The 144,179-nt window shown below is 39.3% G+C and overlaps 1 protein-coding gene across 1 annotated transcript; it reads right to left on the reverse strand.

The window, feature by feature from the left end:
- Nucleotides 1-22,682: 22,682 nt before the first annotated feature.
- Nucleotides 22,683-115,145, reverse strand: CDH7 (cadherin 7). The gene is made up of 12 exons (XM_024199519.1): nt 115,089-115,145; nt 113,641-114,034; nt 72,903-73,197; nt 65,887-66,006; nt 62,315-62,482; nt 60,839-61,026; nt 44,015-44,268; nt 39,487-39,623; nt 38,145-38,266; nt 35,714-35,831; nt 32,539-32,790; nt 22,683-25,274 (listed from the first exon to the last, which is right to left on the reverse strand). Coding segments are annotated over exons 1-12 (2,544 nt in total). The 5' UTR covers nt 115,091-115,145; the 3' UTR covers nt 22,683-24,780.
- Between the last annotated feature and the right edge of the window lie 29,034 nt (nt 115,146-144,179).

Here is a 144,179-nt window from a genome sequence, read left to right on the forward strand (position 1 = left end):
ATAGTTGCACTTTGTCTAAAAATGTCTACGGCTAGCTCTGACCTTTATTATACATTAAGAAAGCTTGTGCCATACATTTAGGTCTTATAGCATTGAAATCTATGCTGACTAAGGCACCTGTTAATGTGACTGTATATTCCCAGTACACCAACAGGAGGAGAGAAAAGACACTGATTCAAAATGAAGTTCAGGAAATAAATTAAAGGAAATAAAGGGATTGGGGAAAAGTAGTTTACATAAGGGAAGACCTGATGAGACAGCAAGTATCCTAGAGAGAAAATTCTCTTACTGAGCTGTGAAAAATGAAGACATAAAGGCTAAGATATTGCTAAAGAGCATTACACATTCTCTTGCTAGTGCAAGCATAACGTTAACAATAGAGAGTAAGAGAAGATACTGACTATAGAAAAATCTGAGAAAACTGATATCACTCATATCTAGTAAGATGTTGGCCCAGACCCAGATTTGCTGGACACATGAAGAGAGGTTAAAAATTATACTTGGTCAAAATTTTTCAATTAAAAGTTTATTCAATGGAAAACATTTTTGTATAAAATGATTTTCATCAAATTTTTTCATATCTCCATTAAAAAAAACACAAAAGTCAAAACAAAAAAAACCAAATAGTTTTCAGTTGCTGAAAACCCAAAGGGTTTCAGTTTTCGGCAACTGGTAAGTTTTGGTTTTTGATTACTAAAAAGAGGAAATGGTGCTGGGCCCAGATTAATTAGGTGAGTAGCTGACAGCAACCTTCCACCAGGTGGAGCAGATTACAATAGCACTAAGAATAGAGTTTCCGTGGGAGATTGGCCTGAGAGAAGACAGGTAATTTTATGCTTTGCAGGTGTAGACTTGATTTTTGAGTGATTTTGTTCCGGGGATGGTCTTTATTTAGTGTTTGCAGGGAATACTGGGATTGGTAATGTGATGCTGGCATACCAGATGCCAGCTAATGCCAAGACCCTGGGCCTCATGGAACAATGCATAGCTGGAAACCAGTCTGGTTCACCTGTGGGTTAGTATAATTAAAATAGATATTCATGTTATAAGAATGTGTTTAGTGTTTAGACTTTATGAAATGTGTATAGAATGCTGCATATATTAACTCTACATATAATAGCTGTATCAAGTGCTACAAGGTAATATTTAAGTGTTTGCTCTATAACTGTAAAATGTTTGTTCTAAAACTCTGTAACTCACCAAAGAGGAAAAGAAAAACCTGCACCTAAAGCAAAATGCTGGATTCCTAGAGAAGGTGTTATCTCCAGCCTATCAGGAAGGACTATTGAATACAAATGGGCCATTATGGAACAAAGATTTTGTTGATTGCGCCACCCACCCAGCTATGAAGAAGTTGTGTGCAGAAGCATTCATCCCATCAACTTGGACTCCAGGGAGGCAGGATATTTTTATGTTGTTTGGACTCTAATGGGCAAAGATTCCTAAACGTAAGCAACCAATCTCCAAGCTGCTTGGCTTGGGCTAGCCCCAAAGGGCATAGAAGCTTGCTCATTATAGAAGCTTCTATTACCTTTTGAACTTAAAATTGTGTCTCATTTGTGTCTGTGTGCTTACCAGCTTTAACCTTGTAAATAATTCTCTTATTTCTTTTTCCTAGTTAATAAACCTTGAGTTAGTTTGTCTACAAACATTGTCGTTGGTGGGAGATTTAAGGTGCAAATTGACCTGGTGTAAGTGACTGGTCCTTTTGGCCTGGGAGTAACCTAAATATTTTGTGAGCCTTGATGTAAAGTGACCATCTATCACAGAATCAAGCTTGTCTGGTTGGCAAAATAGATCAGAATATCCAGAATATCAATGTCTGTGACTCCATGATAAGTCTGTATAGTGCCTGAGGCGTTTATATTTGTTGGTTGAATCTAGGTATAGCAGTCAAAACCAGTTTGGGGTTTGTGCGCTGCTTCTTAACAGTCTACCCTATGACTGCTTTTCTCTCTCATGAGCCGCTCCAGACAGCCTGACATTTGGCATAATCTTGGCAGGATTCATATGCCACAGGTCAATTGGATTTACAGATCATAATCCAGAGTTGTTAAAATCTTAAACTTGATATTGAGAGTTTTTAAATGTCAAAGAATAGACCCAATGAGTGGACCACAGTCATATGATGGTCTTGAGACAAAAGACCTTGAGAAGTTATGTAAGGAGAGGAGAATATCTTATAAAAAGAAACCTTCTGAATGAGGACCATCACAGGGACATTGAAAACTATGGTGAAGATACTTTACCAGGAGAATGAATGACTGGGATATGTTACTCCCTTATTTGTTATTCACATATAGATGTGATCCCCAAGAATCTATTGGCTTTGCTCCCTTTGATCTACTCTATGGAAGACATGTGATTTGAATCAAGGCTCTTGTGAGGATAGTACAGAGGAGATAGGTCAACCTGTAGGGGAGTATGTCACTTGTTTTAACGAGTCAGGTGGTTCAAAAAGCTTGGTATGAGGGTGGGAGAAGAAACAGAAGGAGGGGACTAATGAAAGGTCATGCCGCAGGTAAGTGTCTGAGCCAGGAATAGAACACAGTTTTCCTGTCTCATAGTTCAGTGTTCTATCCACTGGGTATGCTTCCTCCTGGGTTTATTAAAATTGAATTATACCATTTTTACAATGGTGCACATGAGAGGAGAATCTGGCCTAATAATGTCACTGGCTCCAGGAACAACAAAGATAAGAAGAATGAAAATAAGTGGATCACTGACACTGTTAGACCTGGATCCTTAGCTTGTTTTCAGTCTGTGCATGAGTTGACTGCAACTATAATGTCAAAATTAAACAAACACCAATAGGGAACAAGAAGATGGGAGTGAGTTACTTAATGATTTTTAATTAATTTTAATTGCTGACATTTTCAACGGTAGTTTAGTATCCTGAATTCTTCTCCTCACCCTTTCCAGATGACATTGGGATTTCTGCCAATTTTTTATTGCTTTGGGTTCGCCCGGTGCTTTTTAAAAATGAAGCACTTTAACAGGTGAAAAGTTTAAAAACTCGGGGGAACCCAAGTGACTACAGAGAAACAGGCTAATAGTTTAAACCTTAACCCTTTATTTAGTCCAGGGGGTGGAAATGGGATGCTACATCAACTGGAAGTTGCAATCTATTTTGCAGGATTTGTGTAGGCGTATTATATATTGTAGCTCCAACTGCATGGAGAATAGTATGTGAATGCTATATAAAAAGACTTAAGAACTATTAGGATTAACTAAAAGAAACAGTTTTTCTAACATAAACAGTTTTTTGCTGGTTGCTGGGTTGCAGGGGGATTTATTTATTTATTTATTTATTTATTTATTGGTCAAAAGGGGCACACATTTTAAGGAAAATCTTATTAGCCAAGATGGAAAAAGATTCAATACTGCAACAAGCAGCTGGCACTGATGATATAACGGCATGTGGCTTTTTACATACTATAATCCATTTATAGGTAGAGTCATTTTTAGATGAATATTTCTTAAGAAGCTGCTTGGAAACAATTTTACAACTCCCTGAAGTTCTCAGCTGGATTGCTCCCAGACACTCTCATTGCCTTCAATGTGTTGATGCTGCTTTTGCCCCAAATCTACAGTGCATTAATTACTGACAATATTATCATTACAGGTGCTTAATTTGACCAGAAAAGCCAACACACTTTCAAAGTTAACCACAGTATTTTATTACAAGGGTGTTGTTGTTTTAAAAAATAATTGAAATGCTCCATCTATCCTGCATTGGTGTATGTGGTCTGTGCTAGATGTGTAGCTTCGTCACATCATTGATGGGCTGCTTGATGCCAGCATTTTCATGATTGGTCCCAATATGCTCGTCAATTATGTGAGTAGGTATATTAGTCAGACTAGCCAGAAACTCTACAGATCTGATAATTTCCTATCAAGATAGCCCATACTGCAACTGACCTCCAGGTCAAAAGCACAGAATGCTTGCATTGTTGGTCAGTGAAAATGCCAGTGTCTTATACTGGTGTTTCTGATAAGCTATGTTCATAGGAATTTTTTAAAAAAAATCATTGGCATTCCTATAACAGATCTACTTTTGTATTTTAACAAACAGTTAACAAATATTTCTACAGAAGTTCTATATTTATAGAAAATGGTCACATACTGTATGTAGATAAAAGCACAGCTGGATATTTATGAAGGCATGAGATTTTTATAAATATAGAAATTCGGTAATTATCACTGTTGTGCCATAGTAATAAGCACAGCTGGGGAATGCTGCTGCTGCTTCTGTTTCTTTGGCTGTGTACCTAAATTCAGACTTAGAAGTCCCTACTGTCTCATCTTCAACTTTGTACTGTGCAGTGGAAATAACCTAGGGACACCACAGTTAAATATACTGCTCCTTCCCCCAACTAATGATCAGTGGCATGATCAAATGCCCATTGAAGACAATGTAATAACTTCCACTAACTCTGGATCAGGCCCGACGCCTTCTGCTGAGTCATGTAATCAAGCCACCACAGGGGCTAAATAAAAAGCAGGAATTGAAAACAGCAAGATTCTGGGAGCTGTCCAATGAACAAAAAATGATGTTTCACAGTTAAGTTGTCATCAGAGAACTCGGCTTTTTGGTTGTTAGCTCATAGCTGTTAAGTATTACTTTTATTTATTTCTTGTTTAAAAAAGAAAGAAAAAAAGGAGGAAAAAGAACCATTAAACATAGAGTGTTTAAACTAATGTTCAGGATGGAAATGAACAGTGATATTAACAATACAGTGACCAACCTCCCAATAGTCAGATGATGAACATTATTTTGAAAATTAGACTGTAAATTTAGGCAGCTTGTTGTTAACATTCCAAACAGCTGCCTACTCATTAATCTGTGCAGTTTTCACTCACACTCCACGTGAAGTTTATAGAGTTCACAATGGGGAAAATTGATGATAAATTGTAAACTGAAACTACTGGACACAATAGGGAATGTATTATATAATTTTGTTTGTTTGTTTTTTAAACACAACTAAATAAAATTTTCTTTGTATTCCACTTGTGGACTTCCTGCATTAACATCAGGACAATAATTCTTTGATTTGTTTGTTTAGCACATGGTGTACTACTTTGTTAGGGGCTGATTTGCATTTGCCTGTTCTGCAGATATACAAAATGAGGCTGGGGCAAAGAATATCTCCCAGATACACCTTTTGTAATCTGACAAACCTGCATTCCAAAGCACAGAAGCTGCTCTCTCTTTGCATCTTGACCATTAGAACACAAGATACCTCAAAAGTTGCCAGGAAGACTCCGCCACACTGCCTCTCTTCACTGGCCAGTGGAGCTGTCTGACTGTGCAGGTGCAGCAGGGGGTGTATTCTGCCCCGGGAGGAGTTCTGCCCCTTTGCAATCTACCAAAGCATAACTGAGTCCTAGATTAATATTTTTTAATCATTTAGCAATTTATAGTGATGCACCAGACCTCTGCCCCATATGCACTAGGAGGGAATAGACACATCGCCTCCTGTACACTCCACACAATTCCCAAAACTGGAGCTGTGTAGGGAGTTGGGTCTGCAAGGTGTCAGAGACAGAACTTGAGTGGGTGGTGGTGTATTGTCCTACTTAAGCCCCTCCTTAAGTCCCTTACAGTACAGCATTCCTCCTATGACCAGCCACAATGTCTTCAGGGCCATAATCTGCCAGGGGTAAAATACCCATTATGGGTGATGGCTCTGAGCCATAGTGTTCAAATACAGCTAATTAAACAGTCTTTGGCTGAAGGCCTCTGTTTTGAATTTATGAAGGAAGATTATGAGTAAGAATGAGAAACAAATAGTCAATCATGTCTGTAAAAGCCTTGTCTGGGACTATTTCACCATGTACAAGAATAATCCCACAAAGGCTGTTTAAATTGCAAAACCACAATCTCTCATGGTAAAGCAGCCTCAGGGTATATGACAAATTAACTAAGTTATGTGCAGCAAGATAAACAAAGGGACTATATAAAGGATTAACAAGGAAATATTGTATGTTGACTGCATACATTGTTGGATTTTTTAGTCCACCAGCACTTTGAATGACATGCTAATAGGCACACTATGGAATCCTGAAAGTAATAACATTATTGTTTTCTCAATTAGTGCATATTTAAAATAGATTTCTGCAGAGACAATTATATGACATTTGATAATGATATGTTATGAAATATATTTGCAAATAGCTTTTAATACATTGGTATCCTATTAGAAGATTTTACACAATTTGAAATTATTCACTTTCTTACATAATTGTTATTTTATGAATATTATTGCAAGCACTGAATAGAAAGTAAAGATCTATGGAAATGCATTTGTTCATCCTTGTCCTGCTCCTAGGAAGCATTTTTTCCATTGTCCTAGCTGTGTTTTACACCACTGACACTGTTGCTCTGTCAGCCTAAATTTCAAGTGTAGATCAGGCTTTAGACGCACTGCCTCCTGCGGCTTGTTCAGAACTGGAATCCTGTTCCTAGGCGATTGCCCAGTTTTGCAAAACCACAGGATTTACAAAATGGTTGACAGACGAGCGCTTCAAAATTGTTAGACAACAGAGCTCCAGGCGAATGCTCACCTGGCTCCTTGACTTTCCTTTCTTCTCAGCCGTTTTTTTTTTTTTTTTTGGTACTGGTTGCTAATGACTTACTTTAGCTTAGATTATGCAGAAAGAAACAGGGATGAAGACAGCCAGAAGATTGATAGTTTATCATTCATTCTCTGTGCCCGTACTGAGAGGGAATTGTGCATGGTATTTATATAAAGGTCTATGACTGAAAAAAAAAATCAACTAAAATAACTAATTGGTGTTAGAGATGTTGTGGGTATGAGTGTCTTTCTGCATCCCTTGAAAGTTACGGCTCCTTTTGGGAATGACAGTTCAGAGCGGCACATTGTGTTACCTCGGAAACAGCAGTGGCAGCATATGTATATTTAGATCGAAAGTATTTATTTTCCTGCACATTTCTAATACAGCATTGACTTTTGTTTAAGTTCTTAATGCAGTCAGTCCTTTGCTATCACAGCTGCTCTTTACTACTCTTTGGTCAACCACTGTTGCCATGTGAGCAAAGTTTTATTATTATTTTTTTTTAACTGATTCACATGCACAGCTGCATCTTTCTTAAATCAGAATGGTTTACAGGAGAAAAAAGAAAAGAAAATTATTTACACGTTTAGGCCCAGAAAAGTAAAATCCATGCAGCATTGTCATGACATGTCAACTAAGAACTGGCCTATTCAATGGGGTAATCTGACCGATGGGTGAATGTGTTTTCTAAACCATACTAACATCCTGAGCATTAATTGGTCCATGTAGATGCTGCTGGCATGCACTAAAGGTTCCCTACTGTGCTTTAACATATTACTGTTTGAAAAAGTACCATGTTAAAGCATACTGTGGAACCTTTAATGCACACCAGCAAGGTCTACACCAACCAATTAATAGGCAGCATATTAGGGCACTTTAGAAATCAGACCCCTATTGAGTGCATTACCCCAGCATGTAGACAAGCCCTAATAAAAGCATAGAAGGCGGACTCCATTTCCTCTTATTTCACATCAACACTAAGCAGTAGGATATTTGTCTACAGGAAAGATGCTTGGCAGGAAAGAGGGGACAAGGAGCAAGGAATCTTGGGTTCTAATTTATGGTTCTGCAAATGAATTGCTGTGTGGTCTTTAGCAAGTCATTTAAATATTTAACATTGCCCAGTCTCTAGTGGGATAATAAGGCACTAATACCTACCTTACTGGGTTAGGGGAAGCTTGCAAAGTGCTTTGAAATCCTCAGAAAAAAAGCTCAATATAAATGTACAGTATTATGATCTTAATTCTCATACTTATATTAGCCTTTCCCTGATGAAGGGAAACAATTACATTATGGTTTTAAAATATAGCATGATTCATCTGTCAGAGAAATAATTTTAATATTCCAAGGCATTAACTTTTCTCCTTTCCTTAGATGAATGGCTTTACTCACAATAAATTATTTTTGGTAAAAAAGCTATTATGTACAAATTAATGAACACTTGCTCAAAGTCAAAAATACAAAAAACCCGCAGCCAATTAAAGGTAGAACAAATTCCCAGACTACCATCCATATCAGAATATATCAGGAAAAGATATTGGAAAAATAAAAACAAAACCCCCCAAAATAAAACAAGGGCTCGTGTATAGGTGGTCCAGACCTGCCCACACCAAAAAGCCTTGGGGAAAAACAATACAAAAATTGCAATAAAATTCAAATGGATCCCAACTATACAAATCTCCTCTCCAACTCAACACCCAGATTCTCGTTCCAACTCAACCCCCAGATCCAGCTCAACACCCAGATTTACGTTTCCTCTTTCCTTACTCTCAGTCTATCAATTTTTCCTACCCCCATAGATCCTCTGCCCTTGCTTTCACTGCTGCTTGCCTGCCCTTCTGGAGCACCGGAGGAAGAGGAAGGTGTTGGAGTTGTGCCCGTCACTGCCGCATGATATCATATACAAAAGGAGCTCTGTCTCCTCATTTCTCTTCAACACCTCCAATTCCACAATGAGCATGGAGCAGGAGCAAGTATAGCTGAGAAGTAGAGAGCCCCGTGCAGAGCTGTGAAAAGGAAGATACTGCCAGGATGACCTATTTCTTGCCTATCAGCTGCAGGGAGCGTGGCCCTCAGTGTCAGGCAGAAAGTGAACAATAACAAAAAAAAAAAGGTTCTGACAGGCAGCCAGGAAAGCTGGAGGTAGTGAGAGGTGAGCCAAAGTGTGTGTAAAGACAGAGGAAAAAGCCAGCATCTCTGGCCAAAAGCCAGGGACTTGGCAGATATTGTTATATGCAGCCCTCAACTAACTATAACAGCCAGAATATTATTCTTTCATGTCCTAACTTTTGCAGTTTCACACACGTTTCATGGCTGGGCAAATGAATTTCCTTGGGCAACAAAATAGAATGCAAGGGCCTGATTCTGATCGTTGACAATATTTATATCAGTTTAACTCCATTAACTTCAGCAGAGTTACTTTCACTATACGCTTCAGAATGACAAGGGTAAGTAACACTGGAATCAGGCCCCCAAAGATTTAAAGGGTCTCTACACCCTACAGAACCACAGATATTATCAATATGTTTATATATTATCAGAATATGAAGAATAAAGTATTGTCTAGTGCAGTGTTTCCTAAACTTGGGACGCCGCTTGTGTAGGGAAAGCCCCTGGCGGGCTGGGCCGGTTTGTTTATCTGCCACGTCCGCAGGTCCGGCCGATCGCGGCTCCCAATGGCTGTGGTTCGCCGCTCCAGGCCAATGGGGGTGGCGGGAAGCAGCGGCCAGTATGTCCCTAGGCCTGCGCTGCTTCCAGCAGCTCCCATTGGCCTGGAGCAGCGAATTGCGGCCAGTGGGAGCCACGATCGGCCGGACCTGCGGACGCAGCCGGTAAACAACTGGCCCGGCCCGCCAAGGGCTTTCCCTACACAAGCGGCATCCCAAGTTTGGGAAACACTGGTCTAGTGGCTAAAGCACAAAAATGGGAGTCAGAGAATCCAAGTTCCATTTCCTGTTGTAACATTGATTTGGTGTCTTTGCACAGATCAGTCAACTTATTTGTGTGTTTCAACATTTGCAAAATAAACTCACCAGCCTTGGCAGTGCTTGACATCTCTGTTGTTTGGTTGGCAAGTTGATCAACAAAGTTTATATGTAATGTACACTCACAGCTGAATACACCCTGAACATCTGCAGTTTTTGTAAGTTGAGGTACAAAGCTATAAAAACCAGAGAATGCTGGAATTTTAGCCAACTGTAATAATGTTGTATTGTTTTTTAAAAGTGAAATGGGTCCTTGGCATAAATGCTAGTGACTTGAGGCCTGCCTTAGAACATAACTGCTGGATAAGTTTTGAAAGTTAAGCATGATAGCTGATTAAATATCAGAAGAGTTTTTATAAGTGACCATAACTTAGCATGAGTTGTCTTAGCCTACTCAGCTGTTTTACTTCCCTTGTTTTTGCATTGCTCATGAAAGATGTAGAATTTACCATCCTTTAGCATCTAAAGTCTTATGTTGCTCTTGCTGAGCAGGGGCTAGTACCCACCAATTTCTCTCCACCAACATGACTCAAAAATGAGCTGGAGGGAACAGTTCTAAGGGTGAGAAGATAGTTTAGTCTCTGTATCAATTCAGTACTTTCCCTCTATGCTGAAACTGCCAAAAAGGGTGCAAGTTTCATGGTCAAGTTGTAATGTGGACACTTGTCCTCTATGAACTGGACTCCTACAACAAATATTTCACACAGACCACACAATAATCCCCAGAAGATCATGCAGTTCAGAGACTATTGACCAGTGCCCCATTCAAATGAATATCTTATTGTACAAGGGAAGTGTTATTAGGTACCGTAATTATTAGTTTGCTGAGCCATAACCTCCTGTTAGACTGTTAATCATTTCTTCTACAAAGCAGATCTATTTTTGAAAGCCTTTAGGATACAAAGATAGGAAGAAAGGCGAGAGTAGATTGGGATGTATTTTTTAAAAATCTTATCTCAATCTTCCACTTGGTTAAGAGCCAAATTTTCTCCGGAGTTATACCAAATACAACCCACATGTGCAAATCTGTGAAGAATTTGGTTCTAAACAACCCTAAGAGAATGCAGCACTTCCAGAGGCACTGATTAAAGGACCCAGGACTGCAGTTAATTCTGCAGCCCAAGGATTTTGTTTTTGTGTTAGCAAGTGCGCCTGGTAAATCTTAACCTTTATAAGACTGAGCCTCTGTACAATAAAATCAATGTATTATGGGAAAAGGAAAAGGGAATGCAGAGAGGGAAAAACAGAGGGAAGGATGGGGGCGTGCAAGAGCAAAGGAAGTCTAAGAGATCATGTGACTAGGTATTTATTTTCATGCCACCAAGGTGGCAACCCTATAAAATACTGATGGACTACCACAATGATTGACCTCTAAATTGTCTTCTCATATTACACTGTGTATTTATACCTATTTTAGAGCTGGGAGAAGGTTAGATTTATTTGCCCGTAAAATACAATTTATACTCTCAATCTCCTGTGCTCCGTTTTACATTTTCTAAAGTGCACTAAATTTAATACTTCCCAGTTAACAGCTCTCTGATGAATACAGACAGATGTAAACAAGACATCCTGTTTCTGGGCTGGTGAGGGTTGTAGCCTCATATTCTAACATCATGTCACCCTCACAGTTCTGCCTGTTGGCTGAAAATGACGTGTCACTCTGACTCCTAAGATAATATGTATAAAGGTACTTAATTCGCTTTGTGTCTTGGAATGTAAAAGTCAGCAAAAATAAAAGCACTCATTTATAAACAACAGCAAAAAAACCTCTACAAAACAAAAATAACCCAAAATGTTATATGGGATGGTTGATGAGAGATAATCGTATACTGTACACTTCTAAACCTAGCCAGCTCATTATGCTTCTAAGCCAGAAAGATGTTTGATGTTAAAATTTGGCTCACGTTGTATGTCAAAGTGACTAGATTTATAAAAACTGCAAATAAGAAAGAGAGAAGACGTATTATTTGACCTACCATATGTCTCCTCATGCAGCAACTGGAGAAGGGAAGCAGGGCAACTGAAAAATAATTAGAAATCATAAAAGTTTTCTATGTAAGCTACCAAAGATCCCCAAGTAAGATCAAGGGAGAGTTTTCAAAAGAATTTTAGGTTATGTGGCTTCAGAGGGAATTGTGCAGCTGAAAACTCATGCAATCCTTTGGACATATCAGGATAAAAGGCTGATATGATCTGTTTCACTATAATAACATAACATGAAAAGGTGAAGATTGCATATGACCTCCCTTTCTTCTACAGTCAGATCTCCTCAGACTGAGAATCTTGCCACATTTAATAGAGTAAGCAAAGTTAGACTTAGTCAATATTTTGTTGGAAGCGCTCTAGGGAGTGTCGGTGATACTCCCCAGAGCTATTGGCTATTTAGTGTTGGTGGCACTCTGCTTTGTGAGTCAGTATTGAATAATTGCCCCAGCACACAATTAAAGAATGGTATTGCACTACTAAGGGTGTGTTCTGCTGGATGAGATATAAAACCAAGACCTTGTCCCCTTGTGGTTACTAAAAATCCTACTGGACTTTGTGAAAGAGCAGGGCTGTTAACCTCCTCTGTCCTAACCTCAATTCCTTTTGCATTTTGTTTGGATATAATCTTCTATAGAGCAGAGCTCATAATAGAAAACATGCCTTTATGGACAGTCATTTTGATTTGAAAATAATTTTATTTCCAATACTTTTGAGTTCTATTTCAACCAATATTTGAGCGCTTGAGCTTCACCAGCATGAATCCTCATGAAAAAGCTATTTTTTACCTAGAAAATTTCCCTCAAATTGTATATCTGACTGTAAAATTCACAATTTGAAACATTTGCTGTATTGGCCATGTTGTCAAATCAGAAAACAGAAATAAGAAAGCAGAATTGTTTTTATAACTTATCATTATGTGAACTTACCCAAAATGTTTTAGCTGACTGAACTTTTTCCTTAGAATTATAACAGTTAAATTGGTGTTTCCCAAAGCATGAGTCATGTTTTCTTTAGGGGTGAGGCATGAAGGAGTACCCAGTGTGGGGGCATACAACAGCGGCCATGTGCGTTTCCCTCATGCTGCTTGCTAACGTGACTTGTCGGCCCCAGGTACAATACAGTTTCTTTTTCTGGAGAGGCTCAGCTTCCAAATTTTTGGGAATTGCTGATTTATATGACTGAACTGCAGGAAGGATTAAATTATTTTCCTCTGATGCAGTTGCCCCCTCCCTGAATCTTTAATTTATTCCCCTCTGAGATTAATTCAACCTGGGGCTTACAAAAATACTTCTGAAGAGCAAATATTTTGGTTTTGGAATGACTTAGAACAAGTATCAGATATTACACCCCTCCCCCCCCCAAAAAAAAAATGCAGAGGAGGATACACTCAAACCCTTCCCCCCGGTCATACAGGAAGATATGTTTGCATTCACTGGTTTAGATCACCAATTGAATATTGGGCTTTGTTTATTCATATACTCAACTTGTTTCTTTTTTTCAGGAACAAAGTATAAACTCTTCCTTAACACTGCCTGTATCAAGAAGGCTAGGGCTAGCCAGCTCTGTTCAATTATCAGGTCCAGCTGGGAAAGGATTAGAATGATCCCTATAAAGGGCTGAGAGAGCTCAGCTGAAGGGAGATCTGGGGGAGGGGGCTTGACTTGGCTAGTGTAGTGTAGTAAGACTTGAAGCAGGGGTCTGGGCTGGCTTCACCTTCTTTCAACATTGAGAGGCAAGGGATAAAGCCTCTGGGAGCTGTAGCTAGTGTGGATAGAGGACCTGCTTTTTTTATTGTTTAAACATAAAATTTAGGCAGAAGATCAAAACACTGCATCCTGGGGCAAGGACCTGAAAGACTTGGGGCATAGCATTGTATCCAACTCGGCTGAGCAGATGGGCTAGCATCTGACATTGGCCTTTATACTTCTGGGGGCCCGTGGTGTTGATTTCTTGGTTAGGGACTTGAAAAAGCAATTGAAAGGGAAAACAAATGAGTAGCTATCCCAGCCTCTCACCTTTCCCCTCTGAAAGTGTATGGGACATGGGTATATCAAGGCAAAGGGGGAATTGTTTTGCAGGAACTTCTGAAATAGCTAAAGCACCTTCTTGCTCCGGTTACTTGTTTTTCCTGCTATGTCCCTTGGCATGTAAGTTGCATTCATTTTGAACACAGCCTAAATACCAGATCAGTTCAAGCTATGCACCTTTGCCACTTACACACATTTGCTGCCCTATACCTAACATCTAAATTACACTGTTGCTGAATTTGACCCTGAAACTGCTTACTCCAGCCTTATACTGGGGCTGAATTTTACCCATTATTATGTCTAGTGGCTTCAATTAAAAACTTGACAAACATTGTTTATTTGGGGGTACAAAGCCATAGTATTTCTAGTGTTGTAACTATAATTAGAACACTAACTCATATACAGAACTCTATCTGTAGATTTGAATATGGAAGACACAGAGGAGGGGACATGCCCAAGGTCCTGCAGCAGGTGAATGGTAAGGCTGGGAATAGAGTTCAGGTTTTTTGACTCCAAGCCCAAGGGCCTTGCCACTTGACCATTTTATTAATTGCTATTTACCTAGGAGCCCTAGACATGGACCGGGACTCTATTGTACTAGGCACTGTACAAACACAAAATAAAAAGATGTTCCGTGCTCCAATGAGCATATAAAATGGGGACAACAGGTGGATACAGACAGATGGGGATAGGTTGTGAAGGGCCTTCAAAGTGAAGACAAGCAGCTTATGTTTAATGCAATAGAGAAGGGGGAACCAAGGGAGGGCTGCAAAATGAAAGGTGACATAGTCAAAGCGATCAGCTAGGAAAATGACCTTTTCAGCAGTATTCTGAATGAGTATGAGCAGGGTAAGAATGCATTTGTCAAGGCCAGAGAAAAAGATGTTGCAGTAACTGAGACATGAGATGATAAAAGCGTGGACAAGAGTTTTAGCTGTGTGGATGGAGAAAAGGCCTTACCTTACAGATAATATACAGGAAGAATTGACAAGATTTAGACACAGCCACACATTGTCTCAATAAAGAATAACTACAGATATGCATTTATGTGCATACAGAAATAATAGACCTACCACAGTTGTTACCTTTACCTGTAAAATGTTGCGGCAGGTCTTCAGTTGCTGTAAACCTGTGTAGCTTGACTGAACTCAATGCTTGCTGATATACACCAGCAGAGGACACAATCATGTTGTCATGTTGTGAACCTTGGTGGGCCTAATGACCTTTATTCATGCACTATATTAAACATTTCTTATCTGTTACATTTTATTACTGTTTTCTAAAATGTCCATGACAATTTATTTTTCTCTGTCCTTCTAATCCACCATCACAGCGCAGTGAATCATCCCCCTTTCATTGTGAGGCTGATGACTTTTTCCACTATAGCATCATTCAGGACTACAATACAATTCCTCTTCCAGCCTCCAGGGGTTCTTTACAATGCTGTTCAACTAATCATCCAATTGCAGCAATGCTCGTAGGGTCAGATTTTGCCCTTAAATATAGATGTACACAGCTGCCATTGAATTCAACCCCTTACCTCCAACTCCATAAGAAACTATTTTCCTCCCTCAAGGAAAATGGAAATCCTAAGGCTGCTGCCTATCTCAGGATCTTTCCATGACATTGCAGCACTTTGAGTTTTGATTCATCACCAGGTCTGCTGCTAGCTATTTGAATAAAAGTCACTTCACACAAGTGATGCAGCATCTGGACCAGAATGTCTAGGTTAAACTTTGGCTTCCAGTTATTGGTGTTGATATTTGGTTCTTATCATTGGTACTGGGTTCTGCCACGTCATAAGAATTGGATGATGGTTTATTCATCTATTTTTTATGATTAATTATTCACCATTATTAATTTTTATTATTATATTTTTGTATTGTTGTAGGATAATTGTCCCTACTGGAAATCTGAACATTTCATTTCCTTGCAACCAGTTTGCCAACATCACCCAATAGTGAAGAGGAAGAAAGTATTAAATCCCCTTTCTTATTTCCAAGCTTCAACTGTGTTGCCTGCTTATTCTACATTCACCCTCTACACATTCACTGCAAGGGAGAATAAATGAATAAGTACCCAAAGAAGAAAAATGATATCTAACACAAACCTCAATCATATTGTGTCTTGGGGGCCAACAGGAATTGGACAAAAAGAACACAGAAACACACATCTTTCCACTAGCCTATTTAGTTCACATGAGAGGAAGCAATTTTTAACCTCATACATTGCATGAATCCTTGCAAAGTCCTTGGATGTACCATATACCATCTGAGGAAGGACACCTTTTCATCCCTGTGGGTGTTTGCTGTATGCTACAGTCAAACACTGCTAGGAATTGAAGGGGGAAAAAAACAAAACATCAAAAGACATGGAGCTATTCCCTACTAAATATATAACAGCCTGAACAAAATGCATTTCTTCTGAGCACTTCATTCATAGATAAGGATCAGTGTGGGTAAATATCCATTGGCAAGAACTTGTTGCTTTTGGTAATTTCATACTTCCCATTAAGCTTGCTATCTGGTATCATTCCTATTATTATCCATTATTAAGACTGGAAGTGTTTACTCCATAGGGCAATTTCATTTTCCATTGGGGAATTTTACTCCTGCAACACTACTCCCTTTTGTCACTGGATCATTTTGGAAGCAATGAAAGCACCAAGGCAAAACTTTTCTGTTTCATGTCTCTGTCCTCCTCTCTTCACCTCCTTTCATTTATTTCATTTCATTTAATTTATTAGAACAAAAATGACAATAAAGTTACCCCTTTCTCCCACACACACACACAGAGAGAAAGGGGCAGCCTGTGATACACTTGAATAGTACTTTATTCTGTACTGGTAGTCCCACTGAAGTAAATGGAATTGCCTGTGGATTACTCAGTGCGAGTAAGGACATCAGAATCTGGCCCTACATGAAGCTCTCTTACAGCATCACAAGGCACATTTTCTGGATTTTAGAAAACACTGAACTGCTATTTTCCCAGTCAGTATTGTACATCATGCAAAAATATAAACCTCTTGCAACACTATTCGTATTTAGTGTGTGCAGAGAGATATCAATCTTCAGAAATGACCTGTGAGAGCAAGTGTATTGTCTGTAACAGCAAGGTTAAGTGTACTCTGTTGAAAGCAACTAGATTATGCCATTAAAAACATCCTAGTAAGATAGGTGTAGTACCATAAAATATGTGGATGATGCTTGGTTGATGACAGGACAAAGAAAAGTGACTCCTAACAGAGGAAGGGGAATAAAGAGATGATAGAAAGGAGAGAGCATCAAACCTGACCAACTATCCTTTCTCCTGCCACTTTCAAGGGTCATTTTATCACTCTCCCTTTACTATCCTTCAGTGAGGGTGATTTTACCCTTCATCTTTTGTGTCTTAATGGACACTTCTTTCTTCCTACCACCACCTCATCAATGTGATATTATTTTTCATGTAGTAGGTTTTTTTTATCACTGAGGAAATAAAAAGACTTAAAAATTCATACTGCCCAATCTTGTCAAACTCGAATGGTCTAATGTGGCTTGAATGTCTAGTTTGATATCACACTTATGCCTAACTGATGAGTAGTCTCAATAAGAGGAAAAGGGGAGTACTGAGGCAAAGCAGTAATTAGAGGAAAGCAATAAATGTCAGTATACATAGGGCATTTTGCACATGTGCTGGTTCAGTTTAATTTTATATCTTCTTTTTCTCTTTCTGCACAGCTAAAGTGAATGCTATAAATGCTAGTGAAGAAACCACGTGAAAGGTAATGAACCTCAAAAAATCCTAAGGTTTAGTTTTGCTAAACACCTAAATGTTATTAATAAAACTTGTAGAAAATGACACTGTTCTGAAGGTGAAGTATTAGCCCTAGAGTACCATAAGAATGGTGATGTTAATGACAGTTTAACCTTATCAATGGTCACTATAACACCTTGTCATCTGATGCTCCTTTGTATATAAGTCTTTCTCCCCAGCCCCTGAGATGAGAGTAGGAGGTGCCTTTCCTCTTACTTCCAGAAGAGGAAGGATGGTTCTTATGGTTAAGGAACAAGACTAGTACTGGGAATTTCAATTTAGGATCTGCCACAGAATCAGTGTGCCGCTTTAGTTACTCAGTGCCTCCTGTCCCCATCCATAAAATAGGGTTAAAACTTACCTCCCTCCTAGAGATATTGTAAGAATAAGTTCACTAATGTTTATGAGGCAGAAAAGTAGATGGATGAGCTATGCTGACTCATGATCTTCTCTCTCTGGGAACCAGTAGAGGAGAAGTGGGAGTCGGGTTGGTTCTTCTCTTTCCCTCATCCCTTATAGTTGGGAGGAGTGAGGGGCCCAGCAACATACAAGCTGTTGAGTCTTGTAACTAAGGAGAGCTAGGATCTGTTAGGCAATTAGCATTGTGGTTTCTGGAAGAGTGACAGGGTTCAAACCAAATCCCAGTTGCTTCTTCCTGCTTACAATTCTGTTGTAACTTAAACTGTGGCGTGTTGCTGGGTGTAAAGTAAAATGGCTAAATCATTCCATCTCAGAGGAACTTCACAGTCGTGGTGAGTAAAGTGAACTACTCTGTGTTCTTAGTTTGAGACTACAGCAACTATGCAACAACACAAATGGACTATAAATCTCCTGGGAATAGGAGTTCTGGAAATATTTCCAACACTTCCTGAATTCATTTGTGTCAAAAATATTATTAACATACCTGATTTTCCTGTCAAAGCCAATCTTAGCATTTCTGGGGTGGGCCTGAGATGTAATCATTTACATGTGTTGGTGATTGTTCTTCACTGCTATCACACCATTATGCATAGGGATGGCCTAAGGTTTTAGGGAAGATTCTTTGAACTGATTCTTTGGGATACACACTGACGCTGGGTCCTTTTACATAAAAGAAAAGTGTGTGGGATGGTTAAATGCACATTTAATTGCAGGAGATGTGTTTTCCCTGCTGGATCTAAGGAGAATAAAGATAAGATGCATAATGATACAGACCCCATTGGCTTCCAGTTCTTTAGAACAATCTGTATACATAGATTAAGAAATATTTTCAATATATTTTATTTGACAGCAAATATTCCACTGATTTGAGAGTTTATAGAGAACAATATCTATGTTTACAATCTTTGTTCTTTCTTGTGATTTCCACATATCCCTTTCTTTTGTTGCAGAATCTTCATAATAATTTGGTAAGTTGATTTCTTCAGGGATGTCCAGTTGTTTTCTGACAGTAACAATATGATCTAAGAGTTCGCAGATTTCATGTAATGCCTCACAGGTATTTTCAAGTATCCCACTCATCTTGTATAAAATGATTCCCTAGCAAGCCAAAACACAATTTAAACTATGACATTTTTGCCTAGTCAGCATGCTTTATTACACACACTGGTTGGTAAGCTTCATCTGAAGCTTGCATCTGAAGAAGTGAGGTTCTTACCCACGAAAGCTTATGCTCCCAATACTTCTGTTAGTCTTAAAGGTGCCACAGGACCCTCTGTTACTGGTTGGTAGGCTTGTCTCAGATAGTGAATTGATCCATTAGAGCAGTGGTTCTCAAAGCCAGTCCGCCGCTTGTTCAGGGTAAGCATCCTGGAGGGCCGGGCCAGTTTGTTTACCTGCTGCGTCCGCAGGTTCGGCCAATCGCGGCTCCCACTGGCCGTGGTTCGCCGCTCCAGGTCAACGGGGGCTGCGGGAAGCAGCGCAGGCTGAGGGATGTGCTGGCCGCCCTTCCCGCCGCCCCCATTGGCCTGGAGCAGAAAACCACGGCCAGTGGGAGCCGCGATCAGCCGAACCTGTGGATGCGGCAGGTAAACAAACTGTTCCGGCCCGCCAGGGGCTTTTCCTGAACAAGCGGCGGACCGGCTTTGAGAACCAATGCATTAGAGGATATTGTGAATAAGGCAGACTCCTGTTTTGATCTCTGACTCTTGTAACTCAGAGAACACAAGGACAATTAATCATCCTTAAAACCATTTTTGTGAACAGTGCTGAATGTTTCCTGCTGCACTTGTGATGAATCTGAGTTAGACACAGTTGTTTATATGCAAGACTGATCTATGCGCTGAGATGGAGAATGTGGGAGGGGATGTGATGTTATGGCCAGGGCTATGAACTGGGACTCAGCAGACCTGCATTCTATTCCTGGCTTTGTCATTGACTTTCCTCATCTGTAAAATTGGGATAATGATGTTTCACTCCTTTGCAAAGCATTTTGAGCTTGATGGATAAAAAAGTGCTATATTACAATTAGCTGAAATAAGGATCACACATAAATGATACCTATCTCTGCTGATGTGAATGTGAAGCTGCTTAGCATTCCTCAGATCAGTATAACTATGCACAGATTTTTAAAATGAGCATAGCCAGGAGCGCCGCCAGCTTTTCCTCTGCCCTAGGCGGCGGAAGGTCCCGCCCCAAAATGCCGCCCCCCCACAGAGGCGGCGGAAGGTCCTGCCACCAAAATACCGCCGCAGTTGCCGCCCCCCAAATCACAGCACCCTAGGCAACCGCCTAGGTCGCCTAATGGGTTGTGCCGGCCCTGAGCATAGCCCTTCAAGGAGAAGTGCTCTATAAAAAAAATCAGCCATGTGATCAGCTACGACCATGAATTTGATAATAGATTTGCTGGAAACCACAGTCAACAGCATTGTGTGTTCCCATTTCAGCTCTGCAATATTCTTACAAGTGCATACAACTATGTGGTTTAGAGTGTATTTGCTTTTCATGATGACCAGGTTAGAAAATACCACTTGACTTTGTGTCATCCAGTGGTGGGTACTTTGGAAACATAAGTAATTGGTATTTTATATTGCACAACGTGGCTTCACCCAGAATCTGTAGAAGAAAAGAGGATGGGAAACGTTTTGATATTGACAAGTGTGCATACACAGAAAATCAATAAAGAAAAGTAATTTAGAAGGGAAACATTGATTCAAGAGAGAAATCCGTAAAGAAAAAAGTCTCAAACAGTGAAAAAGAACAAACACAACAGAAGCAATAATATCTTTGATCCTTAATAATCTGTTTTCGTCACAGCTGATGTCATGACACCTGGTAAGAGTACTGGAGTGATCACATCAATCCATCTAACAAGATGATTTATTTCAAGAAGGAATGAGATCTATCTTGAATATTAGTGCTGTGTAGATACTGACCTTATTCCTTTGATAATAAGAAATATAGGGTCATATTACTCACTCCATTACATCAGTTTTACACCAGAGTAAATCCACTGATTACAGTGGATGTACGTGTTCATAGCAGAGTGAAGATCCTGGCCCATAATCTCACCTGAGTGTGACAGTTTTACCCAGACTTTGTCAGTAGTCCTGCTAGACCAGGGATCGTCAATTTTTGGCATGCCCTGGCGGGCCGGGCCAGTTTGTTTACCTGCCGCGTCTGAAGGTTCAGCCGATCGCGGCTCCCACTGGGCGCGGTTCCCTTCCCGATGCCCCCAGTGGAAGCCACGATCGGCCAAACCCATGGACGCGGCAGGTAAACAAACTGGCCCGGCGGGCTGCGTGCCAAAGGTTGCCGATCCCTGTGCTAGAATATTGTAGAGGCCTCGGAGAATTTCAGCTAGGCATACCCGCCATACAACTCAGTTGTGACTTGGTGGGAACAGGAAGGAGTTAATTATGGGTGGTATTTATGGGTGGCTGGTTGTTTGATATTCTGCCAAATGAGGGCTTCAGTGAACTCTCATTAACTACAAGAGCTAGTTAGAAATTTTCAAAATTTTCATGAAAACTTTGTAAAAAATTGTGAAAGAAAATCTGTTCAAAAGAGTGCTTTAGGAATGTTCCATTGTCCTTGTGGGACACACAAAAAGAAGTAATACCCTTTACTTTCACCATTTAGAACTGGAAAAGTACAGAGGGGCAACAAACATGAATAGGATTATGGAATGGCTTCTGTACAAGGAGAAACTAAAAAGATTGGGACTGTTAAGCTTAGAAAAGAGATGATTAAGCAGGGGATACAATAGAGGTCTAAAAAATCATGAATGTTGAGGAGAAAATGAATAAGGAAATGTTATTTAGTCCTTCACATAACACAAGAACCTGGGGTCAACCAATGAAATTAATAGGCAGCAGGTTTAAAACAAACAAAAGGAAGTATTTATTCACACAAGTTAATCGGGAATGTCATGAAGGCCAGAAGTATAACTGAGTTAGAAAAAAATTAGATAAGTTTATGGAGGATAGGTCCATCAATGGCTATTGGCTAAGATGGTTAGGGATTCAACTCCAAGTTCCGGATGCCCTAAACTTCCAACTGCCAGAAGATGAGACTGGATATCAGGGGATGGGTCACTCAAAATTGCCCTCTTCTATTCATTCCCACTTCAGCATCTGGCTCCGGTCACTGTCAGAAGACACTGATCTAGATGGACCATTGGTCTGATCCATTTTAGCCATTCTTATGATATTATATTTAGTCAGCCACTTAGTCTTTTATAAGGTTTTCAACATAAGGCCCCATAAGAACAACAACAACAAAACCCCCTAAAATAAAGAATTTTAATCTAATGAAAAACTATGAAACACCATAAATTGATACTGTGAAGAATCCTTTTAAAAATTGCATTATATGTACTATAGTAACATCTCTCATCAAATATTAGAGACTTTTTAAATATAATAATTTTTATACCCAGCAGACAAATGTGTGTAGTGTAACAACAGAGTTTCAGGATCATCTTCAAATTGTGTAATGGAAAATGAATACATGCAAGAATTTTCAATGCACTAAATAAAGTGGAACAGATTTCTTCCCATAGCAAATGCAAGGCAAAGCTGACACATTTTTATGAGAAAGGGGATATACTTTGTTTTTATAAATATAAAACAGGAAAAAAGCAAGGCAGTTGTGCTGTTTACTTAAATAACACTGAAATCTCCTTTGAGTGATATGTGCTAAAATCAGCAATTTTTACTTCATAATCCAAATGCATGAATTATTTTATCTTCCCACCAACAAGGAGATTATTATAAAATTGTTCTCCCATCACCTTGCTGATTTAACACCAACATAACACCTTACTTTTATTGAACTGCATACGCTTGATACTTTTTTCACTTTCTTTTATTGAAAATCTTACATATGTGACTAAAAGTCATGGGTAATTATCTTTCAGTTCCATTACAAAATCGGTCATCTATCTATCTATATATATATCTATATATATAGATTTAATACAACTATAAGCAAATCTACTGAATCATGAAGCAATGATTGTCTACAAAAATGTTATCCAAATTAAATAACTGTGTTGCAGATGATCAAAATTATGTTTTTAATGAGGCTGAAGGCCACTTTCACATAGTTAATTGATAATACTGGATTGCAAGAATTACAAAATCTTGAGGATATTTCTCCCCACCCCCATGTGCAATACATACATTAGGATTTCACTTTAAGGGTCCTCTTTTCAGAAAAGCACTTTCAGAGTGAACCTCATCCACTATGGAGTGACTACTCGCTGCATAACCCTTCAACACTTATGCATGCCTCTGAAGTCCTAGCAAAGTCAAGTCACTGGAATTTAACACATGAATAATGTTTGTAAGATCGGGTCCTTATTTAGGAACTCATCTACATATGCTTCAAAAAGAAAAAATGGAAAGAATATTAAAAGAATACATTATTATTACTTGAATATATGCCTTATTTTCTAATAATAAATCATGAAAGATGAAGTATAAATATTGTCAGAATTATAAAAAAAAGTCTTATTCTAAGAAACCCTACTTCAAAATTGTACAATATTTTAACCTACAGCAATTGTCCTTCTATTTTGGCACTCCTGAATCAGTGTAGAAATTATGTGTTGTGAAGTTAATTCCTCTGGGGAAAATACTTATGTGAGTCAGGATCAAAAGATGGATTCTGGAGTTTATAGCATTACATTGCTTAACATATGAAAGAAATTTTTAACAGTCTTTTACTGTGATTCATTAACAGCAAAAGAGAAGGGGAGAAAAAAGCACGGTCTTTAAAGTCTTCCAAGCGCATAGGACATGTGACCTTGAAAACTAAATCTCGCACTAAAGACACTCCCAACTACCTCTGAGTCTTCTTTCGAAAATGCAATGTACAAATATTTTATTCAAATGCCTCCGACATGGTAATAGCTCAGAAGAATGACTGTGTGTCCTTGTAGCTGTGCTCCTTTCTGAGAGATGAATGGCGGGCTCGATCGCTTCACTGTAATTTCTCCATTTCCATGCTTCATTTCCTTCATGTATCTGAGACTGGAGAAAAATCAGCATGTTCTGACGAGTCTAATACCATGAGGCAGTAAAATGGACCTGAATTTAGCGGAGACTGGAGCTCCAAAATAAATATAACTCTATGTGTCAAATTAAAAAAAAAAAAGATAAATTCTCCTGTACAAATCAGAAGAGATAATAAAAAATAACAAATAGACAGCAACTTTCTGCATACCTACACAGGCATCACAAGACCATTTTCAACTTTAATAATCTCTTTTCATGGTTTTTTATTTTATCTGGATTGTAAATTATTTCAATAAGCTGATGACAAACATTGCAGGTTTTCTTAGCATGGTTTGCAATTATTTTTGTTTGTTTTGATAACCTAGGTATTTACAGAGATTTCTGATTAAATAGCTCTTTTAACCACCATCGCCACCAATAAAAATATTCTGCTGGGTTTGGTTTTTTGTTTGTTTTTTGTCTTGTGTTTGTTTTTGTTTTTTGAGCAAGCAAGCTGCATGCAGTACTGTAAATAAAATTTGCCAAAAGATTTTGTATCAGAAAAGTACACTATATATTGTAAGACTGTTTTGAATGGAAGATTGTGTTTGTTTGTTTCCTCTTCTACTTATCCCTTATTAGAGACTTTACAATCTAGACATGGCAGTACTGTGAAGGCATCTATAGGGTATCATTGGCTCATTGAAGTCACAGTGCACTACGTACTCTTAGAAGTTAGTTGCCTCTGCAGGTATATGAGGGTTGCTATCTATTTGGATATGGCTGAGCATCTCATTTTATCAAAAATGCCATCAAATGCTCAGGATCTGTGTGGTCAGTGCAGTCCCTAGGACAAGTCTAATGAAAATATGCTTCACCAAGGCAAAAAAACCTAAAAGGTTAAAAATGGAGAAATATTTACAACTTGCCTTAGTCCAGATGTTGAGTTTTTGTTTTTCTTCAGTTCATTTACATAGAAAGGTTCCAAGGCTATGAGTACAAGCTGTCAGGTCCAGTTCCGTACATATCCGCAAGTCGTTTAAAACGAGGCCCCCAGTCACTGAGGTAATCATAATTCTGATCAGAGTTTGAACTGATGGAATCTAAAGAGCTGAGTGACTCAGCCACTGAGCCATTTCCCTCAAAGGCATATGTCTGCAAGGAATCATATGGCGGAGCACAGGGATCCACATCAGCCTCTTTTAGTCTCTCCCAGATAAATTCCCTAAAAATGACATTATCTGGGATACTTTTAAAAGTTGGTCTGCTCAAGAACTGAATCTCGGGAGTCACATCCCTTCTGGTCTTGGTGTCTCGGATGATGTTGAGGTTTCTCAAGGCAGCCATATCAAAAGCCTCCGTGTCTTCTTCTCCGCCACCTTCATCATCATATCTGACTATGTTTTCCCTGATATCTCTCTCCTCATCAAAAATGAGTGGCTCTTTTTTCCGCCGTCTCATGGTGACAATCAGCAAGACCAGCACTGGAACACAAAAGACCAAAGTTTTAGTGAAGCTGAAGTTTGAATTTATCCTCCACTCAGATCTTTTCCAGTAGTGGAACTATTCCTCAGTTTATACCATACAGATCCTTTCCTTATCCAGGGAACACAATGTCCACATCATGCAGTTAGATTTCGAATCACTAGTAGGTTCTAAAATGGCTTTTAAACAAAGACCTTTTAGATATTACAGAATCTATTTCTATTTCCACAGTAATTCTGACTTAATGTCTTCATCTTTAATGCTATATCCCACACTATCTGCTAAACATAAATTTAAGAGCCAGTTGAGGCTGATTATTACAATCTTACAGCAACAAAATGAAAAAAGAGACCTTTTTCTGAACTCCTAATTGCCCAAGCGGTAAAAGCACATTCATAAAGATACTGCATGGAGTTTAACAAACGTAGTTTGAGAAGGGACTGAATTAAAGTATGGCACCATAGGTTCACTGATAAAATACCTGTTCCTTGATTGGGAAACTCTGAGTAGTTAAGTAATGTCTAATATACGCCTGTTTTGAGTTCATGGATTAAAAGCATCTCTATATTAGACTGCACTTTGCTTTAATGTGCAAAATACTATAGTTGGTGCCTGTGAATTATGTCTGATGAGAATTGCTAAGGCTGCTTGTGTTTATTGGATCAACCCCTAAAGGTAATGGTTTAAAAATTTCTGATATTTCAGATTTATTTTTTTCAGCTTAAAAGCCAAGATTAATTTATAGAGGCTTAGCCAAAGTACAAGGAGGAGACTCACTCCAGGCATATAATATACTTGCAATCATTTACAGTTTAAATATGTTTTGGTAAACAAACAGGTACTATTCACAAACATAATTTGAAGGGACTAATGTGAATACTACATTCATGTTTGAGAGATGACAGACTGTTACTCATCCTCCTAAAAATGATTATTTTATTTTAACATGGAAGCATCTGAATAACTTTGATGGGATTAGTGGGAGCTATAATGTATACTTAAGGTTGTAAAAATCAGAAGACATTCAGTATTAAAGCTGCTCTTCCACCCTATCTCATAGCATTGTGCCTTGGTGCTATTTTTAAACTCTCCTAAGAATATATTTTTGTAAAAAAATACATGATCCAAGGTTATATTCTTTGCCCCACAGCACTCACATACTTCTGCTGGATGTTACACAGACTTCCTGAAGGGAAAATTTCCTGAAAGCTAATTTAGATCAGTTTTGGTTTAAAGGAACTCAGTTCTCCTTTGGCTGATTCTTTGCATGCCATGCTTCTTCATGGACTGAAATTTTGTTTCAGAATGCAAAACACTGAATATAAGGTTTTATAATATAAACAGAAGCACAGCCAGGTATGTAGCGATATTAGGGCATACCACAATAATAAGAGTAGTTGAACTGAGATACTACATAATGAAATATAAATTAGACACCATTAACCCAAAGACATATTATGGGTATTAAATACATAAATAACTACCTTGGGACAGTCCCCAACTACGTGAACTGTCCCCAGGTATTCTCATGTGTGACATCAATGCAGTACATAACGCAGGATTGTCATCCTCATAAGAACATCTTTTCAGGGAAGTATTTTCTACAAAGATGTCAATCTACACACAGGGCATAATTTAAGATGTGGGTCAGGTGGCAAAAATACCTAAGCAACTCAAAGCCATTCAGACTTCTTTTCTGTTTAGAAGTACCACACCATCTTTCTTATGTAGCTTTTCCAGTCCAGTGTCAAATTGGCCTACTGCACAATCAGACTTCAAAGACGGGTTTTTGCAGTTCCTTCCTGGGCACATTGTGTGCCTTCTAAAAGTAAGACTGAAACAAGTTTTCTTCCTGAAGTTTTCTCTTTTTGATAAATATAGTAAGCAATACATTATTTTTCATGTAGTAGCTACAGGGCACACATCTAATGATCCATCTATTAGCAGATGCCTTGTGATTGTGAATTATTGCTGCATCAGCCTATATTTTTTGTATGACATCTACTGGCATAAGAAAGACATACATTACTTTAAGGCGGCACTGGTTTGGTGAACACTATTCTGAGCCACGTTTACATCAGTTTGAAATATTAGGAGTTTGACCTTTGAAAGGGATTTAGAGTAGTTTCCAAATATTTTTGTGTTAGCAGAATATATGTTTTGTTGTAAATTACAGTATGGTGAACATAATATGTACACTCCCTCTCTCCCTATACACATATATATATCTCCTAGACACAATGGTTAAATTTCACTCTTAACAGGTTTTCTTACAAAAAGTGATATTTTTAAATGAAAGACAAATTATGTTGCTATCAGTGATAAATTTGTGATTTAATTTAAGATCACTATAGACAGAACTAAGGGTTTTCTCCATCTTTTAGTTCTTTTATATTTTTACCATGTCAGTGTGACAATTTGTATTGCCATGTAACAAGCATCTAATCACTTCCTTTACTCAAGTGTAAATGTGTTTTCACACTCCTGTCATGCTGAGCAGACTTCATTTTGAGATTTAAATACCTGCTAATAAGTGAAAAATATGAAACTTAGTAGATATGCCTGCCTAGAGGTACAATAAAAATCAAGATCAAATGAATGTTTTATGCAGTGTGCCTTGTACATCCCACTCTTGCTTGAAGCAAAGAAAAATATGAAGTCTTTCAAAAGGTTAAACATTTTAGCATTTAGATGGTTTTAAGAGATTATTAATTTCTAACTACTCCAGCAGCTATGAACAATAATGTTTAACCTCTAAATGAACAAAGCCTTAGCTGCATTGCAGGGACTGTGGAGATTATTACAGGCCAAAACCAAACATCTGTGGTACCCAAAGCAAGCACGTCTGATTTTAAATGTCGTCTATTTCCCATTATGGCCTATTTCCTTTCCCATGTTCATCACAGAACCAGTGATCAAGGCAGTAAAGTGTGCCTGACGGAATGACTAGAAAAGCTAATTGTATAGATTGTACAGTGGAAATAAAAGTATAGTACAAGCATTAGGTATCCATATTAACACTAAACAACGACACAGACAATAACATCACTGGTTGTTATATCTAATAAGCAAAGCAGCTAATACCAATTGTTATAAACAACTAATCCATGAATAACCAGAACAAATAATGGTTGGGACCACACTCGGATTTTGTACCAATTCAACTAGCTTGGTAGAAAAAGCAATTGAGTTAAATCATTACAATGCCCTTATGTGGATGCAGTTATACAGATATAAATGTATTTATATCAGCACAGCTTGTTTGGGTACATTTTGTCAAAATCAGCTATGCCGATAATTAACACCTTTCTGTCACTGCAACCATAGTAAGGGTTGTAACCATTTACCTTAATCTGTTTCTGAACAAATATAGTTCAGTCAGTGCAAAAACTGTGTGTAGACCAGTCCCAAGTATATTCCTGTGTAAGTCACTGCCTCTCAAAGTAATTGTGCAATGTCTGTAAATTTGAAGTTCTCACTTACCTTAGTAGGCTGTCACACAGCATGTCTCCCTGTCTCTCTTTTTGTTCTAGACTTTCATTTTGTACTCAAGGCAATTGCTGTATCATTGTAAAGATGTAATAATAGCCAACAGACAATCCGGAAGAGAGGACCGCAATCAGGGCTATAAAGAACGTCATGCAGCTAATACCCACTGCCATACAATAGTCCCTTAAGCATGTTCTCTAATATAGCAATAAACCACATCAGGCTTAGAATGAGTTGAATTGGTTCATGCCTTGGATGTGTTATGAATCCTGGAGCTAAAGGCTGGGTACCTTCAGCCATCTAAGAAATGCCTCAGTAGCGTTCTAATTCATACACTCTCACGGCTAGTGCAATCAGATAGCTCTTGTGGTTAAAGCAGATTGGGACTAGGAGATCTGTTCCCAGATCTGTACAGGTTTTCTGGGTGACCTTGAGTAAATCAACCTGGCTTAAATTTTCAAAAGTGACTGGCAATGTTGTATGCCCAATTTGAGAGATCTTAGCAGGGGATGATTTTCAGAGAACAGGTTCTTAGCACCATCTGAAAATCAGCCCCCCTTCAAGGTATCTCAGGTTGGGTATCCCAATATTGACTTACCCCAAAACACCATTTACTTAAAAAAATATAGGCCATAATCTCTTTATGAGTCAGTTTCAGATCCCGTGTCCATCTTATCTATTTAGAATGTAAGCTCTTTAGGACAGGGACTGTTTCTTACTATGTATTTGTACCAAAATTGCACAAAGAGTCGCATATCTCATTAGGACCCATGCATGGTACAATAATATTAACAATTAATAAACAATTTTATTTTATTTTAATTTTTAAATCTACTTTTGGAAATTTAATTGTATTATTATATAATATAGCATATAGTAGTGTATATAATGAGGTGCAAAGACCTTTTTTTAGTATGGGATAGGAAAGTGGGTGCCGGTGGTGGGTTACCGTTTCAAGTATGGAAGCTAAAAGTAGGAAAAGCACATTCTACCTCACTGCTGTTTCAATGTAATGGAAATTCCTGAGCTCTGGAAATAAGTTATGTGTAACTTTACATGCAAATACTTCTTTTTGTGAGCTTTTACATGTACATATAATAAAATTGTAGTTACACGCTATGTTAAATGCTTATTATAAAAACAATTATTATTGCATCTGTGAGATGTTAACTGAAAAATAAATTACACTGAATGAAATTACCATATAATTTTCAAAGGAGTTAAAGATTTCCTCTCTTATTTCTTAAAATAATTATGCACAGTATAAAGTGAATGACACCCAGCATGGTACTTTTCACATGTTCTTCGTAGTATAAATTACAGCCATGTTTTTGTTGAAAACAACAGCTCTGCTGCAGAGTTGATACTGTGCAGCTTTTCTAAGTAATCGACTGACTATTGGAACTTTCTTGTGGAACAGAGTTTAGAAATCAATCTTCATTAGTCAACCTAGGGGGGGAAAAGCTCACCCCTTTGACCCCCTCCACTTTGAGGCTCTAACTCTGGCATTCACACAGGACTACATCTTCAAAGCCAGCTGTTTAACATGCACCTGCAGCTTTGCATGTAAGCATCCAAATGTGACATTGTAGGCAGAAAGTGGTAACGGGCTCAGCCATGCAAATGTTCATTTGGACAAGCAAAAGTGAGCTTTGTGGGGATATTCAGATGGCAAGTTTTGAAAGCCCACAAAATGCAGTGAATGTCAATTCTTTTGACACCTATGCTGCAGAACAAATTATTTAGATAATATGTTCTGAGATTCTCTCCTCTTCTCTTTGCCAGTGCTTGTGAACAGTTTCAAAGGGATGAGAAGGAGCACTGTGGTGCCATAAGTTATCTGCTGCATTCCAACCCCATTGGACTGAAGAGAATAAACAAGTTATTACCTGGCAACTTGACAACTAACAAGTTGGGTCTCTACTGAATGATTTCCCTGAGAAACACTGTCTCCTGTTTAATAAACACACACCACACACACACCAGTCCTGTAAACCATGGAATATTTTTACAGGTCTTTGAAAATAACCGTCTCATTTATTTATATGCCAGAAATGATGGTATGTCAGTGTTGGGTGAAATGGCTTTCTATGAGTACAGAAATTGTATTTCTGTAAAGTACTTTGGGCCAGATCCCAAGTTGTGCAAACTTGCATTACTCTGTCAACTTCAACCAAGCAATGCCAATTTATACCAGATAAGGATCCGTCCCTTAGTCACTGATCCAAGTGTGGAAATATGGGAGGGCATGTGTTCAGGAACTTTCTTTAGTCGTGCTGATGATCAGGGTAGTAATATTTTTTTTCCATATGGCTCCATTCCATTTTTAACCTTATTAACCTTACATACTGTTCTTAAGTATTGACGGAGCAATTTAAGTACAGCAAAATGAGTAAAGAACAAATTTGAAAAGCTCCCTGCTTTGTTTGTCACAGGCTTAAAACACCAGAAACAGGAAACACTACAACCTGTGTACAACCACAGTGTAAACTGACTGAGTTCTCCATACTGTTGTTGTTTTATTGTTCCGTTAATAGTGATCCAGGCAGTCTCTGCCTGTTAGTTTTGAGCCTGTCTGGGCAGTCCAGAGTACCAGAAGATATGATGCCTCAGGGAGGCACAAGGCATTCTTTGGGGATGTGTGGCCTGCTCTCCACCAATGCACCTAATTCACTCTGCAGGCTCCTGCAGGGGAGGAGAGGCAATGGACTGCATTTAGAGACTTCAAAGTAGCCAACACCAGGAAGGGCACACTGCTGGATCCGGTTTGTACACACACAGTGGAGGAAACTACAGTAAAAGCCTATTGGTTGGAACCACCTAAACTGATTCTGTATTTTAGCTACCTCTGTGTCTACGATACCAAACTGTGGACATTACAATCTCCCCACGCCTTTTGGGATGATACGCTCACCAAGAGTACTCATATAAACCTTGACTCAGCAAAGCACTTAAGCATGTGCTCAGCTGGGGCCTCAGGAACACTGGGACTCTGACTGCACCAGAATCTTGCACTGGGTGTGAAAATATTAGGGAAGCTCCTTGGTTCCCCTTTCTACTCCACAATCTTGAGTTTTTAACACTGTCACTGCCTAGTCAATTTCACTTCAGTCTCCAGAAGGAAGTGAGAAATCCTGATACAACTCAGCTTCTAGTGTGATTTCACAATTTCCAAATCAGTTTTTCTCCCTCTCTTATCTAGTTTCAGTTTTGCCACGGAATGTAAAATGCAACTGTGCTAACAGCTGCAGGTATAACAAAAGGACAGCATGCAAATGCTACTCAATTAAATATGCTAATTCTCATCAAGAAATTAACTTGTGACATTTGCTATATGTCTTTTGCTCTTTGCAAATCAATAAATATTATAAATGAATATCTTTAAAAGAAACAAACTGTTGTTTATAAATTTGCATATTATATATTCAGTAAGTAATGTGAACGCTACCAGCTATATTATGTTCAACAAGAGAGAGACTTCCATAAATGCATTTTTTCACCTGCAATATCTATCTATACCTATTGTATCAGTTGCAACTGATATTATTCCTTCTACCATTACTTTCTGGCAGATTACCTTTCACATTATTTACCCAAATTTGAATAGCCAAACTAAACGGCTTTGTATGGCTCATGTTATAAAATGCCTCTGTTGCTGGATTATTAGTTTTTCTTGCCTAAAGAAAACTGAGGATATAAACAATAAACAAGGTTGGTTTGTTTGTTGTTACTACTGTACTTTGGGTGTAAATGAACAAAATACCAAGGACATACCTAATAATGTCAGTACACAAGCAAGTATTGCTATAAGTGCGCCAGTGCTAAGTCCTGCAGGCAAGATGTATGCTTCTGCATTGCATGTTTGGGCTATGCCGTCGGCATCACAGTCACACACTCTGATAGTGAGGGTATTGGTGCTACTAAGTGAAGGCGAGCCACTGTCCACAATGAATATTGGCAAATAGAAAACAGACTGTTCCTGTCTCCGGAATCCATTTCTCCTGGTTAGCACAGATGCGGTGTTGTCTAGAAGAAGAAAAAGACAAGTGTAAGACACTCAGAATTTCTAAAGGAATAGTCCACAAGTAAAAATGCATTTTTTTTCCTGTCTAATGGACTTTAAGTTTTATATTATTTTATTAACTTCTATTTCCTGGCCATCCCCCATAAAGTGCTGCAATGATATGATCTGCTTGAGATTCTAGTTCTAGCTCATGGAAAAACCATTAAGGCCTGTATTTACCAGTAAGGCTTATGCTGGAATTGTGGAGGCCTATAAACTTTAGTCACACTTGCAGTGCCACATTCATGAAGCAAAATCCCAGAAGGGGTGGGGCACAGTAAATGAGATGAAAAAGTTTGCACTTCACTTATTACTTTAAGTAGCTATACAGTGTATCAACACACATTTCACTTCTAATTTTACAGGCTCTGTTTCCCCACCCTAAATGTGCATTGATATTAATGGAAGTTAGATTCACACAGGAAGAGGAGAAGAGGAGAATAAGCCTCAGAAATCCACATTATCACAGCTTGGGTCACTGTGTATGACTACCAAAAAAAAAAAAAAAGCATGGCAACCGCACACACAAACACATATTTGTGTGTGCAAATGCACAATTAGGTAATAGCACATCTAATTATTTGTCTGCATGCACAAAGACCCATTAGTGTACACAAATTATGCAAGAATCTGCACGTATAATGGGAGACTGCACTTGTTTCAGTCTTACCCGGTGTACAGGAGTTTAAAATTGACCTGGAAATGACAATTAGTTTATATATTCAAGGTCGTAAGTGAGCTCCTCAAAATGGTGCACCTAGTGGCTTAAAGACATATGCAATGGAACCAATCACTTCAAAATCCATAATCACATCTCAGGTATCTTTCATAAGAAAATAAAAAGCTATATAGCCTCTAGTGACAATAAAATAGTAGAATAGCTGAGATTTAATTAACAGCTCACAAGCACCCAAAGATAGGTTTTAAAAACTTTATTAAGCTGCTCAAATAGATATGGTGGTCACAACTGATTTGTAATGGTTAGTACTATGTTTTAAAAGATATAAATAATAATTTTGCCTCCTGAAGAAAGACAGTGAGAAATGACTATTTGCTGATGGTTCCTGACTGCACTCAACAAATCAATGGATAATAAAGAATCAAACCTGTATATTTGGCAGGTATTTACATTTTAAAATATTTTTTTATTAAACATGTTTTAAAATATATTAAAACTGAATAGTGTATTAGTGACTTCTTTTGTGACTTTTTCTTTTTTTCCCCATTTTAAAGTTTCAGTAGTTCAGAATAACACATAATTAATTTACTTTTCCTAATAAAGAGTAAAATGAACACTTTGTGATCAGTAAATACTTGTACCCATGCTTAACTGTTCCACTGAATTCAACAAGGCCACCAACATACTTAAACTTAAGCATATGCTTAAGTGCTTTGCTGAATTGGAGCTTAAAAGCCCAGATGTTCCAAAAGTGATGCACAGAAGTGTGTGAGTTTGTGCAAATCCTGACATGCAGGGATTATTGTCCCTCTGTGGTACATATGAAAAAGTACATATACGCTTTTGCACACACCCATTAGAAAATATGAGCAATTATTTCTGAGCGCACAAGTCTGGTAAGGACAAAGTTAGATAATCAAAAAGGGACAACTTCTGCCCTTACTTACACCTCTGTTGACTTTATTGCTGTGGCATGGGGTGTATTGATCTAGATTGTATGTTCTCTGGGGAAGAGAGTGTATTTTTACAATATTATGGTACTTAGCACAATGTGTCCCAGAATCCTGGCTAGAATCTCAGAGGGCTAAGATATTCTAAGTAATAATATTAATAATAATAAATGCATTTGAGTCTTTAAGTCATGATCTAGAAAATCACTTCAGCATATGCTTACTTGACTTCACTATTATTGTTCATATAAGTAAAGTTAAGCACATTGGAAAAACAAACTGTGGACAGCTGAATAAGGTTCTTTATCAACAGACTGATTTTTTGTATTGTGGTCCAGGAAAGACACTTCATTTCATTTTATATTTAGTTTGTATTCTTATTTTTATTAGGGACAAAAGGTGAATCAAAGTGTGGATATAGTTTGAAAAATAGTCCATAAAAATAGTGCCTTTTCACTCAACTTATGTTTAATCATTTATTTTACTACCAAGAGCAAGTTTTTTACTCCATTTCACATTGCAGAGCAAATAGAGGAGTGCAGCAGTGAGATGGGGGTCTATTTTATTCTATTTGCTTCAACCATTAGCTAAGCAGACTGACAATGTCCAGCTGCCATACATATACAGCAACTAATGAGAACGCCAATTAGGAGTGTGTTCTCATCTCTTTTCACCAGTGGGAATGTGATGCCAATGATGGTCCTTTGTGTAAATCTTCGGGGAAATACAGTCCTAGAAAGTATGTGTAAATATTGTAGGTAGCCTAAAAAATGAGCACTCAGCCTTCACCTCCAAAAACATCATTCAGTTGCTGAAAAGGCGGAGGTTTTTTTCCAAAGGAATTCGCATTTTGCCATGTCTTTGGGGCTCATTTCTTTATGCCCTGAGTTATATTAATAAAACATGAGGCCCAGAACATTTTTCAGTCACTGCCCCCAAAGTAAAATCTAATTTGGATAAAGACCTATAAATACAGAAAAAAAAGTGAAAAAAGGCATTTGGGGAAAAAAAGAAGATTTGAAGCCCTGCTGTTTAGCTCAAGGCTCAAAATGATTTAAATAACAGTTTCTTCCTCTTGACAGATAATCTCTAGATAAAAGTTACTTTGCGGGGCTGATTGCTCTTTAATTAATGTCCTCAGTGGCAGGGAAGTTCGCCTAAATGATAATCACCATGTTTCTGAAAAAAGGGTGGTGGTCACCTAAGGCACCTAAGTCAGTGCTCACCTAAGGCACCCAACCACATTTATATTTTTACCTTTGTTGTCTTGCAGAGTAAAGTTGTGGTTATTTGCTGCTTCTGCTGTCAAACTGAAGTAGAACTGGTGACCGCTGGGTGGGTCATCTTTATCAACAGCACTGATTTTCTGGATTACCTGAAACAAGAGAGTTAGTTTGAAGTTATACTGGGTTTTATATTTTATATAATACAAAGAAGTATATACACACATGCCCTATACATACAGTGCTCAGGGTCAAGTGATAAATTGCATTTGTCATGCACTTTCAGCCACCTGACTTCCGTTCTGCCCCCTAACACCTTGTTCTAACATTTCAACCTCGTAAGCAATTTTAGACACCATTAACTTTCGTCTCCCATCTCCCCACTGAAAACGGTTCAAGATAAATACTTTTCCTTGCCTTCCTCTACCCCAATCTGCACTGGCCCGAGGCACTATGTGGCCAATATTCATCCAGTGACAGGTTAAGATCTACTACATCACCACTCATTAAGGCTAGGAATAAGAGTTTTATAGTGTTGGAAAGGGGACACCTTATGTGTGAAAATAACAGTAGATATAATCTAGCACTAGAGAGAGAGAGAGACAAGCCTCTCACAGTTATTTGTGGGTGCAATTAATGTCACATTGTGTCTGCAAACCACAGGTGTAAAAGTAAAGGCCAGATTTTAGAGTTAATTAAGGATGAATAAAACAGAATTGAGTATTAATTTAATCAACATATTCTGAAACATGACAAACCATACAAAATATAACAGACTAGACCAGGGGTCGGCAACCTTTGGCCCGCGGCCCGCCAGGGTGCTTACCCTGGCAGGCCGGGCCAGTTTGTTTACCTGCCGCATTCGCAGGTTTGGCCAATCGCGGCTCCCAGTGGCCACGGTTCGCCGCTCCAAGCCAATGGGGGTGGTGGGAAATGGCAGTCAGCACATCCCTCGGCCCATGCCGCTTCCCGCAGCCCCCATTGGCCTGCAGCGGCGAACCACGGCCAGTGGGAGCCGTGATCGGCCAAACCTGCAGACGCGGCAGATAAACAAACTGGCCCGGCCCGCAAGGGTGCTTACCCTGGTGAGCCACGTTCCAAAGGTTGCCGATCACTGGACTAGATCACTGGTGAGCAACGTGTGGCTCATCAGGGTAATCTGATTGCAGGCCACGAGACATTTTGCTGCCGCTGACCGTCTGCAGACCCAGCCCCCGGCAGCTTCCAGTGGCCGTGGTTCACCATTTCCAGCCAATGGGAGCTGCAGGAAGCAGCGGGCCGCAGGGACGTGCTGGCCACCGCTTCCTGCAGTGCCCATTGGCTGGGAATGGCGAACCACGGCCACTAGGAGCTGCAGGGGGTGTGTGGATGGTCAATGTCAGCAAAATGTCTCGCGGCCCGCAATCAGATTATCTTGATAGGCTGCATGCGGCCCGCGGGCCACAGGTTGCCCTCCACTGGACTAGATTCATGTCTTTGATGTTTATAATTTATATGTGGTCATGAGTGTCTGGAATAATTGTTTAGAGCCAGGGACAGTGTGGGCAGATACTCATATGCAACTTGGTCAGTCCATCTTAATTCTCATGGCTTACAAGACCCCCGCTGGTCCAGTTCTAGGTTTCTTTTGAGCAAATGTGGCTAATCATGCTAATTCATGTTGTAATTTTAAATTTTGTTGTAATTTTGAAAAATGGACAGAACAGTGATGTCTTTCATGAAAGAGGTGGAAGGCTGAGACTCTGGGAGATAGCACAGAGGTGGAAATCCTCCATGCAGAGGGCCATTGCATCCAGGGCGGTGCATGGATGCTGTGAATTTCAGGAATAAAACTGCCTCCAGTTTCCTAGGGGGTGAGAGGTTGGAGCAATGTGAATGGTCTTTGGGTCTCTTTGAGTCTGATCTTCAGAGGTACCAAGGACAAACAACTCCTGTTGAAGTCAATGTGTGCAAGGGGTGCTCAGAACCTCTGAAAGTCAGGCCTTGTGAGGGAAACCTTGTGCAAGTTCTAATACAAGAGAACCGTCACAGGGGATATTGTGGCCCTTGGACCCTTTTTTCCTAACTCAGCCAAACTTGTGCCACCCACATTTAAGTTTTAGGAGTGCTAGAGGATATAGGACTCAGTCATGTGAAGTGCTGAGCACTCTTACTTCGTAGTGGGAATTAAGGGTGCTCATCCCTGCACAGAATCAAGCTCGCATAGCATCATTTTGCTATGCAAGGACATCTGGAGTTTTACACGGCTTGTGCACATCTAATTTTTATTTCTGCAGCTCTTTCACTGTAGCCAGTATGGTAGAGTTTTTAGACTTTGTTTAATATTTGTTTATGCTGTGCAGCCCTTCCAAAGTGTCATTTGTATTGCAATAAGCTGACTGTCTTTTATCTTAAAGCTGGCATCGTTTCAAAAGAAATTACTGCCTAACCAATGTGAATAAACATCTGGAAGTATTGATCTGCACCTGGCCTGGCTGAGCATTTTCACAGACAGTGGTCTCGTACTCCATGGCAAACTCGGGGGCATTGTCATTGATGTCAAGGATAGTGATGGCCACATATCCTCTCCCAATCTGTGCTGGGTTCTCTGTGCAAAACAAACAAAGACATAAACAAACACATAAACAAAGATCCTTTACAAGGTTTTTTTTTTTTTTTGGATCAATATGCCTTTCATTTGCATTTTTTCTTGTGTACAAACCTGTCAAAATGAATTAAAATACCCCCTAGAAACATAATGTAAAATAAACTCTAGGGTAGAAATCCTGGCCTTTTTTCAGACAATGGGAGTTTTGCCATTTACTTCAGTGGGACCGTATTTCACCGTAGGGGTCAAATTCAAATTCCAATGTATAAACCTCAGGAGCAAAAAGTCCCTGGGGTGATGGGAATAAGGTGACATAAAAACCCTGCCACCTCCTGTGGGCTCACAGCCAGTCAGCATAGTACCATTCACCTAGGATGGGGCATGATTTGAATGGATATGAGACGCATTTATTCAGTTAATTTCCCTCACTAATTTAGGGGAGCCCATGACAGAATTTATGGCTTCCCTGTAACTGTGGGAAGCATAAGAGAAGTACCATCTACACACCCAAGTCAATCTCCTTGCAATTCCATTACTATTAAGAGTGAATCTAGCTCTAGGAATCTAGCACCTTTACTTGCAGACATGGTGTAATTCTTCTCAAACCTGAATTACATCCCCGAATTAAAGCAATCATGGATTTTAGCAATACGGACCTATACTTTCTACTGGTGTACAGGACAATTGCTAGGGCTAAAGGGGTATTGCACAGTAAACTGATAATCACAGAGTTGAGAGGAGATGTGTCTTAATGAATAAAACACCTGTCTGCAATGAGACGGGTCTAAATGACTGCACAAGGTGTGTGGCAGAGCAGGTGTTAGGTCTTTATCTATCTATAAGATAAGAAGATATACCTATCTCATAGAGCTGGAAGGGACCTTGAAAGGTCATGAAGTCCAGCCCCCTGCCTTCACTAGCAGGACCAAGTACTGATTTTTGCCCCAGATCCCTAAATGGCCCCCTCAAGGATTGAACTCACAACTCTGGGTTTAGCAGGCCAATGCTCAAACCACTGAACTATCCCTCCTCCCTATTTAGCTATCTATCTATCTATCTATACCTTATTTACAACACAGTCCTCATCACATTATCTATAGTAAGATCAGGTATATAGGTCTAAATTTTCATATTTTTATTCAATGCCATCAAGCAATTATTATAACTGAACCTGTAGCTTGTGTTCCTTCTGTGTATAAAACCTTTAAATTGTAACTTACGACTCTCCATAGCCAAGACAGTGATGTTATGAACAGCATTAGTTTCTCTGTCCAAAGACTTGGCAGTTGTAATGACTCCACTGTTGGCATCAATATTGAAATATCTCTCCAGGTCTGTGTTTCGGTCGATTGAGTACCTAGGTGAAAGTTTAAAGAAAACTTTTGATTTATGTTCAACTATAGTTTGTTAAAATGTTTCACTAATTTCTCACTAGATAGAGAGAGCACTCGTTGTTTCCCCCTTTTTGGACTCTTTTTGTCCAATATCGCTCAGGTTTCCTGGAAGAAGCAAAGCTGTATATGCAGCCTCTCGATGCTACAAAGTGAACTGTGCTGAGAGATGCTGGCTCTGTTCCCATACACAATGCCTTCTTAAATGAGGTTACAGGTATTGCCTTCTCTTTTCTTACTTTCCTCCTTAAGGTAGCCATTCATTTATTCATGGAATAGCATATTCCTGAACCCAACCTAATGTGAATCACAATTGGAAGCTTGCCACAGGGCTGTATCAAATTCATGCAGCTCCCAGCAGAGCTGGCACTGAGAGGAACAGAACTTCTGTCAGTAGTGGAAGAGCTCCTGTCTTCTCTGTGCTACAAGGCTGGGGAAAAAATGCTTGGAGGAGTTCAGGGGATTACATGTTTGACTACCAGCTCCTGGTGCTTTATTGTCATTAGACAAACACATTGAGTTTCTTGGCTTAACATATTGTTTGCTAGGAAGGGGGAGACAGCTCAGCAACAAACAGAAAACAACACAGAGGAAAGGGAGAACCTGTCCACTGTTTACTTTTCCTGTGTGAAAATGGGAGATGGGATTATGCAGTTTTAGGTTTACTAACAATGACCCCTTGACATACCATTCTTATTTACTACTCAGTGTGAGTTAAAGAATCATCGTCTGGCCAGATGTTATAATTACTGCCGTAACAATGCAACTACTTCACTTTTGGTATACTACTGATCAAACCTTTTAAAAATGTGGAAGGTCAAATTACAGTAGCTATCTCAAAGAGATCACTTCCCAGATATAATGACCATATACCATTATGCATTTGTACTATATTGTACTATGCCAGTTTGTTCTGCGCTGTACTGCATTGCTTTCATCTGTCCCTTTAGACTGCAAGTTGTCTGGAGCAGAGACTTGTTATACACTTGGTGTTGCTTTACTGTATAATATTATGTACTGAGGGTGCTACGTCAACAGAAGCACTAATGAAAACTTTTTGGTTTTCATCATTTAGAACTTCCCTTCTCTCATCAGCAAACACTCCTTTTTATTTTATTGTATTTCCTGTCTTTTCTATTTCAATTTTTCCTTTTCTCCATGCCAGAACTGCTGTGTATTTGGTCAGCAGTGCTCATCAACTCTTTCATGGCTGGCATGTTATCCCTAGAGAGTATGCTGTACCTGTCAGTTTTGCAATGCAGTCAGTCTTGCCCAGCAGCAGGAATTCAATCCCTTGCCAAACCCCAGGTTTTCCAGTTATTAACACTATCACTGAGCAATCTGATGAGCCAAAGATTTACTGTTTTAAAAACAATGGATTACATAAATTGCAACACATATGTGTAGAACAAGAAGAAAAATGAATGTTCTTTAAACATTCTGAAAAAGAGATTTCCCCTAACACTGACTTACAAGTACTGCATCCATACTCAAATTCTAAAAATCTATTTCAATGTGATTTAATCTTTTAATTCCTTACTATCAATTGTATTTGAAAATTAGTTAGGCAGGTCCTTTGTCAAAGCTATTTCAAACCTCAATAATTCCCATTACCTTTTGAGATAACCCCTGCTTTTCTTACCACATCCTCTATTTTTCTTAGATGTCAAGGTTTAGAAGTGTCTAATCTTATAATCACACTATCCCACCCAAAATTTCAAGACATGTATGTTTCTAGGCAATTCAGTTCTTTAGTCAATATAAATTTTCCTTCTTGGAACATATATTGTTGAAATAATATATATATTGATCCATTTAGGAAGTTTATATATATGGTTTATATATATATATGGCTGTTTTATGCTCTTCCAATCCTGGTGAGTCTGATCCTTTATGTAAATTATAGCAGACTCAGGACAGCTTTAATTTATATCAGTGGTTTCTCATGGCATGATTTTGGCACCCAGGGATTACGATGTCATTGGCACACCCTGGCTATTTCTGTATTGTTTTCTCCAATCACACCCCCTCTGTGGAGCTGAGCTAATAACTGATTTTTTGGTTTACTTGTAATTCTGAAAAACTGAAAAAAAAATGTTTTGGGACAAACTTTCAGAAAATTGAAATATCAAATAATAAAATTTCATTTCCATTTTGAGCAGTATTTAAACATTTTTATTTCATTAATAAAATTCAAGGAAATTTCAAGAGGAAAACTCATTTTGAATCGAAAAATCAAAAAAAAAGTTTTGTAAATGTTGAAACAAAATGTTTCAAAGAAAGGGTGGTGGGGTTTTTTTTACACAAACAATCTGGTGAAACTGAAATGAATAAGTGAACCATTTTGATGTCACTGAATCTGCTTTTTTTTGCAGAAAAAAGTTTTATCTGAAAAATGTTGGCTTGCTCTACCCTTGAGTCCCACACAACCTTGAGATGCCTGGAGAGATCATCAAGATGCCAATTAAGCTAGTTTTATAGCTGCTTTGTGCTGCTGGAGTGGTGCAAATTGACAAAAGTGAGATCAAGAATTTGACCGTCACCTTTTTACAGGAAAAAAAGAGTACAGTGAGGATAGATTGTGTATAGATGGAAGTTGGAACTAACACTAACCCTTGCAGTTCTGCTAAAACCAAATTTTATAAACCAGATGCTAACAACACTGCCAGAAAACACTGCCATGGCAGAGAGAGCTTAGTGAAGATAAATTTCAGAAGTAAATCCATGCCAACTCATCCGTCTAGTACTTGTTTGTACATGTATTTTGAATCTGTTGCTAATCTATATTGAGAGAGAAAACATATATCACCTCTTCAAGTGAGATACATGCTTTATTTTTACATATTAGGGTTGCTGCATTGTAAATTACAGAGCCACAACACAGTGACAAAATCACTTTTAATAAGTGTAAATAAAAATTAGATAACAGAAAAAGTGAAATAATTAATTAGCACCATATAAGGTTTTCAGTGCATATGCCAAATGAATAATATTAACAATAATAACACTTAACAGCAACTTTCTCTTAAAAAAATTGCCCTATTTTCCACGGACCTTGAATAGTTTAGAATTTCTGTGGGACAGAAATATTATATAAAACTTTTATTTATACTGTCTGTATCCTGTGGATATCATTCTGACATCTAGTATTAACACCTATACAGTACTTAGAAAACGAATTACAGTGATCTGGCTGTGTTTTAATTTATGTGATCATTTTCTGTCCCTCTCTCCCCACACAACCACAAACATAAAATTCACTCTTTTTATATGTGGCTCCTTGTCATATGCTCATAATACTTGGATCTCAAGCATGATATTATGGAGGAATGGCAGATTCTCCACCTAAACATGCACAGAGAAGGGAAATACCTGAAATAGATTTTTCATTCCCTCCTTCGTACGAGGGAAATGTGATCACATCTTTTCCTGTGGTGATGGCAGATATTTGACCTCAGTGGGACCAGTAAAAGGCACACAGCCAACGTATCTGAGCCATCCTCTTTATCCTGTTTAGGACACCATTATACTTATTGTAACCCCCTGCTGAGTCTTCATTGCCCACATGCAACCAAATATGTTTCTTGACTCTGTCCATTTCTATGATATATGGACAATTCACACTGTGGTGATGATATGGGGAAATAGTTAAAATTGTTTGTGGAACCTCAGGTCCAAGGTTCTGAACTACAATATTAAAATGTTTTTGTTTTTACTCAAGTATCAGAGGGGTAGCCGTGTTAGTCTGAATCTGTAAAAAGCAACAGAGGGTCCTGTGGCACCTTTAAGACTAACAGAAGTATTGGAGCATAAGCTTTCGTGGGTGAATGCCCACTTCATCAGACGCAAGACATATCTTTCACACAAATAGCTATACAAATATAATTTGCTAAACAAATGAACCTCCAGTTTGTTCTTCTTGTGAATACAAATTCTGCAACATACACATTATCAATGCATCCAGAAAATTCATCACTTCTTTTTTGTACATAGTTTTCTCTGTAATAGGTTTGGCATAATTGATTTAACAGGGACATAAGCTATGGTTTGTGGATTCTTCCCAACCGCTGCTGAACTTGGATAATCAAGTGATTTTTTGTTTCAGAATCCTGAATATATATATATTTTAAAGAGATTTAAATAAATTGTTTGATCAAAGCTACTGCAACACTGGAGTCAAAATAAGCAAACTTTTCAAACAGCACAGACATATGCCGCAAGGGAAAAAACGAAATAATCCCTTCCGGTACAAATGAATAATCCTGCAATATAGTGGACAAAATGACATCAAAGGACAACATACATACATATGTACGTACGTACGTACATACATACATAAACAAAGCCTTATAATTACCTAACAGGGCTGTTCGAGACATCGGGGTCATGGGCTGCAACTGTTCCAATTATGGTGCCAACCTTTGCTGCTTCAGACACTACCATGGAATACAAACGGGAGGTAAATACAGGGGGCTCATCCACATCCTCCACAATTATCTTCACTGTTGTCATATCGCTAAAGGGTCCCAGACTTTGAAAGCGAGAGTCAACATGCTTATTTGCTGCTTCTATCCTCAGTGTATAGCTTGTCTTAGCTTCGAAATCCAGCTCCTAGAAAGAGAAAGTTATTTTGAAATTTAATTACTAATTAAAGAGATGGTGCAGCAAAACTCTTTCATTGACAAATGTCAGTATGTATATAAAGAACTTTGCCACTGGTATCCAGGCAGCATTTTTGACTGGCAGATCATAGAAAACTACTGATTTTTACCATTTAGCTTGCCACTATTTGCAGTATCTCCTTCCATCTAATCCAAGATATTTTGATTGACTCCAAGGCTGCCAATTAAATGCTAAAGTTATTTTCCATCAGTGCATTAATTCTATAGTTATAAAACAACATGCAACTGCCAAGGGAAAGAGCAAAAATTCAACAGGAGAAGCCAGTGCTGCTTAACCAAAATGGAGTGAGAATACAAACCGAAAAACAAAACTTTACCATGTGGTTTTAATGAATCCTTGTTGTAGCATATAAAGGCAAATGAGATGTATTGTCTGAAGGGGATTTTCAAAAATGCCCGGCATTGGCCTACTCTGCTCCTACTGAAGCTGATGGCCAGTGATGATTATTTTTGAAAATCCCTCTCTACGGATGAAATCCCCTTGGTTTCCCAGGGCCAGAATTTCACCCAATGTTTTTAATGTGTGTGAATCCTTCATTTTGTGTTATGAATATGTACCATCAATATAATATCACCTTATAATTTCCTTTTCGCTGCACTATCTAGGGCTACATGTTTGGCAGAGGGGTTACTCATTAGAAATTCTCATTTAAAAGACTACAACAGTTGGACAGAATTTTGAGACAGTGTTAGAAAGATACTGACCAATGAGATGGTCCAAATGCAGAAGCAGTTTGGATACAGTGCACTGCAGCAAATCAACATCACACTGTATTGTCTGCATCATAGCATATTGCATCTGGATGTAGCCCAGAGAACATTTGATCTAGACTATTTATCAAACAGTCTATGCAAAAGTTGCTTCGCTTGGTTTTGCCTCATTAATATCCACTATATAAATATATTTTTCGCAGACAATTAATACTATATTAGAAGTCAATAAGAAACACACAACACTCAATATTCCAGACCCAATCATCTTTTCTAGAACACAAGGATATGATTTGGAGAGTAGCCCCCATGAAACTAAAGGACAAATTTGACTGATGTTGATATGACATCCTGCTGCAATAGAAGTCCCTGGAAGAAAGAAGTGAATTAATATCAGTGATATGCCCATACTCTACAATGTAATGTCTCTGGCTACCATGAAGGTCTAAGCCTCATGGAGTCAGGATGCACTGAGTGCCTCGCTACCTAGCTACCTTCTACATTACAGAAGTATTCATTTATAGACAACAACGAAGGGACTGAAGCCTTGCTAAGTCTGCAGTTTGGTTAATCAGCTACACTTTCAAACTATGTTCATGAGACTATAAATACTTACAGGAAATTGGTTTGATTGTACAGATACTGGAAAAAATTGTTAGCATCTGAAATGCCCTGCCACAATAACCTGCTGATATCTGCAAAACATTTTTATACACACTTGGAGGAACAGTGTTTATGGGAATTATTAGCCAAATCAGAACCAAATCTGCTAACCTGCATACACTGTGGGCCAAGCTCTCCTCTCAGTTACACTGATATATATATCCAGAGTAAGTCCATCAAAATCAATGATGTTTACATTAATTTTACTGTACAACCTGTAACAGTGCATACACCTGCATAAATAAGAGAAGAATTTGGCTCATTGTGTTCAAAAGGAGCTGAACTTTTCTAAACTCCATGTGGAAGTTCACTGCTTTGCTGAATAGGGATGTGCTTTAAGTTATGCACTTAAAGAATTGGTAGGTGAAGTAGAAGTGGGTGGCAACCTGGGCAGCAGTGACCATGGGATGGTCGAGTTCAGGATCCTCACAAAAGGAAAAAAAGGAGAGCAGCAGAATAAGGACCCTGGACTTCAGAAAAGCAGACTCTGACTCCCTCAGGGAACTGATGGGCACCCTGGGAGGCTAACATGAGGGGGAAAGGAGTCAAGGACAGATGGCTCTATTTTAAAGAAGCTTTATTGAGGGTGCAGGAACAAATCACCCCGATGTGGAGAAAGAATAGCAAATATGGCTTAACAGTGAAATCTTCTGTGAGCTTAAAAAAGGAAGCTTACAAGAAGTGGAAACTTTGGCAGATGACTAGGGAGGAGTATAAAAATATTGCTCTAGCTTGCAGGGATGTAATCAGGAAGGCCAAAGTACAAATGGAGTTGCAGCTAGCAAGGGATGTTAAGAGTAACAAGAAGGGTTTCTACAGGTATGTTAGCAACAAGAAGAAGGTCAGGGAAAGTGTGGAACCTTTACTGAATGGGGGCAGGGCCGGTGCTACCATTAAGGCAAACTAGACGGTTGCCTAGGGTGCCAAGATTTGGGGGCGCCAAAAAGCGGTGCCCCCAATTTTTTTTTTACAGCGTTCCTGGGCTGGGCTGCCGGTGGTGCGCTGACACGTGCGGCTCAGACTCCCTCTCCCAGCGCAGCGGCCGCTCCACTTCTCCTGCCTCCCAGGCTTGTGGTGCCAATCAGCTGTTTGGCGCCGCAAGCCTGAGAGGGGAGGAGAATTAGAGCGGGGGTGGCGTGCTCGAGGAGGAGGCGGAGCAGAGGTGAGCTGGGGTGGGGAGCTGCCGCACAGCTCCCCGGGCCGAGGGGGTGGGGAGCTGCCATGGGGGGGGGAAGTCTCAGGGCGGGGGGGGAGTTGCCGCGGGTGTGGGGGGGGAAATCTCAGGGCGGGGGGGGGGGTGCCGGGGGGGGGGGCGCCTCGGGGCGGAGGGCTGCCGCAGGGCTGGGGGGGGGCTCAAGGTAGTAGTTTCGCCTAGGGCGTGAAACTTCCTTGCACTGGCCCTGAATGGGGGAAGCAACCTAGTGACAGATGTTGTGGAAAAAGCTGAAGTAGACAATACTTTTTTTACCTCTGTCTTCACAGACAAGGTCAGCTCCCAAACTGCTGCACTGGGCAGCACAGTATGGGGAGGAGGTGAGCAGCCCTCAGTGGTGAAAGAACAGGTTAAGGACTATTTAGAAAAGCTGAACATGCACAAGTCCAATCGACCAGATGCAATGGTGCTGAGGGAGTTGACTGATGTGATTGCAGAGCCATTGGCCATTATCTTTGAAAACTCATGGAGATCGGGAGAGGTCCCAGACAATTGGAAAAAGGCAAATATAGTGCCCATCTTTTAAAAAGGGAAGGAGGAGAATCCAGGGAACTACAGACCAGTCAGCCTCATGTCTGACCCAGAAAAATCATGGAGCAGGTCCTCAAGAAATCCATTTTGAAGCACTTGGAGGTCAGGACAGTGATTAGGAACAATCAACATGGATTCACCAGGGCAGGACATGCCTAACCAACCTGATTGCCTTCTATGATGAGATAACTGGCTATGTGGCTATGGAGAAAGCAGTGGACGTGATATATCTTGACTTTTGCAAAGCTTTTGATGTGGTCTCCTACAGTATTCTTGCCAGCAAGTTAAAGAAGTAAGGATTGGATGAGTGGACTATAACATGGATAGAAAGCTGGTTAGATCGTCGGGCTCAACGGGTAGTGATCAATTGCTCAATGTCTACTTGGCAGCCGGTATCAAGCGGAGTGCCCAGGGTCGGTTCTGAGGCCGGTTTTGTTCAACATCTTCATTAATGATCTGAATGATGGAATGTATTGCACCCTTAGCAAGTTCACAGATGGCACTAAGCTGGGGGGAGAGGTAGATAGGCTGGAAGGTAGGAATATGGTCCTGAGTGACCTAGACAAATTGGAGTATTGGGCCAAAATAAATCTGATGAGGGTCAACAAGAAGAAGTGCAGAGTCCTGCATTTAGGATGGAAGAATCCCATGCACCACTACAGGCTGGGGAGCGACTGGCTAAGCTGCAGTTCTGCAGAAAAGGGCCTGGGGATTACAGTGGACGAGAAACTGGATATGAGTCAACAGTGTGCCCTTGTTGCCAAGAAGACTAACAGCATTGGGCTGCATTAGCAGGAGCATTGCCAGCAGATTGAGGGAAGTTATTATTCCCCTCTATTTGGCACTGGTGAGGCCACATCTGGAATATTGCATCCAGTTTTGGGCCCCCCACTACAGAAAGGATGTGGACGAATTGGAGAGAGTCCAGCGGAGAGCAATGGAAATGATTAGGGGGCTAGGGCACATGACTTATGAGGAGAGGCTGAGCGAACTGGGCTTATTTAGTCTGCAGAAGAGAAGAGTGATGCGGGATTTGATAGCAGCCTTTAAGTACCTGAAACGGGGGTTCCAAAGAGGATGGAGCTAGGCTGTTCTCAATGGTGGCAGATGACAGAACAAGGAGCAATGGTCTCAAGTTGCAGTGGGGGAGGTCTAGGTTGGATATTAGAAAAACTATTTCACTAGGAGGGTTACCTAGGGAGGTGGTGGAATCTCCATCCTTAGAGATTTTTAAGGCCCAGCTTGACAAAGGCCTGGCTGGGATGATTTAGTTGGGGTTGGTCCTGCTTTGAGCAGGGGATTGGAGTAGATGACCTCCTGAGGTCTCTTCCAACCCTAATCTTCTATGATTCCATGATTCTATGTTTAATGATTTGTTGAATCAGGGCCTAAGGCATTCAAAAATCATGTCCAAGACAGTCATTCTGAGCAGTTCAAGTATTAAAATAAAGCAGATTCTCTTGATCTACTGTAATTTTGATATATGAGTGGACTGTTTTTAATTTTTATTACGGAAACAAATACAGTTATTTTGAATCTCAACCTCCATTTGGTTTTATATCTGAAATACAACAATCTGAGGAACCCACTTCGATCAGCCATTAAGTATCAGTATGCATGGTGTAGCAGGGCTGGCTCCAGGCACCAGCGAACGAAACAGGTGCTCGGGGCGGCCAATGGGAAGGGGCAGCACATCTGGGTCTTTGGCAGCAATTCGGCGGCGGGTCCCTCAGCCCCTCTTGGACCGAAGGACCCGCCGCCGAATTGCTGCCGAGAAATGAAGCAGCGCGGTTGAGCTACTGCCGAAGTGCTGCCGATCGCAGCTTTTTTTTTTTTTCTTTCGCCGCTTGGGGCAGCAAAAAAGCCTGAGCCGGCCCTGGGTGCTAGCATGATGTAGCCTGGCAGGAATAGTGGTATGTATGGTATCTAAGAGATGTTCCAGAAACAGGGCAATGAAGCAATTGATATGATATGCTGTGCATCTGGCTTACAGAGAGAACAAGAAACCTGCAATGTGTTAAGGCTATTCTTATTTTCTAGCGCAACTACCCATACAAGTGAAATAAATTAGGTTCCAAACAATGTCATAGAGAGGAGGGAGAAAATGTTAAAGATGAAAAGATGGTATGTTTTGAGCAAAGCCTGGGAACTCTGAGGCAAAGTGCACACAATTCTGTAGCTAAGTGTCTGAATTCTGTGGCGCTGTGCTGTGGCAGTGGCAGCTTCATTTAAAATTAGAAAATTGAGGTTTTAATGAGCTAGCTATGCAAATGAATAATACAGTCAGTACACTAGCCCCGTTCTGTTTATTTTGATATTAATTTCAGTTTAACATGTACTGTCCCAACATTTTCAATCTGCTGCTGGTGATTGTACTGACAAGGTTTAACTGAATCATAAAAATTATCATGGGGGTAACTGGAGCGTGGGGCAGCTGGGCAAAAGTTGCATATTTCTGCTAAAATTCTCAGAAATAAAAGAGTTAACATTGTTGATATTTAACTTATTAAGATTTCAGAGTTTAAAAACCATAAAGATGAATAGGGCAGCTCAGACCCCTTAGAGCTAGTGTTTTAGGCTGTCTGAAGATTTAGGAAAATGTTGATCTATTGATTTGCACTTGGTTCACATTTTCAAGCCTATGTTCACTCACAATTATGAGGCCAGAAACACAACTTCAAAACAGAAAGAAAAGATTTTATTCTGGAACATATATCTGTAGGTTTTAAGGCTAGAAGGGACCACTGTGATCATCCATTCTGACCGCCTTATAACACAGCCATACAATTCCCCTGTATTTATTCCTGCTTCAAGTCTAATAGTGGTGCATGAATTAAAGCATACCTTCTAGGGAAAAAAATCCAATCCTGATTTAAAATATCCAGTTATGGGAATCCCTCACAGCCCTTGATTTTTTAAAAAAAGTGCTTTCTTTCTGGTCTAAATTTATTTAATTTCAACTTCCAGTCACTGGTTCTTGTTACTCCTTTGTCTGATAGATTGAGAAGCCCTCTGTCACAGTTCCCGGGTTAACTGAACTTCTGCTGCCTCTGGGATCGGCTCAAGGGCTCTCCCATAGGTCTCATACTTCCAACCATCATGTCTTTGAGTGGGGACCTTCTTCCCTCTCCCTCCAGACTAGGGATTTAGGCTTACTGCCCTCTTGCAAGTCATTATGATTATCCCAGGGGTCTGACCTTAGTCCAGCACCAGCTGTTCTGCTCTTCCAGTTAACAACCAGCTTTCAGAGCACAGTACATTTACTTAGGAAAAAATCATTACAGAGAAAATATATCAGAAACAGAAAACAGTCTATACACATATTAGCTTACCAGGTGTTACCCATCTTCCACTTGGAGATCCTGGTAAGTTGGCAGTACTTTAAAACCTTCCAGTGGGGTTTTGCCCTCTGGGTTACAAATTCATATCAATTTGAGGATTAAATGAGAGGCACTCAGACAGTTCAGAGTGACCCTTTATACACAAAGCTCTTTCTTTGACTCCTGGACCTCTTGAACATGGTCTGAACCAGCATATGCAATTACCCCCAGGGGATGGTAATTCTTTGAAGTTGTTTACCTGTCCTGAGATTTGCAGTAATTACACCCCACTGACTTTAATTCCTGGAGGAGGCTTGGTAACTCTCCTCCATAGAGCTAGAATCAGGGCCGGCTCCAGCATTTCTGCCGCCCCAAGCAAAAAAAAAAAAAAAGCCGCAATCGGCGGCGGCAGTTCAGCGGCAGGTCCTTCGCTCCTAGAGGGAGTGAGGGACCTGCCGCCCCTGAATTGCCGCAGGTGCCGCACCTCTCCCTTGTCTGCCCCAAGCACCTGCTTGTTAAGCTGGTGCCTGGAGCCAGCCCTGGCTAGAATACAATCCCTAGCTCACAAATGTTTTATAAATATTCCCTGTGACAGAGTCTGGCACATCTCAATATAAGTCTTTTGAAGTTTCCATGCTTCCCAGGTCTCACATTTGGTACACACACACCCCTTATCAAATTTCTTTTCCTCATGTAAGTACTCACAGATGCTGAAAAAGTCATCCTTTTACCTTCTCTTTGTTATGCTAAATACAGCGAGTTCCTTGAGTCTTTTATTATAAGGCAAATTTTCCAATTAATTAATTCTGTTGGTTCTTCTCTACACCCTCTCCAATTTTTCAACATCCTTCTTGAAAGTAAGGACACCAGAACTGGACACGGTGTTCCATTAGCCATCGCAATGTGGCAGTGTCAAATACAGAGGTAATTTAACATCTCACTCTATAATTCTGCAACAACCAATACATTCTGTGGGTGAAATTCTGGCTTTATTGGAGACAATGGCAAAACATCCACTGACTCCAGCAGAGTCAGATTTTCACCCTATGTCAAATTCTGATGCTTCAGAATCAAGTAATACACTAGGCCATATTATGAGCTAGAAACACTGGACGCAAAATTTATATGAGGGGTTTCTTCATATACTATATACCACCTATTGCTAACTCTCTGCTGGATGGTACTGGTAGCAGTTATTTAAAAAAATACATTAGTTTTATGTTTCAAATGTCCCTTTGATTTTAGAATTTTAGGTTAGTTTTAGGTGGTTACGTTACTTCAACAATGGTATATGTTGGAGTAAGATGTTTTAGATTACAGGAGGACTTCATCACACATGTGGAAATCTATTACCAGGATGCAGAGTAAAATATCTTTTTATTAGATATTTGTGACCAGCTAACATCACTGCCAAAGTCAGCACTCCAAAGAAAAAAAGGTTCATAAGGAATTCCATTTTAAAAGAAAATGTGTAAACAGTACAATATACCGCATCAGATAAACTCTGCAAAGCCTAATTCAAATAGAGCAGGGCACAACAAGTTAAAAAAAAGTATGATTCAAAGTTCAATTTTTACAGATATTCCTGTTACGATGTGTAGTTCATAAAAATGATTTAAATTAAAATTTCTGGTAAGTTTAAAAATTAAAACACATCTTGGCCTTTGTTTTGCTTACTACACATTAATATTCATTTGACCCACTGACATGTACTTTTAATTTTTTACCATTTATTGGCCTCTTTTCCTAAGAGAAGAAATTTACTTCTCTTTTAGATTGTAATTCAAGGATACAGGAGTGATAGAAGATGCAATGTGAAACAATAAAGGGCAAATAAAATACATATTCATGAGAGGGAGGTATTTCATTACTGAGAAGGATGGATGAATAAGATCATGTAGTTTACATATGTTTTACAAGCTGGCTTACTAGGGTATCTGAAGGGCAGTGAGACTGCAGTATGGGACATTCCGTGCTACTAATAGTTTCCTAAACCTACAGGGATCTTTGCTAAAGAAATATGGTCCAAAAACTTTTAAAATACATTTTTGATGGGAAAATGCATTTAGTAATATAGTGTAGACTTTGTTCACAGAAATAATTATACATTTTTAAGAAAGAAATTGGGCTCATCATTAATTCTTGTGAATTGCCAGTCCTGGAGGGTGTTGGGAACCTCCAATAAGATGATGGAAGCCTTCAACTCTCAAAGAAATCAGTGGTAACTATGGTAACTAAGCACCCTGCAGAAGGTGTTCAACACTAGACCTGGACAGAAAAGGGCATTTCCCTCCTGTTAAAATTTGGAATTTTTGAAAAAAAAATCATCCCAAATCAAGACAAAAGGTCAAATATTCAAAATTTTTCACAGGAGGAAAAATTGTGAAAACTTCTGACAATACGGAGTAAAATTCAGTCCTGAACAGGTGGCCAGCAGAGGAATGTGTACTACTCTACTGTGAGTAGTGCCACACAGAAGTCAATGGAATACTTACAGTAGAGATTAAGATGTCTTGTTTTTCAGGCAATGTCTGGGGCTTAATTCCTGACTATCACAAACTTCCTGTGTAGCTCTGGCATGTCACTTAATATCTCTGTTCATCAATTCCCCATCTGTAATATGGAGGTCATAATAACTCTAGTATGGGTATTATATAGGGATAATAATATTGTCTGCCTTGTCTTTTTAGATTATAAATTCTTTGGAGCAGAGACTGTCTCTTTGCATATATGTGTACAATATCCAGCAAAATGATACCCCAATAATAAGATGAAGCAGCAGCAGAAGGAAGCATTTATAGGATCTAGCCCTAAGAGTTTGATTCTGACATAGGATATACTTCCCAAACGCTCATAAATAGGACACTTGTGCCTTCTATGGCAGGCTTTAAGGCAGAAAATCAAGCTACACACTTTAGGTAATCTGGGAGGATGGAAAACCCTTTCTCAGTTATGATATAAGCAATAGATATTATTACTGACCTGGAAGAAATATGTGTTCAGAAAAAGGTTAACTTTCAATATAGAAAATGACAAAGATACTGCACATTACAGACACTAATAAAAGGCAGAAAAGTACACTGGAAAGATCTGCAGGTTTGGTTTTTTTCTCTCTCTATCAATCTAATTAGCATTGATGCTAATATTATACAGAGCGTCATTTAACTGGCCTTCAGATTATCCCCTCATTACTGCATGCTATAACAGAAGCACATTTTCAGTAAAAGAATACCAAGCAAAAAGCTTACAAATCACTACATCAGTGTTGAAGGTTAAAAGGACAATGTATACTTTAGTTCTTTCTTCAGTACAGTGAATAGAGCTTGACAGCTTCATTAATATCTGTGCATTAGTGTTATCTGATTAGATCCTGTACAGGCTACATTCTTCTTGTCTTTTTTTTTTCTTTCTTTCCTTTTTGGGGATAGGGATTTTGTCCTATCTGAAGGAAATTACAAAACAAGTCATCCATAGTACAGAAGCTGGATATGCAGTTATCCTTCACAGTAAGCCCATTTTTGTAATGCTCATTTTTGTACTGTATGGTAACTTTGTAATAATGTACTTTACAGAGGTGAAAATCCCATTTTTAAGCCCAGTTGAGGTCTCATATTGAAAACCACAGTACATCAAACAAATGCACATTGTATCTCAAAGGAACCAAGAACAGCTCAAGTTCTTACATTGTAAACTCTGATACAGAATTGAAAGCAAATTTTCTAGCTGGAAAAAAAATGGAATGTTAACACTCAAAGGTTCACTCATAAAAGCCCTCTTTTTATAATTGTCAATATTACTCTTAGAAGCCAGCTCAGGTTTTAAAATAATCACTCAACAGCAACACACACACACACACACACACACACACACACACACATGCACACACACACACATAAACTACTTTGCATCACTTGTTTTCAATTTTTTTCATATAACATTCAAATTGGGTGGTAATATTGGTGATGGGTGTGTGTATGAGAGGAAAATGAAGACAAACTCAACAGCAGCTCTACAAAGTGAAGCTTGCTTCTTGATACTTGTTACTAGACAAAAATCAAGTATGACCATCTTCCAACTGTTTTTCAGGATTTTTCACTGCAGTAAAGGTCTGTTCCGAAGTCCACTGAAGTCATTCCATTGACTTCAAAGGGCTTTGGATCAAGCTCTATCACTTTTAAGGACTTTATTATATATTCTATTTAAATAAAATAAGATATGCACAACCTACCTACTACTACCATTACCACTTTAAAAGTTGTGTATTTCACAACCCTTCTGGGGAAGGCAAACTTTTAGATGGAGTGGGATGAGATGGATATAAGAGACTTTGTTATCTATCAGGTGCCTTGTACAATCATTTTCTTAATGTATTGTGTTATGGGGTAATGTTTTTGTGACTGTAAGATTAACTGTTGCCAACAACATGGGTACAGACACTCTTTTATATTTAAATTAAAAAACAAGTAAATAAAACTGAAATCAATATACATGGTTCTCTTCTCCACCCATTACCCTTAGGTGTAAATGCTTAAGAATGCATATACAATATGGCCTGTGCAAAATTGTGTGTATGCTTTTTCATACAGAAAGAGAAGCATGCTCAAAACATCTGATGTGTGTACACCAGTCAGGATTGTGCAAACGGCCAGTGCAAATTTGTTTTGCAATTGTCCAAGCACATTTCTGTACAGGCACTTTGAAAAAGTAAGTTTCCTTTATTGTGATTGGGGGTAATAATTGATCAAACCATGATTCCACTTCCACATATTCTATTTCAACTCCAAGGCTACTTCTGGGGAGAAGAATGTGACATAATTTCTACAATTACTTTATCAGTAGGGTCCTTACTAAATAAAATATTAATAGCTAAATGTTGATAAGGCTCATTCAAGAACACCAAAATTGAACAATAGAAAGAACAATCATAAGGGCAGGTCTACACTACGGGCTAAGTCGACCTAAGTTACGTAACTCCAGCTACGTGAATAACATAGCTTGAGTCAACGTACCTTAGGTCAACTTATTGCGGTGCATACACCACTCTGGGTCAACGGGAGAAACTCTCCCATTAACTTACCTTATGCTTCTCATTCCGGTGGCGTACCGGAGTTGACAGGAGAGCGATCGGCGGTCGATTTAACAGGTCTTCACTAGACCCGCTAAATCGACTCCCGGTGGATCAATCACCATGGGTCGATCCCCTGATAAGAGGAGACAAGCCCATAGTCATGCTCTCTCTGTCCATTGTGCAATTGCTACAATCATGTCCTCTCCACTGTCCCTTCAGCTCACTCTTCCAGCAAATAAAACCCACAATATCAACACAGTCATATCCCTTTTTAAAAAAGAAAGTGAATTTTAAGCATTCATACTTTAAAAATAAAGTGAATTTTAAGCATTCATATTTTTAAAAGACAACAAAAAGGTTAGGGAGACCAACACAGAGAATGACAGGCAAAGTTTTAAAACTCCATGTACGACTGGTAAGTACAGTTGGCACTTTTTCTTGCGAGTGGTGACTCCGTGTCATACACATTTGTAGATTTTAAGCTTTAAAAAAAGTTTCCTATCAATCATAGTTACTGATAATGCCCCCCACGCCTCACCATTTAAAATATGTACACTCACAACACCCCTGTGAGGTAAGAAAAAGCTATCATCCCCACTTTAGAGATGGAGAACGGAGGCACAGAGAGACCAAGGGTAAAAATTTCAAAAGCACCTAAAGGAGTTAGGTGCTTAAGTCCCATTTTCAAAAATGATGTAGGGCCAGATGTTTAAAGGAATTTAGGCCCCTAAAGATACATACAAGTGCCTAGCAGAGTTTACAAAAGCACCTAAGTAGGTGAGTTGCCTAACTCCTATTGATTTTACTTAGCTATTCACTAAGGGTAAGAAAAACAGAACCTAAGGCTAGAGGACACACAGAGAAGCAAAAAAAACCTCTCCTTCCATTTGCAGCAGCCAGGGGAGTAGTGAAGAGTTAGTCGTGAAGATATGCCCTTACAAAGGTCAGGAAGGCAGTTTTGTGCTAGGAGGGAAAATAAAATGAACATACTTTTTCTCCCTTCCAGCAGCCAGAAGTTTTGGTTTGTTTTGTTTTGTTTGGTGAGGGAGGGGGGGAAATCATGGTGGAGAGAGGAAGGGGCTCCAAACTGATCAGATAACTACTAGCCACGAGTTGCTATGGAAGATGGACACACTAAGCAGGTTGCTAGGACAGCACCCTGCTACTAGTCCCAGGACTTTCCATCCTTCTAGTAGCTGGGGATAGGTATGGGCTGGGTTTTTCATGTGGCCTCTGGGATGTTGGTAGTGAGTCCTCATTCATTCATTATTTGTACTTGCTTCTGACCAGTAGGTTTTGTCTTCTGACTCATACATATCTGGTAAATTTTTCAAGTCCTCATTTCAGGCAATAAATGAAAACTGACATGCTAGGAACAATGTGTCAATGTATTGGTATGTGTGTTTCTATATATAAGCAGGATAAAATGTTTGCTCATACAAACAGTGCATGCATTGTTAGGTAAGGAACGGATTAGTAACTCAAATGCATAATACGTGCCATGTGATATAGAAGGGATTTAATTTGCTGGTTGGTTGGGTTTTTTAAAATGCCAATAGCAACGTAAATTGCTCATTTCTATAATTATTATTATTATTTACTAGATTAAACTTGGTCAATAGCAAAACTCCCATTGATTTCAATTTTCCAAGATTTCACTCATTATTATTATTTAATCCCCAATAGTGTGTTCTGCTTTGTAGAAGACATGACTCTTATCCCACAGAACGATCTCTAAAATCAAAAGAAAATAAAAACAATTAATTTTTGTGACATGAGCTTGAAACAAATTTAAATATCGAATGTTTCTCCTGTTCATCCAGTCCTGGTGTCCAATCCTAGTTTGCCTGGCATGGAGTCGGGTAAGGCATCACAAGCACATGCACACAATCGAAAGATGGGTCTTGTTCCAACCTCTTCCATTAACTGAGGGAAGGGTCCTTCCCAAACTTTCAGGGAAAGGAGAGCTCCGGAGTCTCTACTGATCTATATGCAAGACTTCTACATGGCCCTGCATAGCAATGCTGCCTAAGATATTACTGGCCAAATCCTGCTCTTTATTGTGTTGCCAGGGAACAGTGGGAAGAAGATGTAGGGAACCTATCTTGGAGCCCCCAGGTATACCTGTGCAACTCCACTGAATTGAGCAGGAATGAAAAGGTGTAAATGAGGACAGAATATACCCCATGAAGTTTATTTCTGATTAATAATGTATTGGATACTTTAGAGTACAGCTACAAAGACTACAACTCCTTGTTTTGGAACGTGTGCCCCTAAGATACAGATGTGTATCTTTCTAAAACCCTCCCAAAGCTCATACTTCAATCTCAACCTCAGCAAAGACAATACCCATATTAAATGAGCAAGATCTATTAGATACAAATAATCTCACTGAATACACAACTATAAATTAGCTTCTGAGTCTTAATATCAGCATCCCTGTGTCTGGCCCTTTCCAAACATCCGCCCAGCTCTTTCCTTAATAGATTATTTTATAATACGCTATTTACATCTTTTGCTGACTTGGGTAGTTTCTTTCATTTTCCCATTCAGTCTTAATATACACAAGTTCTGCTTTATTTGCTTTGGCCCTAAATCTCATTTCTTTCTATATCACTGATATCTTATTTTTAGGAAATATCATCTTCATTTGTTTTAACTAATGATTCTATAAGCTCTGTGTATGATTTGTAATTAAGCAAAATTAAGTCCCTTAGGAATGGGACCAACATTTTAATTATCTCTAAATTTGTGCCCCACTAAAGCCAGAATGTAAAATCATAATTTCTAAGTGAAAACCAAGCAGCAGGAAGCCAAATATTAAACAGAGAGGTAAGTGTAACTGTGCTCCTATATTTATTCTAACAGCAAGTGGTCCTTTGCATGCCCGTTTGCCTGATTTGCACAAATGACTGTAGCAACTATGTGCAAAAGCCAAGGTGCACAGTTGCACACGCATTTTTGTATATTGAACACAAGCTTCCCTATTCAGAAGTGTTTCCCATGACATCTAATTGCTTGAGGTATGTGCACAAATGACATCTGCACACACAAACAGATTATGTATTATTAAATTATGGGCAAAAAAATTGGAGGCTGGGTTGAGGCTTCATTGAAACTTTGTTTCTTAATGCATACTCTGATTTTTGGGAAGAAGGCAATGAATTACAGACACTTGTGTAGAATACTTCCTGCAGTTGGTAGCACAGCATTGCTATTAGGTAAGTTCCAAATTACAGATTTACGCTCATTCCCTTACACTTCTATGCAGAGCTCAGTGATGTTACCATGCAGTGACACCCTCTGGCTGATTCAGTTGTGAGCTAGCATGTTCGTCATTATAGTTGAAATCCACTCCACCTGCATACAGTACCCGTAATTGAATTCTGTATAAGTGGACTGCAGAGAAAGGGAATTGGGAAATGAAATCCTAGCCCCAAGCCTGGGATCAGTCCTGGAGTCTTCCACTGTCAATCCCTCTCCCCCTCACTCAATGTTGTCTGCAATGGGATATGCAAGCTTAGCAAGGAGGCTATTTTGACTGTGCACAGGGACCCCTACATACCCACCCCAAGCTGAGTTCCCTTGTGCAGCTCCAGTGTGGAGCTTATGTACTGTGGAGGGTCTTGAGCTTGCCATGTGCTTCAAGGGTAGATTTTAGTGTGTGAGGGTATTGTAAATGAGGCCAGGCTGCTAAAATCAGGAAAATGGATGGGATGCTGGAAGCACCCCTATACGAGAAAAAAGTCTGACTTTCCATGTTAAAATATTACCATATTTCTGAGGCACTATTGTTTGTCCCAAAAAAGGTTTCAAAACAGTTAACAGAATGGAGTAGTAGAGTGAGTCAAAATTTGATAACCTTCTTTTTAATGTGGTTCACCAGACATTTCATGAAACACTTTCCAGACCAAATTTTCAGCACTGAAAAGGACAGGTCAAAACCCAACAATAAATATAACAATGACTACAGAGATAATAATAATAAGGAATGGCAGTTATTTACCCCACTCTGCACAACACTGAAATCAAGATTCTCTGAGTCTAAGTTCCATGCCTACAGGCTCATAGCAAAATTAAAACATATGCGTCAGCTCCTGACTTGGATCATAAGAGACCCCAGACTGATTCAATATTGTTCAGTGTGACACTGACAAATGTTCTCCCTCTAGGACAGGCATAATTCTTCCAGAGCTGTACTTGGAGACATTAAATGAGCAAGCTGAAGAAGCCACACTGAATTTCGCTGCTGAACAAAGAAAAGGCTAACTTTTCACTAGCTATATTTCAAATATGTATTAAGTAGAAATCAGCACAGTATGCAAGAAGTATGCTCGATTGCTTCTGCCTTGAAAGAGGATATTTGCAAATCATGTTGGAATGTTAGGAACTGATTTTGGGGGAAGCTGAACATCCTCACATTGCTCTGACTTCAGGGGAGTTCAGCAGCTCTCAAGAGATACTCAGTACCTTCACAGGATCAGGCAGTACATTGCAATATCATGCAGAAATCACCTCTTCAACCTGTAAACAATTTGTGGAATTTCCCACAGAATGGAAATTCTGGATCCTACACAGCTCTAATTGTGAATTCAGGCCCCAAAAATTATGAGAATGGCTTAAAAATCATGAGATTTTAAAAATAATAAACTTGGGATCCTTTTTATTTGCCTTGTGGCTTTTCTCTGCAATCTTGAGGGCTAGAAATCTACATGTTTATAAATGAAAGCTGAGATTCTCAGATAATTCTATAGATGCTGGGACTTAAAAAAATACACTAAAGATCATTGGACTCATGATAAAATCATAAGAGTTTTCAACACAAATGATGTTCAGGCATTGAAAAAAAACCTCAAATCAAAATGAGATCTGCTAACATGACCCAGTAACAGCAGGTGAGGATCCTCCCCATCTTAACCATACAGTCTCATCCTTATACCTACTACATTGGTCTTACTCCACCACAAATAAAAAAAAAAAGAGTCAATGTTACCTTCTGAATAGTAATGATTCCCTCCTGTGTATCTTTGTCAACAGAAATTTTGAAAACTCCAAGGCCATCACCATCCACAATCTTATATTCCATTTCAGCATTAGGTCCCACATCAGCATCTGCAGCTTTTATTCTGGCCACCACTGAAGCCACAGGCAAGGACTCTGGGACATTATACTGATATGACCCTGTGAAATTTAAAATAATCATTGAACCTGGGGTCATGACTTATATTAACTTGACAACTCTGTTGAAGATACCACATAAAAATCTTAGTTGAAAAATAGAACAATTGCCCTTTCAGGTGAAAGACAGTGGGTATCATTCCTCCATCCTCCACTCTCTCACACCACGTTTGTGGGATTGTTTATACATCATCTCTCTAAATGAAGGTGTGAAGTAAGGAGATGAACTGTTATTAAAAAGGTTCAAGAGAACAATATTTTTTTGGTATATTTCCTATAATATCAGGGGAATACAGTAAAAGCCAATAGAATGAGTATTAGCCCTAATTTTTATTACTGGAAATCTCAAGGAAGCCCTGCCCATACTTGACATGGCTGGCTCTTGAGATGTACTCAGTGTCTGACCCTTTAATAAGTGCATCTCCCTCTCCCTTGAAAATTTCAACCTTGTAGTTCAAGTAGAAAGTGATATACAATGCAGCTAGAAGAGATTTCTGAGTGCAGCCAATACCATTCTCACCTCCAGAAATAGATTCACTGTTGTTCTATTAATACCACAAGCAATTGGTGGCAGGAAATCTAATTCTCCCTCTCTTTGGACATATTTGTTTTTCATATACACTTGAGAAGAGGCCAGATTGGGCATGAATACATTCTGCACGTTATTCTAATTTCCTGTAGCAATGAAAGACCATTGAAAAAGAGAAAAGGGATGAGATAAAATGTAATTTATAAACAGGGTGCCTCGAATTTGGTAATATACTTGTTTCTTTCCTCTTTTTGTTTAAGTCAAGAGCCATTTTGGTCAACACAAGTAAATTGAGGGCAGATGGTTTTCTGGTTCTTCCAAGATTGATTTCTTATGAAAAACTGAGTGTCTGCACAAGAAAAATCTTGCTGAATTTCCAAAGGAATGTGAAGTGTAGCAAGAAAGAAAAAAATATGCATCTTGAAATCCAAGAAGTAAATGCTGCACTATAAATCTTTTATCTTTCCTTTGTCAGGGAAAGAGCAGAAGATATTAATACATAGTGTGCATCACTTTGCTTAAACTGATCTGAAAAATATTTTTGTGTGGACTGATAAACAAGATAGATGTTTGCAATGTAATAATACTAATACTACTAATAATATAACCTAGCTGTGATATAACAATTTTTATCAAGAGATCTCAAAGCACTTTAAAGAGGAGATAAGTATTATAAGCTCCATTTTACAGATGGCATGTAATGTACAGCATGCAAGAACATTTAGAAATGGTAGCAATTGTCATAAAGTACCGGGAACTTACTCCGTGGAAAACGTGGTGGGTTATCATTGACATCGGTCAGGGTGACAGTTACAGATGTGGTCCCGGATAGTCCACCATTTTGTCCAACCATATCCTTTGCTTGAATAACAAGTAAATACTGGTCTTTGGCCTCCCTATCCATGTTCGGAAGTGCAGTCTTGATAATACCTGGAGAACAACAAAACACACAATGTCATTGGTTGCATTTATTATTGGTAAATATATTGACATAAACATTATGTTTGTCTTAAAAGAATAGTGTCATAATGAGATACAATGATGACTTGACCCAGTATCTCCATGTATATAATATATTGTCAGGTACAATGGTGAAGGTCCTTGTTAGGTCTACCTGGGACAGCATCAACATCTATAGATTTATCTTTCCTATTGTGAAATTAGTGATCAAGAAAAGTAGTTTATTAATAGAAAGCTTTTACATAGGCATCAGCCATGTAAGTAAGCTCCTGCTAATTGTTTGAAGCTTGGTCTGAAATACCTACCTCTGGGTCAGTTTCCATGTCCATTCAATCCTTTGCATCTCTGCTGAGAGTGCCAAGGTAATTAGTATCAATTTTGTCATGGCACCTTTTCACTGGGAACTGAACTGAACCCACACACTCATTTCAAAGTGTCCACCATTCACTGTTGTCAGAAGGTAACCATTTTCAACCAATGGTACCATGGGCTAACAGCTCTCTCTGCCTTATGGTTTTATACTGCCACCCATCACTGTACTATGAGAGCCTTCTATGAAAAATCAATAGCAATATCAAAGTCCCTAGTGTACTTCATGTAGTTGCTGGCACTTGTACATTTTTTGGGTTCTCAGCCATCCAGTCTCTCATACACCTTCATTTCCCCACTATTTTGGTGATATGGAGAAAGACGCATTTGTTATCGTTTTTCAAGATTCCAAGCTGAGCGAGCAATTTAACAAATGTCTTGAAACTGTCATTGACCAAATGGATTCTTAGTATTATTAATCTCATATCCTACTAATGCCTTCAAATGAAGCTATTTTGTATTGGCTACTATTTATTTAAACAGTAGCCACTTCTAAAGCACTCCATGTAATGAGGTGGCTTTGATGTATTAACTGAAATACTCTAATATATGAAATAATATTATTGTTATATCCACTTAGTCATTTACATACAATTTGTAATTATGGTTTGAAATTAAAAAAAAAATAGCAAAAAATCCAGTGCTTTACCCATTCTGCTCTGTCGATACGTATCAGATAAATAAATATTCCTTCTCAAACCATGATGACTTTATGAATATTTCATGTTTGGTACATTGTACAGCTGCTAACTCTGATTTCCAGAGAGGCAGGCATCTACTCTACCAATGCTTAGTGTCACCAACAAAGTAAACAAACAACCAAAATAAAGGAGAGGCACATGGGAACCCATATCTCTTCATCAGAGATTTGTCAAATGTTTAGTTACAGTTTTATTTATCTTCTCTTCTTTTGAACGCAGGGCTCCGCATTAAACTTTTCTGTGCAAAAATATTTGCTTTACAAATAGATTTCATGGAACAACAAATTTGTGGGAAAAAATGAATACTTAATTTCACAACATATTTGTTTTTAATTGTTTCTAAATGTTCTAATTTGCTTGCTTTTTGTCATTTATAGCTACTGTCATAACTCTTCCAATGCTAGTCATCCTTTCTGGAAGATAATTGTCATGTACATAGAGGACTGTGGCGTCACAACTAATAAAAACATAACAAAACATTTCAGTTTCATTCTTCAAAGATTTTGATTGACCAGAAGTTACCATGCCACTATCTAAGAGGCTGGTCTACACAAATTTTAGATACCAGTATATCGATTTAGAAACAGGCACAAAACCCCTAATGTGAATGCAGTTAAACCAAAATATAGCTCATTTCCATAAATTCAGGCATTGTTAAAATGTTGAGAGAGGATGGCCACGTGGTTTATGCTCTGCACTGGGACTCAGTAGAGTTACATTCCTAGCACTGCCACAGACTTCTTATGTTGCCTTGGGTAAATCGTTTTATTTTTTTGTGCCTCAGTTTGTGTTAACTGTAAAACAGGGATAGTAAGAATTCCTTATTTCACAGGGACATTGTAAGGGTAAATTCACTAATGACTGTTGAGTACTCAGATGCTACATTGGTAGGGACCAGATACATACTTAAAGAAAAAGGGCAAAAGTTACTAATTTTGTCTTCATAAGAACTGATGCAATAGAATGGATAATGTTCACAAAAATCAGGAAGACTGTAAGGACATGTGCATGATGGTTTGGCTATAAAAGTTCATAAATTCCTATGAAACATACAGAAAATTGTTTTTAGAAATATTTCTTTTTGGTAGTGGCTGGAAGAAAAGTGACAGGTGATTATTGGTTTCAAAAGCACAATGCCTTGTTTTTAGCCCTGGTCAAAGAAAAAAAAAAGATAAACATTTTCTATGGAAATTTTTCAATAAAAATTAAAAAGAATTGTTTGACATTTCTCACAGAATTTTCATTTTCACTCTCTGAGTAGGAAATCCGGAGTCAGAGGACATCCCAAAGGAGACAACATTTACAAAATGGGAGAAGGGAATAAAAACACAGAAGCGAGAGGAGTACAAAATAAAATCAGGCAGGGAGGCAAGTCTTAATCTGTATGTCTTGTACAGAATATCATGAATGCTTAAATGAAAATAATAATGATAACAATAACTGCAGCAGCTATGCAGCAACTGGTGGCAAATGTTTACCGATATCACAATGATGAGTACAATATGTGGATCAAAGCAGAATGGAATAGAATAATGGATCCTTCTGCACAAAATGCTTGCAGGCCCACATTGTAAACCATAGAGTTTATTATAGTCTACTTTTAAGTAAAATAAATGGCACCGATTTGTGGTGTGTGAAGAACACCTTGGAAATTTGTGCCAAAAATTACTTTCTCTGATGCTCAATCTCATTGTGTTGCTATGGATGTGTACTGAGATGGTGGAAAGTGGGAACAGGCTTCAGGTGGAGATGTTGAAATTTTGATCATTTCGTCAAGAAATGTCTGAATTTTTTAACCATTTTTCTTGCAAATCCACAACCCTACCCACACACCAGCCTAAACTCCCAGGTTTAATCCTGGACCCTAGCTGGTTTATGGCTTTGTATTGATCCTGAGCTGGCTACTTGCATGCCGTTGGGACTTCTTAAACAGGCATGCCCAGAGAATTATGCTCATCTGAGAACATCTAGAGACAATCCAGAAATGTTCAACGTTTCAAAGGAACAATCTAGGCCAGACCCCATACAGATATGGAGACTGGTTGAGCCCCACAGTGAAGTTTTTGGCAGCAAAGGGAAGCTGAGAAAGGTGGTCATACAGAAGAGGAATCTCGGGAAGCCTGAAGAGGGCTGGTGCGTGTAGGGGCAATGGATAAGGAAGCTGGTGAGATCACAGCGAGGGACAAGACAGATACAAATATTTTCAAGTGGTTATATATTTCAAATGTGTGCTGTTAATTTACAAACTGAACTATATCTCAGCATTATTGTGGACTTATCTGTGCGGGAACCTGAAAAAGTTACCTGTCTTTGGCTCCACAGAAAAGTAAGGTTGTCCTTGCAGAATACTGTACACCACTCTGGCACTGTTGCCGTAAGTAGGGTCATCTGCATCAGTAGCTGTTACCTGAACCACAGAAGTTCCTACAAAAGGTTTAAGACACTACTTTAGTTAAATGTCCCACAGTTCTGAATTACATTAATGCAACAAACTAGACTTACAAACAATGTTATACTTTTTCCATCCCTCTGCTTCCACATAACATAACAGGTGACTAGCCCACCCTACATTTCCACACTGATCCCACTCAGAATGTTAGCTCACCTTTCTAAATGACTACTACAGGCTACTATGATACAAGTTTGTAATGTCAGTACAGATTAACTGCTGCCCTTTAAAACCTCCTCACCAAATGTATAATAAGTACATAATCTTATTGAATATTGTAATATTTTGCCTTTACGGTTATTTTTTGTTCTGATGAAAGAGCTGGCTTGGCTGTGTTTGTGACGTAAGTGCTTTAGTAGTCCACAAGATAGGTACACCACAGTAAATGGCAGTGAGAACTATCCCACATTGCCCCATCAATGTAGCTCAGTCCTGACCTAGAGGGACCAGATTTAAGTATGAGGGACATTCATTCCCTATGACCACTTAATGTTTGACCTCAGTGATCAGACCACCAATAAGGGAATGCATTAGGGACCCCTGTGATGGTAATTTGCTATGTAAACATTTGTCCACCCAGAAATGGGCTGAGATCCCAACTCATTATTAGCTATGGCAATAACTCTATACATGCCCCACCCCCACCACCCTTCCCTATCTGGGGCCAACTGGGGAAAGAAAACCTTTGGCCCCTTTAAGGACTGCCTCTCCTCATTTTCCTCTCCTCCTTGTGGGCCCTCAGCCTCCTCATTGGCTTGGGGAGGGGAGGCTGGCTGGCTGGAAGGGTTCAGCAAAAGCCCATTGGCTCCCATGCACTTGATGGGAGGGTTAATAAGCCCTTTCCTTTGCCTGAGGTGTCATTCTGCATCTGGGATGAACAAGTCCCACCCTGCCCCTGTTTGGGATCAGAGAACGACTGGGTTTCTGGGCCTTGGGGCGTGCATCAGGCTAGTCAGCTTTTGGGAGCTGGGAAAGAATTTTTCTCTCACTGCCAGATTAGACAGGGAATGGTGGGTTTTTGTCACCTTCCTCTCAGCAACCTAGGGACCTGGTAGGTACTTAAGACCTTTGATTCAGTACTTTAAACTGGTTTTACAGCTTGATCTACAATGAAAGCTAATACAGAGACCTAGTTTAACCCTGCCAGAATCCTTAACGTTGGAGTGTATGAATATTATAACCATTATTTGATATTCTGTACTCCTTGTGAATGCCAGGGTTACTATGTTGGAATTTACAAGGTCGCTAGGCATTGCCAATGGAGCTTACAAGGTCTGCAAATATTGCAAGTGATGCTTACAACATCTTCAGACAGTAAGGTCTTTGTTCACTGCTCATGGTTTTTTCAAGGTCTACAAACAAATGCCTGCAAGGAAATGACAAGCTCTGCAGCCACAACATAGGGAGCTTGTAAATTCTTCAAATTTAACTGTGCTTGTGTACTTGCAAACTCCATTGATGAAGCCAATTGAGCTTCTAAACTTCATGAGAGGAATGAATCAGGGACTTATTAAATTATTAAACCATTCTTTGGTGCATCTGGCTCTCCTCTGGAGTGAAGATAAGTCCCTTCATACAAATATCTCCTGCAGAAAATTTTCTAGGTAGAAAACCTTCATATAGAAATCTATATGTGTGTTTCTGAGCAGATATTCTATAAAGGACTTTTTACAAAAGAAATGTGTGCAACCTACTTATTTATGTATATGATATTTAGCATGTAGAAGCCTTTGTGTAGCAAATTTTCAGCAGAAAATCACCTGAGATAGAAAGTTTTCTATGTGAAGGTTTTGTATAGAAAATTACCCCTGGGAGGAAGATGTGTTCTAAGGGAAGTACAAGTCAAGGTTTGGAGAATAAGTACTTGTAGCTCTCAGAAAATGCAGACAGTGACAGAAAGCCCTGGTAGTCTTGCTTTTGCGTCTCTCAAGGAGTAGAACATACATGCCCCCCCACCTGCTGTTTTAACCTTATTTAAGTTAACAAGATTTTTATTTCATTCTTTTCCAAAAGTTCTTCATTAAAATAATTTAAAATAGAAGTGGAAAGAAATGGAAGTACTTGGAAGTTTTACTTTACCTAAAAGAAAAGAAAAGAAAAGAAAAGAAAAGAAAAGAAAAGAAAAGAAAAATTTCATTGCCAAAAGTTTGTTAAGATAGATTTAAGGACAATAATCTATATTACTTAGAAAAAAATAGATTTTTCTATAGTAGTTACAATTCAAAACCAACACTTTTAAGTAAGGAAATTGGAAGTTAAGATTCCTACACCAACTTTAAAGCTACCTGTTACTTCCTACCACTTTTCCTCATATAATATTCAAATATATGCTATATAACCTCACTATCCCATGATCAGTTCTACATATTGGCTTGTAAAGTGTGAACCCACCTACTACTAACAGACCACAGACTCAAACCCTTTCTGGCCTCCAGGTATGAGGTAGGTATGCTACATCTTGCAATTGATACTCCACATACAAACCACACCACACCTTATTCCCATCTGTCACCAATAATGAACTGGGAGCCCCAATGAATCTCATTCACCATCCCAAGATTGGTCAGAGTCCCCAAATTCCAGATACAAGCAAAAGATTAATCTGCACCATATCCACCTACATATGTGGGCTGTGGAACACACAGCAAAATAACGTCCTCACAATGTCTTGTGGTTTGCCTATACCTGTATAGGCCAAAAATAAGACTGTAAATTATTTTATCCTCTGTACTTGCCAAGGAGGTTTCTTCCTTTTCTTTTAGATGTGGATCTAGCCACAATTATCCACGCCTTAGTCACTTCCAGGTAGGACCTCTGTAATTAGGCTACACCTTAAACTCTTCCAGAAAATACAGCTAGTGCAGAATGGAGCAGTGTGCTTATTAAATGGTGTTTCATGCAGGGAGCAAATATTACTATATAGAGAGAGAGAGAGTTATAATAATCTGAAGCATGTGACCTAACCACTCTCTTATTTAAACATTTGGGGGATAGCAGGAGGACATTTGGAGTGAGGGACCCTTGGCTTTAGAACTCATTCCCACTTTGATTCACCAGAGCCCAGATTTGGTGGATTCCCAGATTCAGGAAATGCTGCTAAAAGTCACCTATTCTCCCAGGCTATTCATGTTGGTAAAAGGTTGCTTGAGGTTAACTGGTTGTTGCAGAGGAGCTTATTTGGGGGTTTGTAGGTTTACCTTGAGAAAAAGTGGTGGTATGGGAGGCAGGGGTTTTAAATGAGGTTGGGCAAGGAATATTGGGGAGAAGATTAAGGAAAACCTGTTTTTAGTGACTGGCTATGCTTGATAAAGGTCTGGTTTAAAAAAAAAAATTGTAAGTCCCTGCAGAGTTGACCAGTGGCACAATAACAGATTAAAAATAAATAAATTTAATAAATCATCATACGATGAAAGCCCATACCATCATATATGTAACAAGACAGACATGTTTCTTTTATGTGGTAATGGGGAGGATTTCTTGTAAGTGAAAAATTGGCAGAGCAAAGAGACAGAATTAAGGTAGGCGTAAAAATCTTAATTTTCAGTCTCCTTACTTTTGAAGCACATAGGGCCAGATTTTCAAGTGTTCTGCAAATTCACTTTTTTAGATGCTAATGTGGGAGCTTTTGCATACTAAGCCCTTTTGAAATTCCAGCCTACATCATTAGATCCATTCGCAAAGGGGTTTATTTTTTTGTTTGAAATATAACATTCTGTTACATTTTTAAAATAAGCAAAATACATTGTCACTCATAACTCTATCCATAATTTAACATGTTTTATTGTCTCTGACATTCCTATAGGCCATACTTTTGGAGCTTTTTTAATTCCATGGAAAAATTTGCAAGCCATCAATATTTAGTGATTTAGGTTGGACATTAGGAAAAACTTCCTATCTGTCAGAGTGGTTAAGCAGTAGAATAAATTGCCTAGAGAGGTTGTGGAATCTCCATCATTGGGGATTTTTAAGAGCAGGTGGACAAACACCTGTCAGGGATGGTCTAGATAATACTTAGTCCTTTCTTGAGTGCAAGGGACTGGACTAGATGACCTCTTGAGGTCCCTTCCAGTTCTATGATTCTATGAAGATATTCCCCTGCCCAATATTTTCATAAAAGTTCCAGTCCAAAGCCCACTGAAGGAAAGACTCTGATTGGCTTCAGTAGTCCTCAGATAATGTTCTAAAATATTTGCAAAATGTAATTTTAGAATCATCATGCTTACATAATAATGCTATTTGGAAGTGTGGGGTTATAGTTCTCATGCTTTTATAGTTCATTTTGGTTTATAAACCTGTGATCTTTTTTCATTCTGTTTCATATTCAATTAAGGAATCCTTGTCATGGATATAATTTTAGACAAAATAGGAGAGAGAGATACTTTGTTCCCCCTTAATATTTCACGAATGCTGTAGATGTTTAATTAGAAATTATGTAATATGAATAAACTATGAATCAATGTGACTATGTAAGATAAATGCCACACAAGGGCTTCATGCTACTAAACCCTTAATCCAATATTAATGCAGTATTCAGTATTACTACAATACAAACTCCACAGATGTTTAAAATGTATTATTCTAGAAATCTCAAATGAGGTGCAATTCAGTCCCATGTAGAGGTCAGCACAAGGCCTCCGCACCACTCAAGTCCCACTTAAGTCCCACTTAAATTCCATTTTGAGTAGTTAAGTAGGAGTTAAATGGTATATATACTTTGTGCTGATCCCCTTCTCAGGGGAGAATTTCACCCAGTCATTTATGTTGGTGAAGCAGCAAAGGAATATGTGAAAGTAGCTCACATTAAACAATAGTGTGTGTGTTCTCTACCATATATAATGACACTAGTGTGGGTTGCTATCAAATGGCAAAAGAGTCAGGTGCACAATCCAGTTTCAAACGCACAAGAAAAAAAAATGTTTCCTACTATATTTTTGAGGGGGAAAAGCCCTCACTTTTAGTGTGGCACTTACCATGGTCACTTAAAAATATAAATCAATGTGGGAAAAGGCAGAAGTTACACCAGGAGGAAAGATGGAGATACTGTTCTTCAGTGTGCAAGATGAAGAAGTTAGATGCTTTAAAATCTTACTTCCTGTTGCACTATGGATATATTTACTTGAGCCAACACTTTAAGAATGATATATATTTAGTACAAAGATGACTGAAAACAGTGATGCTGCAGTAAAACTAGCTTAAACCTGGGAGAGGTCACTTAGTCTGAAACATCGGTATTTTGTTTTTTCTTGGTAATGAATATATTGCTCTTAAACTTTTGGATTATTTGTTCTTAAAAGTCTCTTGAATTATCTGAATTATCTTCTCTTTCCAGAGTGCAGCAGGAAACAGTTTTTAGAAGTCTATCTCCTCTTCACCTTCCCCCTAATATTTTACAAGAATATTAATCTCCCTCTTTCCTTCAAATGTTACTTCTGCCTCTTCTGACTCTGACCTAGAACGAAATGATCATGGACAAATGCAAAATATCAACTGAGGGATCATATCTATGACTTCTGCTAAGTAAAATCAAATGACAATAGCAACATTCTACTTATGTTCTCTCTGCTAATATTTTGGATTTCAAGTGAGCCTCCTTTATTTGTAATGGTGACTAATGATTTCAGTAGAGTCCTAAACAAAATATTTTTTTTGTTCTCTCTCCTCCTTTCATTCTGGAACAGTAACATAGGGCTTGCCAACATACACAAGTGAAACTGAAAAAAACTAAAATGATTGTAATTCACACCGTTAGGGTGTGTGGACACTGTTCATTCAGATTGAATGTCCCATTTTGATACAACTTAAATCAGTAAAAAATCAATTTAAATTAAATTGACATAGGGAAGTCTTAATCTGAAAGATGAGTGTCCACACATACAGTTGCAAAGTAACTGAAGTAACAAAAGGTTTGAATTACAACATATTTAGGGGGGGGGTTTCGATTCCAGTTTATGCGTAAACAAGCCCTTAGCTCGTAACAAAACTCACTGTAAGTGAGCCAGTTTCTCCGCCCTCTCCCGGGGGGCGGCGGCGACTCTGGACGCGAGCCGGGCCCTTCCTGTGGATCGCCCCAGCTGCGGCGGGCATCGCTCGCCTCTCTCACTCCGCGGGGATGGGGGGGCCGGCGTTCCGCTTCTGGACTAGATTGCCAGCTGGTGTAAATCAGCATAGCTCCACTGAAGCCAATAGAACATTGCCAATTTACACCTGTTGAGGAGCTGGTCCTTTAAAATGACTAAATAATGGATCTGAATGTAGATAGGGTTTAGATATGCCTCATTCACATTGCTATATTCCAGTAGAATACTTGAACTACTTACAAGGCTTCACTCTCTAATTCCAATAAACTTCAAAACTCTTTTAAGTTGGGCCAAGTTCTGCTCTTGGGTCCATGCATGTTTTCCCACAGAGCATAATTTGGCTATTACAAATGAGGTACAGTTCTAACACACCACTATAAGCAACACACACTAAACACTTTATGTACTAAATGGCTTTGAAAGGAATTTGTTCATAATGGAGTTGATATATACAAAAGGAGGTATTATCACCTCTCTGTGCCAGAGCATAGGTGTGAAACTTTTTGTTCTTAATGAGAATTATAAAACAAAGGTTCTGGGCACTGAAATGAGAAGTACACCATAAAATGCCTATCTAAATCCCTATATAGCGAATTTAAGTTTTTCCACATTTTTGAAAGAATAAATATTTTGTAAAGCCTTATTTTCCCATCAAGCCTGCAAACAACCAACTGTTGCAGGTGGCTCATAGATAATTAAATAGCTTGGTGTAATACCGTAAAAAAATAATGACATTTTAAAAAAGATAATAAGAACAGATTTCCCAAGACATGAACAATGTATTCTCTACTTACCCACGGGAGACATCTCAGGAACCCCAGCAGTGTAAGGGCCATCCAGAAATTTTGGTTCATTGTCATTGATGTCCTGAATCTTAATGACGAACTCCGACTCTGGTTCCACAGGTTTATTAGTCAGCCTATCTAGTGCTTGTGCTCGGAGCGTGTAGTAGGCCTGCTCTTCCCGATCCAGCCTCTTTGTAGCATGAATATCCCCAGTGTTCTCATCAATAATGAAAATGGAACTTGCCCCTTCGCCTGACAAGATGTATTTGATGGAGCCATCGCCTTTATCAACATCAGAGTGAAGCTGGTGAAAAATTGATGAGAGATGAGATTAACTTACAAGAGAGTCAGTGATATGGAGATATGTAAAACTAATTCTTATGTCATGCAGCAGTACATGAAATTCTATTGTTCTTGGAAAGATAAGCTGACTGTTTATTGTGTGCGGCATGTGAAAGACTATTAGAATCTGTCAGCTTGCTCTTGTGAGCAAGAACATTTCTTTCCTTTCTGTATGCAATCTAACTTTCAAAAGCATTTTATGTCATTTCAAAACAATAGTAGCCTCATGCTGTATTTCAGTTCTAGAATGCTGTCTGTTCTTAAACAGGTGTAACCATTTAGCAGCTATCAACGCCTGTCCTACAGGATGTTTGTGATTTTGGAACAAAGTTACTATCAACTAAATCTCAATAATTGTTTCTTTCCTTTTGGGTACCCTAGATCAGCTACAAGATAGTTTTCCCAGTGTTCATTGTACAACATAGTCTGGGACAATCAGAATAGATTAGAGAATCAAGGAGTCTTGCTCTGCTACTAACATATTGTATATTCTTGAACCAGTCACTTCATTCTGTGCCTCAGTTTCCTCATATGTAAAACATGGACAACCCTTACCGGACTGCAAAGAGTTGCACTAGTGTTAAAAATTATCATTTCATTGAGATCAAGATGAAGTTCACAAAATTTCATCCAAAACATGATCAAAATGCAATTTTGTAATACAAATGGCAGAAGTGTAAATCAGTAAAAACCTGGAAAATAGTCACACCTTTCTATGCTCCAGGAATGATATCAGTTTATTCATTATACATCATCTAAAGCCTGTCCTAAAATACAGGAACAGTATAACCAATCTGCACCAATATAGGTAATAAGAGCACTGTATGCTACAGCTACATTTCATGGCTGGAACCAACCCTGCTTCACACAGGTATGTGGCTAGAACATGAAAAGAACCAAGAGATGGCCTAACACCTTTATATAATGTCTACCACTTCACAGAATGAATGTCAGAGTGTAGTTATTATGGGACAGAATAAAGGTAACAGAACCCACACATGCACATCCCCAACTCCAACTCCACCCCCCCCACACACACACAATAAAGCCCCAAACAAACAAAAAACACTTCAGTAGGGAACAAGTGAAAACACTAGTCATGTGCACTTTAGCACCTGCTGTTTTGTTAAAAGATTATGTTACTTGAGGACAATGACAAAGATGTTCAAACTGTTTGCTTCTCTTATCCTCTTTGGAACATCTTTCACCCCATATCAAACGCAGGTTGAGCCTGTTTGTACTTTGCCGTCATCGTTATCATTCTTTCCATCACTATTTTTTTTTCTCAGCTGGGAGTATCACTAGGATTGTAATCACTGCCAGAATTCATGGGCAGAAAATTGCTGTCTGAGTCAGAACTTAATACAATTGCAAAAGGCCTGTGTCATTTCAGCAGTGAAAAATCGGAGACCAATTTTGAATTTTTCAAATGGATAAAGAGCTACATATTACTTATACATCACCTAGCTTATATCCTCTGGATAGCTACTATTTATGCAGTTGCAGTATGCTCCTTCTACCAATCTTAATAGATGGACTGCAGTCTGAGCTTTTAGTGGATAACTGATACTCTGTGGACTGAAAGAGTGACCAGCAATGTTCTTTGATACTACAAAATTCAGGCTGTGGGTGAGCTACACTCATTGCACATTTTATTTTATTAAAATTACAGAATATTTTGTTCTACTAAATCTTTAAAAAACAGTGTCCCAGGCTCAACTAGCTGCAGAAGCACTTACTTAACCCTAGGGAAAACCCTATATCACCACAGAAGGCAGTGTGGTGCTCTCATTCTATAAGAACACTCTAAAAAGTTTGTTTAAACACTGTTTTGAGTATTTTAGTACCAGGATGAGAAAAATGAAAGTTCTGTGTCAGGAACAATGTAAAAAATTCAACTGCACTGAAGGGATCCAGATAGCTGGAGAATGTACACATCAGCCTTGCTTTGGGTTTCTTTAGTGTAAGTCTACTGTTAAGATGGAGGAAGTAACTCACCTTGTAGACTGAGCACAGGACTTAGACCCAGGAGTTCTGGGCTCTACTTCCATCTCTGCCACTGACTATTAATGTGTCTGTGGACTAGTCTCACTCTCAGTTATTCAGTTTCCCCATCTGAAAGTGGAATAATGATATTTACCCAGGTCAGAGTCTAAAGCTTTGTAAAGATTAATAAATGTCTGCAAAGTACTTTGAGACCCTTGGAAGGGCTAAATATTGATATTTGGCCTTGTAACTGACCTGGGTTGATCCTGGGGGATTAATATGCAGAAAGAGATGGTGCCACCTCTGCAGCACTCTTTGCCAGCTGTTTTCCAGGAAAACCCTGCTCTGGAACTCTGTGTGGAAGAGCTCCAGAGAGTTTCTGCAACTCAGATTGTGTGTAAGATAGAGTAGTATTGCTCTGTGGCACTGCCCCCAACAGGCTCTCCACTGCACTTGTGATTTCCCACATAGAAATCCAAGAGGGACCTAGCACAGAAGTCTAAAAGGGGGCCCAGCCAGTAGCAGTGCAAATATGTTATGATTTCAGGAGAGAGGTTATCCAGTAGAGCAACATAAATGACTCATGTCTCTGTAGAGGGGGTGGTCCCAAGGATCCAAAGGGTTTGGAAGTTTTGCCCACTCCCACTCTGGAGTTCCCCTAACTCATTGCCTTTCAGGCACAGTTTGTAGGAAATCCAGTGATCTTCACCTCAGAGAGATCTCCTATCCCCACCAGCCACAGATTTCTTTACAAGAGGCCATAATTAGGGGGGAATGGTCTTCATTACTTTCTCTGAACCCAAACTTTTTTTTCCAGGATTTCAGATCTCTTCATTTAATGAAGGGACTATATGTTCCCCCCAATTCCTAGAGCCTCCATGCAAGACCACCTTTAGTCAATCCCCCACATTAGCTACCCCACACATACACACATATGGGGATCTAGGTCACCTTATCTCTATTTTCCAAGATCTGTTGAATGGGCCCAGATGCCTCTCAGCTGAGCCCCAAGCACATCTACTATTAGGCTTTGTAGGTTCTGTGGTTTAATCTTCCCTGGCATGCACTGGGCACAAGAGCTCACGAGAACTAAAAGTGAAGGCACCAGCTCTAAAAGAGAAAACACAGAATGCATCCTTAACAATGTGAGGATGTTGCCATAATCAGGAAGATTTAGGGAGAACTAACAACTCTAGAAAGGCAGGGTCATGTTAGCCTGTTGGGAATGAGGAGATCTCCAGAGGTTTGGTAGTTATCTGAACTACATATACACATTTTTTGAGGTTTATGTATCACTAATGACAATTATTTTCACTGTGTGCTTGACACTGCAAGTTGCTGAGAGCCCTTAACTCCCAATGAAATCAACACTTAGCGCTTCACAGGATCAAGCCCTAAAAAAATCACTTTAAAATATTCTTGTGCGTATGTGTGAGAGAGAGATACAGTGAGCTCTTTAGATTTTGACCAGCAAAGACACTACTTCTCTAATCAAAAAATAAACCAAATTTTGCCCTCAGTACACCCATGGGACCTGTTGAACCTGAAGGGCTAAACCTTAGGGTACAGTCTGACCTGCTGTGTTTGTATTTATTTAATTAGGACAACAAATACTCTACCATTGAGGGTCTAACAAATGACTAGTCCATTTCTTTCAGATTCACTGACACTGGTGGTGATGTGGGACTTCAACTATCCGGATATATGTTGGGAAAATAACACAGCGGGGCACAGACTATCCAACAAATTCTTGGACTGCATTGCAGACAACTTTTTATTTCAGAAGGTTGAAAAAGCTACTAGGGGGGAAGCTGTTCTAGACTTGATTTTAACAAATAGAGAGGAACTCGTTAAGAATTTGAAAGTAGAAGGCAGCTTGGGTGAAAGTGATCATGAAATCATAGAGTTTGCAATTATAAGGAAGGGTAGAAGGGAGAACAGCAAAATAGAGACAATGGATTTCAGGAAGGCGGATTTTGGTAAGCTCAGAGAGCTGATAGGTAAGGTCCCATGGGAATCAAGACTGAGGGGAAAAACAACTGAGGAGAGTTGGCAGTTTTTCAAAGGGACACTATTAAGGGCCCAAAAGCAAGCTATTCCGCTGGTTAGGAAAGATAGAAAATGTGGCAAAAGACCACCTTGGCTTAACCACAAGATCTTGCATGATCTAAAAAATAAAAAGGAGTCATATAAAAAATGGAAACTAGGACAGATTACAAAGGATGAATATAGGCAAACAACACAGGAATGCAGGGGCAAGATTAGAAAGGCAAAGGCACAAAATGAGCTCAGACTAGCTACGGGAATAAAGGGAAACAAGCAGACTTTTTATCAATACATTAGAAGCAAGAGGAAGACCAAAGACAGGGTAGGCCCACTGCTTAGTGAAGAGGGAGAAACAGTAACAGGAAACTTGGAAATGGCAGAGATGCTTAATGACTTCTTTGTTTCGATCTTCACCGAGAAGTCTGAAGGAATGCCTAACATAGTGAATGCTAATGGGAAGGGGGTAGGTTTAGCAGATAAAATAAAAAAAGAACAAGTTAAAAATCACTTAGAAAAGTTAGATGCCTGCAAGTCACCAGGGCCTGATGAAATGCATCCTAGAATACTCAAGGAGCTAATAGAGGAGGTATCTGAGCCTCTAGCTATTATCTTTGGAAAATCATGGGAGACGGGAGAGATTCCAGAAGACTGGAAAAGGGCAAATATAGTGCCCATCTATAAAAAGGGAAATAAAAACAACCCAGGAAACTACAGACCACTTAGTTTAACTTCTGTGCCAGGGAAGATAATGGAGCAAGTAATTAAGGAAATCATCTGCAAACACTTGGAAGGTGGTAAGGTGATAGGGAACAGCCAGCATGGATTTGTAAAGAACAAATCATGTCAAACCAATCTGATAGCTTTCTTCGATAGGATAACGAGTCTTGTGGATAAGGGAGAAGCTGTGGATGTGGTATACCTAGACTTTAGTAAGGCATTTGATACGGTCTCGCATGATATTCTTATCGACAAACTGGGCAAATACAATTTAGATTGTGTTACTATAATGTGGGTGCATAACTGGCTGGATAACCGTACTCAGAGAGTTGTTATTAATGGTTCCCAATCCTGCTGGAAAGGCATAACGAGTGGGGTTCCGCAGGGGTCTGTTTTGGGACCGGCTCTGTTCAATATCTTCATTAACGACTTAGATATTGGTATAGAAAGTACGATTATTAAGTTTGCGGATGATACCAAACTGGGAGGGATTGCAACTGCTTTGGAGGACAGGGTCATAATTCAAAATGATCTGGACAAATTGGAGAAATGGTCTGAGTTAAACAGGATGAAGTTTAACAAAGACAAATGCAAAGTGCTCCACTTAGGAAGAAAAAATCAGTTTCACACATACAGAATGGGAAGAGACTGTCTAGGAAGGAGTACGGCAGAAAGGGATCTAGGGGTTATAGTGGACCACAAGCTAAATATGAGTCAACAGTGTGATGCTGTTGCAAAAAAAGCAAACATGATTCTGGGATGTATTAACAGGTGTGTTGTGAGCAAGACACGAGAAGTCATTCTTCCGCTCTACTCTGCTCTGGTTAGGCCTCAGCTGGAGTATTGTGTCCAGTTCTGGGCACCGCATTTCAAGAAAGATGTGGAGAAATTGGAAAGGGTCCAGAGAAGAGCAACAAGAATGATTAAAGGTCTTGAGAACATGACCTATGAAGGAAGGCTGAAAGAATTGGGTTTGTTTAGTTTGGCAAAGAGAAGACTGAGAGGGGACATGATAGCAGTTTTCAGGTATCTAAAAGGGTGTCATAAGGAGGAGGGAGAAAACTTGTTCACCTTAGCCTCTGAGGATAGAACAAGAAGCAATGGGCTTAAACTGCAGCAAGGGAGGTCTAGGTTGGACATTAGGAAAAAGTTCCTAACTGTCAGGGTCGTTAAACACTGGAATAAATTGCCTAGGGAGGTTGTGGAATCTCCATCTCCGGAGATATTTAAGAGTAGGTTAGATAAATGTCTATCAGGGATGGTCTAGACAGTATTTGGTCCTGCCATGCGGGCAGGGGACTGGACTCGATGACCTCTCGAGGTCCCTTCCAGTCCTAGAATCTATGAATCTATGAATCTATGAAATGCTCTATGCTTTCAGACATCTTGTAGATTGCAATTCACAGGGCCAATGATAACATCATTTTGCATTACTTAGCATTACTGTGTGCTGTTGTAGTACCTCCTATAGAGCTAAAAATCTATTTCCATCAATAACTATGGATACCTGTGCACTAGAGTCAATTTGTCTGACCAGCAAGGCTCTCCCTGACTTCTGGAGGCATGGACTGCTATTTGCCTGGTTTCAGACTCCCGCAAAATAGGTGGAATGCTAATATTCCTGTCTTCCTCTTTCTAACATTAAATACATTTTAAATCTATATCTGAAGCTGTTCCTCATGGTGACAGGATTGTTAATGGCTCCTGTTTCATTGCAAGGTCCAGAGAGATGCAAAGCCTGGGGCAGGGTAGAAAAGACAGAGACAGAAAGAACATGAGGAGCTGCAGGCTTTCCACCACCAACAGGATCACAAAGGCTGTGGTGAAAAAGAGGGAGAGAAAAAGAGTATGAGACACTGCAGTATTCAGAGATTCAAAAATATTGGGCTTTTGAATCAAATATAGATACTTATTCTCAGTATAACTGAGAAAGTCTCTTGAGGAGGAGTCACCACACTTCACCCCTTTTCTATCCCACTATGAAAAGTATGACAAAAGGGATGGGGGACAAAGGAGAACTGATTCCTCATCCATAGTGGAGATGACACAAATGTACCTGCTCTCTTGTCTTAACACTAAAACTGAGCAGGGATGATGGGGAGATAGGAGGATGAGGGTTGGGGGAAGCAATAAAGAAAGACAAAATGGCAGAACTCTCTGTTTTGGCTCTACAATTGTGGACTCTTCAGGTCTTATGTCCAGCCAACAGTTTCGATGAGCTAGGTCCCTGGCAGCACCCTTCTCCCCATTCTCTCCCCTCCCACCAACTCATCTCACCAAAAAGACTGGAGATGGATTGTGAAGTGAACTACTTCACAACTACCTGCTGCCATCCCATTGGCAAGACTGAGAAGTGGGCTGGGAGGGAATGTGCAGCCACATGCCCAGATGAAACTAAAGGCACTTTTCAAATATTAAATTGTCCGAAGATGGAATGAAAGTAGGGGGAATCTCAAACAAAATTATCTTAGCAAAGACTGTATTTGCCTCCTTTCTTTCCCATCTTATTCATTTCAATGGTCACGAACGACAATGTTGTTACTTAAATACTTAATATTATTGGATTTACTATTTTATTTGATTGTAACTATGCAATTTTGCCATATATTTTTATATTGTTGTTTGTATTGGCATTTTGAATTGTGATTGTTAATTTAAAATTTGTTACATATTTCCATAAAATATATACCTATACAATATTTGTTATATGGGAGGGTGTTTGGGGATCAAGACTCAGTGAACTGGAATAATTTCAACCTGAGTAGAAGTTTAAATCTGGAATGAAATTAGTCTATGTAGGGCTAGTGTCAAAGTTAAATTTGATTTGGAGACTTGTCATATTCCTGTTAAAATCAGGGTGCTCGCTCTCCCTGGCTCACACCCACTTATTGACCTTACTGTTCTCAAAATGGGTTCTTGAGAATTGAGCACTTTTGAAAATCTAACCATATATCATGAATTGCCAATTTGCCTCATCACAAAATCATGTGAAATAGAAATAGATAATTGTAATACACATAACTGACATCAGCAAAGGCTTGTAATTCGCATCATTCACCTCACACCCAGGAGCTAGCCATAGTACTTCTCAGCTGATAATGATTTCCTTTTAGAAACCTGCTTCCAAAGAACACTGAGGAACAACTCCTGGAGGGCAAATGTTTCCTTTTGTTTTGTTTTGTTTTGTTATTTTATGTTACATTGCTGTACAATGCTAGGATCACAGGGGAAAAACACTATTCTATGTTCTGCTTTTTAGTATAAGAATCAATATAGGGAAGGGATAAAGTAAAGAGAAAAGCACCAAATATAAATGTATGTCCAAAAATAACTATAATCTTAATCAGGGAATGTTAAGGGGGAAAAAAAACTATTTTAAATAATATGCGTTCTAAAGGCTTGGCTTTTGTCATGGTGTCCAAGCCTTCAGTATCAGCAATGCCATCAATGCTTGAATGGAACCAATGTAGATAATTATGCCACAATGGCACTATTAACCCTTCTGACATACTAGCCACGTGTGTTTGGCTCTGTTGCTTTGGGATCTTGAGCAGAAATGACCACAGTGCAATAGAGGAAGTAGCACCACAGTAAACACACATTCACTCTGTGTAACACAGGCAGAAACATCAAGGACTACTAAGAATCTGGTCCAACCCAGAGCACAGCATCTGCTGGGCACTGGCCTGAAGATACAATGAGGTGCAGATGCTGACTGGATGGCGGAAGAGATTAGTATTGGCTTTGCAGTGCAGAGACATGGTCAGAGGCCCAGAGATAATGGAGAGTACAGATCCATATGGGTCAGGAAGGGGAGCAGCGAGATGTGAAGAAAAAAGACATCAGGGAGAAGAGAACAGAGTAGACATGACACCATAGACCAGGGGTTCCCAACCTTGGTTCGCGGCTTGTTCAGGGTAAGCCCCTGGCAGGCCACGAGATGCTTTGTTTACCTGAGCGTCCGCAGGTACGACCGCTCGCAGCTCCCAGTGGCCACGGTTCACCATTCATGGCCAATGGGAGCTGCGGGAAGCGGTGGCCTGGCCCGCACCGCATATATTCTTCTGCATATATGGCCATAGACCATATATGGGGAGAATGAGAGGAAAGCAGATGTCAGACATGGAAGGGGTGGGCACACCAGACATGGAGGTCAAAGTGACAACAGAGGAGGAGGGAAGGCACTGGGGTAGAAGAATATGGAGGGAAAAGATAACAGGAGAGATAGAAAGTGAAAAGGAATGGAAGGGAAAATAAAGAACTATGGAGATGGTAAAAAAAGAAAGAAAGGACAAAATAAAGTAGCGAATGGGGCTGATTTTGCAGTCTAGGGATGGAGAAAGAATCTCTGGGATAGAATGGTAGCAGCTCACCAGCATTTTTAATATTCCAACTTGGGCAATGGATATCCTATGAATGTTTACAGCATTTTTTGCTGCTGGACAAGCATCATGTAACTGTAAATGTTTGCTGTAACTACCCTGTGTTTACAGAGAAACTTTGTTCTCCAGGGAAAATTTGTATTAACAGTTAAATTATATATTAGGAGGCACAGTGAAGGCTGTAGTACATTAAAAAAGATTGAGAATCAGCAGAATCAGGTGCTGGGGGGGGGGAGGAAAAATGCAAGTGATCACACATGCACAGAGCAGTGAAAAGAATTAGAGTATTTTTCAAAATTTAGAGTCACAGGCTCAGATCCTCAGCTGTTCCAGAGCTCTGAGCAGCATAGTTGAGTGATAAAATGGAAGGAAATACGGCTTTAAGCAACTTTTGTGCTTCACTAAGCTTCCGGGCTTCCATGGGTCACTGCAGCCCCCAGAGTAATTTAGAGCAGCCCAGGGCCCAGGGCTGCTCTAAATTATGCCAGTTTTGAGAGCCCTCCTTAAGGGCCTCTGTACTGGCTGATGATTGCCTCACCATCTCCTGCTCCTGCAGCCCTTCTGATACAATGGGCAGTCAGAGAGATCGCATAGGGCTGGCTATGTCAACTCTAGCCAACCAGCTTCCCTATTGTGATGCTGTATAATTGAAATATGACCATTTGAATCATTAATATTGCCACTGTTAGACAATTGCAACAAATCTTGTACAAAGTATGTCATGTAATGTGTCAATGGAAAAGATATGATTTGCTGAGTATGATTATCCTGTTTATATGCATGTAGCATTTTTGTGTCTGAAGTTATGAATATTGGCTATACAGATCTATATATCAAATGTGTTTGCTCCTGACATAACACCCACAAGGTAATTTATATCCAATCTGGCCAGCACATTGTGAATGAACTATTCAAGTTGATGGCCCATTAAATAACACTTACATCTCACAATGGGCCACAGAAAAAGCTTCTCCCCACCTGGTGGTCCTTCCTGTGGATGCTTTAGTCAAAATATGGGTAATGCCTGCGTCTATGAGTCATCAAAGCATGCAAAGTTATGTGATTTGCTCATGTGACCCTGAACTCCATCTTGTGCCTGTAATTTTCCATAAACTAAGCAGTCCCTCCACATGGGAGAAAGTATAAAAGAAGGACCCTGTAAGCATCTCCACTTTGCCTCTTTCCTGCTCTGATCTCTGGACTATGGATTTACACTAAAAGGACCATATTTACTATGGTCAGAGGACCTTCCAATCTTTTGGAAGTTACCACAGACTTTACAAGTGAGCAGTCTGTAACGTCACTGCTACAAACCTGATCCAAGAACTTTGCAATGATTGTATGTATAAGACTTCCTTAACCATTTTAAATCTCTCCTCTTTCTTTTCTGTCTTTTCTTTATTTTCTATAAATAAACCTTTAGATATTAGATAATAAAGGATTGACCACCAGGTGGGGAGGATAAAATCTGAGTTAAATATTGACTTGGCTATGTGGCTGATCTCTTGGGATTAGAAGACCCTATATGTGACTAAATTGATTTTCAGTAACCACTCATCATAGAGTCCAGTGTCCGGGTGGTAAAGCAAGGGCTGGAATGCCTAAGGAGACTGCATTTTAGATTTATTGTTAACCAGTATGGTGAGACAGAAGTTTACTTTTGTTACTGGCTTGGTATATTTTATGATAGAATAACCACCAGTTTGGGAGTGATTCTGCCCTATTTCTCAGCAGTTTGTCCTGAATCTGATATTTTCAGCTGTGACCCACTGTGACACATATGCCAGATTACTCTTCACTGATCCTGTTAGGGAAGATTTCTGGCCCTTTTTGGTGCTAGAGTAACACAAAGGGGCCGGAGCTGAGAGTAGGCACTGGGTCACAGAGATCAAAAATTAAGAATTTTATTCATTTCCTCACAGGAAATATAGTTGCTAGCTCTTGAGGCCAAGTTTTGAATTGATAAGAGGACTCAACTGTCCTCTCACTCCTACAAGTCAAGGGTTGAGACATTTGATGGGGCAGTTTGGTGATGCATGCACAGTTCTGTGATAAGGAGGACTTCACCCTTCCACACTGCCAAGTCTCCAACTTCCACAAGCATTTTATATTTCGTTTAAAAAGACTCACTTTTTATTTTAACCTTTATATCTTTAAAGTAGCCAAAGAGCTTTTATGAAGCACAGAACCTGTCTACCCTTCCAAACTGGTACTATATGCAGTAGCGTAGCTAGTGGGGTGCAGGGGAAGCAGCCGCTTTCCCTCAGCACGTTTTCAAAAAGTGGCACGCCTGCCGGCCGGCGCTAAACTCCTGCGGGCAAGGGGGGGCAGCACGGTAGGAGGAGCCATGGGGAGGGGGCGGCACGACCGGAGGAGCGAGGGGGGGTGCAGCACTGGCAGAGTAGCTGTGAGCTTCCGTGCACAGGCCCATTGTCCCATCGGAATAACTCTTCTTTCCTTTCCTTCGCCTGCTGCTCTAGCCCCCCTGGCGTCCGAGTGAGACACAAGCTCAGCCCCGGCGCGGGCAGGTCCCGCGTGGCCCGAGCCTGCTGCAGCAAGCTCCGCTCCTGCCCCAGCCCTGGACACGCCCACCCGCGGCACACTGAGACACGGAGGCAAGGGAAATGGCAGCGCCTGTCCCGGGCCCAGGGGCCCCGATCAGGACCTGGGCAGCTCGCAGGGCTCGTGAGAAGCAGGAGGCCCCAGACCCCGCCGCAACCCTCTGCAGCCGCTGGCTGCCCACCCGGCTCTGCAATCAGAGATGCAGCGCTCGGCTGCTCCCCTGCCCTAAAATCCAGCCTCCCTCCCGGCACGGGCTTGTCCCTCCTCCGCACTCAAAGGCTGGTGCAGGAGGCAAAGTCCCGGGGAAGGGTGGGGCCGGGGAGGCCGCAGGAGCAGGGGGCAGCGAGAACACACCCGGGGCCGGGAGAGCCCCGCAAAGGAGGCACAGACACACACACCCCCTTCCGCAGCGCGGCCAGCAGCCGAGGCCAGAGGAGCAAGGGGGGGCGCATCATGGCGGCTGGCAGCCAATGGGGGGGGGGCAGAGCGGCTGGAGGAGGAGCCAAGGGGGGCGTGGCCAGAGTAGGAGCCAAGGGGGGGGCACCTTGCTCTTAGATCCTGGCTACGCCACTGACTATATGGTACTAATATCACACTGTGTCGCCCATATCAGATTTTTAAACACCCTGGGACCCAACTGAACATTCATTGAACCAACACTAAAATAAAGAAATGTTGATGGAAACACATCTGTAATGCTTGATAAAACTATTATTTAATCATAATCCATGCCAATATTCTTAAACCTACTCCTCAAAAAAATTCAGTTATAATCTAAGTAAGCCCTCAAGGTTCCTGAATGAAACATCAAGTTCAGATGTCAGGGTCCGCCTAGGAATATGAGGTACTGTCATCTAAGGACTGGAGGTTGAATAATTAATAAGAACATACAGAAAATTGGATGTGATAAGAGCAGCCAAGTCACACACATGTTCTATAACATGTACACAACTTTTTTCCTCTCAAGCAATGTCACTCAACTAAATATATACATATATATAACGTCATACAGAGATATAAATCTCCTTGTTGGGTCCTCTCAATTCTCTACATGTCCAGATGCTGCAATCCTAAACCTCTGCCTTCCTCTGCCCCAGTTTTAATAAGAGCATGGATGCCCTGTGGCTGCAAGGAAATGTGCAGCAAGCCCATTAAGATTAGCACAGTTAGAGGAAGAGCACAGAGGCAGCTGCTGTTGTAGATGGCTGAGTGGCATATGCAGTCCATGAGTATTCTTGAGGAGTTTTAATGGGCCATCATCATGGTATGTCACTCCTCAAAATGGTCATTTGTTATTCGTGCTCTTAAATGACAGTTTGGCAGCTCTGAGAGGTAAAAACCATTTGTATAATGTGCATCTTCACATACTAATTGCAAAATATTTAATTTGAAAAAGCAACAATTCTGTATTGTAGCACCACCAACAGCCCACAGGCAACATCACACTTACACAAAGGGAAGTGGGCAAGTAAGGAGGGATAACTGTGTGGTTACATACATAGAACCCAATTTTGCCCTCACTTATACACATGCAACTCCACTGAAGTCAATCAGGCTGTAACTTAGAACAGGGAAAATAATGTACATTGAACAATGCACTGGATGAAACATGCACTGAGAGGTCTGTGTTTACTGTGAATATTCCTTCAAGTACTCAGTATTACTATTTCAATATTCAAACTGTGTAATTTGCCAGATAAGTTATATGGTATTGTTTCTTCTTTCTGACCTAACCAATCAGGGCCGGCTCCAGGCACAAGCTGAGCAAGCTGGTGCTTGGGGCGGCAGATTGTTCGAGGCGGCATTCTGCCCAATCCTAGGGCGGCACGGCCGGGTTTTTTTTGTTTTGTTCTTGTTCCGCTCCGGCCGCCCTGTAGGGGGTGGCGGCGCGGAGAACCAGAGCGCCCTGCAGGGCAGTCCTCTTCCTTCCCTCCCCACCAACCGGAGCGGAGCCCTCGCGGCAGGAGGCGGCGCAGCGGGAGGGGCCGCGTGGCAGCGCCCCTGCTGTAGCTCTGGCCGCCCCCTTCTCTCTCTCTCCCGCCCGCTTCCTCCGCGCCCCCCCCAGCCGGTCCCCGTGCACCCGCGCTCTGGCCACGCCGCAGGTTTGTTTGTTTGGTTTTTTTTGCTTGGGGCGGCCAAAAAGCCAGAGCCGGCCCTGTAACCAATATAAATTACTTCTGTTTCTACCCAAAACCATTTCATTTTGTGATCAAACAAATCTCAGTGATCCAACTTTGCTCATACAAGTGCTTACGAAAACAAATAGTGTGAGAATATGTTTGAAGCACAATTCTACTTAAATAATTGAACTGAATAATTATTCTCAAGAGCTGGAGAAGGCAAATTTGAACCTTTTAATTTACTTTCGATGTCAAGATAGAGTCACACCTCTCTTCCAAAATGCTACAGGTTTTATCACATGCTCCATGTCTATTCACAATGCACCATGCTTCCTGATATTATTTACTATGCCAATGTATTTACTAGTCCAGTGAATTGATTTATTTTGTTGCCAGGAAGCACTGAAGCTGTAAAACAAAAGCCAGCTACTCTCTGCTTCAGTTTTCTAATCAAATTGCGTAAGGCTCTACGCTCCCTGTATTCCACATGTATAACTCCTATAAAAGTGAATAGGCATTAGGAATGCAGTGTAATAAATGAATACCATAGACCCCAATGCTGCAAGGTGTTCCATGTAGAAGGACCGCTGTGTTTGCACAGAGGTCCACTGACTTCAATGGGTCAGCTCACATGGAGCAGCTTGCAGGATTACAATGTTAGTGTGCAGCTAGAGGTATCAAATGCATTTGATAGGGTTAAACTATTTGCCCCAATTATCTCCCCCAAACATGTCAAACAAATCCCATTTCCCACCTCTACTCCCACAATTGGAAACCATCCAGAAGCACTAGCTAGCATAATGTAAATAGAGACTAAATTTGCATGAGCAAACTCTCTTCCAGAAACTGCATGGTTTTATTGCATTATGTAAGTCATCTATTTTTTATGGAGTTTGCAGAATATTAGAGGAAAAGTGTTTTTTTTTTCTTTCTTCTATTAATTATTTAATGTTTAGTACTCAGATTTGTTTTTGACATTACAAGATTCTGTTCTGTACTTTGGAGTGTGTGGAGGGGAAATCTACATAGTACATGCAAGTGAAATTTTGCAAAATTAATACTTTCTCCTCCCCCCTCTCCCCCCTGCCCACTGCTTTTGGGAATATATACAAGGAATTTTTTTTTTTCAAAAAAGCACACCTACCTATAGGAAAGCTAGTTCTGCCACAATATTTATTCTGCTAGTTAGGCATGATATTTGAAACCTGAATAAAATACCCAGGAGTCTGGGGTACATAAAAAAGTGTATTTTTTCATCATCATTTTTGGAGCATTTAGACCAAAAAAAAAAAAAGGAAAGAAAGAAAGACCTCAGAAGTAGATACAATAGTAGCATCACTCACAATATACAGCATTTTTATGTAAATAATTGAAGAGTGGGTAGATAAGCATACAATGTACCTGTTTGTCCATGTCCATAATATCTAATTTAGAAAGGAAAAATCATTTGGCATAAAACATAAAGTCTTATGTATGGCCAAATATGTACATATAGCAAATCTCCATGTATTTATAGAGTATAAACCATATTATATAAACTCTATGTGGTCTTTTTTTGTCAAATTACTGATCTACAGTTTAAAGCGATTATTCTTTTTCCGTTTGAACTATCTAAAATAGCTTGCAGCACTATTTGGTTGATAATGATTTTCTCATAGGAACCTGCTTTCGAAGAACATTAATCCATTCATACAGAGAAATAGATTCCTGGAGGGTACATGGGTTTTTTTGTTTTGTTTTGTTTTGTTTCAATGTTGCATCCATTTACTGACACTTCCTTTGCCTTTGAAATTTTAATGTTACTGAAAATTCTCTTGTAATATTACAGTGCACGTCAGTGGGTCTGAGAAGTGCTGAAACCCTAATAGGATGGGTGAAAATGGTTAAGTGTGTAAATGTAAAGCAGTCAAAGTAATTACTGTGACTAATTGTCTCTGTAGAAGTCTATAAAGTGCTGGACTGCAGCACTATGCGTGATCTGATCATTTTAATGATGAAAGATTTATAATGCAGAACAGATACAATAAGCTGGGTCCAAGTCCACTCTAACCTTTAATTCCCTGAAAACAGTTAAAGACTAGTTAAATAAAATCTATGAAACTATTAAAATAAAATAGCATTATCATTGCTTGTCTTCCTCCTCTTACTTTCAACCCCACTCATAACACACATGTATCAAGACATCTTGCTCAACTCTAGCTGTTTTGCTTAAAAATCAAGTTACTATAATTAAATATAGCACCATATAACTGTATGGGTGATCTGAGCTGAACAATGAACAAGTCCCTGCCCTGACAAGCCTATAGTCAGTTACAATCAGTGCAGTGCTATATAGTATATATAGGAAGTATAAGGAAGTTATATGGTTATACTTAGAATGTTCCACAGACTAGGTTTAGGAGGGTTGTTCATTCCTTCATTCATTTAAAGAATGATCTTTAACCAGGAATTACTAAAGACATTTGCTCAGTTTTATTCCTATGAGTATTCCCACTAAATTAAATGGGACTATTCACAGATTTAAAATTAAGCATCAGATTAAGTGCTTTCCTGGATCAGGGCCTTAATGTACATACAATAGGTGGCTTATGGCTTATTCCATGCTTATGGTACATCACTGAAAAACAGCAAGGAATTGAGAGTGGGCAAAGAAATTTAAAAAAAGAGAGTAGCAGAAAAGCATGGGTAAAGGGTTTTAGCATGGGTAAATTATTTAACAAAAAAAAAAAGGGAACCAATGAAAATCTATACCATGCCATAGACACCCCATTCCTAATATATCAGAGGGTAACATATGAAACCAGTGCATAGCTCAATTTCTTATGTTAGTGAACCTCACAATTTAATTATGCTCCCTTAGATGCTGGTGTTGTGTTTTAGTGCCAGTGCTGGGTAAAGTCCATTAAAAAAAAATAACAGCAAAATCCACTGCTGTTGTTTAGCTCATCATTTCAAATCATTGTTGCCCATTTAATTTAATATTCTTGCTTTCAGTGAATATATATATATAATTAGGGTGGGTAGTGGTTCTTCACTGCTACTGGCTTGGTTGATGGTTCAATCATAACACTTTTTTAGTGTTCTCCACCAACCACCACTAGTGTTTGTTTAAAGTTGCAGTTTCTGTAGGGCAGACCACCGGATGGAAGGATAGATGAGATATCCCTTTATGCAGTCAGAAGTTATGGGCAAGATAGTACCATTTTACTTCATCTTTTCTCAAGTTACTCAATTTTTATTTATACTGATTTTCCATGTTTTCTTCTTTCCCAAGATTTCTTTCTTTCTTTCTTTTTCTTTCTTTCTTTCTCTTTTCTTTTTTTGTCAACCAGTACATTGCTGAAACTTTAACCTCACTAACAAGAATGAAGTAATTTAATCCAATATTACACCATACTAAATCTGTGTCAATAACACTCTGATTCAGGAAATCAGACATATTTGTGAAGGTTCAACACACGCTTAAAACTCCCATTGAAGTCAATGGATCTTAAACGGATGTTTAAAGCTAAGCACGTGTGTAAGTGATTTCCTTATCTGGGGCCTTAATGTGCATGCAGAGCAAAGGTATTTTAATGAACAGAAATGTGGTTATGAGAGGGAAGCACTGCACAGACTAATTGCAAGAAGCAACATTAAAAGTTGACGGGATTCTATTATATAAATTCATAATGTAACTGTTCAGTATTCAGAACAAGCTGAAGTATGGTATGCACAGTAAATATGGATGTTTCAGAGTCTGTCTTAAATTGTTCAGATCATTTAAAGTGATCCCCAGTGAATAAGTGCTTTAAATGGTTTGGTTTCTTCTTAATTCTTTTCTTAACGTTAACATTTGCAGGTCTACTGGGACTTCTGGATATAACCAGATTGGTCTCTGGGTAGAGATTTGGATTTTGATAGGCACTTTTACTGTAGGTGACAGAGATGAGTGGAAGGGGACAATACAAAAATAAACCACCTACATATGGTATGGATGGCCAATATCAGACTAACTGCTTATAGTACCTACTGACTTCAGTGGGAGTTGGATTGGGTTTATAGTGAATCGTGTAATGCTGCTCTGGTAGTTGAAGGGGACAGCATTTATTTTTTCCCCTTCCTATTCCTTTGAGTATGCAGAGTGTTACATAAGTATCATCTCATCTCACTCTTGTGCTGTCAGTATATCTTTTTTCCTTAAAAGAGCACCCTTTAGCATTTAATATGATCAGCTGAGGACATTAATTGATTAAAATCAAAGCTCGCTCTGTGTATATATAAGCTTTTCTGACCTAGATCATTAATACCAGAAAAATGACATGATTTTTATCTATTTTTCATATCCGTGCCATTGTCTCCATGTTTCTTGTAAAGTAGCCTCCACTGTGAATTGCTGGTGATGTAATGGATTTATGTGCAATTTACAACCAAATGGTAAGAAATTAGTGAAATGGCATGTGCTGTTTTACTATGGATATGTGGGGTTGCTGAATCTACATTAAAATTCAAATTGTGCAGTCTCTGTGAATCCTGAAAGCTGTCTGGTTTCTACCGGAAATGTTCAAAGTTTCAGTTCAGAAGCTCATTCCTGATGGTTCTATTATTCCACGTCACTGGGATCTTCTGATTTACATAAAAATTTATCTGATTATATGACACAAATATTTCATTTTACCATAACAAAAGATTTTCCATGGTATAAGCAAGCTGAATGTACAAAGACTCCCAAACTAAAATTGAGGAAATTAGAGCACTTTTATCTAATCATCAGTTTCATGCTGTTTTTCCCTCTGAATGAACTCTGGTAGGATAAGAATAGAAGTGCACTCCCACTATACCAACAGGACACTCCATGTATTTTAAGAATTGTAATCATCATGAAGGTAGAGGAGTTATTTGCATTAGTTATTTCATTAACAGCAAACTAAATCAGTTTCTTTAAGTTTCCTCCCATCTACATCAACTCTATTAAATTTACTGTTACTTGCATGCCTGTGATACTTCTTGATTGTGTATATCACCAACCATTTCCTAAAGGAAACTTTTATTACAGTGTCTGAACACTTCATTTTTAAACCTGAATCCCCAATGTGTTGTTTTTGAAGATTAGAGTTTAAATCAGTGTAATACTTGCCCCCAGCGTTCAAGACTGATCTTTGCTAAGTTTCACTTGACACAGCATGTAAACTTCTCCACCAGATTGTTTGAGCACTCTCAAAGCTTAATTGATCCAATTTGCATGTCTCATCTTGGCAGAATTGTGTATCATTTCTATCCTCTTGGACTAAGTGATCGCAATCTAATTACTTTGTATACAAAGCATATGGAATGTTTCCAACTCCTTTGCTATCCCCTTCCGTGCACCCATGTTAAAGCTTTCTAATTCTACAAGCAATCTGATCTTCCAGTATTTTTACAGGATTATTGTCTCATTGATTGGCCTTCTGTCACCAATTATAGTACCCTAAAGCCAATGTACTTTTTTTTTACACAAAGCATTTTCACTTTGTATAACACCTTCTTGTGGGCTTTTTTATAACAGGTGTTTTATTTAACACTCTGTTCATGTTAATTAACACTATTTAAGGGGGCAGTCCCTTCGAGGCTAGATCTTCTGGTGTAAATCAGCATTGCTCCATCGACTTCAATTGAAATATGTAAATTTATACCAACTGAAACTCTGTCCCTATATTTTTAGGGAGGAAAATCATTTCTCCATTGCTCCGAATCCTGTACATTTGAAGGTAGTTTGAAGGACTGCACCAATTTTTCACCCAATTTATAACTTTCAAAGGGAAAAAAGTTACTTTCAAACATTGATATATATCTTTCAAATGTTAATTATGCTTTTGTACATTTATTATTATTTTTTCACTTACCTAAGAGTAGTTGGTCCCAATATTTTTCCCTACTTACATTAAGCATGTTACAGTAACCATCCTTAAATAACAAGGTGATCTCTTCAGAAATTGCATTACCTATGAATTAATGAGATCTAGCTGTCTAAAATAAAACAAATAAATAAATTTAAAATAAAAACATTGAAAAATCTGAAGCACACTGGTCAAATTAATGAAGACCAAGGATGAATAAACTTTGGACATAATTAAAACCAAGCACTAGAGCGAAATGGAAAATTCTATTTGATCAATTCAATTATCAGCTGAAGGCTTGATCTTAATTCCCCCTATGCCCCCAATCACCATTACCAAAATTCTATTTTAAAACATGAGTATTATGCCCCTTTTACTTGGTGTCCTCTGTGCTCAGTTTCCCTACCTCATGTCCCTTCCCCCAGAATCCATAGGCAACTAATGCCCAGTATTCCTGCACTAGTAGAATGCTGGGTTGTTGTTGTTGTTGTTTCTCCCTATGTTCTGCCTTGCTGTTTTATCTTGTTTTTCATGCACCTCTCCAATCATATGTGTTAAGAGGAGAAGACAGGGAGCTTTTTTCTTCCATTTAAGAATATGTTAATAGACTTAAAATATGTAGTTTACAACACATGAATAGTCTTCAGGATTAGAGTTGATGGCCACCTATGGAGTCATCAAAGAGGGAGCTGGGAATCATTGGGTCTGCTATGCTGCTGCAGATGATTAAGCAAACACAAGGAGACTAAATAACTCCAGTGGAGAACGTGTAGATGAATTATGAAGTGTCATAGATCCAAGTGAGCATCCCTCCCTATCCACACGCTAAGACTGCTGTGAGAGGAATCCAAGCCTCTGGTGTTCTCGATCCCTGATTTGTTTCATGCTCCTGGAACTTAAAGGGAATCCAGCCACTGCCCCAACCTGTGGGTTCCTAGGTGCACACTCAGGATGCAGGCCTTCTATCTGGCATCTGCCTCTGAGTGTTGGATCCTGCTGTCCCGCCACCTAGCCCCTCTGGGTGCAGTGCTACACTGTCAGAAAACTGCTTCTTAAACACAACCCTCTGTCAAAACTCCACCCCAAAGGTGTGAATCTTTTGGTTTTCAGTTTAAGGGTATGTCTACACTGCAATATCCCTCACTATCTAGCTCACCCTTCCCTTTTGAGGCCTGGGGGGAACCACTGGCATCCAGGCAGGCAAGATGTTCCGGCCTCATGCAGCTATAGCTGGTCTTTCTCCCTCATGGAGCACCTTCCCCACTTCTGTGACTTTGTTCTATCCTGCACCACACTTAAGGTGGCCACTCATGCATTTCCAGAATTCAGGACATTCTAGGAATGGTGTGATGCTGCCCCCACTGGCATGACCTTGATCTCATGGTGCATATGAAATCATGCCACATGAAGGATGCCATTTTGAAGAGTGTGCCGCTCTGCCCTGCTGGCGTGACTTTGCACGCATGGAGCATGCGAGGTCAGGCTGAAGGGGGCAGAGCGGTGCGCTCTTCAAAGTGGCATCCCCCATGTGCTACTGGACAAACCCCCATTTGGTTTTGTGTCAGTACTGAACCGGAGGACAAACCATCCAAAAAGAGGACTGTCTCGTTCAAAACTGGACAAATGGCCTGCCTACCCACATTTTCTCTTCCTGTCTTCTCCTCCTGTTCTTGTGTGATTAGCTGCTTAAATCCAACTGGCTTCCTTTGTTCTGTCTTTGAGGTAACTTTCCACTGTTCCTGGCTCCCCCCTCTCTTCAAAGGAGTTAAACTAAGACTAGTTTTCTAAGGATGCAGCTCATCCATTGTTCAAGTGTTTGTGTCTAAATAGGATTGTTGAATTCGAAGCACTACCCCATTGTATCTCTGGTGCTACAGAACTTGTCAGCACTCATGACACAGCAATTTTTCATTATGCAACTTGATATTATGAATCTGAATTAAAAAATCATACAGATATAGCCCCAATTCATCACACTAAGCTGGATGGATAAGTGGATAAGGAAGCAAGAAGGGGCTATTCAAATGCCATTTTTTGTCTTGGGAAACAACAGAGGAGTAACAGAGCCCTGGAAGGCCTTGAGTCTATGCAAATGGAAAAATATTGGTTTGGACAGAGGGAAAATATGAATGTATGAAATGTCCAAAACAAAAACATCGTGAATTAAATACTGTATTGGTCAAAGAACTGATTCAATCAGCCCTACCAATTAAAACAAAAGTAATAATAAAAATATTCAGAGGAAAACAGGTTTGCTCTTAACATGCATTGTACTCTGAAACTTGACTGGTTAAAAATGGCATTGTGAAAACCTGTATTTACTGCTTCCCAATTTATTGCATATCTAATGGGCTCAGTGGACAAGTGAAAAGCAAACTATCTTGCAACCTTCATCAAGTCTTGAAAAGCTGTGTTCTACCATTCTGCTGCATCATCACTAGAAATAAAAGTCCTGCAGTTATACCAGGATTTTCAAATTCTGCCCTCATCAAATGTATAGTCCCATTGCCTGCAACTGGATTACACAGGATTAACTCATTGGAACCTCATAAAGAATTCTGTAGATGGTACACACACACACGCACAAATAGAAAACAGCTCACTCTCTCTCTCTCAGCACTGTTGGCTCAGCAGGGCTAACAGAAATAAAAAGCAGAAAAAAAAATTTTGTCACCAAAGAAAGCAGATGTGATTCTCACAGGGAGCTGATCTGTTGTGTAAGCAAGCACCTCATTTTACAGTCACTTTTCAGAGTAAAATCACACTTTAAGCAAAAATAATATATGGAAATATACAAAAAGCCTTTGAAACATTCTAAAAGGAATCTAGCTAAAGGTATGGATTTCCTTTCCTTAATTATCAATATCAAAGAGCTCTCTGAGCTGAATTATATGTGCTAGTTCATTATTATTAGTAATAGTAGTAGTACATCTTATTTGTATTATGGTAGTGCCGAGGAGCCCCAGACATGGACCAGGACCCAATTGTGCTAGGTGCTGTACAAAAATGTAACAAAAAGATGATCTCTGCCCCCAAGGAGTTTACAATCTTAGAATTGTACTATTTCTTTGTTCACCAGTTCAATAAACTTTACAACAGATTTTAGGGACACAAATATGGACAAACAAATTTCTCTTTCCAGGATTTTGTAAAACTTTATGAGTCAAAATAATATATCCTGGAATTTATGAATGTTAGCCTCTTAAAATCTCTGCTAAAATATCATTTTATCCTCTGTCACATTAAAGAATCTCTTATTCTTTTGGACTGGAAAAACCTATCCAATCTTATGTGATATAAACAACTACAATACCTCCATTGTCACCAGCTAAGGTAGCAGCATATCTTGGTTTTGTCAGTGAATTAGGAAAGTGTTGAACACACTGTCCATCATTAATTGTACTCATACTTTCAACAGAACAATCTAATCATTGGAAAACAGTCTGGTTTCAGTCCATTACTTTGTACAACCACTCTCCTTGAATTCACTGTACACATCTGTTCTGTTATGGATAAAGGGCTATTTACAGGTGCTATAATGTTGAACTCAATGAAAACTTTTAATACTGTTAATCACTCCACTCTTTATTACAACTTTATTCTTCTGATCTTAATGATCAAGCCATAATTTGTTTCACATGATATCTTGCTAATCATTCTGTAAAGTAATTTTCCAGGGAAGTGAATCTGAACTACAACTGTTAATTCTTAATACTGTGGTGCAAGACAGTGTTCCTGTTTCCTCTTTATGGCTTAAGAATTTCTCCAATATTTGTATGAAAAGCATGAGAATGTAACCCACTGGTGAGTGTGTATGAAAGGTCCTCCTCTGTGCTAATCCACGGAGAATATAAATTTGTCACAGCCCCCACCCAACAGTGTTGGCTCTTCAGCACAAACTATCAAGACTCTTGCTTTTAACTCTGGAGGTTCCTGGTTCAAACCATGGTGCATCAGCCAAGATGGCAGCTTTCCTAAGAGGTCAATGGGATCTGATTTAATTAGTTTATTTCCCTCTTTCCTTTTATTTTGTAATTAGTAAAATTAGAAAAGGTTCTGAATTAACAGACTTGTAGACTGAAGTTTTGACTCGGACAGTTACAGCAGAGGCTGTGATAGCGTGTGCTTTCTTACACCGGTATATAATAATACTGCCAATTATTATTATTTTAATTTTATTTAATAATAAACAATTAGAAACTAATGAAGATTGTGTGCAAATAACTATTTTTATAAAAATGGGAACGAAATCTTTGGAAAATTTGAGCATGCAATAAATAAATCACCTGATCTAGACTATATGCATTATGTGGGCATTGAGAATAATAATGAATTGAATTAGTTGAAATTTGTCAAGTTTTGAGAATTTAAAAAGGATTAACACTATTTTTAATTACCTATATTGATCCATTGACAGCAGAAAACTCATTGATATTAGAAGAAAATTAGATGTATCTATTTTCAAAGAAAAGCATAGAAAAGAATAGAGATCCTGATAGTGACCAACCGGTAAGTCAAAATTTTACACCTTGTACAATAATGGAACAAATTTTAAAATGGAAAACCCCTAAACTTCTAGATGATGGAATCAAAACTTCAACAACATGGGTTTCTAAAGAACAGTGCTGTTAATCAAAAAAATTTTATTACTTTTTTCCCCTTTGGACAAAATTATTAAATTAGTTGATTGTGGGTAAGTAGTAGATGTAATTTTTGATTTCACATAGTATCTCAGAAAAAAACTAACCGTGAATGTATCATTATCAGTGGAACTGGAGTTAGAGGGCCCAAGTGCCCTGGAGGGGACACCATTGGAACATGGAACACAGGGAGATAGCCTGAAAGCAACTCAGTGGCATGGACAGAGAAGTCCACAGAGTTTAATAGAGTTCCAGTTGTTCAACTTAACCTGCATTCAGCTTCACTCTTTGTGAAAGAAACATGATGGCAGCATCTGAGCTGTGAGTTCTCTGAAGTACAGCAGCTGGTAACATGAGCCATGGTACTTGGTTTGAAGCCCCCTGGATTTTTCAGACAAAAATCTAGCCTAGCAACGGACCCCAGTGAAAGGAGGAATTTTAGATGTACATAGACCTGGCCATGCAGGAGGATAAACACTTGCTGCAATCAGCTTGCATACAAACTCACTCACATAGACTGAAAGCCAATTGAAGGACCTTAAGCAAAATGTAATGATTAATGCCAAAGTATCAACTTGGGGAAAGGTATCTGTTGAGGTACTGAAAGGAATCAGTGTGAGATCTCAGCTAACATTTTCAAAAGCACCTAAGTGAATTAAAAGCCTAAATCCCATATTCAAAGGTAATACATATTTAGGAGTCCAATTGAAACTCAATGAGATTTAAACTCCTAAAGGTACGTCTATATTACCCACCGGATCGGCGGGTAGTGTTCGATGTATCAGGGATTGATTTATCACGTCTCATCTAGACGCGATAAATCGATCCCCGAATCGACTCCCATACTCCACCTCGGCAGAAGGAGTAAACGGAGTCGATGGGGGAGCTGCGGCGGTTGACTCGCCACCGTGAGGACGGCCAGGTAAGTCGAACTAAGATACTTCGACTTCAGCTACATGAATAGCGTAGCTGAAGTTGCGTATCTTAGTTGGAACCCCCGCTAGTGTAGCCCAGGCCTCAGTAACTTAGGGACTTCTGAAAATGTTACCCGTGTTTTTATTAAATAGCTACATGATCTGGAATAGGATGAAAGCAGCATATTCGTAAAAGTTACCAATAATAAACTAATGGAAGTTGAAAAAACTAGTAAGACCAAAGAAATAATAAAAAGGGAACTAGAGAATTTCTAAAACATTAAAATGAAATTCATCTTAGAAAAATATAAAGTAATACTGAATGAAAGCCCTATTCCACTAAACAGCACTATCTGGCTGGTCATAAGGGCTTTGGGTTTCTAGGCTGGGATGTCATTGACCCGGTTTGCTGTGTCATTGGTCTAGCAACAACTGGAATTGGGTTAATAATCAAGTGGACTCAGAGTGTTACCTCCAGCTCCCTGAGGATGTGTATACAGTTGGTGTCAACCTGCCTCTGACAACTTTCTGAGAAAGTTCTGCCTCTGAAAAATCCCAATGCATAATATACACAGTGTTCTAAGTAGAAACAAACAAAAACAACCCCCCCACCCCAACTATGATAATAAATACCTCCAGGTACAGGAAAATAAGGAGGATAAGTATACTGGGGGAAAAGGAGTTGAAAGGAATAGATAATAGTCTATAAAACAATCAGTTTATACATTAACAGACCCCCAAACCCAGCTGTCTGATCCCTTCGGTCTCTGAGGCTTCTGCATGTAACCCTAATGGTCCAGCTAGTAGATTAATGCTAAAATAAGATTTTTAAGAGCTCCCTTTGCTTTTGGCCATTGCTGGCGTACAGCTGGTCTGCAAAGTGCATCCAATGGATCAAGACCAACTTTAAACCATTTTCAGGAATACAAGCCAAATGAAAATGGCATGTTGAAGTGGTTCTTGAAGACACATAAGCCCACAATGAACCTGTGCTTAAAATCCAGGGGTACAGATACAAATAAAAATCCAACACCGCACTTGTCCTCTCCCCAAGGGTTCACTGACTAACTAAACCATGATCGAGGGAGCATCCCCTGGGGTATTCACACCAGTCAGAGGGGGATCCTAGCTAGCTAGTCAGTCCACATCAGGCAGTCTGAACTGTGGAGCCCCTTGTAGTCTTTGTTAGTATTTTCCCCTCCAAGAAAGTAATCTGATGTCCTCCTTTCCTTATTTGCTCTGTCATACTCAACATGGCATTGGCTGTGGAAGAGAGAACGGAACAACTGGTTGCAAGAGCTACTGTTTCCATTGCCAGGGAAAACTTTATAGTGGTGCAATGGACTTCACTCTCTCAAGAGCTCTGGCCATATAATGTTTCTGACATAAGTCTGTTGCACCCTCTGGGGATGACTCAGGAGGAGGACGCTGCATTCAGTGTGTGTGGGGGGGAATCCTGAAAGGCAGCTATGCTTAACGACCTCCACCCAGGGGTGGCAGTGGACATGAGTTTGCAATATAGTATGGTATAAAAAGGGGCATGCAACTTTTGAGTTGTAAAATCTGCATAGTATAATGGAGCAGGAGGTAGCAGTTTCCTTCTGCAGCTCTTGATTAGCTGAAGCTATAACATACTGTTCACTTCTGGGCTTTTCGTTACCAGGAAGAGACTGAAAAATTGGATGGAGTGAAAAAAGAGCAATAAAAGTTATCAGAGGGCTAGAGCAGCGGCGCTCAATCTTCCCAGATTACAGTATCCCTTTCAGGAGTCTGGATTGTCTTGCGTATCCCCACGTTTCACCTCACTTAAAAACTACTTGCTTACAAATCAGACATAAAAATACAAAAGTGTCACACCACACTATTATTGAAAAATTGCTTAATTTCTCATTTTTACAATATTATAAAATAAATCAATTGGAATATAAATACTGTACTTACATTTCAGTGTATAGTATATAAAGCAGTCTCTATGAAATTTTAGTTTGTACTGACTTTGCAAATGCTTTTTATGTAGCCTGTTGTAAAATGAGGCAAATATTTAGATGAGTTGATGTACCCCCTGGAAGACCTCTGCATACACCCAGGGATACTGGTACCCCTGGTTGAGAACCACTGGGCTAGAGGGCTGATTAATGAGGAAAAATTACAAGAGCAAAATATACATATTGCTTGACTAAGCAATAGCTAAGTGGTTGCGGGAAGGGGCATAATAACAGTCTACAAATATTTGAAGAATATAAACACCTAGGCGTGCGAGGAGTTAATTAATGGTCTTCAAATAAACCCCATACAGTATCACAGTTCTGTAACTTAAAAGGGAAACATAAAAATGCATAACACAATTTCAAGGAAGTTTATACCATGTAACTTAAGCACCTTTAATGGAAAACTAGTTAAAACTATTTACTCATTTATGGTATTCTATGTATGCTGCTGTGACATATCTAGGCAAAAAAAAAAAGGGGTTTATCCTTCCCAGATTTGGATTGAAAATCTTTCATTGTTGTAGAAGCACAAGCTAAAATTATATTAACAGAACACTCGTGTAACCTTATAGAAAAAAACTGAACTGGCTTTGATTTACTAGCAGGCAGGAACTTCAAGTTAATACTTCAGTGAGAAATATTTTAACAGCTTATCCTCTTTGTACTGTATCTAAGGCTACATATACTGTATCTAAGTCTACTGCACCCAGAAGCATAATTTGCAGCTCATGTAGAAATCAGCATGCTAGCTTTAACCAAGCTAGATTGCTAAAAATAGCAGGGAGGACATGGTAGAGCAGGATTCAGAGTGGGCTTGCAACATGAGTACAGACTCAGGGAGACTTGCGTAACCCACGCCATGTACACGTCGCTGTGTTCTCACTGATAATTTTAGCAAGCTGGCTAGAACAATGCTATCACACAAGATAGCAAAATACAACCTGACTGCAGTGCAGACATAGTTTAAGAATCAGACTTGTTCTTAATTTTCCAATGCATTACACAGAGACACAAACCTGTGGGCTCAAGACTCCTTCCACTCACACCAGTTTTACATCAATGTAACTCACTAGCTCCGTTGACATCAATACAGTTACTCCTGATTTCCATAGATGTGAAAGGATAATAACACCATGTGACTCCAGTTCATTTCAGGGGAAGTCAGAAACCCAGACATCACTTGGCAAATGTAGGGCTTTATTCATTTCTCACAGTCCACAAAAAAGTGGTAGAATTTTTTGGTCCAGATATTCTTTTCCTGTTCCTAAAATTTATCCTGTTCATCCATGGGAAACTCTATCAAGCACTAAAATAAGCTGCAGTCTACCAAGAACACAGAACTTTAGGAAGTTAAGGCATGCTTTTTCCACTGCTAAACTGTGGAATATATTGCCACCTGTTGTCCAGCAATTCTCAGCACTCTTTGTTTAATAACTTGTAGAGTTAAATCTTGTGACTGGATTTTAAAAAATTGACTGAATAATTTTATGGCCAAAAATAACATAGGTAATTATGCATGTGCTATAACAGAGTCAGTAGCACTTATGCTTCAGAGTGTAAACTGATCATCTCAGTTTGTGCCTCTTTGAAAAGTGGCAGGATACATCCATTTAACCAGGGCTGCAACACCTACCCTCGGTGACTGGGCATCTGGCCACGTCCCCTAGCAGAATGGCCACTCCCCCTTATATCTCCAATATAATACAGGCATTAGGACTGAATCTTTAGCTCTACCCCACTGTACAATCAGCAAAGCACATTACAGAGTATTCGCCTTCTTCTGAAGCATTCAGTATTGTTCCCCCTGGAGGCAGAATACTGAGCAACACAGACTGAGAGTCTGAGACATTATGGCAAATTCTGTGACCTTTATGTACCTTCAAAAAGTACATGTACATATTACAAATTACTGTACTGTACTTGTATCAAAGTGATTTCCTGTTCCATTAGTACTGTTTGTCTTCCTGTGTATTTTAGGATTATATATCACCACACATATACAAGGACAAGGTCTCTACCGCAAGGGTCCAGTCTTTCAAAACACTATTGAGCATTGGGGCTATCCAAGACAGCACATGCAAAACTTGTCTCTAAACATCTGGAAGATTGAGTCTTGAATATACGCTATTATTTAGCGCACATGTATTTTCCAGTTTTGGTTGCCCCTGCCATTTTACCACATGTTCCTTCAATATTTCCAGTTGGTCTTCCTCTTCAGCTTTTCCTAAACTAAAATGAGTTATCCTAAACAATGACTTTACAAAATAAATGTTAAACAAGTGAGGTATTTTTTTGTTTGTTTGTTTTAAAGTGGAAGAAAATATACTTTGGTAAGCAAGATAGATGTTTTCTATATAACCAAGAAATATAAAGGGAAATGTTTTGACTAACAAAAGTTCAATTGTTATGCAAATATGTACTGCAAGCCATTAATATTATATTTAGGATATAAGACTGATGGTTATTCTGCACCTTTTTGCATTTGAAAAAAAATATGTACCTTAAGATAAAAATCCATATATAATCATTCTCCTATCAATGTTTTGAGGACAAAATAAAATATGCATTTTATGCTATTATAACCTGCCAGCCCTTTCATAGTGTATAGCTTAGCAGCAGCATATTTATGCAATATATTTTTTGTCCAAAGCAAAAGGTACAGCAAAAATACTGATGCTAATTTAAATTAACTGTATGATTCCTTTCTTCCTCAAATGAAAGTACTGAAAAATATCTCCAATATAATACAGAGCATATAACAAAATAATGGTTGTTCTTTGAAGTTGAAAGAATTAGAAATAGAAAATTTCCAGCGACGGTAGTTAATTGAACTATAAAATTATTAAAGTTAATACTACCCACTAACCAGAACATGAACATAAAGAATATATAAGCAATTAGGGCCATGTCTTACTTCCACTAAAATCAATGGGAGTTAGGCCATTGACTTCAGGGAGAGCAAAAGATAGGCTTTTTTTCCTTTATTAAGAAGTTGTTTAGGTGTTGGGTTTTTTGTTTTTGTTTTTCCTTTTCAGACAGCACAGATGAATGAGACAAAAGTAAATGTATCTTCTGATGTTCCATTTCATTTAATACAAAGCAAACAGCAAAATAGATAATCTGGGTTAGGACACAAATATTGAAATGTAAAGGAATGTAGACTTTCACCAGTACTGACAAATATAAATCAGCTGTAGTGTTCTTGAAATACAGTACTTTGATACAATAGAACTACTTTGAAGAACTTAGTTATTACTGTGTGCCCAGCTAGGAATGGGTTATATGCACACATGGGTTGGGACAAAGTGAGATACAGTGAGGGATCTAGTTTTACATTCCATTTTTGATATTCTATGCATATAAAAGGTTATACAATATTTTTAATTGGAACACAGAACCTCCTATGCCCCAATTCCCCATTCAGATGTAGTTGGCAATAGAAAATACAGGGAACTGATTGTTGCTCATTGATCCTCATCCATCCAGCCTCATTGGAAGCTAGAGAAGCAGGAGACCTTCTTTAACTTCCACCATTGGTGGAAACTGGAACTCATGTGATGGTCACCACTTTGGCTGACACATTCAGGACTGAATCAGAGCTGTCCAGAGCTAAAAGCATTAGCTTGTATAGCTTGTACTAAAGAGTCAATCCTCTCTAAGTGGGGCTTTATCGTCACATATTCTCTGCAGATCAGACACAAAGGAGGATCTGTAATACACACTCATTAATGGGGAGAGGAGGAAATCAGGCATAACAGAGCTCAGCTCCACCATACCTCCACCTGCCCCTGACATGCACCGCTCCTGCATTCTGTGCACCCTCTCCCTTCAAGTATGTTGTCAGTGTAGAGGAGATGTACACTTACACAGGGAGAAGCAGCAAAGAGTCCTGTGGCACCTTATAGACTAACAGACGTATTGGAGCATGAGCTTTCGTGGGTGAATACCCACTTCTTCGGATGCACCCACGAAAGCTCATGCTCCAATATGTCTGTTAGTCTATAAGGTGCCACAGGACTCTTTGCTGCTTTTCCAGATCCAGACTAACACAGCTACCCCTTTGATACTTACACAGGGGAAATTCTGCAACACAAATCTCCATTATGTTTAAGTTCACTTGGTTGTGCACTCAAAGCAAACTTTGAGCCTTTAATCTTTAGAAACTAGAACATACAGGATCTCCAAGTGTCTTTAAACAAGTCATAAATGCTCTGTTTAACAAAGAGGGAAAGTTCATACAGAAAAAAGACCCATATGCACTCACACATACACATACACCCAGGAATATGGCTTGTGTGTATTAGATCTTTCCATTAGAAACATTTTGTCAAGTCTCTAGAATGATGGAAGAAACAAAGGGTTGTAACAAGAAGGCAAGGTTGTTATTTAACAGCTGGAGAAACAGAGCATAGAACAGATGGCACAAGCACTACAATGCAAGTAATAGCCTATAGCACAGCAATAGGTCCAGCATTACTTTATGGTTGTGAGAGATGAAAAACACTTAATACCTGGAATGAAAGCCTGATGGGGCTGTAGATAGACATTTGTGTCAAATGCTTCAGGAAGGTTTGGCGAAAAATGACAAAGTAAAGAGAAAGATTGCCCGGAAGAGATGCACTATGCTAGCAGATCGTAAAAGAATCAGACTTGCTAGGCATGTTTCTGATATCACCTCACGAGGGGCATGAGCCAAAGCCCATTAAAGTCAATAGAAGGACTCCCATTGCATTCCCCGGACTTTGGATAAGACCTGTGAACAGTTAGCTAGGCACTGGCATGGAGGGCAAGAGGTCCAAACATACATCCTGACCTGTCGTTGACCACAAATGAGACAAAAATCTTAAAGGTGGGACAAACAGTTATCAGTGCATGAAGTTTAAAATGATGTAGGATTCATTTTTTTTAGGATAAACAAAATTACCAATAACCTCCATTTAACGGCTCTGCATTTCAGATTTCAGTAATTTACAACAATAAAAGTATATGACAGAGGTAAAACTGCACAATTAGTGATGGTCAAAAGCTATGGGTACAGAACTAAAGAACAAGTTCAGAAGATGAAAAGGAGGTGAAATGCTAGTGCAAGACAAAAGGAAAGGAAAGCAAATAAACTAAAAAAAAAATAAGCTGAAGCAGCATGCGCTTGACTGTCATCAAAATTTTAAATCTGCTCATGTCCTCATGCTGAAAAGGCATTTTCTGATAACTAGCCAAGCATGCATGAGACCTGCATCTACAGTAGGTCACTGCAAAATTAGCTTTTACTTTTCTATATTGTTAGAGAAGCCCTTAAAACATAGTTTAAAATAACTTCCTGAAGAAACATCAAGCATAATGCTATTGGTGAAGGCCACTGGCCAATCAAAATGCAGAACTGCTATTAAAAGATTATCTAAATAGCATGATTGTGTCATTGAAGAAAAGGTTCAGGTGAGGGCAACAGTGGTGATGTCACCACTTCCATAAAACTTTCCCTTCCACAATACCTCACATTAAATGTCAGTGTTCTATCTTATGCTAAAGGATCAAAAAAGTGACACTGTCCACTTTCTAGTTCAGTAGGTATCCCATTAGCTCTTTCATTCACGCTACCTTTTCTAATAAATAAATTAGGTCTAAATTGTCCCTGGCCCTTGTGTGGGTGCACAAGTGAGATTGTAAGGAATCTTCTTCCCATTAAGTCCCCTCCAGAAAGAGCAATCACATTCCCTATGCTTAGGGGACTGCAAAGACTACTTCCTCCTCTTGTACCTTGGGAGCACAACCCAGCCCTAAGGTGGTGGGGAGAAAATAGGGCCATGGCCCATGCCATTTATCACCACACAAGCCCATAAACCTGACCAGTAACACAGAGGGGAGCTTGCAGCCCCTTGTATGCCCTAGAGCACAATGGGTAGTGTGGCTGTGCGCAGCCCCCTAAGACAGACATGCTGAGATATCTAAGTAGAGTTTAGATTTGTTTTATTTCTCATTTGTTTCAAATAGCAGCAGCACTTGCAGTGCAATATCATTGACAAGAATGGTGGTGTCCCTTTTTACTTAAGGGATCAACTGTTATCACTTTGTATTATATGAAGCAATAAAGAGCTGCGGAGACTGATAAACTTCAGAAGCACAATAGAATTGTTTTATCAATCTCCAGAACAGTTTATTGTGAATATACAAAGCAATAGAGTTTATACCTATTATGCAACAGAAAAAGGCATAGACAAGAAAAACTTGCAAATATACATATTTCCTCCATGTGAGTCTGAAATGACTGTGTGGCTACTTTTTCATACTTCCCAGAAAGACCTGGCTAGGAAATATAGTGCAAGAACACTTAAAGTATTTGGGAGCCCAGATGTAAGTGGCCATAACTTGGCATTTGCTTGCAGTTTCGGGGCTCAATTGAGAATTTGTCCCACAATGTCAATGACAAATTATTTGGTGGTAATTTCTAATAATTGGTGAATAGCTAATATTTGTATTAAGAGGTCTTCAGCTTTCCTACATTACTTTCTTCACTGAAGAAATCTCCTCAACTCTTCAGGAACTGGTGTACCATCATATTGGTAGGAGTTAGACCTGAAAGGCCAACATTTTCAAAGTGTACTAGATTGGGCACCCCAAAATTAAATCCCACAAAATAAATGGCTACTTCTGAAAATGGTGGACTATGCTCTTTGGGGTAGCTCTTTGTTGCTCTAGTCTACATGTTCTGTACAGTGTGCTGTATGTTTTTGGAACAGTATTAATAATGTATGTGAATATAGTCCCTCCGTCATCAGGCCTCCATCTCCTACCTTTACAGGGAGGCGAAAGAAATGTCCTGTACCTTAATAAATCTCCTCTCCTGGCCTCAAGGAGAAAGGGAAAGAGAGCACACTCTCCACCCCAGTAACCCTCTTTCACAGGACTGACAGGGCTGGAAAAAAAACCACTACCGTCTCCCATTTGGTCATACAGAAAAGAGAGGAGACCTTTGTACCATTCCATTCCCCTACCCATAGATTCCCTTTCCCAAATGGAACACTGCATGTATATACACTCTCTTAAATATACTGGCCCTCTAGGCAGTGGGCTAATGGTCTTCTACCCACTCATTAGTCCACAGGACTCTGGCATGTTTCAGCCACAGAGAAGTAAGAAGCCTTTAGCAGTAAGTGTTTCTGAGACAGTGTAGAATGTAGGGGAAGAGATGTGGATTGATTATCTGGCTCCAATTAAGAACATTTAATAACCATAGGGTATGAGCCTATTTGCCCAATCTCCCCTCCCAAAAACTGTAGATAGGGTAAGTGGGCCAGCTGACCACCTCATTATAAAAAATAGGAGGAAGGAGAGGAGCAGGTGATTGTCCCCTGCACATGTCAGGAGAGGAGATAGGACAAGTGGAATAGAATGATACAGGACTACACTTCAAAAGAAAGTGTGAGTTGCATAAGAGTTCAGGCCTAATGGATGACAACTACTTACCACCATCTCATCCATGGTGGTTTCCACAGGCTAGTTGTAAGATTAGGGCCCTAGTTTTTTAGTTCTTTGGGGAAGGGACAATGTCTACCATGTTGTACAGCATCTAGTACAACAGGGCTCTGATCTTGATTGGGACTTTAGGACACAGCTGCAATATAAATTAATAATAATAATTCCATTTATATATCTTGGCCCATATTTGAAAATTGTGTCCAAATGTCTTTTTAACTTCAAGTAGTTAAGAGGAAGCACCAAGAGGCATCTAACAAATAAGCAAAATGGGGCTGGGAGCCAGCAACTCCTGAGTTCTAACTCCAGCTCTGACACTCTCTAACTGAATAACCTTGGGCAAATCATTGAACTTTTCTTTCTCAGTTTCCTCATCCGTAAAATGCCACTTAAAAGTCCACAGGGATTTTTCTTTTTTTTCTTTCCACTCATTCATACCTATTTTCCTTTATGTTTTGTTTGCAGAATCTTTCAGATCCTATTGAGATTGTATTAAAAAAGAATGGATCTCATTAAACATGTTGCACATAACTGGAGATGGACAGCACCACTCCCATTGCTCTCAAATTTGGAAGATTTTAGAATCCAGATCTGGGTTTGGATCTGATTTTTACAGCTAGTGCCTCTCTCTAGACAAACACTGATTACATTAGTGAAGCCAAAAATCAGACTGTAAACTAGTACACTCCCGTTCACAGTCTTCTTCTTTTTTCCTGATTTGTTTGTTTGTTTGTTTGTTTGTTTGTTTGTTTGTTTGTTTGGACAGGCAAAAAATGGAAGAGGTTGCGGCTGAATGAGATCTGGTGTCATGCAATTTCTCACAATGCTCTGGAGGAGACTGAAATTCTTATCAGCATTTTATCCAAAAAAACAAAATTAAGAGAACATTAGGGTTACATGGTTAAGCAATCAAGAAAATAGAAAATTCCCAAGTTATCGTTGCATGCACAATTTTAACTCTGCCCCCTGGTGCATATATGTTCACACACACACTTTAATTACATGATCACACATTGGTTCTCAAATAGTACAATATAATAGCATACAATTTTTCTACAGCTTTAGACACACATGCATAGAATTGTTTAGTACTGTGCACTATTATTTGTATGCCAAACAGGCTTCATTAAAGTAATTTATATGGAAAATACACATTAAGGCATTTTTACACAAAATACTGCAGAGTAATAGTAAACATTTGCCAACAAATATAAGCCACCTAAGTTTCCAGATAAATTGGCTTCAGAGTTGACTGGCTTATCCCCTACATTTCACCTCTGGTATGCATGAATGCTCAGCTCGATTTGCTAAATAATTTCGTATTCAGTTAGATTTGCTAAATAATTAACTGTTGCATCCCCTGAATTGTACCTGAGGTATGCTGTGCTGATGGATGGAAAGAAATTGTGCTGTATATGGCTAAGCACCTTATCCTATTGGGTATTAAGCACATCCCAGGAGGCACTGAACATAATGCAGGATTGAGCCATTGTGGTGGGGTGTCCACTGCACACAAGGCCTGAAGGACTAAACAATTCTCTGCATGCCAGTATAAAGCAGTAGAAAAATTGTATGCTATTATATTGTATTACAGGGATCGACAACCTTTGGCACGAGGCTCATCAGGGAAATCCGCTGGCGGGCCGGGACGGTTTGTTTACCTGCAGCGTCTGCAGGTTCGGCCAACTGCAGGTCCCACTGGCCACGGTTCACCATTCCAAGCCAATGGGGGCTGCGGGAAGCGGCGCAGGCCAAGGGATGTGCTGGTCGCCGCTTCCCGCAGCCCTCATTGGCCTGGAACGGCAAACCGCAGCCAGTGGGAGCTGCGATCAGCCGAACCTTCGGATGCTGCAGGTAAACAAACCGTCCCAGCCCGCCAGCAGATTTCCCTGACAGGCCACGTACCAAAGGTTGCCGATCCCTGTTGTATTATTTGAGAACCAGTATGTGACCATGTAATCAAAATATGTGTGGAAACACGTATGCACGAGGGAGCAGAATTAAAATTAACCTATAGGCTGACACTGGAGCAAAGCCTGGTAGTGCTAAGACCTAATTTGCTGATGAAGTTCAGCTGGGGGAGAAGGTGGGCCAGATTTATAAAGACAGGAAGCTGGCAACAGAAAGGGGCTGCAGGGAGGTAGTCTGTCATCACTGCCTGGGAAAAGGGAGGTGTTGGGGCTACAGTGCCAGGTAGCCTGCAGTTAATCCCTGGAAGGAGGGAAAACCCAGAGAGGCGAGGGAGCCAGAAAATAGAGCTGAGATGTAGGAAGGTGTCCGGGGGAAGAGCAACATGATCTGGGAGTGAGCAGGCCACCGTTGCTAGAGATAGGGTCCCTGGACTGGAACCTGAAGTACCGAGTTGGCCCAGGTTCCCCTACCAGCCACTGGGGAGGTGGCACCATCAGGGTAATGCATGAGAAGACTGCCTAAGGCCATTGGTATGGAAAGTCTTTGATACCCCAGAAGGGGAAGACTATAATGACCTGGCCGGAGGACCAAGCCATGAAGACAGAGTCACAGGGAATGTGAGAAAAACAACAGGGTGTGCAGCGACCAGCACAAGGGGGTGTCAGACCTGAGTGGAGCTAATCCCCAGATGCAGCCACAAGGAGGTGCCCCAGTGGTGAGTAGAGTGCCCCTGTGACAGACCTGAACCATTAAAATTCAAATCTTGGAGAGAAAAGAATGTATATAAACAGGCTAAGGGTCTCATTCTCCTCTGACTTCTAACAGTTTTAAACTGATGTACCTGCCCCAACAATAGTGAAGTTACACGTGGTTTACACCAATGTGAGAGAAGAAGCAGGCCCTGTTTCATATAAAAGTATATTGATCTATTATGGCAGTGAAAACTGTTTAAGGATACAAGAATGCAATATTACAAAAAACTCCATATATTCATCTAAAGTCTAGAAAAACTATGATATTATATCATTTGAAAAAATATTATGGGTGAAATACTGGCTCTATTGAAGTCAATGGGACTTTGACCATTGACTTCACTGGGGCTATGACTTCACCCTCTGTCATCATGTACCCGATGTGTCAAAATGCATACAAAGAAGAGGACAAAATTAATGTTAAGCATGCATTTAACACTGGCACTTTGTGACTTTGCATGATTTCCCATGCAACTCTAACGTCCTCTAACACTGCTTTTTAAACTGAAATGCCTATGGCTTCTTAAAGAAAATGATAGGAAAACACATACCGTAATGTGAATCTATTTGTCTAAATGTTATTGAAACACTTTATCCCACACAGTTTCTGAGGGCTGCAGGAAGGTGTCTTGTCCTGTGCAGTTAGACCTGGACTGCACCTTGCAATGCATTTTGAACAAGGAGCTATGCACAGCTGAGCTGTCCCAAGAGCAGAGCAGATTGGAATGTGACTTGAGTTTGGTCCTGTTTCCCCCTTGCTATCCTAACTATCCCAACACAGCTTACTTCCCACTCTCCTCGAACACTGGGGTGCAAGGCTCACCCAATCACCACCCCCACCTGTCCACTCACCAACCATTTGCATGGAGGTGGAAGCAGCAGCTCACTCGTGCCTGCTCATTCCACAATGTTACAGTAGCCCATACAGAAAAGAAACTCTTTGCATTCCTTCACTCCCCTGCATGGAAGCATGGCTAAAGTCACAATCTGACCCATAGGAAGTCCACACTACAGACCCCCTTTCCTGTTAACATTATGATCTGTGCATCTTATCTTACAATATGCACAGCAACGGGTATTTTACAGTAAAGCACTGTCCCTTTTCCACATGCAAATTTATGCCTATATTTTCTGCATCTGCAAAATGATTTTCTAGTTCAAATATGAGTTCTGGTACCAGCAAATCATTTTGTGGATGAAAAAGAAAAATAGGCAGCATACAAATTGTACCTAGAAACAGAGAGCTCATACTGTAATTCAACTTCTGAAAATGTACCCCTAAATGAGACAAGAGTGCCTTTGGAGGCCTGCCTCATTCACTATGCACCTTCAATAAATACCTCACTGTACCACTAAATTAGCCATGCATGTGTGGTGTGGACTTCTTTACCTGTGCACAGTACTGCTATAATGAGAACTCGATGCAAAATGTACTAAACATGTGCAAAATATGAATTGCAATGGATCAAATCAAAACCAACTTTCTCTAAAATAGCTGTAGATATTTCTCAGCTAGGACTATTTCCAAGCCAAACTTCAACGTTCTACTACCAGTTAAAAGTGGCTGAATATTTAAACAGACCTACACCTTCAGACAGAGATCAAGCTGGAACAATTTCAACCTCAAAGGTTGAAACCCATAAATGACTGAAAATAGGATATCAGAATGGAAACTCTTACATAACCTTAAATATAGCAGGCCTTTTCATGACTCCTGTAATAAGAAATAACTGGAATCTGATAATTTCATCATCTCTGACCCTAGTAAGTCTTTATGGGCTCAACTCTGCAAGGTGTTTAGCACTCTGACCCCTGCTGAGCACAGCACTTAAACATGTGCATAACTTTAAGCATAATAACCATCCCTCTTTTGATCTTTTTGGGTCTACTCATGTGGTTAAATCACCTGGCAGGATCAAGGTGTACTCAACTTTGCAAACACTTACAGCATAAGTAATTTTGACATCACTGGGACGGATCACATATATAAAAAAATTTCACATACCCAAGTGTTTGCATCAGTAGGCTTTGAATTATTTTATTTGGACCCTGGATCTTCTTGTCGACTTATAAACTTATAATTTTGTCAGAAATAATTACTATATTGTATTTTATGTTTGCTTTAATTCAGCCAAGAAACTAACTATTTCTATTAATTTGTATATATTTCTTAATAAGAAACTAGATTGTAAAATAGGAGAAAAATGTTTCTTTCAATAAACAATTACCAGAGATATTAAATAAAACCTAATCATTTCTCATTTGGAAAGGTACTGATCAAGCTATATTACATGCCACCACAAAACAGTGACTAAGCTTAGGCCCCGCTTCACAGCTGCGCTCAGTATGCAGCTAAAGGGGCTACAAAAGAGCCATTTGGGACTCCCTGATGCTGGAGGTTGTTTTATACTGGCACAGTGTCCCCTTTAGTGTAGCCCAGCATTTGGATTGCACTAAAGATTACTGGCCAGCTATGCCCCCAAAGTACCAGTATGTCAGTCAAAGAAGACCAGAGCACAGCAGAATTCCAGACACTCCCTCATTCTCCTAGCCACCACCTACAACCTGCCATTCTGCCCTTTTACCATTGTCTTCAGTGATGCAGACCCCGATCTTAAGACTGTAAGCAATATAGGGCAGAAACTCTGTTTTCTGTTTGCCTTTTTTCTTATTTCTTGTAAAGGACTACGTACAGTTATGTTGCTATATAGCTATGTAACAAATAAATGTCATATGGAGTGTAATGAGCATCTATTAACTTTATATGAATAATTAAATATCATATTTGTGATAACAATGGTAAAATGCTTAGGTTATCCTAATTCTTTTTTTAATAGCTACAATATATGGCCCTGGAAAAAAAACTCTAAATGAGGAATCAAAGATGCAGTGTATTGTTACTGTTTTTTGTAGTTCCAACAATCTTTTTATTTAAAAAAAAAAAGTTTTCTACTCTGGCCTACTCCTACCAAGTCAATAGATTGACAAATCAGAGTCATACTGTAAAAATGCATCAAGAAAACAAGCATCTTCACTTTCCAAATGCTGATCAAATCCCCTACCTTTCCTACATAGAGAGGGTCTGTACCCATGTATTCCTCCAGCACAAAGAATTGATTCCACACCCAGCTGCGCTTGGTTCTCGGCCTCCCTGATTGAAAGTAGGGCTTTGATCTGGACCTTGAGAGTTCTGCTTGATTCATCCCAGAAAGACACAGGAAAAGAGCTATTATCTGCAAAAAATGGCAGAACTCCACTTTGCCCAACTTCATCTTTTTTCCCCTGTGTAAGAAAAAACCTTGATAAGAGTGTGGGCGCAATTCCAGTTGGCTCAGTAGCTCTAGCCTCCGGCAAGGTATCAGCTGGGAGTCCAGAGATAATAATTCGTGGAGTGTTCGATTGGAAGAGGTCACCACGGCTGAATAGCCTTCACCAGAGAAATGGTATAATAGGTACCTATCAGAGGAAAAGACAAGAACTATTGTCAGGAAGTTAAAAAATATACATTCGCTTTCAGCTTTCACTTGCTGCATCTTATACTTTACTAAAACTTTTCTCATCATCATTAGTAGTATTAACAGACTTTAGCTTATACAATAATGCTTTGACATTTTATATTGTCTTACTTTGATTATATTAATCTTGCTGGTTGATCTGTATCTTAATCATAAAATCATACAAAGTTTTATATTTTTCTGATGAACGTTCTCTTGATTTATGCAGTTTTCCTAATACAAACACCACAGTTTTTTCTCTTTCCCCCTCCTTCTAATTATTTTACATTTACTAGCTTTGATTTTTTTACTCCTCTCTGTTACAGCTAATTTTACTTGTCATTATTAGGACATAAGAACAAAGCATCTAACAGCAGTGATTCATACCAAAGGATAGGACATATGTTAGCTTAAATCTCTTGCATTTAGCAGGAAAGTGATAGAAAGTAGTATAAGGTGACTCAGAACTTGATTGATTCTGAGTCACAGTACACCAGATGTTTTGATGTGTTCTGATTTGAATCTGATCAGCTAAAAAGCCAGGAGTTTCCCCATTCATTTTTTTTCCCATTTCAAAACCAAGTGTCAGATATGATATGAAGCATGTTACGCAACTATTTATATCTTCAAAAAGGTCAGAAAATAATTTGATTTTATATATTCAATGCAATGTTGGCGTGAGGCTGAATGATTCTTATGTAGTAACACAAACAAACATTTTCTTATACTGTATGTTCTGTTTCACTTTCAAAATTCTGGTTATTCAGGAGCTGGCAGAATTTACTAGGAAAGATGACCAATCCAAACGAAATGCCTCAAAATAGCATGGGAAATTTACTAAAACATGGATTTAAATCATTCTGATATACTCTCTGTCCTCTTGCATTTATTAAATCTGTTTTGATCTATCAAATAAATATATCATTATAATGCAAAGAGGTTATTTTCCCAAAATCTTTAGCCTAAATAATTAAATAAAAATAGAGTTATTTGAGAGGGCCAAAAGTAGGTCTTACATTGCAGAGATATCATCTGACTGCTTTAACTCTATGTAAGCAATGTTTCCTCCTGCAGTAAGGATTTCCGCTCCTTATTTGGCCAACGTGTCAGGCAGTCAAGATGCATTAGAAATGTGTCAAATATAAAAGGGCAAATGAGGATGAAGTTAAAATGGTTACCAAGTAATTCATACAGAGTGAAATACTGTGATCTAGGAAGCCCTGGAAGAAAAAAAGAGTTAATCTTTTGCATGTTTTACTTGACTGAGTGGACTAGCGATTACATATTAAATGTTTTAGGTAAATTCTTTTATTACTAACCATCTTTATTAGAGCTGAGTGAAATACAGTTTCTGATAGTTGTGCACAGTATCCACAGTATCCAGAGGTGGGTTTTTTTGTTTGTTTTTTTTAGCTGTGCAATTTCTATATATCTCCCAAAGGTAGCTAGAGGGCAAAAAACCAAAACAAATAAAAAGCCCTTCTGATTACAGTCTGTATTTAATGCCTTTTTATAGTAATCCCTTATGGGTACTGCCTTGCAACAGAAAGGCTCTACTTAGAGACCGGTGGGATAAACCACAAACCCACTAAGCATGTTCACTAAGCAGCAGTAATTTGAAAGCTCCATATGTAAAGAGCTAGCGCCTTGCTACAGGCAGTGAAGAAAATAAGCAACTTATTATCTCATGACCCTGATTTCTAAATGCTACAATTCTGAAGCATCTCTGGAACATGGAAGACTCCCTTTGCAGTGGGACTAACATAAAGGTGCCAGTTTCAGCTAACTGGTGTATGAATTATTTGTTATATGTTTGAATGATTACTTCTGAATAGCCATAGCTCAACTTTGATGTGAGCCTTAAATTAAGACAATAGTCTGGTTAAAAAAAAAAACACAACCAGCAAAAATAATAGCATGAGAATTCAGGAGAGGATTTGTTCGCTGGCTGAATGACATGTTTCTCACTCCACCACTCAGTTCAGTTAAGAGACGGTTCTCCAGAGAAGTGCTGTTCATACCAGAAATTGTAAATGCACCCTTAAAGTACCAACTCAACATCTCTGTTACACCAGGTTAGTTGCAGACATCTGATATTGATAAACTCTCTGTTTATTTCAAAGAGGCAGCACACTAATATCTATCAGAGATAAAAATATGAAATGGATTTTCATTAAAAATGTCAGTAAAACATTTATAGTATGTTAGAGTCTCTCTACAGAGCACTCTGAAATGTCTTTGCTCTGAACAGAAATTTAAAACCTAGCATTTTTGTAACCTTTATCTTGAACATTTTCTGATCCCTGTTCTTTTACACCTGAAGGAAAGTATGAAAACCACCATATGGAGTGCTATCCTTGTTGTCCCTAGCCACACATCACAGCATGGAACTGAAAACTCACCCAAATTACCAGCTGAAATACAGTCCATATCCTAGAGAGCACAATCTGATAAGAAGCAGACTATACAATACTCATGTACTTCGGAAGAAACCATTCCTTATCCATTCTCAAATAGTTTTATCACACTGTCTCATTGTTCCAATTACTTTTATTATTACTTTTATTCAGTTAAATGGCAACACACTTTTTCCAATGGATATTTCATTCCTCTTACTATTAATATATGTTATTTTATCTGAACTAATTCTTTGGGGAGCGGGGGGTTTCAGTCCTTCCAGCATGTTTAATAGTTCAACATGATAATTCCTTTAAAAAAAATCAACATCCAGTGCATAATATTCTTTGCTTCCTGGCAGAACAGACAATTATTTATTAAAATGATTTTCATTGTCTCTCTCATTAATATCTCTATGTATGCACAGATATACAATACAGTATATTCATATATATCATATCTTATATTCTTTCTCTCACTGTATGTATATAGACTAATATACACATGGGGAATAACTATCTCTTCTGGATCATCTGCTGCATCTATATGGAATATCATTTTGATAGCACCAAAAGGTAAACTGCAAGGCTTTTTTCCTGCCAAGGCATAAATGTAGGGTTTTGTGCTTCACTTGAAGCAACTAACATTGAAAGCACTGTATAGAATGCAGCTCTGGCCTCTGATTTAAGTGTCATTTGTGTCATCTGCTGTTGAAGGACTGGGTACCAAGTAAAGGAGAAACTGATTCTCAATTATTGTCTATCCTGTTTTAAAATGTTCTTGTTTTGAATAAGGTTGTCCACACAGTATTCTGGGTGCAAGTGACTAAGGGAGACATCATATGCAGATGCAACTAATGTAAGTTAAACATCTAAGCACCTAATTACACCTTCAGATAAGGTACAGTAGTCAGACAAACAAATGATGTAGGTTGTGTCCACACAAGGTTTGGGGTGCAAACCTGTGTCCTCAAATTGTGGGTGCAGAAAAGCAGGTCAGATTTTAAATGTCAGGGTGTGAAATAATTTGGGATTGTATATGTTTTTAAATCACTGCAGTTCATTTTCAGTGAGAGCTCAGCTTTGTAATTTACTTTGTACAAAGCTCCCTGGTCTGCCAAAAGTGTCAAACATCAGTAAAAACATTCAAACTGTAATTCAAGGGATAAATCCTGTAATCTAAGGGAGTATATTCTGTGACCGGGTCTTTAATATTTCTGTTTGCTACTGGCATATCTCACAATAGCTGAAATGTGTGCTTTATGGAATAAGCCCAAAGAATCAGAAAAATCCATAAGGAGTGACCATTGAACATTTACTGTATATTGTTTGTGTTCTCACACAGACATTTAGCTGGTTGATCTGTAGAACATCATGGCATAAAAAAATCACAGGTCTAAAGGAATCTTGCTACTGAGATTTTAACTGCATTTGAGCTAAACTCTACAAGCACAGGAGTTTCAGTGAACACTTTTAAACTGAGAAATGATATGCTTTTATTTTGTGAGCACAATCTGATGGTGTCAGAGTGAATAATGTACATTGTTTCAGAAGGGCAATCCTGACTGGAAGAAAAGAGCCAGCTCATGGGTCCTTAGCTGTTCTAAACTGGCAAAGCCCATTAACTTCAAAGCAACAAGGCCTATTTAAACCAGCTGAAGATCTGGCTCAATATTTTGTTTCAGTTGCTAATGTCTGTACCAGTAATAAAACTTTTTCTTGTTGTTTGTGGTTAGGGTTGAGCCTACTTCTTCCCTTTACCTTTTTTAGATATTCAGGTGTAAGTTCTTCCTTTCCCTGCTTTCCCCAAGCCTCCAGGCCATTGAATAGAAGATCCTCGGTTCCTCCCACCACCTCCTCTGTTTTACATTATTTTCATAGGCCTCCACTCACACATTGCTACTACTGTCTCATTGCCAGTTTAGTTCATGAACCATGTTGCTCCTCCTATCCCACCTACTCAGCCCCACCCTAACTTCCTTGCCTTTCACATCTCAATACATGTGTCCTAATACTTCTAGGCTGGGAAATGATAGACTAAAAGCTTTTCTAATCCTACATTTCTTCACATGACTGTGTAATGCTCTGCTGTGAAGTCTCCCAGCCAGCTGATGACAATTTTTTATGTGTGTAACTGAAGAGTTTTACCGGTTCTAACCACTTTTCCTTCCCCACATCAATTATCCTTTCTTTAACTGGCTTTCACTTCTCAATACCATGGCAATACACAGGGGTTCACCCTGATCTTCACTGTCTCTGGAAACATCCCTGAAGTGGGACCCAGACAATACTATCCAGTAAATGATGCCCGAGATGGGTCAATAGTGCAAAGTTATCCCTTAATTTTCTCACTACAGGTCAGTCACTCAATAAAGCAACACCCTCTGTGCTAAGATAATTGTAGAATTGACTATTGCCACTGGAACTCGAACCATGATCCCTTGAATACAGTGGAATCAGCAGATTAGCCCCTTGGTAACTGAGCTACTACAACTGAAATATTTATGTTTTGACATTCTAGTTTACAATGCCAGTTGGAAATGGTACCATTTTCTGTGCAAAATAAAACTCCCTTTTAGTGACTGCGGGCTCTAAAGCGTGTCACGCATGGCTTTCCTATCACAGGAGTCTCTTTTACATTAAATAACATTAAATCCAGGCTTGTTCAGACAACTACGGGTGAAGATATGAAAACAAATCTAGATAATTATAGTATACATTGCAACTGCTGGCTTTACCTTTCTTCTCAAAAAAAGAGAGCTCCTTTGAGCAAGTGAGGTTCTACAAGTCAAGCCAGCATGATCAAACCCATTAACTCCCTGTGCCAGGTGACATTACAACTACAGACCACAACCTCCTGCTGCTAACTGGCCTAAATATTCACATGGGAGCACTGTAAATGGAGTGCGCATCCTGTAGTCTGCATCTGGTTATCATGCAAGAAACTAACACTGCTCTAAACATATGGCACTGTTACACAAAACTAGCTCTAGTACCCTCTGACTCCGGTGAAAGGATTTGGCAAGACAACAGAAAAACAATGGGCAGACTTTAATAAATAACACAGTCTCGCATAATGTACACAGAAAGCAAAGTGATTGTTACTCAGTCTTCCATGGTATTCTGGAGTTGATTATGTGACATTATATGGCTGAAATGCTATATTTTTAAAGCATACTTTTTAAAAGTCTGTCATTTTCTCCATATGCGAGTTCTTTGTAGCCTCCCAATCTGCTTATATTAAACTGTTGCTGAAAAGGATCATGCTAACTTGATCAGTTATGTAGATATCTGAAAAAAAATGTTTAACAATATTTTTAAAGTTGTGACTATACAGCACAAATAGTTAAATTTCAGCAATGGCCTTAGTTTGATTTTTGCATTCTTAGTTATTTTGTAGAATTTCATACAATATCTAGGGGAAGAAATTACTTTGTGGTATTTCCCTGTAGAACCACTAAATCCCTAGAGGAGGCACTCCTATATTACTGCTTATGGTTAAGCGTGCTGTGACAGACAGGGATTGAGGGAATCATCACATATCTTATGCACCCTCCCTCAGCTAGAATTAACTGATCCTTTATTGCCACGAGAAAGTAATACCCAGTAGTGACATGAAAGCAGACATGAACAAATTGTATGTGATCATCTAAGGCAAATTAGATGGCTAAGGAGTTGGATCCATTGAAAATGGTATCAGAATATCAGGTTTAGAAATAGCCAGTGAAATGCAAAATGAAAACTTATTAGCCAACCCCACACTCATAAACTAGCTCCTAAGTAGCAAATTTAGCCCCAAATCACTTCAAGTTGAAAATACTCAACTCACAATTTTCTATACACAGAGGATGCAATTTGTGTGTTGAGAACCCTTAAGAAACCCTTAGCAATGTTTGTTTAATAAATAAGGACTTTGGCTCAGGGTAAAGTAACATGGAGTTTTTTTAATATATATTAATGAAGATTTCCTCAAATCTTTACTGCCTGACTGCTAACAAGATTAAACAGAGAGAGATGCACACAACATACACATAAAAAGTTGCAATGCATTGAGCATATATGTGAAGGATAAACAGAAGCCTACACTGAAGCTGCATCACTTTCTGTTCATAGGACATTACAGTCAATTCAAGGATAAATTGCAGTTATACAGATGCTTTACAATTACCCTTTTATACAGATGGGTAAAAGCACTTTGCTATTAATCAATAAAAGTAAACTTAAAAGAGTTGTGAGGCTGTCAGCTGATTGTTAACACAGTCCTAATGACCTATAGCAACCCTTAATTACAATAATATCTCACATTATAAGGGCACAATGCCCTCTGATTAAAACTGCAAAGCTTAATGGCTTCTTTTTTTTTTTTTGCAGGAAAATGGTCTGCATTACTGATTATTGTTTTTTTTTTCCTTCACTTTAACTGACACGTTTCCAAGATATGCAGTATTGTTTAGCTGTGTTAGTCCCAGGATATAAGAGAGACAAGGTGGGTGAGGGAATATCTTTTATTGGACCAACTTCTGTTGGTGAGAGAGACAAGCTTTCAAGCTTACAGACCTCTTGACCTGAAGAAGAGCTCTGTGTAATCTCAAAACCTTGTCTTTCTCACCAACAGGAACTGGTCCAATCCAAGAACACTTCCAATGTACAGTACTAGATCAGACTATTGACTCTGATATTTACCTAACACTATTAGAAGTTCGTGTCTGTTAAGTTCTCAAACCAAAGACAATATTTTTTTTTTAATATAAGAAGTTGTCAGAGTCAGCTCTTAGCTCTTTTTCTGTTCTCCCCCTTGCCGCGGGCTTTGTTTGTTTGTTTGCTTGTTTAAATATTTTTTCATCTTTTTCCAGTGTTCCAAAAAACACAAAAGGTTGTATAGATTAGATGCCCTGGTAGTTGCAAGCTGGAAGGGCTAGAAAGTCTAGAAAAGGACTTTCAACAAGAAGTCACATTCGGGCCCTAATTGAATATTTCAAAGGTAATAACAGCACAGTCAGACCATGCTAGTTTTAATGGCCAGATTATTTCTAAACAGCCTAACTACACTGCTGTCATTTATTAAACTGTTTTAATGTTGCTGACAGCATGCCAGCATGATCTTTCCTAACTAATTTTTACCTGCTGTATCCTCAAAACCCTTATTCTAGGCAGCAGTTAAAGCAAGTTATAGTTACACAACTTTTCTGCTATTAATGTAATCTGTCAATCTTGGTACTTAAATGACCCTCATCACCTTACCTGGCTCACATTAATGACCATGCAATAAAATACATTGTCATGCTAACTTCAAAGCATTTGGCAAAGAGAAAAAAAGTATTAATCATAATAAAGTCTGAGAAAAGTAAATTGTCTACACCTCATTACCATGCTGAGGTGCTTCTAGAGATTGGCATTCAAGACAGTTTAGCTATAGGATTGTGTGTGGGGGGGGTGTTTGTTTGCTTATTTTTTCCCCTTCCCTGAGAACGATTTTATTTTCTACATGTTTTATGATTACCCATTTTGATTTGAAAAATGGCAGGGCAGTATGTCTTGCGAGAGGGACTATAAAGTATACGCTGCCCTTTCAAGTCTCTGCTTTGACTTGAGAAGTTATCAATCAAACAGAAGATTTTTCTTTGCAATGGAAACAGATTAAAGTATCAATATTTCAATTTGCAGAATCAGAAAGCCTCAGTAGCATTAATCCTTTCCCCTGCTTCCCCCCCCCCAAAAAAACCCTCCCTGTATCACCAGGGAAGTCAACCATAACATAACCCTGACTCACCTGAACTACATCATCTATTGAAAGCACAGAGGTAAGAACTGATCTTTAGGAAGGGGGGGGAAGCCATTTTCTCCGTTTATCAACTTGAAGCCTGAGGACCCAGTCCAGACCATGAAACACTTATCAGCAATGCATGTACTCTGCTCCAAGAAAGCAGGACGTGCTTGTATGTGTATGGATGGGAGAGGGGTCAGTATCAAACACTCAAGCACTGCAGAGCTAACCTTACCAGCTGAATACTAATTAAAGAAATAAGCCTTTCTCATTTGCAAACCTGATACTGGATTTTGGGTGCAACAAAGAGAGCCACTTGAGTTTTCCATCAGTTAATGAGAAAAGACTTGCTCCTTCCTAAATGTTGCAGAAGTATTTAATTTTCTCCCTTTTGTCTGCGTGACTTACGTGCAGAGACAGGGAGACTGTCTTGCTATTTTCTTTTTGAAATCGTTATTACAGTTCTCGACGATTTCTCCTGTCACATCTGGTGTCTGTATTTCTGATGGCTTTTCCAAACCGCACTGATCTCTCGCTCTCTCAGCTCAGGCTATTTGCATATAGTCTCTTTCCAAATACACAGACCGGAGAACACAGCGAAAAGGAAACTTCTGAAGGCGAACAACGCCAAGCCACCTCCTGACTCTGCAGATCAGCACCATCTGACTTTGGACTGGGAACAGTTTAGCGAGGGAGAACGAGCGGATAAAACCAGAGACAAATATCGTCCCTGCAACTCCTCAGGCTCCCCGCCCCCCGAAAACACCCGCACCCAGTCTGAGCCGGCACTTACCTGCCTCCTCTTCCCCTGGATCGGCTGCTGCAGTGAGGCTTTTAATCCAAACGGCTGCGGGTGGCTCGCCAGCGAAGCCCTCGCTGGATGCTCTCGCACATGTGCCCGGGCGGCTGCTAGCTCCGCTGGAGAGAACTTGCGCGGCCAGCCGAGTCTGTCTGCGCTTCGGGCAGCTCCAGCGCGGGGGGCTCCCCTCCCTCCAATCACACGGCGCAGAGCGCCAGGCAGCGCCGCGGGGGGACTCCTCCCGGAACGCGATCCCCCACCTCGGTCCTCCCCTCCGAGCTCCCGCGTTTGACGTAGCGGAGCCCCCTTGTCCGCGGCTGCGAGGAGCGCGCTCCTTCCCCGTGCCAAGCGCGGCTCAGACTGGGCGCGGAGCTGGCGGGGGGAAGAGGAGCATGGGGCGGGGGCAGAGGGGGGCGATGCTCTTGCGGATGGGGGATGTCACAGCTCAGCGGCTGGAGCCTGCCGTCACTTCCATCTGAGGCTGTCCAGAGGAGGCACTGAGACTTTGCCTCCCTCCCGGAGACCCACTGGTGGCTACTGGAAAGGAATCCAAAGAAGAGGCCGTCCTCCCCATCCCCACAACTCCCCCCCACTCCCCGCTCCTCCTCCTCCTCCTTGACAGGATATACAGATGGAGTCCTTTGGATAAAAATCAGGAGCAGGGTTTAAAGCGGGTGGGGCTGGAGCCAGTCTATCTCAGGGTGAGCTATTTGCATTTGAAAGCTTGGAGCTGGAGGAGAGAGTTTAAAGATTTTTTTTTTAAGCTTGTCATAGGAGCCATGGTCAATTGAGCTCCTGAGGCATGAAGGCAAAGTCATCAAACTAATCAGAACTTCTGGCTTTTGAGTTGTGCCCTTTCAATCTCCTCTCAGCCTGTCCCACTTCCACTTCTCTGGGCTTGGAGACAGCCTCCCCTCCTCCCGCGCTCGGCTCTCTGGGGGAAAACTTCGCTTCGGTGTGAGCGGCTCCCCGTGTGAAACAGGCACCTGAGCAAAGGGGGGCGCCTCGCAGTCAGCTGCTGCTGCTCGAGCGAGGAGCGGCTTAGGAGACAGTAGGGGGACGCTTAATGATGTGAAGAGATTCTCTCCTTCAAGGGTCTCTCCTTGGATGAGGAGGGCGATAGGCTTGTAACAGGGTGGCGAGGTGTTGCGGCTTTGACAGCCTAATTACACCGCGCTGCCAGCGCCTTGGGTTCAAAGAACTTAAATATAGAGGGAATGTTTGGAGCGGGCTTAGGCTGTCATTGCGATCACATTAGGATCCTAGAACTGTAGCTGCCTTAGCCTATAAAGTGCAACTGCCCCTCCTACCCACCGCAGGTTTCAAAAACCAGAAGGGCTTATCATAAACCACATGGTGGAAATAGAAGATTGAGTAAATGGCAATGTTTCAGTGCTGAAGCTGTATGTACTGGAAGGAGAAGGAAAACACATTGTCTCTCACACACATACATATAAAACGTACACACACATTCTAAATCTCACAGCTCACAAGAGAGTTGACAAAAATATAAGATATGAATCGCTGACGTACTGTATTCAGTTAATCTTTGAAAGCAGAAGTACAACTTTGTTTCATTTCAACATGCTTTAAACATTTTCCTCCCGCAATAAAACAGGGTGATATTCTGGTAAGTGATATTACCAGAAAGTCAGAATGCTTCCTTACATAAATGGCACAGGGTACAAATGATGTAGTAGGTTGACATTTTCCTTAGATTCAGAATATTTTTAACACCAACTGCTTTTAGAACAGTGAATCATATCAAGGGCAACTATTTGAAATAGGCCTGAGCCAATGTTGGCTTTTGATTTATAGCCTTTTTCTTGAAAGCCTTCTGGAACTTTCAAAGAGCAAAAAAAACAGTGTAGTTTTTTTTTAATTAAATGTTGCTTTCTGATAGATCATACTGTGAAGTATGGCACTATTTATAACAAAATACCTTGAGAGTAGAGTCATTTGCTTATTTTTACAAATAGAGGGCTATTTTAAATTACTATATTAAATAGTGAAAATCTTTGGATTTGATTGCAGTTTGCAATAACTAAATTACGAACACAAACGTTTTAATAAATGCAAAATGGAACAGTTGCTGTGGCAGTATGTGTGTCTTGTCGTTTAACTTCATTTTTAGGCATGTGTTTTCTGAAGTCATCCCACTAGGAGAGATAGGCAATACAGCATCATAGCATTTGTGAATTGAGGGAGAAGTGGTTTAAAGATGTAACTAGAAGCAATCTGCATTCTGTAACCTACATAGCTCCTGAGTACACAGTTATATTCTAATACTGTAGGATGAATTCAAGCAAGAAAACCGTGGTACATAACTGTACAGAACTATTCAAAATTTGTCCAAGTTTTCAATAAAGGATATTTTAATGCATCTTTCATGATTAAGGGGAATCAGGGAGGTTGGCACAAGGTTCAAGAACAGAATATTGTTTAAATCACCAAATACAATAAATGCCTGGGCTTTGCTTCCTGTCACATTTTATGAGATTTAATCAGAATTTTGAATCCTTATATTTTCATTCTTAATTTGATAGCCACAACTACAAGGATGAAAATATGTTTTAAAAAGAATCTTTCATTTTTGAACATGAGACAAGGAGGGGAGGTGAAACAGTAGGAGGGAACTAGTATTATAAATTTTAACTGAAAGCAACAAGCTTTGTCCTGTTGAGACTCATAGTGTGCACTAATTAATTATCTGATCATTTTAAACTATCCATGAAACAAGGGCTCTTTCACCTTTATTTTGATTCTGATATACTACTGAGGCAGAATACTAATACTCAGTATTAGCCAAGTTAAAGGCTTTCAATGTCTTAAAAAGTTTAAAGGCACACTGTCAAGTATATTGTGCCAAAGATCTACACTCTGTAAATCAAAACATGAATTAATAAATGGAAATGGAATAAATGGAAATAGTTATATATTTTAAAAACAAATTATAATGAAAATAGGCATTTTTTTCTTTTGTGTTAATTTTTACATTCCCAAATTGAAATTAAACTTATTTAATCAATTGATTTACATGGGAGCAAAACTGAGCCCAGTGACTCCAAAAACAAAAATGAAAATGATTGAACAGACCAGTTTGGTTTCACTGCACAAACTGAATAAAATATAAAATAGTAAATTATTCTTATTCAGTTTTAGAAATCTAGTCTTATTAGTAACACAAGCAAATATTTTAAAATATATATAAATATTCTTCACTGACCTATTGATGAGTTTTTGATAGAGAGGCAGGCTATATCCAACACATTGGCTAGTTGAGTTTGGCTGTCACCTACACTTCTAGTGATGTTGTCTTTCTTTTTCCATGTTTTCTATGGAGTGTAGTGATTGTGAGAGGTATGGGCCTGAGAGTTCTCAGTTTGTCAGAAAAACAGCTGTGGCAGGGAGAGCAGCAACATAGGCTGGATCACCCTATCAATATGCCTTGGCTACATCCTGAAGGAACCACTCCTAGGTGTGAGAAAGTACCTTGATCACTATGTCCTTTTACTTCTTGATCTGTCTACTAAGACTTCAAATGGGGACGCCTTTTTTTCTTTCATACCAGTTGTAATGGATGATTTTTGTGCTGCAGACATTTGGTCTGAACTGAGATCACAAATTCATTTCACATAGACTCTCAAACAGCCATCAGATGGTAACAACTTTTGGCCATTGCTGCTCAGGGCTGGTTCTGAACTGATGATATAGACATAAAAAGTTCTAAACCGCATTACTAGTCCCCTAAGCTGTCCGGTCTCCCAACACTGTTATTTATATCCATACTGAAAAGTATGTGCTTTAAAAAGCAATGACTAGATGCTGGTAGCTGTAGCTCAGTGACTGTGTAGGCAAAAATAACAGTCATTATGTGTTCAGCAACAGCTTGCACAGTGCCTTGGATATTAGAATATATTACACTCAGAGACATAATGTTAACTTTCCCTTACTATTCCCGAAAGTAGAAGAGTCTACTGTTTAACATTTCATCTGAAGGATAGCACCTCTAATAACTATACCATATGGTTTGAAAAAAGCACCAGTACAACTATAAGTACCTTTAGGAAAGCTCTCTTCCTATTGCCCAGAAGTGCTCTGAGAATAAGGTCCAGGTGTATGACTTTAATTTATGACCTTCTATCTCAGAAGTGAGATTGTTGTCGATTTCCATATCCACGCTGATATAGTTATAAATCAAATACAGAACCGTGCACTGACTGTCTTCAGTCTACAATTATTTCCTTCATTCCCATTTCTCAAAACAGCAAAAAATACCTGTCAAGACACGGCAAAAAGCTTTCTGGTAGCAGAGAACCTAACCTCTATTACTAGTATATTCAACATAAGGATATTCCTGGCCTTTCTGCACTCCTGCAGCTTCCATTAATTCATTATCTAACAACACTATGTTTTTTGAGGTAGGGACTTTGTATTTCTACATGTCTGTAAAGGGCCAGACACTGCTTGGAGCTATTGCAAGCATGCATAAATAAATATCTACAGTACATTACACTGATTTGAGATATAAGATACTTTGATATACATTTTCATAGGCTATTTAGCTCAACTTTTTTGGTTTATATTGTAGCAAACATGATGACAATTTTCCAATAGACTGCAAGAATGTATGCATGGCCCTGCAAAGAATGAAGTACAGGCAGCCCCACTAACTTGAGTGGGACTCCACTCAACATAAGAGGTCTGCTGCATACTTCTTTTTGAGGATCTGGGCTGAAGTAACTCTTTGTGAGTACTGACTGCATTTACATATGATACAAACTGTTAAATACCCATATGTTTAGATATGGTGTAGTTATATGTCTACAAGACACAAGGGGCTAGATGCACAAAGGAACCTAAGTATGGTGATGCCGAGCATTGCCATGACTCACTTTTAGGCACAAAGCCTGAGTTCAGTGCCAGGCTTCCTATCCAATGAATGGGGACAGATATGTGCCTCACAATGGGACTGGCAAAAACTGCCACGGTGGCTCCTAAATTAGGCAATGGCAGGTGCCAAGCCAAGGGATGTGTGCTCAGTCCTGCCCCTCTCTCAGAGATAGGCACCTAAATCCAGGCTTCAGGGAAGCATTGCCCAGATTCCCAGCTGCAAACCTTCTCTTGGCAATAGGCACTTACACCATTTTAGCAAAAAGCCAGGGTGGGGAGGAAGGACCTCCCTTGTAACTTTTCGTGGTTAAGGTATTGACCTGGTATGTGTGAGACCCATGGGGCAAGTCCCCTCTCCACCTGAGGGGGAGAAGGGATTTGAAGTAGGCTTTGCCACCTCTGGGCCATGGGATATTCTGAAAGGTATGTCCCTCAGTTTCTCCTGTTGAAGCTGTTCCACTGTGGTAAATAATTTTAAAAACCCATTGGATGCTGCATCTCCCAACTCCTAGATGAGTGCTCTAACCACCAGGCTACTGAGTCTCTCTCTTGCTCTCACTTCCCCGCCCCCAATTATTCTTTTATTATTTATTCAAGGCTCCACCTGTTCTCTTCCCCCATGTCCCCTCCCACTCCTGCCTGAATATGTGTGTAAGGAGGGATAGAAATTAGCACCCCTGTGGAGCCTGGAGGAAGTGGTGGTACAGTGCACTGGTGATAGGAAGTAAAGGGCACCTTAACCCTTTTACTCCTTTGCACTGGTACACAGGATGGGCCATCAACTGGCTTTCAGAAGCACCAGATGTTGTCTACTGCCAGAGCCAGGATGCTGTACTTGCTGGCCCACAGGACGGCTCTAGTGTTGTCAATCCTAGGCTCCTTTGATTTTAAATAGAATTACTACCATTTTCTCTGATTCATTAGATTTTTTATTACATATATGTGGTCTTTGTAGCAAGAACTATCTTTTTGTCATGTGTTTGGGGATAACCACGCTATCACAATACCAATAAATAAGAATAAGCACACACACATTGATATATGTAAGTCACTTTAAGGTATTTTGTATCATCTGATAGTTTGAAATATTTATAGTCAAAATATACATAACCTATAACATTTATATGTGTATGCTATTTATTTAATGATTATGGCATGATTAAAAAAAATAAAGACGTTATAAACCCTGAATAGCAATATACTTTCTTGTAAAGGATTGTTGAACTCTCCTCTTTGTTTAAACCTTTATCTTTATATCTACACATCCTTATTGTTAATCTACATTGACTGAATGTATTGGAATACTTTTGAGTAGTTTTTTATTTAATGTACTCTATCTTCAAAATAGTGGAACGGCTGTAAGAATGGCTTCATATATGAGTTACATATACATTCTCAGTCCTAAGGCCAACTAAAAAATAGGTGCTCTTGGAGCAGCAGATGCCTGCAGGAGGATAATATACCCACTAGTTACTCAGCTGCTTCATCTGTCATTTTTATGAAGATGTGTCATGGTTGGACTGAGCAAAATTGCCTGTGAAAAGCAATGTGGAAAAAAAAAGCTGGTAACTGTTTCTTAGTGTTGGCTAAAATTAATGCATATTGCAATTATTTTGAGGGGGAGAGGGGAAATATAGGTGAAAATGGATATGAAAACATCCAAATACTTTAAAAATTAATCTTCATATACTATCAGTCATGGCAAGTGTTAAAACATTGCAGTGCAATCATTAGTCAGTTTAAAAGTTAACTTAATGAGAAAATTAGAAAGTAGCAGATATGAAACAATGTTAAGCATAAATTCCTTCATACTTCTTTTCAAGTATGTTTAAGATTTGGGCTTTCAAACACCCTTTAGTTAGGAGAATAAAAGCAAAAAAGGGAAAATATAACTGTTCTTCAATGCTATAAGCCCAGTGAGTTTGGTAATTGGCTGAAGATTTGTCTTCTGACAAATTTTCCAGAAACGGGAGGAAGAGGGATAAAAAAGTGTTTTTCCCAACACATTCTGACAGACACCCATAAAAAAGACCCAACTGTGTGTGTTGGGAAACATGTCCAAATGCTTCTCTATTTAAGGTTTTTTCCTTTCAGTAAAATGTCAGTACCTCTTTGAAAAGATATTGTCCTCAGCCAAGACCTGAGTGAAAGGCAACAGATGTTGCTAAGATTGTACCCAGTCTGTCCTCGATCCTGTTTCATTTCTAAAAGGGAGAAAGAGAGAAAGAAAGAAGAAAACTTGCTTTAAATCACTGGACCATTTTGTACTTCAGCAAATCTGTTTGCACATGCTCGACTGGCCTAGTAGAAAAGACCGAGCCTTTTGCATTCAGCCTGAGGTCAGTCCTAATGCTCTGTTCAGTGGTCCACGCTCCTTTCACATGGAGCAGCTGCCTCTGATTGCTAGAACAAATTGAGGTGATTCAGGCCACCAGCAGGGCAACAGTATAACTTCTATTCACCAGAAAAGGAGGAAAAGTCTTAGAACAGGACCAACTGGGGCTGTCCACAATAAACCGTAGGATTAGATTTGATACACTCAATATTAAGACATGCTCCTGTTGAAAAGTAGGCTATAATGACATAAACTACAAGACAGTTACATGGAGGAGAACAGGGGGGAAAATGGAATTTAAACATTTATTAAGTTACACCTAATTATTTAATGTGTGAACATTTCAAATTGACACACTAATGATTCAGGTTAAGGAAACAAACGGCTTGTTGGTTAACACTTGGAAGACTATCGTAGGATCTAAGTGTTGAATGTGTGATCAAAGATCAATTTCCCCCCATAGCATCATTAGAACCTTGCCTCTAAATGACACCAGAGAACTTTTTTTTTTTTTAAGTGGTAAACCACCAGTTCACACCACCTTATCAGTCTGTTTCAGTGCTTGAAAACAGCATGCTACATAATTGCTACACAAAGGAAATGTAACATAAGACAAATGCTGAGGATTTTGTATTTTCCACTTATAAAATTCTTTCTAATCTACCAAATGAGACAGGAACACAAAGCAGGCATTAGCAGGGAAAGATGAAGGCATGACCCCTTGCTTAGTGCAGACAAGCTCCAGCAATTACTCACTTCAGTCCCAGATTTCTCAGATCCCAGTGTTTTCTGCTGTGCTAAGGCTCAGACCAGCAATTCTCTGAGACTGAGGCCAAACAAAACAATCCACTAATGCATTAAGCCAAAACGCCAACTACTTACCACTTCAAAAGGAAATGCTCTTTGATGGCTCCAGAATGAAAGTGAAATCTGTGCTGACACATAGGTACTTTCACCAGATTGGTTCAAAAGAAGTAGCTTGAGGTTGTGGCTCACCTTAATTCATAAAGCTGTAAATTTAAGACCAAGTGAAATTGGGTATTACTGCATTTATTTAGTCTCTGCACTCAAACAGAATGGCTGGGCATAAAAAACTGGTCTTTGAAATATAGTTATACATGAAGTAGGGTAGTAATTGAGGAAGAAAGAAGATGGGATCTCACTATTTCATCACTTAGATGGTACAGAAGCCAGAAATAGGGGGAAAAACATGTATATTGATTCAGGCCTGAGGTGGGTGTATAGAATGGTATGTTGGAGTCCTGTGCTGTGTAATTTCTGAGGATTGACCCCTGGAATAGCAGACAGAGAAGGCCAAGTTAAGCTCTGGTTTGATTTCAGAATAGCAGCCGTATTAGTCTGTATCGCAAAAAGAACAGGAGTACTTGTGGCACCTTAGAGACTAACACATTTATTTGAGCATAAGCTTTTGTGGGCTACAGCCCACTTTATCAGGTGCATAGAATGGAACATATAGTATGGTTTGACTTCATTAGAATTTCAACCCATTAGGCTAGAGTGTAATTTGGCCCTGTGACATCTAAAATGAATGCTGCATATTCAAACAGGCCTTTTAAAACAAAATCTAGAAAAAGAGTTTCCTGAGAGGAAGCACTTTAGTTTTAAGATAAACCTTTTTCATCACATTTGTCTTCTCTGTAAGGTGTTGGGACACAGCAGGTTCTTAGAGTTTTCATCATTACAAAAACAGTTTAGAGGTGATCCTTCTGAAAACACAGATAGTTACATTACGTAGCCATAGAAAGAATGGATACTAGAACTGATAAAATGTGTGTAAATTGTTTAAAGGGGACTTAGTGCAAATGAGAATCAGGTCCAAATACTTCAACATTGGCCACCATTTTAAGATCCCTTTATGTGCCCAGAGCCTTAATGTAAAGGATAATCAGGCCAAGAGTGTGTGTACTAAAGACATTTAATACTATCTGTCTCACATCCTGATTGCTTGATGTCCTCTTGTGCAGGACTTTTTAAAAACTCTTGAAAGTCACAATCTGCCCAAGAGATTTTACATGTAGATATTGAATAGGAATGGGGAAGGTATAGAACCTCATCAAATTCTATAAGTGAAAGCTCTTGAGGTGGAGATAGGGACTTCTGGCAGGAAGGATCAGTCAGTTCTGTGTACTTCTGCCTTTGCATGCCAGAACTCTATAGCAAGTAAGTTGCACCGCATGACTGAGTGTCAAACACTACTGAGAAAACCATTTTGTTTTGATAATATTTTGATTTCAACATTTTTAAACCTTGTTTTACTGTAAATTAACTTAAAATTTGAAACAAAAATCATTTTTCTTAGAAAAAATGGAACTTTTTAATTTATAAACTGTAATTTTGAAATGAACTCAAATAGTCAAATCTGAAAAGGAAAAAACAAACAAACCACCTACAACTTGCTTTTCCTCCTAGTTGTGGCTAGCAGTGTTTGTTCCATGCTGTCAATCTTGGACTTGGTCATCATACATTTTCATACAATGTGATTAAATATAGAACTCACTGCCACAGGAAGTCATTTAGGTCAAGAACGTAGGAATTGGATAGTTATATGAATATCAAGAATGTCCAGAATTATAATCAGTGACAACAGCAATTCTGGGAAGGATATTAAACCTTGTGCTTCAGTGCTTAAGCATATCTCTAACTTTGAGAGACCAAGATGAGATCTACATGAAGGGAAGATATGCCTACTATGGCATTTTTACACTGTCCTCTGAAACATCCGGTGGTGGTCACTGTTAGAGATGGGATATTGGATAAGATAGACCTTGGATCTGATCCAGTATGGCAATTCCTATCTTTCTCTCTAACATAGGAGGATACAGTGACCACAGAAGTAACTGGAACTCATGGACTGCAGTGTTGTTGTTGTTGTTGTTGTTGTTTTGTTTTGTTTTTTGTTGTTTTAGATGCATTTCTAAGTAGCTACAGACTGTTTTCTGAGCTAAGGATATGGTTCCCCCATGGCCCTTGCAGAACCACTACATCCAAAGCTCTTTCACTCAGGCTCTGCATAAGAAGGAGGGCTTATCAGTTACTGAACAATGTGAATGAATATATTGTGAAACTTTATACTGACTGGAGGAGCCTAATGATATAATACATAATAATAATAATAATAATTAATGATCTGCCACTCTTATGTAACACTGTACTTCTTCAAAGCACTTTACCAACATGAATTAATTAACACGTTTAAATTATTCTATGGAGACAGAAAACTAAATGTCTACTATACTGTATCTTTCCTATGTGAATTACCCTTAACTTCTTTTGCTTTAGTAGATAAAACAAATCAGCATTAACAATTTTCTTACAAAGCACAACTGCATGTCTTCCACATCTTCCCTGATGGAATAATATCACAAACATCCAGGAATAAAAATATTTTATTGCTGTTGAATTTAAATCTCTCTTCTCCTAGCAGCCGACAGGGTATATTCACAGTTTCTTCAATCTGACACTCCTATCATCCTTAGTTTTTCTCTACCTTTGCTCTATTTCATTTCTCTGATTGTGCAATTTGATCACTCCATGTAATATATATTGAATCCACTATTATGGCCACAGTCCTGCACTCCTAATTCAGGCACAATTCACACTGGAGACTGGGAGACTTTGGCCTAAAGCTGGAGTGTAGGTTTGGGCTGAAGATCTCTAGCTGAGAAAACCTGGATCCATTCCCTAAAGAATTTAAAAGAGTAATTCCCCCTAACAATCTGCTGGAGCTTTATACACTGGTCCAACAAAGGTTGACAAGCTGCTGTGGGACCACTCAGCTCTGCAGACTTTTGCACCCTATGAGTCTGCCCTGTAGTTTGTCTTGGACCTTGGTCACTGGGATGTGTGTTACAGGCAACCAGCTGAAGATTTCCATTATAAATGCCTTCTGTAGTAATTGTTCAATAATTTGTTTAACTAAATACAAAGTTGCTGTTGTCTCCTGTCTTTGCTGTTTCCTTGTATTTGAACAGGGGGTTCTCTTCTCTCCCTCAGGGGAGAATTTAACATACAGAATGTCTCCCACATCTCAGGTGAGTGCTCTAAACACTGGTCCAGAAGTTATAAGATGTGCTCCTTCTCCTTTTCCTGTTTTGTGCTGAGCAAGGCAGGCATCTAACTCACTCTCACAAGAAACAACTAAGCCTAAGCCACCTGACTCTCATAGAGGGATTCCCAGTTGTGGATCCTTAGCAAGATAGGCACCTCCCTGCAGCCAAGATTCCGTGCCTATTTCCATGTAGGGGTCAGGCTTAGGAAACACCTCTCTTGCTGACATCTCTCACTGTTTATCTTAGACAACTCCCCATGCTGGCTTTTGTGGATCACATTCTTAGTTGCCTCCTCTCCCCATTCATTGTATAGAGACGCTAGGATTGCAATATTGTTCTTGTGATTTTTCTAGGTGCCTAAAAGTTAAGTCTTTCTGATACCGAGTGTCACAAAATCTCAGTTTCTTTGTATATACAGGCCAAAGAAACTATTACAAACGGAACTTAGGTTTCTGTGTCACTTAGGTACTTTTGAAAAAATGCAGGAGTAGTCCAGTGAAAAATGGAGCATAAACAGTCAGAGAAAGGAACAGGACTGAGGCCATAGTTTACAAACATTGCAGACCCTAAAAATAGTTGCAAAGATCTGCAAAACCTCAGTGTACATGAGGTTGCCTATTCAGCCATAATACATTTCTAAAATTAGTATTAACTTGAATTTTGAATTCAGTTTTGGTCAACACTGTGATTGGGTGTCTGTCCCACACTGTCATGAAAGAGGTTAATAGAGCCCTAGGGAGGCTGTGCAGGAAGCAACCAATAGGAGAGGGGCTGCAAAGAGCAGCCAATCAGGGCCCAGCAAGCCCATATTACATATTCATCACCCTTTACATATTGATTACATATTCCTAAGCATGAATACAATTGGTAGTATAGGTTTAAGGAAGCATGTGACATCAACGGGGACTTCCACTGTAATTTGTGGTTCTGACAGGAAACTGTGCAACTGCACTTTTAGACATGATAGGAAGTCTACACAGACACAGGCCGACCTCATTTGAAAAAGCAAAAAGGGGGGGGAGTAGATGGGGGAATAGGCTGCCCCTCCTCCCCAGGAGTAGAAGCTGTTGCTGTCTGGGGAAGGCTAAGCCATGGATGAGGGTCAAGCCATGGATGGGGCTGCGGCCAACTACAGGAGCCCCATCACAAGTACATCTAAAAAATGAGAGGAAAAACTAGAAAAGATCCTAAAAAGGGCTACCAAAAATAGCAGTTATGAAGTCTTTGATATAGGTTTACATTAAAAAAATACTGATTATTTTGTGTGGAAAGGGAAAGAGTAAGAAGCCAAACGGTAGCTGATTTTCTGGGTTCTGGAAGCACATTTCTCATTGAAAGAGAAATCTGTGACATGGATTCTGGATATTTCCTGAGTGTAATTTACATACAGTACATACACGAGTCCTTGCACAGAAGTGGCAACGGCATGTAGGTAAATCCCTCTTTCAGAAATCTCATTCACAACACCAATACCTAGTTCTGCCAAATCTGCCCCAAGTATTTTCTCCAGTTAGAGAGATTAAGGCAGAGTGCAATTTCTGGTGCTTGCAACAGCTTCCCCCCAAAAGAAAATATATTACAAAAATAACAACCACAGCATTTTTTGAAAGACTAACCATGCTCACATGGTGGGAAAAAGAAATCATAGAACTGTTTCTAACAATGCCATCTGGTGAGGCTGGAGTTTTCATCCTCCACAGGGAACAGAGTTGGGCATCTAATGCCCTCTGGCCACTTGAAAATCCCAGTCTTACATTATATAATGAATTCTATAGAGAAAACCAATTTGCCACACTTTTCCAATGATATAAAACCAAGAAGGTCCTCAATGAAAATAAAAGGCAATACACTGAAAAGATAAAAGGAAATATTATAATGCAGTATGTGATTAACCCATGGAATTCTATGCTTATTGAGGCAAAAGGGAAGGAAGACTCAAAAAAGGATCAAACACATGAAAGAGAAGAGAATCTGACATTACAACACCTACCTAGGCTAAAATTACAAGAGCTACCATGAATCCCAATGCTTCAGGATATTGACAGTCAGTTAAGATAAGGAATTCCCCCACCCCCCCAGCACAGTTAGGTGCACTTTCACAGTTTTATGGAATCCTGTGAAACTTCAGTCACTGACCATCACCAGAGACACAAAGCTGAACTAAGTGTACTGTTTGTCTGTTCTGCTATGGCCATTCTTAAACTACATCCCATGCAAAATTGTTCAAAATAGTGATTTGATAATAATTCTGATGAGAAGAATGACAAAATTCTGAGGCTACCAGAGGCATTAGGATAGAGTGCTATTTATTTTACTTAAAAAAAATTGAATAATTTTGGGTATAATTCTCAATGAACAACTGTATATTGTATGGCTATGATCAAATCTTATAAAGTAAGAAATAAAAATAAGTAAAAGAACTGTGATGTAATGAATCCTTTCTTTCTATTTGGTGCATCAACATTTGCCAATACACCTGAAATATAATTAGAATTGCAAATGTGAATTCACTTATTAAGAGACTTCATTCAAATTTTGAAAAATTGTCAGATTGGTTCCAGTAGAGCTTTCAAAGTTAAATCAATGAAGCCACACCACTTTGCAGTGCAAGGGATGTTAAATCAATAAAAATAGCAGTATGTTAGAGGGTTAAAATTACAATACACAACATGGATAGAAAAATAAATTCAGTATAATCAATATACACCACATCTAAAATAGATTATAGCAGAGTGATATTATTAGTATTATCTATTACAGTGGTTCTCAACCTGTTGTCTGCGGGCCCCTAGGGGTCTGCAGGCTATGTCTAAGATTTCCAAAGGGTTCTGCACCTCCGTTCGAAATATTTTAGGGGCCCACAAATGAAAAAAGATTGAGAACCACTGATCTATTACATATACTGGATCATCTTCGTAAAATAAGACCAGAGCTCAGATTTGGTTGAGAATGGTAAAAGACCTGTATCTCAACTTTTATGAGTACATTTTTGGCACATTAACAACTCTGGGAGTCATTTTCTGTGATCCAAGTAGTTATCCTCACCACTGATGAACAGCTGCCCAGAAGGTACAGTGCATTGCTGGGCAGAACTCCCAGGGAAGACATCATAATAGCAGGAGGGTTTGATGTGTGATAGAATTTTGTTTCCACCAATCTATGGGGTCAGCTGTCTGTGGCATAATGGGCTGAGAGTGATATGAACAATATTTGTTCTTCACTGTATTTCCATTGTTGGAGACTTGGAATGAGCCAGTATCTTCTCCCAACAGCTCCACATATTTGTTGTATCCTCTATTTGCAGACGGCAGCATAGGCTGCTTTTGTACAGGTAACAGTTTGCTTTATAGGTTGATTTTTTTGACTCTACAGTTTTGTTGTTTCTGTGCATTCTTCTATTCTGACAAATTCACAGTGACATTTCCTGCAGCAGCACATGCTGTATCTGAATTAGATGGATAGACCTTAAGCTATGGATCCACAGGCAACAGGATAGCATCCACTTGCTGTGTTTCAGTATGGATGGACTGGTTTGAAATGGATTTTAAAACTCTTGATTTAATTGTTTGGATGCCTGGATGTAGAACTTCTTGGTTTATGGGAGCTACCAGTGTTCAAGCAGCAGAAACTTCCAGAGAAATACTGTCTTGGGTACAGCTTTCTTCTATGTTAGTTCCGCAAATACCTTTAGCTTTTGGAGACACCATCGGAACATAGTCAGTGGGGCCACATTAAGATCCTGGGAGTAAAAGAGAGTGAGAGCCCATTTTCCCCCCAACAAATATGTATGTTGTAAATGGAATTCTACTCACTCATGACTTCTTTAAGTCGGTTTGGTTGCTATTCGCGTAGCTGAATTTGCGTATCTTAAATCGATCCCCCCCCCCCAGTGTAGACCTAGACTAAGATGCCCTGCTGACTTTCAGCTGATTAAGATCAAGTTTGTTATACAGGACTGGTACAATAATGCAGAGCTACTGACTGTGTGTGAAGCACCCCAAACTGTAAAAGTTAATCATTAAAAGCTTTTATGTTAGATTCATTGTTTTAGACCAGTCATGTACTAGAGGTGGTTCTCTTGTGGTTGCTGTCAAAGTCACTGCAATACATCATAGTTGTCCTTTAGAACCCCTTGTTCCTTCGGTGTGCTGTTAATCCCAGAAAGGACCATGCAGTGTCTCTTTCAGTCACATGCCTGTAGTAAGAGTAACAGCTGATGGTTTTTATCAAAACTGACACCTGCTGCTGAACATTTTCATTCTTACTGGCTACAGCATTGTGAGCAAAACCCCTGAGGGAGGGGGATCTTCTGTAATAATGAGGATCCAGTCCTTTAATGAGACATTCAAAACCAGCACTGGACAAATAATAAGCAGTGTTTAAAATTCATTATGAATTTGGGCATTTTTTATTCATTATCCACAAATATTTCTATGATTCACCAGGCTGTACCCTAGGCACACAGCCTCTAAAATAGACATGTCTATAGTTGGCTGTCTTTAGCCATCAGCTCAGCTAAGGTCACGTGAACTACTTTTGTTGCTGGGACCCAATCGCTATCTTGATTATCACTTCAAAAGTTTTTTTTCCTCTTACTTAATTGGCCTCTCAGAGTTGGTAAGACAACTCCCACCTTTTCATGCTCTCTGTATGTGTATATATATCTCCTCAATATATGTTCCATTCTATGCATCTGAAGAAGTGGGCTGTAGCTCACAAAAGCTTATGCTCAAATAAATTTGTTAGTCTCTAAGGTGCCACAAGTACTCCTAATGTTCTCCTTTAAGCTGCACATTTGTCTGTAGTCCTCAGAAAGTGAGACGCTTCCCATCTGAGGAGCTCAAAGCACTTTACTACTCGTTATTTTTTACAACACCCCTCTATTGTAGGGTAGAATTACCATCATTTTACAGGTGAAGAAACAGAGGCACAGCAAGCTCAAATGACTTGCCTAATGTCATACTGGAAGTATGTGGCAGAATTAGGAATAGAACACAGCTCTTAATTGATTCAGCCATATGACTTAGCCACAAAACCAAAGATCAGGACAGTATCTCAGCTGGCATAAATTGGTGTGGCTCCAATGATGTCACCAAAACTATGGCAATGTATGAATGAGGATTTGGTCCCATACTCTTAGGCCCAAGAAGCATCAGACTGAGTTCATATGACTGCTTAAACACATGGTTCTCCTTGAACCTTTGCACAGTATTTTGTCACACCTCCATTTTTTCTGATTACCATTTCTTTCTGTATGGGTATTGTGGAGCAACCAAACAGTGTGTTACCCTGAGGGAACCTAGCTTTGCACACGTTGCTGTCAGTTTTTCTGGAATTTGATTCACAAACAGAAAAAACCCCATCCCAGGCTGCTTTTTTTCACTCGTATCTAAAACAAAGTGAAAATGGATTCACTCAAACCAAGCTCTGAATGAGTATTTGTTTGTGAGAACTTGGAGACCAATCATATGACTTAGGAGAGTGAATGATGTGACATCATTGTGATATTTGGTTGGTTGTTCCTTTTAAACTTGTACAAATAATCTGAGTGACTCTGAATATGTCAATACCTCTGGATTCATGTGCAACTAGATTCTGAACTGGGTATTATTCCATCTCTAGTAAAGTTGAAAAACAAAATAGTGATGGCAAAATAATCTTGTTGAAGAGATTATGGGCTAGATTCAGATCTCACATAGGCTGGTGTATATGTGGAGTAACTCCACTAACATCAATGGAGTTACTCTAGATTTACACTCATTTAAATGAAATCAGGATCTTACCCCTTCAGTATAGTCTGCCTGCTGCTGGGAAAAACAAGAAGTTTAGTGAAACAACAATACAATCCTCTTCTTGAATGTCAATGATATCTCTTCAACAAAAAGGAAGTTGATGTTTGTGCTCTGTAAGAGGAAAAATGCTAATGTTTTATTTTTTCTACTGAAGCTAAGATTAATTCTTAGTGTTTTATATTCACATGCAGAAATATATATGTACACACAGTCACACACAAGCACACAGTGTATATATAGTTAGAACTTGTGTCTAAGTGAGGTAATTTACAAGACTATGATCTGGAAGGTGAACTGAACATGAAATCTGGAGGAGTCATAAAGCAACATGGCTTGCTGATTAAAACTTGAATTTGATTTTATTTTGTATTCATTTTTGCATTTGACTGTTTTTATGGTGATTAATTTGTGCAATTTTTATTATATTAACTTTAGGCCTTGAATGAATATTTCACTTGCAATTGACATTGATCTATTGAATATCACAAATTGTATGTATTACTGTATTTAATTCATCATTCTATTTTGTTTTCAGGGTTGCGAGGCAGCACTGCTTAGCAGTATAAGCAAAGAACTGGGAGTCAGGAGGCATAAGGCTATACCTACCTCTACAATTAACTCACTGTGTGGCCTTGGGCAAGTCACAGTCTTTCTTCATCTCAAATTCCTCATCTGCATGGGATTATATTTACACATCTTTATTAGGTGCTTTGAAATCTGTGGATGAATAGTGCTTTATGAGCCTAATTTAGCCCTAATATAAAAATTCACAGCTTCTGTTTACTTCAGTGAGAGGTATGCTACTTACTTCCCAGCAGTATTTAGTCTCATGAATATTAAGTATTAATAACAATATTCATTAGCATGTATGAGTTTGAAGGGTTGGCAGCTCAGGACTGTGATTTTACACTTTAGAGAAGTATAAAGTTGGTCTTGTGGTTAAGGTACTGGATTGGGCCTCAGGTGATCTGGACTCAATGTGCATTTTTATCACAGACCTCCTTTGTGATCCTATGCTAGTCCCTCAAACTCTCGGTGTGGGACTGTAGCCTTTATGTTTAAATGTTCTCAATTAATATTAAGTTGTTAAAGATAAGGGTGCAATAAACCCAACTTAGTTTTCAAGTTTGAGCCTCGAGGTCAGTTGCAGAACATTTACTTAGTAGAGGACCACGAGGGGACACTTTGAATGAAATCACCAAATGTTATTAAAAAGGAAAACAAATGATTAGTTAAGCAAACAGGAATGAAATTGCTGCTTACATAAACGTAACTATTATTCTCACACTCAAAGATGAAATGGTGTATCAGTGGGTGATCAGTCCACTGGCAACAGAGTGAAGTACAGTCTTATAATCCTGGAACCTAACAGTACACTTTGAATATTAATTGGCGATCTCTTGCAATTTAGCAATGCTTACTCCTTTTATATTCCATTATAATACTAATTGAAATTGAACTGTCCTTTACTATAATTATAATTCCACCACCTTCTTACTGGCTCTTTACATTACACATTATTTAAATTAACATCTGCATCAATTTCCTTCCCACACTATCAATACAGGTGACATTTTAATAAAACATTTGCAATTCTCAAAAACACTTATTAAAAACTTTGCTCAAGCCGGTTAGAGCATAAATATAATGGTAATATAAGCCTGGGACATGTCCTTGTCTTCCTATAACATTTTGGGTTTATCTACACTTACAGTGCTGCAGCTGTGCCTCTGTAGCACGTCAGTGAAGATGACAGAGCTTCTCCCATTGTCATAGTTAACCCACCTCCACGAGAGGCAGTAGCTATGTCAATGAAAGAAGCCCTCCTATCAACACAGTGCTGTCTATCCTGGGGGTTAGGTCGTTATAACTGCATTGCTCACGGGTGTGGATTTTTACATCCCTGAGTGAAGCAGTTATGCCCATGTAAGTTTGTGACCTTAGTGAAGACACTACCTACAGTGATGGGATAGCTTCTCCTGCAGACATAGGTACTTCACCTGTCTGAGGGATGGGGATAATACCTTTTAGACTTTGCTTGTCTTGTCTATGTTGACCCATGACCATGTTATACCTTTGTAACAACCCTATTGGGCTATAATATTGATAGGTTTTAATTTCTATTAACTTGAAAAATTCTGAAGGCATGTAGGAGGACACAAATAACTGGGTTGTTGGGCTTTGCTATGATATAAAGCCTGTTTTATTACTGTGATAAGCTTATGCTAAGATTTGACTTTAGATGAACCAAACAAGCCCAAGGTCTTAAACATAAGCATGAATTATGCCTTCTCATTCCATGTGACAAATAAGTGACCACAGAAAGACAGGTATATGGCAAGCTTGTAAAAGTTATTTGAAACAGGGGGACAGTTTGGGGACTTTTGCAATATTTTGCAATTTATTTGATAGGGCAGTGGTTTTCAACTTTTTTTCATTTGCAGATGATGACAGGCAAAAATTTTGAATTGAGGTGCAGATCCCTTTGGAAATCTTGGATGTAGTCTGTGGACCCCAAGAGATCTGCAGACCACAGGTTGAAAACCCCTGTGCTTGGAAATTATACTGTATTGATAGATATAATCTATTAAGAAACTGATTGACTCTCATGCTTAGGTTAATGATCAGAAACATTAATATGGGCACTCGCAATGCCATGTATGGAGAAGGGCAGGTACAAATCTTGTTATCATCACAGAATATTAGCAAATATGATTGTGCATCTCAGGAATTAAATAAAGGAGGGGGTATAAACAATCTAAATTTTGGGGTCCTGAGGGTCCTGAAATGGTGTCAACTAGTTTGCGACCTACTTTCTGATGCCCCCCACTCACTGATTTATTCTACTGTGTTTTCCGTAAGCCTTAGGAGTATGCCTACATGCCTGAAATCCTAAGAGCTATCTCTGTGTATGTAGCTTTAGGTTGTTTGACTATATTAATGAGTGGACTCATTTGGATGTTAAGTAAAGCTTGTACTTCTTTTTATCATTTCTATTGTATGGCTCATCAATCCCAATCAGTCAATCAATTGATTCCAATTAACAAGAATTACAAAAATCTTCTGAATTGCCATCTAAGGGGAAGGGACCAGTGTTAAAAAATAATAACTCTGTTATACATACTTGCAATAATTGGTTAGGCTACAGTATTGACGTAAACTCTATTGAGTATACATTGAGTATGTACAGCAACTAGCACAATAGGGCCTCTAGGAACTACTGTAAATAGTAATAATACCTCACTCTTACATAGCACTTTTCGTCAGTACATCTTAACACATGTTATATAAAGGAAGGTAAGTCATTATTCCCATTTTACAGATGGGGAAACCGAGGCACCGAAAGATGATGTGACTTGCCAAAGGTCACCCAGCAGGTCTCCTGAGTCCCATACAGTGCTCCATCCACTAGGTCACATTACCTTTCTAACTCATAAAAAGCTTGTAATTTTGTTTTGTTTGGGGGCTGAGAGGGGTTATTGGTTCGCCGATTTGCTTTGAAGTTGTGTTGTGCAGTTAATAGTTACTAATGTATAATTAATTGTGTTATCACTATGTGTTGGTGTTTTTCCTCTTTATTTTTTTTTCTAATGCTTATAAAATGGACAAGATTGACAACACTTGAAACTGAAATCTGCTTAACTGCAGAACAAGGATAACATGGAGAGCAAAAGATCATTGTTTCTCAGGTCTGTTCAGGTGTGATAATTTCTGAAGGGTAATTTGGTCTCCAAACCCTTGACTTCTCTGCTAAACCTGCTGTTAAGGGTGCTAATTAGCAATATTTGTGTTGGTGGTAGATACCTGGCCCATTAACGGCAAATAGAGGAGTAGCAGGGTGTTCTGCCTCTTTAACAAAGGTTAGATTAACAAAGCTCTGCTTAAAACAAAAGTGCAGCAAATTGGCAAATGGATATCCGCCTTAGGAGTTCTTGGGCGGCAGCGCTTTAATGTGGCTTGTGTAGTCGTGACAAAGCGCTGGGAGAGAGCTCTCCCAGTGCTCTAAAAAACCCACCTCCATGAGGGGTGTAGCTACCCGCACTGTCTACACTGGTGCT

Source organism: Terrapene carolina, unplaced genomic scaffold (genome assembly GCF_002925995.2).
Source record: "Terrapene carolina triunguis isolate 2854851 unplaced genomic scaffold, T_m_triunguis-2.0 Scaffold58, whole genome shotgun sequence".
NCBI lineage: Eukaryota > Metazoa > Chordata > Testudines > Emydidae > Terrapene > Terrapene triunguis.

Excerpts from the sequence above, each read along its gene's own strand:
- CDH7 (XM_024199519.1), bottom strand. Across the intron at positions 66,007-72,902 it reads TCCTGAGATGTCTCCCGTGG|GAACTTCTGTGGTTCAGGTA; the intron begins GTAAGTAGAGAA and ends AACCTTTTGTAG. Across the intron at positions 35,832-38,144 it reads AAAATGCTCAGCCAGGCCAG|GTAATCCAGAAAATCAGTGC; the intron begins GTGCAGATCAAT and ends CTCTTGTTTCAG.